Here is a 144,179-nt window from a genome sequence, read left to right as displayed (position 1 = left end):
CAACTTCAAATTACACTTATGAAAAGACATGGCTTATCAGTGGTATCCTGACTCAGAGTAAAGGCGCCCTACAGTCTAGTGTGCAGTGATTTTACATATTTATAGATTTACAGAGCAGAGTATAAGAATGAACTATGATCACGCTGACAATTCCCATCCTGCATAGGGCACCTCCTGCTTCCAGAATGAGTAATCACATCAGGTCTAGAATGAATGTGAAGGTACCTATATGGTAATCAAGACTTACCTTAGGTAAGTATTAATCAAATAGTATTAAGCACTTCTTCGAGAGTTGCTCCAAGCAGTTAGAATACTCTTAAGCCTCTCCTCCCTTGACCAAAAACAGAGATTTCCCTTCCCTTTCTTTCCCATGTTTTAAATCAGTACTAATAAAAGAAATTTAGCAAACATAGGTAAACAGAAATAACATTCAGTAGTCTATCTTGTACATGATTCGCAATCCATTAAACAAGTCAGTGACTAACATCACTTTAGTAAACGTTATAAAGACAAATTAGAAATAATTTCCTAGCTCTTTAAATTTTCTGCTAAAGCAAAAAGTTAACAATAAGCTATTTTGACTAAAAGTATAAAGCATTGCAATTTTTCCTTGCATGTATACATTTCTACTTATATTGTAGAGTCAATAGCTGTCTTTGAAATCTGTACAATACTTCACTTCTTCAAATCATTCCTTTTTCAATTCAGGTTTTGTTTTGTCAAAGCGGCAACAATATTTCAAGGGCACAATTAATATTTTGACTGATGTTTCAAATAAATAACTTGTCAGTTGCCAATTGAGTTAGTTTAGAATGTATGGTTAGTGCAAATATAGCATGTTGCAAAAATAATATGTATTTTTCCATGTGCTCTAGAGACTGTCATATGCAAGTGACATATATAATGTAGCATATATAGAGCAGATAGCTTATGGATTCAGGTTGTTAAAGTAAATTATGCTTATTAATCAGGTAGTTTCATAATTTGGGGACATTTCAGTTGAGTTTCCAGGAATGTATAGTCCAATGTGAGTAATTGAGTCCACTTTTCCTCATAAACATATGTCACAATTCATTAAACTAAACAGAGTCTAACATCTGTCTAATAATCATTATAAAGACAAATAAATGTAATTTTCTAGCTCTTCAAACTTTCTGATATCGCAAAATGTTGACAGTAAGCTATTTTAACTGGAAGACTAAAACATTTCAATACTTCCTTGTGAATATATATTTTTACTTTTACTGTAGTGTCAAGAACTGTATTTGAAATCTATGCATTACTTCACTTCTTTCAAGTCATTCATTTTACAGTTCAGACTATATTTTGTCAAAATGTCAATAGCATTTCAAGGGTACATTTAATATTTAAACTGATATTTTAAATGAATAGCTATCAGTTACCAAGTGAGTTTGTATAGAGTGTGAGGTAAATGCAAAGATAACATCTTGCAAAAAGTAATGTGTATCTTTTCATGTGCTCTAGAGACTGACAATTTCAAGTAACATATAAAATGCAACCTTTACAGTGCAGACAGCTTGTGAAATCAGCATGTTAAAGTGAGTAATACTTTTTAATCAAGCAGCTATATTTCAGTGCACATGTAGTTTGGGAACATTTCAGTTGTGTTTCCAGGAATATGTAATCCTGTGAGGATAAATCATAAAATATTTACAAATAATCCTATTATGTATTTATTTTACCTTGTTTAGGTTGTTTTTCATTTTAGTAACTGAACAACATTACTTTTTCTTATTATTTGTTATCTGTGAGGCTAAATGCACTTTGCAGGTTCACAGTGTCCTTAGAAACTGCAGCAGTTGTTTACTGTTGCTATGGCAATGCAAATAGAATGTGAAGAAAGCTTCACTTCTCTTAACCAACAGTACATTTTCCCTCCTTTTTTATGTATTTAATACTAAAAAGAAATAATTCAAAGGACATATGTACATGAATGGAACATTTTAGAGTTAATCACGAACATGTCCCCAATCCCAATAAGCATAGCAGTGACTATCAATAATCTAATAAATATTGTAATAACAATTAAGTTCACTATTCCAATTAGTCTACCATAAAACTAGATTATTTAGACTATTATTTATCTATGTATAGATAGTGAATTATTAAATATATACAGACTATATTAGTATAGTAAATAGGAGAGAATTTAGAAAGGGAGACAAGATGCAGTTAAAATAAATAATGAGAAAAGAGAGAAGAGAGAAAGAAAAGAGAAAATTAAGAGAAAATACACACATACTATGTATGTTGATTTACAGTATAAATATTTTATGTGCTATATAACCCTCCTTCTGTGAAAGAAAAGTACCCTGTTTTACATACCTGAGGTAATGTGAAAACTCTCACGTGTCACCTATTTTCAAAAATATAGATAAAGATTCCAGTAGTTAGTTACCTTTGTTTTAAAATTCCAAGCAGTAAAATTGGTCCTTTAAAGTAATGCTAAAACAATTCATATCATAGTAGATGCTTTGAGAGATTTTTCTGTAACAGTATCAGTCTTTTGCTTCTTCTTGTTGACATCTGTCCAGACATTTGTTTCTTTTGTTCTCTTGAGAGAAGGTGACATCCAATCCATATATTCTGGTAAAGTAATCACATTATTAGTTTTAATAAATGAAGAGGCTTCCTCTAAGTCAATAAAAGTCCTCATCTCATTGGCATATTCTTATCTTAGCTGGATATGCAAGTTGTACCTTGATGTTATTTTGTTTCAGAAACTTTATCACTGGCCACACTTTTTTTCCTTTGTTCCATTATTCTAGATGAATAGTCGTTATCAAATCTTATCAGGCTCTGTTTATATTTTAGAGGTGCCTTCCTCCAAGCAGATCTTAAAATAAGTTCCTTGTCCAAGTATGAAAGAAATTTGATAATTATTGACCTAGAAGGAGAGTTTGAGTTAGTGGCAGGTTTCCCAAGAGCTCTGTGTGCTCTTTCAATGCCAAAGGAAAGTCCTTCTTTTAAATTTAAAAAGTCAAGGATCCAACTTGATAAAAAGGCAATACTATCCTCACCTTCTGTGTTTTCAGGTAATCCGAAAATCCTGATGTTATTTCTCCTTTCCCTATTTTCCAAGTCATCTACTTTATTAACCAACCAAGTGTTTTATTTAAGAAGCAGTTCTTTCTGCGTTTCTTCTTCCTTAAGTCTGCTTTCTAAGTCATTTAGAGAAACTTCTATTTCTGTTATCCTTGTCTAGTGTTGTAGCATTTCCTTGAGGGTGTCAGCCTGTTTTTGACTGCTTGTTTTAAGATTTTTCAGGTTCTCTTTAAAATCATCCATCTTCAAAGACAACTCCTGCAGGGTAGATGCCATCTGTTGTAGTTCCTTTTTTAAGGCAGCATCCTTGTGGGAATTCTTTGAGTTGCTCATTTTAACAAGTGAATATATCTCCAAGCATTTTGACAGGAAATTATTTGTAAAACTTCACCAAAGTTTCTAATTATGTAAATTAGTCCTTTATCTATAAGATTTTATACTTTGAAGACAAAAAATAATATTTTTCCTGTCTTATTTAACTAGTTATATGCAGCTCTAAAATACTGCTGCTTTCAGTTAGCCATTCAAGCTCTGCCCCTACACTGCATTCTGATTCCAACAAGCAATATTCTATGGAAGGAATACCAATATTGGGTTGTAACCCCTGTGGGCACTGCACAGTTTGCAAATACGTTATGAAAATTAAAAAGTTTCATCTGCAAATGCATCTAATGTATTTGATATTTGATGCTTGAATATTTGTACTTCTGAATGGGTTATCTGGTTGAGTACAGTTGTTCTGCTCTTTATGTAGGCAAACCTCTAGACAATTTAAGGTACACATTTTGAGCATTTAAGCAATATCAGGAAGAATAGGATATCTAATGCTTTGTATTTACATACTTTGCAGCATTTTACAGTATCTTTTCGATTTACTATTATTTACTTTGCTATAGATCGTATCTGCCTTAAAGGACTTAACAAGTTTGGTTGGTATGATTTTATTGAATAAAAAAGAGTGTACTTGAATTATTAGGCTGGGGGCATTGTTCCTTCCCAGTTTAAATTATGCATTTTGATTGGGTTTGTTTGAGGGAAAGGAGGGTTTTTCTTACACATTTTTGTATATGTATATATTACTTATTTACTTTATGGTTCTTTTTTCTGTGATATTATCACTAAAGAAAGCTTATGCTGAAAAAAGTTTGCCTTTTTGCGGAGATTTTCTGATGTATTTGATTATACATTAAATACCTTAAATATAGTCACTGAGTGGAGTGCTGGCCTTTTTTTATGCATTAACAACTAGTAGGTGTGCCAGATGTGTGAGTCATGGTAACTGCCAGGGCTGTCAGCACACATGTAGAAGATGATTCCCTTGGCATTTCACATGTCTTGACAATTGACAGAGTGGTAGCCCCTTCTGTTTATGTAGAGCCTATCCTGTTCACTTGTGGTGCCTTAATTTCTATATGTGTGCAATCTATGGCAGCCAGTAATTCAGAATAGTGTGCAACATGATAGAACCCCTGCATATGTCTGGCCCTCTCCTCAGAACTACAGGGAAAATATATGTGGTCACTGGCATGTTGGAACATAGCATTCAGGAATTGTTGGAGGATCCTGGATGCTGATGCCTGTGATAGCCCCAGCATATTCCCTGTTTGTCTCTGAAAGCTACCTGTAGTTAGGATTCCAAGTGCTACACGTACCTTTGGCTCCACTGGGTTAGGTTCCCCTCTGTTGGCTCTGGCTGTGAGCTGAGGATGGCAGAGCTCGCAGAGTTCCTATTTTGTGTCCCTATCCACTCTGTACTGCTCTACAATTTCCATGCCATATAGGCTATGAAAATTTAAATGGGGCCTGAAAACTCTTCTTCTTCTCAGCTTAAGTCTATTGGCAGCAGCAGCAGCATTGGCTTCAGCCTGTAGCACATACAAATGAATTAAAGCAGTAGCAGCCCCTAACATTCTGTCCATGTAGACTCCTTTCCATGACTTTATTTCAAAAGTTTTGGAATTCACAGGAAAACCAGCACAGAGTTTACACAGTTGCTTCATAGCTTTTTGAATAGCTCCACCATTTTGGATTGGTTGATAAGCATGTAATCCAGATGCTTATGTTGTAAATAACAAGCCACAGTGTTTACCTTGTTTGCACAGGGGTGCGTGCCTCTACAGTGCACTTACTGAGTCCAAAACCCATTGCTTCCGTGTAGGGTTTATTGAATTCCCCCAAGTGTTTTTTTTCTAATTTCATTATATACTGTCTTATTTCTTTGCTTTACTCTTTTTTACTGTCAAAAATACTCCATCAGCCAGTTTAGTTTTCATAATGTGCTCTTATTCTCTTATGATCCCATAAAATATTATGGTATTAAATAGTATGTTCCCTTTTCATCTCATCTATTTAATCAATCTTTCCAGTCAATAATTTGCTTCCTTTCCCTTTTTTTAATTACTTTGTCATCTCCTGTTCTAGCCCATACCACTCTATGATCTGAAAACTCAGCTATTCCTACAATACCTGTTATTTCTCATCTTTAGAATTCACCAGAGAATGTATTTTGGTTCTGAGTCCCCCTTTTGTACATCCAGTGTCTATTTTTATCTATTTTCAGTCCTCCTTGTCTTATAACTTCTCTTATTATTTTAAAATATTGCATTGTTTTCCCCATCCTTTCTTAAATTACTGTTAAACTCTCCCACCATAATAACTGACATAATTAATAGGGCACAGTTTTTAAGTTCTGCAAGCATCTTTAACCTCTCAGTCATATTGGTATCTGTACAAACTACACTTACCCTTACACATCTTTCCCTTTTCCTTATATCACATACCACTAGTCTTCAGGTACTACTATCATCACATCCAGTATATTCATCCATTCACTTTTTTAAAAAGTCCTATTCCTGAACACATATCTTTTTAAAATCTTTTTACCCAATATTGTATCAGTTTTTTCTTAATTCACACATCTTGTATCTAAAACATTTTTATGACTTCCTTTCATGCACATCTAGTGTCACTCATAACTCCCACCCCTCTGTCAAAACATTTCTTTCATTATACATTTTTTTTTGTCTCATGCACCCTGTTGCAAATAGAAAAATGCCTTTAACTCAAGTTTCTCTGTGTCAGATGTTCTGAACTGCACATTTATTTTCTTCCTTAAATGTAGTCTAAAGTTCTGAAAAATTTACTCATTCCTTTGTGCAAATGAACTCTTTTTCTCTGTTCCATTCATAAATGTTTCAAGTCAAGATGGATGGCTTAGAAGACAGACTTAAGAAAATGGTGAAGTCCTTATTAGGAAAAGTAATTAATGCAGATGCCAAGAACTGGGGTCACGTTACTATACTCGTTATCTGTGATAAGAAAGGTGCCACAAGATTTGGACAGGTTTACCTTATTTGAACTCTTGTATGGCAGGTATCCCTGACACTTCCTTGATATTGCTAAAGAGATTTGGAAAGAAGAAAATATACCATTTAAGAGTGTTATACAGCATTATATTACTTACTGGAGAGACTAAATCTATTCATGTCCATAATAAATAATCAGTTACCTGTGGTGATTGAAAGAGAAATCAGAAATCTATAAATCGCAGTACTAAAGCTGCAGAGTAACCCACAGATTGAGCCTACAAGTTATCAGTAATGAAAAAATCACACATTATACTGTGAATATAAATATGACTGTGTCATCTGGCTGTTGTTATCTGTAGCAGTTAGTTTATATCAGAGTATCTTGCTGGCTGCTTAATGGTATAATAGGAAGCTGCCTGTAAATGAAAGTAGAGATACACACTTTTGGTCTGTGTGTTACATATTCTGAAACATTATTCTTGTTATATGCAGCAAACAGACTCTTGTCATAGAACAATCATGATTATATTTGTCCTCTGTATTCAGGGCCTATGTGGTAACTTATTTATTTATATACTTGAGGTTTTGTACTTTGTACTTTGTTTTATGATCACTTGGGTGTCTGTGGGTGCTATTTGCCCTTTTGTATTATGGCTTTCTCTGTTGTTTTTGTTCAATTACATCTCAGTTTGTGGTAGTGTGGATGTTTCAGTCTTTCATACTACTGGCTGGCTTTTTTATTTTCTTGTTACAGATAACTTATAGACTTTCTCATTTGATTATTTCATGGCTTTGGTTTGGCTAGTTATGGATCACTGACTTCTACTCTGACCACCAGATAGGTATCCTAAATAAGTGCACACAGAAAACCCAAGAAAGGCATCAGAGAATCTACAATAAGAACACTCAGCTTAAAAGAGTTTAACCTAGGCAGTCAGGTGTTAGCCATCTCCAAAGTTAACAGCATTTTCATTAAGTGGGAAAGGCCCTTTGAGATGACTAAGAAGCTAAATGCTTATAAAGATAGACCACCAGAAAAAAGACAGAGAAAATCTATCATAGTATTGTACTAAACTCATAAAGAGATGTAGAAAGTTCTGTGGTTAACTTGCAGGCAGTAAATACTTGACAATCTCTACCTGAAATACAGTTACAGGAATCTTTGTCAAAACCACAGAAGCAGGAAATAAAAGAATGTGTATTAAGGAATTAACAAAAAATATATAGTAGAATCTAAGTCAGAGGCAACACCTGAAATTAAAGTTAGACTGAAACCTTACAGCTTATCCAAGTCACAGAACCTTAAAAGAAGTTCAAATGATGCTCCAAATAGGAGTAATAGAAGAATTACAGAGTGAATTGAGCTCCCAGTTGTACTAGTTCATAAGCCTGATGGACTTATCTGATCTTGTAACAACTTTAGCAAACAGAATAACATGTTAATGTTTAATAGCTATCCTCTGCCCAGCAGTGGTGAGCTGATAGAGAACTTTGGAAAAGCAAGATGCTTAACAACATTACATTTAATGACAGGGCACTGGCTGATACTGCTTTCCCCTCCGCTAAAAAAAACAACTGGTTCTGTAACTCTTAAATGTGTATTTCATTACACAGTGCCAACAAGGAACTGCAATTACTTTTCAGAAACTAAAAAATAAAGTATTAATGCCCCAGTCATGATATATTATCACATTCCTAGATGACATTATCATCTACTGAGAGGACTGGGAGTCTCCCTTATCAAAATGTAAACTACATTAGACTCTCTTTCTGATCTCTGAAACAGTAAGATGGAAACAGCGGAAGCCAAATATCTTATAGGAACAGGGGTGGTGAAATCTCAGCTAGAACTACAGGCAGTAAAAACTGGTCTATACTTTTCGTTAAAAGAGAAGTCAAGGCTTTCCTTGTATTAGCTGGATATTACTGAAAATATGTACTCAATTTTGAACTATTACCTGCCTTTGATGAATCTCACAAAAGGAAAATCTCCTATCAAGGTGCAATGTTCATTTGAGGAAGATAAACCATTTAAGGAGCTGAGAAGAATATTATGTGAAACATTTTTAGTAACTCCTGATTTTATTAGGAAATTCTGTTCATTAGTGTCTTACTTGTTAGGTAGTGACTTCAACCTGGTGACTGAAAATGTTTGCTACAATGGCTGGGTAAGCAACATGCTGGCAATAGAACATGATGCAGCTGCTGTGCTTGCAGTACACAGTTGCTCACAGATGTGGACTGGTAGTAGGAAGTCTAGTCCTTGCACCCCATTAGTATAAGTTCAAAACTGGTGATTTTGTGCTGGAGTGTGACTGCAACCTCCTGTGTATGTGTGTTTTGTGTGGATAAAAGGTGGATTGTTTCTTTAAATGTGTCTAGTTGTGTTACATTCTCATGAAAATTAACCAGGCAGCTATTGTATTAAGTAGCATAATGACTGCCAATCATGTCTGTATAAAAGGATGTAGTATGGAAAGCCAAAAAACAGGGAGCTCATTCCTCAAGTTAAAGGCTCATCATAGAGTAGTGCAGGAGTCAGCCCAAGGTTTCATGGTTCCTAAGGCTAGATGACCCATCCAGACCAATAGTGGCTGCACCCTGAGCCAAGTTTAGGCATTTATTTTGTTTGTGGAGCTAGAAGGAATGCTTGGCAAGGCATGTGGCTGTGACACTGAATTTGCAGCCTATTGTTGGAAACATTATGTGGGAATAAGCCTATAAGGTGAAGCTACCTGTGAGGACTGTAAGTCTCATTTCTAAGTTACTGTAAATAATGAAAATAGTTTGTTAACTGAAAAAAGCCAAATGGACTGCATTTTAGATTGTTTCTTCAAACAAATCTGTGTACTTTATATATACTTCTTTAAAGAAATAATATAATTGGCTTTATGCAATTTTGTGGAGTTGCTGTTTGATAAACCATGGCTTAATGAAATCTGTTTGCTCAACTTTTGAACCAACAAAACTAGGGAATGAAATTTAACATGGATTCTGCATAGTGACAAGAACACCACTCCACCATTCCCAGATGTTTGCTGGATCAGGAGTTGATCAGCTTGTTTTGTTGAGCCACAGGTTCACTGAGTAGTTACTCAATGAAGGAAGTTTATGCAGAGCAGGATCATAGTCAAACGGGGCCTTAGACAGGGTAATGAACCAGAAGCCATTCCAGTGTCACATTACTTGGCTGCATTTCCCAAATGACCATAGACATTGTTCAAACTCGTCAGTGCGCATACCATTTCTTCTTTACTTTTCCAATGATTACAAAGATTTGGATTTAATTAAAAACTTTTATTTCAAATTTGATAACACAAACAATAACATACATTTGTTAAACAAAATAATCTCACATTGAAAACTAGCTTAGCACGAGGATCAGTAAACTTTTTTTCCCCTTGAAACTCACATTCATTGAAAATGCATTGAAAGTCACATTCATTGAAAATGCATCTGGCCAGTGGCAAATTAAGTGTATCCTTTTCAAACCATTGCACCCTGCACCCAGTTTTATGACCATGCATAAATATATATGTCCTTTTATTCACTTTCCTGATTGTTTTAAATTATATTGCCTGTTTAATACAGAAACATTTATTGGATATGTAGTTTATAGGTTCATAGGTGGGTACTAGGCTATCTGCCCGAAGGCATTTATAAGCCTAGCCAGAATGTGTTGGCTTACGCTGTCCCCTTAGATTAATTCCCTGTGCCTCTGTCCAGCAGAGCCACTGAAGTGATCCCTGAGGTAAACTTTCTGTTTCCCATCCACTCGTCAAGGTTTCTTTTGAAGTGTGTTAGCGAGGAGCTCTGCCTAATGTAGATTGGGATCTTGTTCCAAAGCATGGGAAGTCTCTGGGACAGGAATCTATCCCTCCAGGACATCCAATTTATTGCTGTGGTAAGGTTTAGATCCCTAGAGCATGTGGCTCGAGGGGATAAGGTTTTCTTTAGGTGGAGCATGTCCATCAATTCTGGGGTGGACATGGCCTTGCATGTCAGGCTAAGATCACCTCTGAGTAGGCGGTATGCAACCAAGTACAACTGGAGTTTCTTCAGTCGAGCTGTATAGGGCATCTGTTTGAGGCCATTGATCCTCTTAGTGAGGTACTTCTGTGGTCTTTCCAGCTGTTGCAGATGTCTTGTAAGGTACATCCCAAATGGGGCATTGTACTCTAAGATGGGTCTGATGAGTGATGAGTAGAGGGGCACAATGACCTCTTTTGATCTGGATGCAAACCCTTTTGTGATTAGGTGGGCCATGTAGAAGGATTTTCTAACCACTTTGGCAATGTGATTATCAAAGGTGAGATTACTATATACTTGGGTCCCCAGATCCCTTATTACGTCTTCCATATTTAGGGGACTGCAACCTATGTGGTAGTTTGTGGGTACTTTGTTTTTTCCCAAGGGGATGACTATGCACTTTTTGGCATTTAGCTTGAGGCCATGATTTTGACACCAGGTATCCGTCTCAGTGAGACCCTTTTGAGGATGTCTATGTCAGCCGGAGAGTCAATTATAGCCCCTAGTTTACAGTCGTCTGCAAACTTGGTCAGCCATAAATATGAAAAATATGTTTAAATATGTAGCTTTGAATATTTTTTCCAGTAAGAAGTGAAACAACATTTATGAGCCAGTAATGACAAAAACACCCTTTTAACACAACCATAAAAGGAATATCAAGCTGCTACAATTATAATCTACCAATATCTATTCTCAACTAATATGGCTACTTTAAAGACTTTCTACACATCACGTCTCATTGTAAAAAAATGGCCACAGTATAGTATTCAAATTTGCTTTACTCAAATGCAAATTAGTCTTGCAAAGATAGACAAATTACTTTTTAACTTTAACAGCTCAGCAGAATCAGCTATTTTTATCCACAGACATCCCCAAACCCAGAAATTATAGGTACAATGTCTGTATCAAAACATTAATAGCAATAATGATGAACAAAGTCACATAATTCAAATTTGAACCACACAAATACGGAGTAGCTAAAGAATTCCTATTTAATTCACACACACACACACACACACACACACACACACACACACACACACACACACACACACACAAACAAACATATCCAATATTCTTGCAAAGCCAGATTAAAGATGGTGTAAAAATGACCAGATGACAGCATAAGTGCTTTAATTGACAGACAGCTCTACCAACTCCCACCAACAGTTACACTCATTTTGTTGACTGTGTAGACTCCTCATTGCTATGAAGAAATTAATTCATGTAACTTAATGGTAGCTTAAGATGCACTACGTGAAACTCTATAAAGATCACTAGCATCATACCATAATACCCAGCCACGAATAACACAATTTAAATCAAAAAAGTATTTATGAGAGCAGAGGAAATATTAACCACCTATGTTAAGTTAATATGCACAAGCTCTGTGGAAGTAAGAGATACCTGAATAATTCCAACTTCAAGAGAACTATTATTAATGCATGGATTACTGCTAGCAAACAACTTTGTATTTCAGTGCTTCATCCACAAATGTAGAGCCTTCTGCCCTTTATAGGTTCATAGGTTCATAGGTTGGTACTAGGCTATCGGCCCTAAGGCCATGCAAGCCTAGCCATAACAATTCCCTGGAAATTTCTTCCTACAATATTTATTTCTCTGGGCCCCTGTCTAGCAGGGCGACTGACATGATCCCCGGGATGAATTTCCAATCTCCCATCCAATCATCAAGGTTCCTTTTGAAGATGGCCAATGAGGCGCTCTGCTTGACATGTATGGGCAGTTTATTCCAGAGTATGGGGAGTCTCTGGGTCAGGAACCTATCCCTCCAGCATGTTTTGTTCATTGTGATGATAAGGTTTAGATCCCTGGAGTGTGTGGCTCTGAGGGATTGGGATTTCTTTAAGTGGAGCATGTCCAACAGCTCAGGGTTTGACATGGCCTTGCATGTTAAGCAGAGATCGCCTCTGAGTAGACGATATGCCACAGAATATAGCTGGAGTTTTTTTAGACGGTCAGCATATGGCATCTGCTTTAGGCCTGTGATTCTTTTAATGAGGTATTTCTGTGGCCTTCCCAGCTGTTGCAGATGTCTTGTGAGGTACATACCAAATGGGGCATTATACTCTATAATGGGTCTAATGAGGGATGAGTACAGTGGGACAATGACCTCTTTTTTTCTTGATGAAAAGCCCTTAGTGATGAGGTGTGCCACATAGAAGGATTTCCTGACTGTTGTGGCGATGTGGTGAGACCACTGTCCACTTGTGTCCCTAAGTCTCTCATCACACTTTCGATGTTTAGTGTCCTGCCACCTATGTGGTAGTTCATGGGTACATGTTTTTTTCCAAAGGGGATAACTATACATTTCTTGGGATTAAGCTTGAGCCCATGGCTCTGGCACCAGGCATCTGTTTCTGTAAGGCCCTTTTGTAGAATATCCACAACATTTGGCGATTCAATAATGGCTCCCAGTTTGCAGTCATCTGCAAACTTTGCTAGCCAGAGTCCCTTAGTGTTGGCCTGTACTTCAGAGAAGTAGATGCCAAATAGGAGTGGTCCCAGAACTGAACCCTGAGGTACTGTCACTTACCTGGAGCTGGATTTGGAGTAGGCTACTTTTACAGTCTGGGTTATGTCAGTAAGCCAGTTGGCAACCCATCGAGTGACGTAGGGATTTATGCCCAGCTTAGTAAGTTTATCTATGATTCCAGAGTGGGGATGGTGTCGAAGGCCTTGGTGAGGTCCAGATAGGCTGTGTGGACTGCCTTACCCTTGTCCACAGCTCTGGAGACCGATTCGAAGAAGTCAATCAGATTCAGGAGACAAGATTGGCCCTTCACAAACCCAAACTGGGTGGGGTCCAGTGTTTGAAGGTTGCCAATGTCTTTGTTTATAAGTTCCATGATAATGCGTTCCATGCCCTTGCAGATCAGGCTTGTCAGACTGATGGGACAGTAGTTCCCGGGATCCAAGGCGGATCCTCCCTTGTGGAGCGGGATAACTGTAGCTATGCGCCACTCAGTGGGCATGAAGCCTGAGGTGAGGCTATGATTAAACATGACACTTAGGTGGGGTGCCAGTTCATTTTGTAGTTCATGTAGTACACAGCCTGGGTTGTCATCTGGTCCCATGGATGCTGTATTCTTAGCTTTGGAGAGTGCTGTTTCTACCTGTGTGGCTGTGATTATCTGAATTTGGCAATCTTTTGGTATTGAGATGGGCCCTTTAGGGGGTGAGGGGGGGTGAAGTTGGCACTAAATCGATCTGCCAGGATATTGACAATATCCTTGGGGTCAGTATATTTAATGCCATTCTGTTGTAGCTCAGAGCAGATCTGAGCATTGCCATTTAGATTCTTGACATAACTATAGAATGCCTTGTGGTTGTCTTTGGAATATTTGGCAATTTTATTTTCGTAACTAGCTTTTGAGGATTTTATGAGGGATCTCAGCTTCATACTGAGGCTGGTGAGGGAGTTTTTTGCATCCTGGGATTTTCCTCTTTTCTGCAACAGTTTCTTCCTTCTGTTGTATAGTTTGTTTATAGCAGGGGACCACCAGATTGGCTTCCTTTTTTTAGAGAAGAGCATCTTGGTTCTATTTGGGATGGCACGATTCATGCACGAGTGGATATGCTCATACACTGCCTTAGTGTAGGATTCTGCAGTCGAACTTCCAGATCCCATCTGCGTAGGTGTTGTGAATTTTGTCACTTCTGACTTCAGTAGCATGAAGTTGGCTTTGGAGAAGTTTTTTAAGGAGGTTTCCTTACTGGGGGGGTGGGGGTGGGATGTGGATGTCAAGGGTGATTTGCTTATGGTCAGATCTGACCTATGAGGGGGTGACCACTGGTGTGGAGCATCTATCTCCCATGTTGGTAATGACCAGGTCTAGGATATTGGAGCCCCTGGAGGGACAATGGATTAGTTGATCCAGGGCATTGGAATTTATGAATTCCAAGAACCGTTGGGAAAAGGAGTTGGTACCCGAGTAGTTTTCCCAAGCAGTTGAAATCACCCAGTATTAGGGTATTTGGTTGTATCTTAATATTTTCCAGTATGTTTAAGAAGGTGTAGTGAGAATCTTGGGGTATGGTGGGGGATCTGTAGCAAGCTACAATTTGGATTGCAGTCTTACCTAGTGTTAGTTGCACCTGGAGAATTTCAGATGCATTGTGATGGGCAACTAGCCTGGAGGTGTGAATACCCTTGGTGAATATATGGACACTCCTCCACCTTTAGTGTTTCGGTCTTGGTTTTGTGGCCGAAAAGTGTGGTAAGAATTGTAGCCTGGTATTGCACGGGTGCTCTCTGGAGCCTTGAACCAGGTCTCAGTCACTGCACAGATGTTCTCCATTTTTAGGAGTGCCTCGAGAGAGTGCATTTTGAGGTTTAGACTTCTAGCATTGAGTAGCATTACCTTCAGATTTTGTATGCTTGTATCTGTTACGGTGGTGGTTTTATCCTTTGAACCTTGCCTAAAAAAGGCACTATAGGGGTGGCAAGAGCTTTAGCCGGTAACCTGAATCCCAGGGGTGACAGGTGCAGACCATCTCTGGCAAAGCATTGTGGTTTGTCGATCATGTCTTCCCAGGCAGACAAATACTGGATCCCCTTTGAATGACACCAGAAGCTTAGCCAATTGTTGACTATAGAGTCACCTATGACTAAAGTGTTGGGTACATTGTCTTGCCTTAGTTGCTGTTGTTGGGTGGCACACTGGTGTTATGAGCTATGTGTCACTTTGGTTGTGACTGGTGTTTGCTTGCGTTTCGGCTTCGGAGGTCCTTGTTGCTTGGGCAGGTTAATGTTAAGGGCCTCCGCATATGTGGGTTTAGTGTTGCTATGTGTGGGTGTTGATGGTGTGGGTTTTGAAGGGCTATGAGTTGCTAGAGGTGTAATGCAGGTGTTAGCCTTCTCCTCTTGACTGTCTAGCACAATTTTGACCGGAGAATAGATTGCCTATTTTGCTTTAAAAATGGTGTGCTGTTGATATTGCAATAACATTTCCTGAAATAGACCAATTATATTTTATAAAATGGCTAGCAAACAATAGCAACAGGTTCATAGTTAATAGGCAAGCATTCCCAATTGCTCCAAAGCACTGTCTGGTTAAGTGACTTGCTCAATGTCACACAGTAGGTAAATGAAAGTGGAATAATTTAAACCCTGCACCCTTACCATAGGAAGCAGCTCATTAACAAGTCTGAGCTTTAACCCTCTGTGCTAACTGCCAGAGCAACAGTTTTTAACTTCATGCAGAAATCCTTTACAGTCCAGTCTTGTACAGAATACTGTATCAAAGTAATATACAACAATAATCTCAAACAACGAAAAAACCCACAAGAAGAGCAGCGTTCCAAAAAATAATATAAAAACAAAAAAAAAAAAAAAAAGATAAGGTGAAAAAAAAGAAAAAAATGAGTTCAGTAAAGTACAGTACTCCACACACTCGACCATAAAGTAAGAGATATACCAGCTTAATATAACAGAACGTTTTTAATCAGTGGCGCTTTTCACCCAATTTCACCCAGACTGTACTAAAGAAAGAGCAAGCAAGCAGCCTATATATCCAGGGTTAATTAACCATTAAATTATTAAAATGTTAAAATTGAATAATGAAAATAAAAAATAAAACAATAATCACATCACACACAATACACATCACAGTACAAATACAAATAGAACAAAATATCATAATATAATAATAAATATATTTAAAATATATCTAAAAATATAAAAAAAACTAATTTAAAAATATATAAATTTACTATCTACAATGTGTTACAGTTAAGTGTACATTATAAGTTAGAAACTGCTAAAACACTAAGATATAATACAAATACATTACACAACACATCACATTTTCATTCAACAAATGTTACTGTATAAACAATATACAAAACATGACTTCCTAAAAGTCCTAACATCCTGTAGCTAAAATTATAATAATTAACTATAGTAAAACTAAAAGTATGTGATGGACCTCTGGCCTTACAATGTCTGGATAAGTTGTCTGTTGGTTTTGCTAACGAAAAATGTGCAGGAACCACATATAATGGAACAGTGTTGAATGCATGTCTCAACCATTCTTGTAATAATATTTAGGTCCCACCAACCTACTGATGGATTCATCTACAATGCTTTTCTATTATAGCTTTTATATCAAATATAGATGCATGCTACTCCTGTGAAGGAGGGTGTTCCTATAACATTCTTTCCTGTGTACAGATGTATTCACTAGACCATTAGGTAACTTCATAACATTGACATCCAAGTATGAAATATAATCTCTAGAGTAGCAAACGGTAATTTCAAATAGTCAGTAAGTCCATTTATCTGTTTACCTTCCCAAATCAGGAAAAGGTCATCAACGAAAACGCTTATAAAAACAGCATACTGTTTAAATAATTCTAATGGGAACAATCTATCTTCCTCCCATCTTGGGATCACTGTAAATAAACTCTTAACATCAAGTGTCACCATAAAATATTCTTTCTCACTTCCTAATCTAGAGAGAAACTCATATAGATCTAACAAGAAATGTTTGCTGTCTCTCAATATATATAGAGTTGTCCATACTCAATAACAAATTCATACTACTCACATAATCATGTGTGTTCATTATTACAATAGTGTTATAATAATACTACTATCAGTCCTTAATTCATTCAAAGCAGCAGTTAGATTCTTTCTCCTGTTATATTTCTTACTCTCATGCTTAGTAGAATAATAAGTATATAAGTCACTTTCAATCAACCGAGAAAATGTTTCCAAAACTGGATTCAACTGGGGTATATATGTACTGACTTGTCTAAACGTGTCTGTAGCCCTATCATTGTCACTGGATCCAAATTCCAGTTTCAACTGTACATTTCTGATAAACATCTTAGTATCAACTATGCTATTAGTAAGTTCACTACCCCTACTGGGTATGAAGGAAAGGCCTCTGTTGAGGACCTGTTCCTCATAGGCCGTCAATTCTCTGTCTGATAAATTATTTCTTCAGTGTGGGTCCTGTTTGTTCTGTGCCTATTATTTTCCTTTTTGCCTCCCCTGCTCATGGGGGACTGTATAGGAAAGGGACCTCCTGTCTAGGTGCTAAGGGTAGCATTTCTCTTTTTAACTGATGAGTCATTATTTATAGTATTAAAAGAATTAACTAAACCTTTAACATTACTTGAACTATTATTCCCTGCAGATCCTGTTTTCCTATTAGTCTGAATGACCGTAGGATAAAGATTAGTACTATTGTTACATTCAATTTGATTTACATCTAGGATCACATTATCAGTATTAGGTACATCATTAATCATAACATCCTTATCAGGCAGTACATCAATATTATTGAAAACTCCAGTCATGTTACCAGTCACTGTTGTCTCATGTCTCACTGGCTCCCTCTGCCCTTTAGTATGGCTGCTAGTAGCAGCATGGGTAGTCACTGTCCTGGGCCAAGTGAAGACATGACCATGTTTAAAATCGATAATGTCTCTCTCAATCTTAGTCTTTTTTTGGTTCAAAAGTCTTCTTTCATACAGCAACACATTGTCCATAAGTCTCTCCAAACCTAATGTTTTCTTAGCAGTCTTATATTTCACACCAATGTCATTATACTTCTCAGTCACTCTAGTCCTAAGTAATTCCTCCTCCGGACCATGATATTCTATCAATAACTTCATCTACTATAGTTAATTATTATAATTTTAGCTACAGGATGTTAGGACTTTTTAGGAAGTCATGTTTTATATATTGTTTATACACATGACAATGGATTAATGGTTTTATACATGTAACATTTTTAGAAGTTTGTTGAATGTGAATGTAATGTATTGTAGCTATGTTTTAGCACCATCTAGTGACTTATGCAGTAATCACAAGCTAACACATTGCTTAGATAGGAAATGTATATTTGTTTAGACTAGGTTTTTAAATATGTTTTTAGATATATTTTAAATATGTTTATACATACATAATGATATTACCTATTGGATGTATTTTATTTATGTACTGTACATCAGATGTTTATATTGTGTGATGTCAATTCTATTTTTATTTTTATTACGTTCAATTAACATTTTAATTGGTTAATTAACCCTGGATATATAGGACTGTGCTATTTGCTTGCTCTTTGTACAGTCTGATGAAGTGCTTAGTGGATTACTGAACTTCTACTTTCATTTTCAAGCCACAGCGTTCCTTATCTGATTTTGGTAATATACAACAATGATTATATATTGGATGCTGAAGATCAGAAGCTTTCAATCATTATTCCAAATAATGTTGACAATATGACCTGATAAATGTCAACCCCCTTTGCAGTTGTTGAAGGCTATAAAGAAGGCATTGCAAAAACATATTACTTAAATGCAATATGTTTAGAATACTAAAATGCTACATATTTAGACTATATTACATAGTTCAGGCCTATGAATGACTTAATTCTTAAGTGCAGTGAATAAAGCAAAACAATTACAAAAAATGATGCAGCAGCTTTTGTTCAACAACCCATAAGTCATATAAATAATAGGAATATTACTGCATATAGCATACTGTTTTTTAGGGGGAGGGTTTACATGCTTGAATGAAACCTATATCTTATTTTTGACATCCCTATGTCTTCTCTGTCATCAATAATACCTGTCAGCTCTGACAGCACTTAGTACAGGTTTGACCTGCCTAAATGGCTAATAATGCTGTATTTTTGCAGCACACATTTCTAGAGTCAACAGAGTTGTATCATGGATAAATGGGTTCTTATGCAGGGTAATGAATCAAGCACCTGCCAGCTGTACCAAGATGTCATTACTTGGCTGTCTCCCCCCAAATACCACAAACACTGTTCAAACCTGACAGTGTATATATCACTTTCTTCTGTACTTTTACAATTATCACAGAGATCTGTATTTCATTTAAAACTTTTATTTCAGATTTTACAGAAAAAAAACACTGGCAGCCATTTATTAAACAATACAAAATACTCTCACACTGAAAACAGATGTAGCATGAGAAACCCAAAACTTCTCTTCACTTGAAACTTATATGAAACTGGATTTGGAAACCCATTAAACTGCAATATGTGCTGGGATTCATACTCAAATAGCATATAGTGAAGTACTAATTAGCATCTATGTAAAGGATATAGGAATTCAAAAGACAAATGTATAGCACATTTGTTAACAGCCTGAGACAGCCTAATGGAGAAAAATAAAATTAATGGTGGTTTGGAAGTTGGGTGGAGGCTCAATGCTCTTGCCTACTTCAACCAAGGTACAGATTTTGAATATGTGTGACTCTGAGCAGTTGCTTAGCAAGACAGCGCTCTTTAAGTGGAGCAATACACACACACACACACACACACACACACACGCACACACACGCACACACACACACACACACACACACACACACACACACACACACACACACACACACACACACACACACACACATCATTCCTGTAAGGTTCAGATTACCATTGCTGCACAGCACAAGAAATTCTCTCAGTCTATTATAAATCTATCTACTCATATCATCATGTTCTCTGTTCAACTTTTCATTCCTCCTAATGTTGCAAATAAATCGTAACCCAAACTCCTGCTTGCTATTCATTGCAAACACCTGTTTGAAGAGTTAAATCATGTGGAAAAACTTTTATTTATTATGTGTGTGCCAGCTCCAGTCTCATCAACTCAAACATTTCCTAATTAAAGAGGCTGGATCTGTTGCATGTAGATGCCAAGCCAGAAATCATCTCTTTTTGGATGCTGAACTGAAAAATGGGCAGTATTTTTTTTTTTTTTGGTTGTAGGAAAACTTTTTTTTTTTTAAATTAATGTATGGCCTGGCCCATCGCCCCTAGGCGGGGCAGCTGCCTAGGGCACCTTGTGCTAGATTAGGCCTTGAGTTCAGAACAACTACTCACATACACACACACGCGCGCGCACACACACACACACACACACACACACACACACACACACACACACACACACACACACACACACACACACACACACACACACACACACACAGACACACACACACACACACAGATACATTGATAGACAGATAGATAGGTAGATAGATAGATAGATAGATAGATAGATAGATAGATAGATAGATAGATAGATAGATAGATAGACATTTATCTGTAAAAAGGGATTTAATGGGCTACAGAATATGTTTTCTAGACTTTTACAGATACAGTAGTCAAACTTTAAATTACTTTCAACCAGTGTATTTAGAAGTTTAATGATAGGTACAATTTTTATGATTTGACCTTATATATTTAATCATGATTCATGTTTTTTGCAAAGATTTATGATGCTGCATTTACAGCATCAGGTTTATATTTTTGTAGACCACTTTAGAGAACTCAGCAATCTTTATTAGAATAATTATGCTATCCATTTTGCCATCATCAGAGTATTGGTTATCAACAGACTTTTTTGGCACTTATGTATCTTATACATTCATTGGTTCATAAGTACATACTAGGCTATTAATCTCTGATGATCTTAGGAAGCCTAGCCTTACATCCCATATGCTAGTGAATGAATAACCTAGAGGCAGGCAGAGCAAATCTGTTTTAGGATATTTACTGGTTGTGCCAATCCATGAGGGCTGTGGGTAGCAAATCAGAAGTGAATTGAATAGAGTAGGAGAATTTCTTTGCTTTATGTGATATGAAAGACAGTTCCTTAGAAGAGGTATTCCCTGTTATACATACCTATCCCTCCAACATGTTCATTTATGTTGCAAAAGAGACTGAGACTAGACATGCCCTTTAAAATTGGATACTTTCCTGGCTTTAATAGATATAATGATCAAAATTCAAATTGCTCTCAAATATTCAGCAATCTTTATTAAAATAATTATGTCACCCATTTTTCTATCATCAGTGTATTTGGTAATCAACAGCTTTTTTAACAATTTGATATATGACAAAATATTTAAAAAGAAGTAATCCTGCACATAACCCTTTAAGATATCACTGTTAACTTTGTTGAGCTTAACAGGAACCCCCCCTCATTTTAACTTGTTGTGTCCCTCTACTTAACTAATGCTCAGATTGCTGATTATTTCATTACATTAGCCTTGACATTCAGTACTATTAATCTGATAATTATTCCCCTTTGTAGGACAGTGTTGAATGCCACAGTAAGGTCAGGATATGCAGTGTGCTCTGTCATTTCTTCATTATGTGTTACTGTTATCTCTTCAAAGAATGTTGCAATATTCAGAAGGAAATATCTCTCCTTAGCAATACCATACTCATTCATATATAACAGAAGTAGGACCCTTATACCATTATGACTCTTTCCATGGCTTTACATTGAAAACTGGTCAAGCCGATGGCTCCAAAACTGGATGGGTGGTATATGCCCCCCCTTGTGAAATGCTAGCATTACATCATGTCATCATAGACATTATAAATAAGCACTGCTTGCTGTTTGATACACTTAATCACCAGCAACAACTGATTTCAGGCAGACCGGTGAGGATTCACTGGTCATTTCTCAGATAACATGTCCTGTCCTTAGCACTGTCCACAATTGTACTTACATGCAGTAAGATAATACATTTTATAGTTTGCATGATTGCACTTTCAAAATTCTGCAGTGCACTTACAATTGATGTACTGACTTCCATTTACACTGCTTTATTGACGTAAGTGATCTATGATGTTACACAGTTTAAGTCCAGCATTTGTTCTTTTACAGTGTGCACATTTAAATTTTCACATTCCAGTACTGTGCTTATTATAGCATCCATTCTAGTAATTTCAGAGTTATGAATCCAAAAAATTCCAAAACAGATGTATAATACTACTGATAAAAACAAAAATGCTAGGGATAATACATGCCACAAGACACTTTATTACTGTTTAAAAATGGTCAACATTTACATCAGTAAAACAATATGTTTCTCTAGACAATGCTTGTCTAATCAATATAAACTGAAAAAGTACATACCGCAATTAAAGAGGATTAAATGTATCACTAAGCAAAGTCCTGTTTCTGATGCATCTAGTAATTGAAATAAGCTGGATTGAAAGCTAAAATTCAATAAGACTGAAAGACTCAGATCTTCTCACAAGTGAAAATTTTGCAAGAAAATGAAATAATATATAAAGGAATGATGTTTCTGTGTCATTAATTATAAATAAACACTACATAAATAGTTATTCCCTATTATATATAAATACATAAATAGTTATTCCCTATTATAGAACAGTATTGAATGCTTTAGCAAGGTTAAAATAAGCGGTATGTGCTGTCATTTGTTCACATCATCAAGTAACAAAATGTCCTGCCTCAAATTACTGATTAATAGAAAACTATGTAACTTTTATTTCTATGAAATGCATAGAAAATGAATACTATTGGAAACTGACTTGTATATCATCTAGTTTCTTTACGGCTCCAGATGTGGGATAGATAACTGAATATATATTCCTATATAACTCTTTTTGGTTGTTGTACAAACAGTACAATGGCCATTTAGTAACAAAATATATTATTTTATGTGTTATGGTGAGTACCTTGTATGACAGTTTGTAGATAAAAAATCCAAAAAGGAGACTTTGGAAATATTCAGGGAAGAACAGAATGGGAAAATCTTGCAGGTGTGTATATTAGTAGAGAGGGGGGTTCACAGGTGGTATAGGAGGTTTTGTACCTCAGCGAAGAGTGACTCATATTCTGCCATAACATTTGGTGTTATCTCACATGCAGAATTTGATAAAAATGCTTGTTGCTTATATGATAAGGAATCAACAGTATGCTGCCATGCATGAAATAGCTAGTATTTCTGTATGGCATGATAGGATCATACGTTTATCCCTCGGTAGATCACATAACTTATTCATCATCCTAGAACTGGTTATAAAACAGCACCACAAAAAGGTCTATATCTTAATTAATAATTATTACCATAGCTGTTATGTTATGTTATGCTAGGTTTACTATGTAATATTAAAATGTCTATTTAAAAATTCTACTTAATGAATTCATATTTGTTAGGTAAACTGGGATACATAAGTGTGTTTATGTGTTTATTGCCAGATTCAGATTATGAGAAGAACTGTTCGAAAGATTGTTTGGAATTATATGAGGAGCTAAGTTAAATTTGATTAAAAAGGGGTTTATATTTTGCTAAAAAACATGATAGATGGCTACAATTAATGAATCCTACAGTGCAGCCGGCAATTGGCATGTTCATGTATTTATTGGCTATTGGAAAATATTGCAAAGATAAATAAAATGTAGTAGGAAAATGATGTGGGAAAATATGAAGACTTCTGGATGGGTGTAAGTCCAGAAAGAGACATAAGAAGTATGAAAGTGGAGATATTATAGAATATGCCCATGAAAAATTGAAAAGTTGGGGGACTGTGATATATCAAATACATAAGAAGAAAAAAAGGTGTGGTATGAAGAAGCTATGAGAATATATTACTATTCTAAGCACTGCAAACATAACAGTGAAAGGATTAGAAAGGCAATAATGTATATATATATATATATATATATATATATATATATATATATATATATATAAATATATATATATATATATATATATATATATATATGTATGAGGCTATACTATTATTTTAAACATTGGGAATATAACAGGGGAAGGATTAGAAAAACAATAATATATAATATATTGTTATGCTGTGTCAGTGGCACAAAGTAGTACATTAAGCTTTGGTATGGAAGGTTGTTGGTTGAATTCACTCACCAGGAAGATACAGTGTAGCATAAGGGAAGGCTGCACTCCTGAGTGTGGAGTCATTTGGATGAGATGTTAAACTGAGGCTTCATCTGTCTGAGTTGGTGAAACCTCAGGTGGATGTAAAAAAATCGGGTCTATGTTATAATATTGACATCTGAAAATGTTGAATCCCACTTGTTCGACATGAAAATGTCAAACTCCAAGGTTCCCAAATGGCCAAATCACCAATTTCTTTCCAACGGAAAGAAATTGTTTGGATGTTCTGTTATACCTGTCCTTTCCCTGACTATAGTGTGGTCTTGGAGTTAGAATATTTAGTTAGGGGAGGTGTGGGGGGCAGAGCCACCCATGTTGGGGGGGTGTGGGGGGGTGAAGTCCCCCACTTAAGTTTGTTTTTGTGTGGTGTTGGTATTTGGACAACTGATTTCTTTCTGTTGGAAAGAAATCAGTGATTTGGCCATTCAGGAACTTTGGAGTTTGACATTTTTGTGTCGAACAAGTGGAATTCGACATTTTCAGATGTCGATATTATAATATAGACCCAAATAAATCACATAGAATCTATCAAAAAGAGTAGGGGAGGTTTCCCAATACCCTGGCCAAATTCCCCCTAGTAGGATAAATATGACCTTGGGTCTTCCTTGAAAACAGGTTAATATCCTAGTGGGACTAACCCAGTCAGCAAAGAATAACAAATAATACAAAAATATAAGGCAGTATAGGAAAGTAAGAGAAACAGAGATTTCTTACAGAGACTTATTTTACAGAAATTGCCCAGAAAAGGGCAGATGAAATGCAACCATTTGAGTGAAAGATTATATATTATGTAATGTCGAAGAATCAATAGAGCATGCTTTGTCTAAATGTGAAAATGTTATGAAAGTACGGGAACAGTTTAAAAGTGAGTTTAACTATGAATGCTTCTAGAACTTAAATATAGAGAAGATTAGATAAGAAAAGCTTAATGAATAAATGAAAGAACAACAAGATAAAATGCATACAATTTTGTAATTGACATTTTATTTTATGGAGCAGTTATGGAGCAGATGTGAAAAACCATTGTATAATAAAATGTGTGACAGTGATGACTGGTTATGGAAAAAATGCGGGTGGAGGTATAGAAAGTTGCAATGTTAAAATGGTGACTTGAAAAGAATGTGTTTATGTAAAACTGTGTGTGAAAAATATAAATATGTGAGTATATAGTTACTGAAAGTTGTAAATAAATGAAGTCACTATTCTGTTCAGTAACTGCATTGAGATATTTTACCACCACCTGAGTAACCACTAACTCCTATAGATGGGGCCTCAGTTTAACATCTCACCCAAAGGATGGTACACCCTGGAGTGTATCACCCTCTGTTACTTACTACAGTTTCAGTAATATAAAATTACTCCAATTACTTGGGATGGGAATAGAACCCACAGCTGATGGGTCTTTCAGCACCAAGGCTAAGCATGCTACCTGTTTATCATTTGTCTCTGGCCAATAAAAGTCTTGCCTTAATTTTGTTGATTGCCAGGTATCCTCCAGAAATGTGACTATGGGCCAGCTTCATTATCACTGCCCTATGAGGTTTTGATACAAACAATGGATGTAGAATTTCCTCCCCATCTTCACTCACTCTATACAAGGGGTTATCATTTGTTTCAAAGCAGTAAAAAGTAGTAGAAACATTTTCCCCATAATCTTTGTTATACTGCCACTTGCTTTACTCAATTTATTGTGTCCCCACTTTGCATTCTTAAAGTGTAAGTAACTTACCTCTATGTCTGCTAATTCGGAATGCTTTAATATTAGATTTTGTTGAGGTCGAAAGTATACCTTCCTTTCCCAAAACATCGGCATTACAGCTTCTTGTATGCCTTCTAAAAAGGTAATTCTGTATAGCTTTAACTTTTCCACCATCTGAACAAGCCTTTTGAGTTCCCCTTTTCATTGTCTGTCTGTTCCTTTTGGATGAAAATGGGTTTAGAACTCTGATTTTGTTTATGTCTCTGACTTTTAGTACTTCCTACCATATCTTTATTTTTAAGAAATTTTCCATGCCTAATGGACAGTTTTGTCCATTCAGGCTATTATCCTGAAAATAGTAGTGGTCTAAGTGTCAATACTCAGTGTAAAAGTTGTTCTGTATGTAAATGTAGGATTTTTTCTATGAGGAATTTTATTAATGGTCATGTTTTTAAGTCACATCTGTTACAAAATTGCTGCATTTGAGCTGTTGTTGATGAATTATGCAGTTCTTGAAACCTGTACAATATTGGCAGACAACTAGAAAAATGAAGTGGGGATACTACAGGTTGTTTCTGTAGCAGTACATTTTAAAGCTGTTTATGAAAGTGACCCAGACAGTTTAAATTTTTTTTTTGCAATGCATTCTTGTTTTAAATTTGATTTATACTTGAATCTTACAGAAATACTATCGAAGACAGAGGTTTGGTATGTTTTTTTTTCTTTTAACAAATTGCATCTGGATGGAATCAATATTGACCTAGACATGAAATGCTTGTAGTTATTAATTTATCTAACATCTTATTAGTTTTTGTTTGCAATTGCTTTTTTGTCTCTCATTTGTTCTTTTATAAGTGTTTAATTATTTAATGTGACTTATTTGCATCCTTTGTTATAAAATAAAGCTATGGTTGAAGACATAGTATGTTTTTAATTATGACTTAATAAAAATGTGTTTTTATTTATTCCATGTTACTAGAGTTCAAACTGTTTTAGAATTAGACTTTATTGGTAGCATCATGTTGGGTGAGTTTTCTGTATAAAAAAAAAACACTTCAATTGCTGAAGGCATTTCTCAGTAGAGACTCGATCATCAAGTAGACTAGTAAAGTAGTACCAGAAGTGATCATATAATCTGAGTGAAATAAATGAAATAGATGTCCCTGCAGCTGGTTAACTACTAAAACTGACTAGATAAACAATTGGTGTGGTATTTACTTAGCCACTGAAGGTCTTACCAAAAGGCAACTCAGGCAGGTAGGTCTACAGAAGCTGACCACTGTGGGACATTCATGCAGCCACTGTGGTAATAAGTTATGCAGATGTGGGACTTGATAAGCAAAGGAACAAAAGTCATGTGACTGTAACTGCATTTGTGAAATCACTAGCAGTCCTTGATTGATTGAACACAGCAACTGTGGCAGGCAATATGGTACAGCCAGCTCCTCGATGTACCTCTTAGCTAAGGAAATAACTGCAAACAATGTTGTAATAAGTTTAACAGTTTCAGTCATTTAAGATGGTGTTGTTACTGTATATAAACCTTTAACATATAGCCGGCCCTAGGCATAGGCCAACTAGGCAGCCACCTAGGGTGCTGCTTTAGTAGGGGCACTTTTCCAGTATTTATTTGGTGTAGGTAGACCAGGATGAGGGCACTGGGTGGTGTGGTGCCCTTTTGCCTAGGGCACCAGTTGATCTAAGGCTGCTCCTGCTTTAACATAGGACAAAAGCAATAGTATTGACCCATATTCTTGATTAAGCAATCTAAAAAGATTACTCCAAATGATGTCAGATGGTTTGAAACCACACACTAGATAGTAACAATCATAGTGAAGATATCTTTACCAAAGAACAACATATGAATGATGCAAGTCTGAATTTTCCATTAAGTAAATTACTGATTTATGATGTGGAATGACACTGGGGTACAGAACAAGAAAAACTGTCTAGAATGCTTAGTTAGTAAATGAATGTCCACGCTGATTTATTTTAATTTGAATAATTCTTTTATATTGCCAGTCAATGGCAGTGATGTTACAAGGCAAACCACTTGCATTTACAAAATGCCAGGGAAGATAAGCACAAACATAAAAAAAAATCCTTTAAAATTTTATGGGACATTTGTGTTGGTACACACAGACTATAACTGTTACAGAGTATATTTAAGAAATAATTACACAGGACACTACTGAGACTACAAATGATGATATTAAGACTGCAAAGTATGACTTAAATGTGAAATATAAGCAAAACAAGGCCATTTACTTAGCAGATTACCTAATGCAATTATGTCTAACTGGTAAGAAATAAGAGTTGCTTGGAGTGGGAACAGTAGTAAACAAGGCAAAATTCCACAGCTGACCATGACAATTATTTACAATTAGTTTATGGGATAATTGAAATGGGGGGGGGGTGGCATAATGGTTAATTTGTTTACCTCATAAGCACAAGATACAAGGTCTGATTTTTATCTTAGGATTGGGATATTTGACTAGGGTTAAATGGCCCTCAGCTGCAGATCATGTAGAACTAAACTATGCCATCATTGGGATGTACATGTAAAACAATTAAAAAGACCCTAAAGGCTCCTTACTAAACATTTCACGTCTAATATCCCTGAGCTATCAATAGAGGCTGGAAGCTCTGTCCATTTTTTCAATGTCTTACAGACTTTTCAGGTGGATATTTCTGTCTCACTTAATCATGCCATTAGAGACCCAGTTGTTCTGGATTTCCTGTAACTCTGCAAGTCCAATGGCTCCACCAGTACTAGAATTAGGTACCTAGATTTTCACTATGAGAGAAATAAAATATGGTGGATGGACAAGTTTATAACCCAATGCCTCCCAAACCTCTGGAATAATCCTTCCCTGCATGTTATGCACTGTGACTCACTATCTCCCTTTAAACATAGCCTAGATGATGGGATGGCTATTAGGTTCATAGGTTCATAGGTTCGTACTAGGCTATCTGCCCTAGGGCATTTATAAGCCTAGCCAGAGTGTATGTGGCTTACACCACCCCTTAGGATGAGAATACTACACCCTTTTAGGGTTTAGTTTACTATGCCTCTGTCTAGTAGTGACACAGAGATGACCTCCGGGGTAAACCTATGATCTCCCATCCACTCGTCGAGATTTCTCTTGAATAGAGTCAGTGAGGGGCTCTGCCTAACATGGACTGGGATTCTGTTCCAGAGTGTAGGGAGCCTCTGGGTTATGAATCTGTCCCTCCAGCACGTTCTATTTATTTCTGTGTTGAGGTTTAAGTCACTTGTTCTTGTGGCTCTGATGGATTTGGATTTTCTGAGGTGGAGCATGTCCATTAATTCAGGATTGGACATGGCCTTGTACGTCAGGCACAGATCACCTCTGAGTAGGCGGTATGCGACTGAATAGAGCTGGAGTTTTTTCAGTCGGGCAGCATATGACATATGTTTAAGACCCTTTATCCTCTTGGTGAGGAACTTTTGGGGTTTTTCCAACTGCTGCAGGTGTCGGGTGAGATACATCCCAAATGGGGCATTGTACTCAATCATTGGCCTGATAAGAGAAGAGTACAGGAGCACAATGACCTCTCTTGATCTAGATGTGAAACCCTTCATGATAAGGTGGGCAATATAGAAGGTCTTCCTAACCACTTTGGCAATGTGAGTGTCAAATGAGAGGTTACTGTCAACCTGGGTCCCTAGGTCCCTGATTACCTCTTCCGTACTTAATGGATTACAGCCTATGTGGTAATTTGTCGGTACCTTGTTTTTCCCAAAGGGTATGACTATACATTTTTTTGGCATTCAGCTTAAGGCCATGGCTCTGGCACCAATTATCCATTTCTATGAGGCCTCTCTGAAGGATGTTTGTGTCCGCTGGAGTATCAATTATGGCGCCCAGTTTGCAGTCATCTGCGAACTTTGTCAGCCACAATCCTCCTATGTTTGCTTGTACCTCGGAAAAATAAATGCCGAACAAGAGGGGTCCCAGGACTGAGCCCTGTGGGACACCGCTTGTGACTGGCTTAGAGTCTGACATAGCTCCAGCAACTCTGACCCTGTGGGTTCTGTCCTTGAGCCAGTTTGCAACCCATCTTGTGACATATGGGTTTACATTTAAGCTGGTGAGTTTGTCTATGATGCCCGAGTGGGGTATTGTGTCAAAGGCTTTTGCAAGGTCAAGGTAGGCTGTGTGAACTGCCTTACCCTCATCAATGGCCTTAGTGACTGTTTCAAAAAGTCGACCAAGTTCAAAAGGCAGGATCTGCCCTTGACAAAGCCAAATTGGGTAAGATCCAATGTCTGTAGGTCCCCAATGTCTTTGTTTATGAGTTCCATAATGATCCTCTCCATAGTTTTGCAGACCAGGCTCGTCAAGCTTATGGGGCGGTAATTTCCAGGGTCCGTAGAAGCACCGCCTTTGTGAAGTGGGACCACTGTTGCCGTACGCCACTCTTTGGGTACATATCCTGTAGTAAGGCTAAGATTAAACAGCAGCCTTATGTGTGGGTTTAGTTCCTCTTGGAGTTCATGTAGCACACAGCCCGGGACACCATCCGGTCCCATTGATGCTGTGTTTTTAGCTTTAGATAGGGCGGCTCTCACCTGGGCATCTGAGATGTTAGGGAGGCTACACTCTGCTGGGATAGTTATTTCTCCTTTTGTGGGGGGGAGGAGAAATTTGCACTGAACCTGTCTGCCAGAATGTTGGCAATGTCAGTGGGTTCAGTGTATTTTGTGTCATTTTGGACTAACTCTGAGCATATCTGGGTTTCTAACATAGCTAAAGAAGGCCTTGTGATTGTCTTTTGTGTCTTTTGCGATTTTTCTCTCAAAGTTGGCCTTGGATGATTTTATGAGTGATCGTAGTTTTTTGCTAGTACTGATCAGAGATGCCTTCCCTTTTAGGGATTTTGCTCTGTCATGTAGTAGCTTCCTCCTCCTGTTGTAAAGTTTGTTTATGGCTGGGTTCCACCAGACCGGGCGCCTGCCTTTGGGGGAATGGGTCTTGGTTTTATTTGGGATTGCATGATCCATGCATTCTTGAAGGTGCCCATAGAAGGCATTTGCAAAGGATTCAGCAGTGTGGGTTGTGGTTTCCACTGGCCCAGGGGCCTTGAAAGATACCACTTCAGTCTTAAGAAGTGTGAAGTTTGCTTTTGAGAAGTTCTTCACTGTGGTCTTTTGTGCAGGGGGTGGGGGCGGGATGTGGATTTCCAGTGAGATTAATTTATGGTCTGATCTCACCAAAGAGGGATGTACTTCCGGTGTGGAGCATTTTGTCCCCATGTTTGTGATGATCAGGTCTAGTATATTGTCTCCTCTTGTGGGAATGGTGACTAGTTGTTCCATTGCATTTGAGTTTATGAATTCTAGGAACCTTTGGGCTAGGGTGTTGGGGCTTGAGTAATGTTCCCAGTCTATGTTTGGGTAGTTGAAGTCTCCCAAAATGATGGTATTTGGAGAGACATTCATACTCTCCAGTGTCTTCAGGAAGGCTGTGTGGGGTTCCTGAGTTTGAGAGGGTGGTCTGTAGCATGCTACAAACTGTAAGGCAGTTTTGCCTATGGTTAGTTGCACCTGGATAGTCTCCGATGCTTCATGCATTGCCACTAACCTGGAGGTGTGGGTATCTTTGATGAAAATGGATACTCCCCCTCCTTTTGTGGTTCGGTAAAAGTTTTGGGGCCGGAAAGCATGATATGAGGTAAAACCTGATAGTGCTGGGGTGCTCTCAGGAGCCTTGAACCAGGTTTCAGTCACTGCACAGACATCGATGTTCTCCATACTGAGGAGGGCTTCGAGAGCGTGCATCTTGAGGTTTAGACTTCTGGCATTGAGCAGCATTACCCTTAGTTTTTTTCCACTTGTGTTTTCTAGGGAGGTAGGTTTGTCATTTGAGCCTTGCCTAAAAAAGGCACTATGGGGTGGCAAGAGCCTTGGCCAATATCCGGAAGCCCAGGGGTGACAGGTGCAAGCCATCCCTTGTGAAGCAGCGTGGCTTGTCAAGCATGTCATCCCAAGCAGACAGACACTGGATCCCCTTAGAATGACACCAGTAATTAAGCCAATTGTTAAAACTGATCATTTTGTCTTTGTATTGTGGCATCATTCTTGGTGAGGGTAAGATGCTGCTCAGGGTCAGGGTCATACCGGCCTGGGCTACATAATCAGAGAGCTCCTCTATGTCTCTTTTCATGTAGTCCAGGGAGGTACATCTCAGGTCGTTCACACCGGCATGTACAATGACTGAGTCATATTTGTACTTGCTGTGGAGTGACCTGAGTGCTTGTGTTATGTGGCAGATTCTAGCTCCCGACAGGCAGCTTACTGTGACCCTCTCCTTATTCAGTCTGGTGAGCGGGACGTCAGTGTGCCTGACTATGGAGTCACCTATTACAAGTGTGTCTGGCATGTTGTTTGGCCTTAAGGGCTGTGACTGTTTAGCACACTGACTTTGTGAACTATGTGTTGCATGTGCAATGTCTTGAGGTGGTGGTTGCTTGGGTGTCTGCTTTGGAGGCCTCTGTTGTTTTGGTAGATTTTTAATCAGAGCCTCCGAGTATGTTTTTCTGTGTTTATGTGTTTGGTTTGAAGTTGTGATAGTTCTATGTGAGACTGGGTTTGTGGTGTGCATGGTTACCTTCTCCTCCTGACTGGTCTTGCCAGTACTGAATTGAGAGAGCTCAGCCTCCAGTTTGGCTATATAGTTGCATCTCTCGCATATATTTGTATTTGTTGGGAGGAGGAGAGGGTTGTCTGTGTACATGAGACAATTGTAACATTGCCTCAAGATTCCTAGATTCACCAGCTGAACAGGAGAGGACGCCAGCAACTGATCCTTCGACATGCTAGAAAAAGTGAAAAAGATTGCTCTGTAACTGAGTCAGAAAGGACCTATAGGGAAATGGGTACTCAACAGAATTTAGGTGAATGAAGTACTTTCGTTTGTTTAAGAGTGCTTTACCTGTATACAAAATGCTTTAGGAGCAAGTGCTGAGCTTTTCAGATAGAGTATAGGCTGTTTAGATTGCAAGTAGAACAGTTCTAAGGGAAAAATTGAAGAGCAGACTTGGCGGAGCCAAAAAAAGTTTAACCTTGTTTAACCAAGTTTAACCTTGTTTAACCGGCGCTGCGCTATGCGCACGACCACGCAAAGCCGTGCAAATGCGGATTTTAAGCAGTGAACTACAAAAGAGCTAGGAATGGTCCCAAACAACCAATTACTAACAGCTTCTTGTGCTGAGGTCACTTCCCCCAAGGACAGGTAGGCTGCTCAAGGCTCCCCACTCCCACTGGTGAGCAAAGAAACTTCCTTCTATCCAAGTAAGGTAATGGACAACACAGGAACTACACCACGGCCCAGAATACAGCAATGCCTGTATACTGGTCTAAACTAGTCGAGAAAGGCGGGAAAACAAGGATTAATTTTTGTTTTTTTGTTTTTTTTTGCAGAAATACACAGAAAATGCAGAGACAGTGATAAATTAGTTACACATGCTAGAACACTTTAGTGGGCAGCCTCCACAGTTCAATTAAACAAACAAACAAGCAAACCTTCGACTAAATTTGACTAAATGTAACTTTAAGTGCAGATTTTAAAATAAATGCAGTAATCAGTAAAAAAACAGTTCAGGCTAGTTCAAAGTAAGCAGCAGAAGCTATTTTCAGTGAAAAAAAAGCAAAGATACTTAAATCCAGAAGGTAGTCGCTTTTTCGAGTTCCTTGCTGCTAGGACCACTCTGTAAACCCACGTGGAGCTTGTCTGAGCAGTATAGCCAGAAAAATATGCCCAGAGGCGGATTTTAAGCAGTGAACTACAAAAGAGCTAGGAATGGTCCCAAACAACCAATTACTAACAGCTTCTTGTGCTGAGGTCACTTCCCCCAAGAACAGGTAGGCTGCTCAAGGCTCCCCACTCCCACTGGTGAGCAAAGAAACTTCCTTCTATCCAAGTAAGGTAATGGACAACACAGGAACTACACCACAGCCCAGAATACAGCAATGCCTGTATACTGGTCTAAACTAGTCGAGAAAGGCAGGAAAACAAGGATTATTTTTTTGTTTTTTTTTGCAGAAATACACAGAAAATGCAGAGACAGTGACAAATTAGTTACACAGGCTAGCACACTTTAGTGGGCAGCCTCCACAGTTCAATTAAACAAACAAACAAGCAAACTTTCAACTAAATTCGACTAAATGTAACTTTAAGTGCAGATTTTAAAATAAATGCAGTAATCAGTAAAAAAAACAGTTCAGGCTAGTTCAAAGTAAGCAGCAGAAGCTATTTTCAGCGAAAAAAAAAGCAAAGATACTTAAATCCAGAAGGTAGTCGCTTTTTCGAGTTCCTTGCTGCTAGGACCACTCTGTAAACCCACGTGGAGCTTGTCTGAGCAAATTACTCAGGGATTGATTGGTATGACCCTACTGCAGAAAGGATGTGTGGCCTGAGGGAGGGTACTGGCAAAGAGGGAATGGTCATAAGAATCGGTGGCCCTGGAATATCTACATATCTATGAGTCTATGAGCAAAGAGAAGTTGTGTACTCAGAGTGACCTCAAACTGAGCATGAGATGTAATAAAAAAGGTTGTCCAATGCTTTACAGTAAAGAAAAAAAACAATTCTCTACTTTGCATTTCAAGATGGAATAGGTTAAATACAAGGTCTGATGCTTAAAACAGGTAAAGTAATAATGCCTACTCAGCTAAGAAATGCAAAAACAGATCATATGATGTATATTTAGTAATGGTGAGGTATAAAGAAAGAACATGTGATGTGTAAAACTGGTCAGGTATATTATTGTATGTGGAAGATGTCACAAACTATTTGTGTGGAGTGTATATGACAATGATTCAAGAGAAGTGGAAATTTCTAGTACAATACTGGGGAGGCAACACAGTACAGTTGGAACAAATGTGTTTCATTTCAGAGACTGTGTGTATGCATTATGTGTCAACTCTAAGTTTCCACAGGGCATGAAGCTCAATAACACAGTTATTGATGTTATTATCCTACTTTTTTAAGACATAAAATACATGATGTGGTTGTGTGAGATAATGCAAGTATGGAAGTCAAAAGATTTTAACAGCAATGGGGTTTTCACATGTGATGTCTAATTTGAACTATCAGCAGTGCAATGATCAACTCAAGAGTACAGTCAAAGTATGAGAAACCTTATGAAGGAAGCTCAGAATGCCATCAATGGCTGTTATAAAAATGTGCATTTAGCCTTGTTGAATATAAAAGTACCCCCAGTGAGGTTTTGTCATTCACGCAGCAATGAATGGGTCATAGACTAAAGAGTAAGCAGTCAATCTCATCTATCTTAGTTCAGTCTGAAAGTATCATTGTAATGTGAGACTAAGAGCAAACCACTCTAGACAAAAGTTGTATTGTGATAAGAGATTAAGTTGCCTACCATCTTTGAAAGTTTTCTTCACATATTTTTTATTGATTTTTATAAATACAAGTATAACAAAAATTATTAATGCAAAATAAACATAATTATATACAGTATCCATAACATATATGCTTTTGTTAATATATTCACATTTTATATAACAGTTTTTTAAGTTTTAACTAAGCCAGTTATTTATTTGTCACTCTTGAGGTTCTTGAGGTTATAGTTAACAATTCTCTATTATATACAATTTTGGTCAATGAGATAAATTCCACAAATGATAGAATTTTTTTACTTTTCCAATTTGAGGTAATGATTTTTCTTGCTATTGCAAGGAGGGACCAGAAAAGGTGCGCTTGTGTTCCTGGAATATACGCTGGTATCGGTACATTAAATAATGACAATGAGTCAGTCACTTCACATTTATCTGAACACAGTGCTTTTATAAAAGATTTAAATTCCAACAAGAATGGAATTACAGTTTTACACTCTACAAACATATGTGCCCAATCTGCACATACTGTTTCTTCACATTTCCAAAATTCATATATTTCATTTCCCAATATCAATGTTATTTTATGAGGAGTAAAAAAGTATCTATGAATGAACTTCCATCTGTAGATTTTCCAAAAGGGAGATGCTGTAGTGTTACTAACTGACTTAAGTATTAATGTTTTCTCATTTTCTGAAAATCTGAATTTATTAACCTTTTCTGTGTAATACCATAGGGATTCATTTAGGATTTGTAATTCAGCTTGTAGTGTCCTGTATACTCTTGACAATGAAAACCCATCATTATTACATAAGGTGTTAATTTCGCAGAAAAGAGATAACATTTTAGGTCTAGGTGTGGATTTCACTATTTAACATACTTGGAATTCATTTACTATATACTCTCTAAATATGTGTATGTTTAGACAATTGTTTTGGTTTATGTTATATCTAGCTATAAGGGAAGTGGCCTCATATATATATATATATATATATATGGTTCCCATTCAGAAGCCTGAAACATCATAAGCCTGAAAATCAAAATCCTGAAACCAAAAGCCTGAAAATTCAGAATCCTGAAAACTCAAAATCCTGAAAGCCCAAAATCCTGAAAGCCCAAAATCCTGAAACTCAAAATCCTGAAAACACAAATAATGCTAATATGTCACTATAAAGACACTAATATCTACCAACTGACCCTGACCCTAACCCTAACCCTAAGGTCCGTCACTATCGCACACTCACCTGACCCGCGCCCTAACCCTAACTCACTTAAACCACCCCTAACCCCAATATTTGTCACTATTGCATACATGCCTAACCTGCGCCCTAACCCTAACTCACTTAAACCGCCCTAACCCTAAAATAAAACCAACCGCACACTTACCTGACCCCAACGCATGACCTAACACCACAGGGCTAACAATAGCAAAGCCACAATGACATCAGTATGTCTATTTTGTGTTTTCAGGATTTTGAGTTTCAGGATTTTGGTCTTTCAGGATTTTGGGCTTTCAGGATTTTGAGTTTTCAGGATTCTGAATTTTCAGGCTTTTGGTTTCAGGATTTTGATTTTCAGGCTTATGATGTTTCAGGCTTCTGAATGGGAACCATATATATATATATATATATATATATATATATATATATATATATATATATATATATATATAATTGGTATCAAGGAATTGATGCCAAAATACTAACCGATTTTCTTTCATTTCTTTTATTTTTTTCATGTTAAAAAGAGTCCAAACATTTGTTTGTAAATGCTATAGGAAACATTAAAAATATAAAGTTTCTCATCTTATAATCTTTGTTCAGTACTTGTTTAAAATTATTTGCTGTGTAGTTAACAAAGGGAGAGAAATTTTCTTTTTTATTTGTATTATAACAGAAGATTTTTATGACTAGATAATTTTTTTCTGCTTCTCTAAATATGTCATTGTTTATTGTTTCCCCACTATTAGATACTAAAATCGTTGTATGTAAGTTTTTCCAGTTAGATGTATACTTATGATTTAGCGATTGACTTATGTTATTGAGGATGGTTAATTCTGCATATAGTTCTAAGTGTGGAAAAACTATTCCACCCTCTTCCCAACTTCTGTAATGCTATGTGTTACTAATTCTTGGCTTTTGTGGAAACCATAGAAATTTAACTAATAAGGAGTTGAGTTGCTTCATTAATTTTTTGGAAGGAGATGTTGTTATAGTTTGAAAAAGGTACAGGATTTTAGGTAATATAATCATTTTAACTAAGGCTAACCTTTCTTCCATGGTAAAGAACATTTTATTCCATTTGTTTAGGTGTTCCTTGACAGTATTTATTAGAGTGGTATAGTTTATTTGTATAATATCCTTCCAATTTGATTTTATATATACCCCTAAATACTTAAACATAGTATTCACCCAATTAAAGTTTTCATATTTTTCCAGGATGGAGTTTACTTTTTTGTTCAGCAAAATAGTTTCAGTTTTGTTATGATTAAAATTTTAGCCTAAAACCTTTTCAAAATTATGCAATGATTTTATAATGTGTTCTGCTGAAGAATCTATATTTCCAATTGTTAGCAAGATATCATCAGTAAAAAGCTGTATTTTGGAATCATAGATTGGTTTAATTGAAAAGCTACTTATATTAGTTCTTATATAATTAGCTAATGGTTCCACTGATAGGGCAAGTAGTAAAGGTGAAAATGGACAGGCTTGCTTGGTGCCTTTTTGTATTTTACGTGGTCCTGATTAAAAAGATCCAGTTTTGATATATGATATGGAAGTAGTATATAATTTATTTAACAGCTTTATAAAATCAGGAGAAAAATTATACATTTCTAATACTTTAAATAAATACAACCAATTTATAGAATCAAAAGCTTTATCTAGATCTAAGCTGATAATTGAGAATTCCTTTTTTCTTATTTGCATAATCTATTAAGGTTAGAAGTCTAATGACATTATCTTAGACTTTTATGTGTAAAATAATCCCTGTTTGATCATCTGCTATTAATTTTGGCATGAAGTGGTTTAATCTGTTTGTTAAAATTGATGTGAATATTTTATAGTCCACATTCAGAAGAGAGATGGAGTGGAAAGAAGTCACTAGTTTAAGATCTTTGTCATGCTTTAGGATAGGTGATATAATGGCATATTTCCATGAAGGAAAAAAATTGTCATTCTTTCTGAATTCTTCAAAAGCTTCAATTAAAATTATTAGAGTTTCATCTGGAAATATCTTGTATACTTTGCTTATTAATCCATCAAGACCTGGAGCCTTCTTGTTTTTAATGTTTTGTATTCTTTCCTCAAGTTCTTTTAGTGATATTGATTTAAATAATCTAGTATTTTTTCCTTTGTTATTTTTTTATTTATGTTGTCTTTCAAGAACTTGTGCCTCAGGGTATTATCAATATTATTTAGATTGGTGTTATTCACTGTTTCATGGTATGTTCTAAAAGCCTGTAATATTTCTTTTAAATCAGTTATATGTTTAGGTTTATTTTTGGAATTATCTATAATTTCTTTAATATGATTAGTGTTTGTTAAGCTTTTGGATTTAACTGCTGATCTGTGCATGTTTTTAGGGTTAGCTGAATAAGTTTGTAACTTTATTCTCTCTAGATTTATTGCTACTTTGTGATTCAACATTTCTGTGCATGTTAGATTTATTTGTTTTTGTCCTGAAATTTTAGTTATGTCTTTAGTGGCTAAGTTATTTTTCAGAATATCAATTTCTGATTGTATTTTTATTAACTCCTTGCCCCAGTCCTTCATTTTGTTTAAATACCAACTTTTAATTTTACCATATAAACATGATTTTAATGTATTCACAAAGAATAATTCTAGAAGTCTCATTATTATCTTTAACATCAAAAAATTATTTTGTTTTAACAGCCATTCTCTAAAATCCTTTAGTTTAGTACTATATGCAGATAGTCTCAGCCAGAAAATCAGGTCTGTTGGTGTTTGCTCACTTTAAAGAAAATAGTGTTGTGGTCAGATAGTGGACATGAGCTAATTAAAACTTCTTGTATTTAGGATATTAAATTATTGGTAACAAATATATTATCAATAGTTGTTTGTGTACCAAACCTATAAGAATAATGCATGTATCTGAGGGATTCTGACTCTCTTCTATCATAAATGTCTCTCATATTTGAAATGCTAATAAAATTCTTTAGCTTTTTGGCTGGGGCAGATATTCTAAAATTACCATTTTTATTAGTGTCATTCTTAGAAAGGATGCAAAGTCTCCTCCACATATGATATCTCCTTTATCTTTAATTGAGATTAATTCTAAGTATTTATTTGCTGTTTCTGCTCCAATACCAGGTATCCAATATATGTTAATTAAAGTGATATACTTTCTATTTATCTTTAATGTTACCATACTCAGCATACCATTCTGGTCCAAATATGAATCAATAATTTTTGGTAAAGGCAAAGATTTTTTCCACAAGATCATAGTGCCACTTCTCTTGGTCTGGTAATGAGATTCAACAAATATTGAGTTAAGTTAAATATTAAGTATCCATTAAAATATATTATATTCATTTTTTTATTATATGAGTTTTATAAAGCCAATGTCCACTTTGTTTGCTTTTAAATACTTACTTAAACTTCTCCTCTTTATATTATTATTAAGGCCATTAACATTAAGTGAAACACATTTATATGAAGAATATTTATAGATACAATTTTGTGTTATGAATTCTGTCATGGACAAAAATTTTACTTTAAACATAACTAATATGTATTCGAAACTATATACAGCTCCAAACATGGAATATAATATTCCTGGTTTGATGAACAAGTCATCAAAACCTCCTTCTTCCATCTTACAATCGTTAACCTATATCAGTCCAATGCTTCTGCCTTGGTTTAACCAATAATACAATATACAACAAAAGATAATATCTCTCCTAAGATGTATAAAACAACTAGTCTATCTTTTATAATATCATTAAATTAAATATTGATTATCTCAGATAGACAACTATGAATAGAAAATGTAGTAGTTAATAACAATATCACAAGCCACTCTATTTCAAATGGTAAAGGCTTTAGGTCTTTGGGTAATAGAACATTTGTTACTTATTATTGCTAATGGAATAAACAAAACTTTGTACTTATTTTATATTAGATATTATAGCTGACTAAATAGCACAGTTATATCAGACCATCTATATTTGTTATTGCAGCTGATAAAATGTTCTTACAATAGAGTGTAGTAAACATAATGACCTCCTAGTTTTAACTAAGCTACCATTTAACACACATTCCAAGTGAATACTGTGAGGGTTATATGTTTGCCAAAACTTTTCATAGCAACTTTGTTAAGCATATTATGGCAGATGACAGTAATTATGAGGTTAGAAAAAACACCTCTAATAACTCTGAACCTTTTCATATCATACCATTCATTTGTATAAGGCTTATTCTAAATTTCCCCGTCATATCTCATTACTTTATGTGTACCACGTATAGATCAAAAATGTTGCTTAGTTAGCTTTACATATTATTTATATGAGTTGAGCTATTGAATGACTCCTGCTCCTTTCCATTCTTCCCCTCCCTCAAGGGAGAAAAATATATATATATATACACTTTAGTCTGTCTATATTAGTGCATATAACTTCAAGAAATTGTATATGTGTAACTTCTATGATCTGAATTTGAAAATTATCACATATCCATTGAGTTAGTATATAGCTGAGTACATTACATACATACATTTCTAAACATATATGTGCCGTTTTATACTTTTTACAAATCATAGCATAAGCCTATAAACCATGTATACAGCAATATTTCTTTTGGCTGCTATTAGTTTAATTTCAGTTTGCCATGACAGTTTAATAATCATTTTAAGCTCATATGCAGCTATATACATCTATCTGATTATCTGATCATGTAATTTTCGTATTCAGGATGACATTTTAGATATTACTAGTTAAACTTGTAGTAAAAATCATTTTCAGTACCTTTTTCTGCTTATTTTCATACGGTTTGCATTCCTGAAGTCTAAATAGACTTGTATAGTCTATTATGAGGCACAGCTACAGGATTCCGACATCTTTTCCATCACATAGCGTCACTGAGTGATGATGAAAGTTCAAAGGTCACACTGTCCATTCCTTCATGCTGTAGATTAAAAGGAAAGCTGCTGTGTACAAAAAAAAACAGCTGTACTGCACTCGAGACTCTGAGAAATTGAAGCTTTTGAACATTCTGGCGGTAAGAAATGTCTCGAGGGCAGTGTTAGCAAAATTCTTACATATAGAGAAAAAAATGACTGAACATATGCAACCATCATGATGATGGCAAAAAGGAAACTGCTATGTTAATGGCACCAGCCATAGCCATGCCAACAGCACCAAATGCATTTATAGAGGCACTATGAAGACACTATGCTCTTTAAACATAGCAAATCAGTTATAAACATAAAACATCAATGTTTCTACATTTCTACTCTCAATTTCAGTACAATATAATAAAAACAAGTCTGTCTACTTGTTGACAACTGCATTTTGCAATCCCCCCCTTTTTTAACCTGCGGTACACAAAACTATTGGTTAGGGAATATAAAGTATTGCTTTCACTTCTCAATAGTAATTCTATTATGAGGGGGTTATTCTTCCAGAATATTATATACCTTATTTCTTCATAAGTTTTTAATCTAGTTAAAGACATAATGAATATATATAAAAAGCTTTCAGCATTACTTCAGTGTAGCGTAGTGTAGTGTAACGTAGTGTAGTGTAACTATATATGCTTATAACCAAGTGATGGGAAGATAGATGCAGTTTAAGTCAACTTGTTCATATAAATTTCTAATGTATAATTACCAGTGAGAGAGGAAAAAAAACATATATATAATAAGAAGACTTTTACATTTACCTTAAGGTTTGTTTGCTTGTTTTTTAACACTTACATAGATTTTGTCTGCCATATAATATTACAGATGAAAACCATTAGATTTATTTCCTTTTTAGTTTTTTATTAGTTTTGTCATTTGTGGATAATTTGCCATTAATAGCTTGTCTTTTCAGACTTGGTAATGAGATATCCATGTCTCCTGTTTTATCCAACAGTTTGTTTTTCTTCACAAAGTCTGCTGCTTCTTCAAGGTTGTTAAATATTTTTTGACCATCCCAGAGGGTAAAGTTTTGCTGGGAATAAGATCTCAGCTTTTATAGCAGCTTTTTTCAAGTTTTTGATAAAAGGAACACATTATTTTCTTCTTGTTATTGTAATGGAAGTGTAGTCATTATCAGATCTTATATTTTTCCATTGACTTGTATTGGATTTTCCGACTAAGCTGTTCTCAGTACTACTTGATGAGTCGATGGGAAATAGGAAATACACCCCGGGGATAACTTATGTGGCTCTGCTTGACAGGGGCACAGGAAAATAACTTTCTTGGGTGGCGTAAGCCAGGGAACCTTGTTGGCTAGGCTTACTTAGACCCTTGGGCCTATAGCCTAGTACCTACTTATGAACCTAAGTCTTTGTCCTGTGTTGATATAAACTTTTCTATAATAGATTTCACTGTAGCTGGATTCTTGGAGAGAGATGAATTGGAAAGAGAGCTATGAGCCCTCTCAATCCCAAATGAAAAGGATTCAGGAAGATTCAATATTTTAGACAGCCATTTATTTAAGAACAGGATCATGTTACTTCCTTACATCTTTTCTGGAACTCCATATATTCTGATATTGTTCTTCCTTGATCTGGACTCCAGGTATTCTACTTTCTCTAATAGTTGTTTTTTTTTTGTTTTAGAAGGAATTCTGAGTGTCATTTTCCATCTGTCTCCCATCAATTTAATTTATAGAGTCTTCTATGGCTGCTAGTTGATCAGAGTGCTTAGCGATCATTTCTTTTGGGTCTTGTTGATCAGAGTATTTAGCAATCATTTCTTTTAGGTCTTAGGTATTTGTTGCTTACTTTCCTTTTTCGTGTTCTCCATAATTTTTTTTAGGACATCCATTTTCACAGAGAGGTCATGTATACTGGAAATTATTGTGTGAAGTTCTTTTTTCATGGAACTGTCCTGAGGAGAGGCTCTTGTGTGGCTCATGGCTATATCCAGTTATACTAAGCTGTAGAACTTCTGACAGGAAATTTCTTGATAAAAGTCTCTGAAAACTTGAGCTTCTTCTTAGTAGATAACCCACAATATCAAGAAATATAAGTTGTGAGAAAAATCTTCGCAGTTTTTTAAGTTAAAATACAAAAATCCTGTCAGAAACAATCTTTATAGGCAGAGCATCAACAATGCTGCTATCACCTTGGCATCTCGGCCACACCCCTTTGAAAGAGATTGATAGAATAAATGTACAGCAAAGTTTCAAAGAAAAACAAAGAGAATGAGTAGCTGTTAGCAGGTGTGACCAACCAAGATCTGTCATTGTTTGTACTAAAGATAGAAAGTTGCTGAGAAGACACTGGAGATACTTTTACAAAATAAATGCATCCAAAAGAGATTATGATGAATACAAGAATTGTGCTTAAGAAATATCCATCCTACGGATGTTGACAAGGATCTAAAGATGTAGCTGAGAAGGTCTACAGAAACAGCAGTGGATGACTAATGAGTGTCTGAATCATGTTACTGATTCTAGTATGTTAACATTAGAAGTACAGACCATGCTCTTTCCCAAATAGAAACACAGTACATAGATTAAGATCTCATCAGAGTAGCTTCTTATAGGTATCCCATGCAGTACCCATTGTGTTATCTTTTGAAATATTTCAGGTACTAAACTTATGAATATATTAACCTTTCCTAATGATTAAGCTCTACAGATGTGCAGAATGTTATAGCGTTTCTGTTCATGAGATGCAATTCAATCTGATGGTACCCTAACTTCAGTTATAGTTTTGCAAACATTGCTGCTATATTCTCTTCTGCTGCGATGTCAAAAATTCTTGGTGTTGTATATTTTGTTAGCTTGTCTCACATTTATCCATATTCTGACCTAGTTTCCTCATTTTAGTTTGGGGGACATTATGACTAGGAATACCCATGGAGTTAGTCTTGTGACTTTTTCTATTCTATCTATTGCTCTAGTTCTTTAAAATTATTTTGCATCCTTTAATCTCAAATAAAACATGATTCCCGCATGAATACAAGCTTCTGGAGTGCTGACTCATTCATACATGGCTTCCCCTGGGAGTCCTTTCTACTGTCTATTCATTTAAAAGCTTCTGTATTCTGCAAAATAGTTGTTTGTCCTGTTCATAGGTTAGTACTAAGCTAACTGCCCTTGCGAGTCATTTTAAGCCTAGTCAATTATCCCTTGTGAGACTCAAACCTCACACCTTGTGTTTGTAAGGCAAACACCTTAACCATTAGGCCACCCTCCCAGAAATTTACTTTTAGCAGATGAACTCTGAATTGTGTTTAAGGTATGAATATAAAATCGTGCATTTGTAATCAGGTAGATCAGTAGACAAGAAGATTTGCCTAGGAGTGCATGGAATTTTGTCCAGGCTGTAGGTTTTATTTGTACATCTGTATCAGAGAATAATTGTAATATTACTACAGATTTGCATAATATACTTATGTTGTTACAGGTGTTAATCTGGACATTGGCATTAAACATTTATAGACTCTTCATCTAGCATACTAACACACCCAAATCTATTAGCATGTTTAGCTTTATAATTCTGAAGCAGACTTTTATTTTGGCTTGATATATCCTTCTCAACCTTTTAGTGCAAGAAATCTGGACAAAGACAAAAATAATGGGGGACAAAGGACCAAAATCAGGGACATATTTTAATTAATATTCATATAAATTTAGAAAGTTGCTAGAATAAAAGGTTTCGTATTAGCATGCATTTTCTGAAGAATATAAAGTCTGAAACTCAAATATCTGCTATTATTTAATATTCAGTCATCAAAGATTTGTCAGACAACCATAAATTTTATGTGGAACAGACTGAAAATATGAGGCAAAAATCTGGATATTCTCCGAAAATCTGGACAATCGAGAGGTATGGTTTGATACTGCTGTGATTCATAAAAAGTGCATTGCCTGTTTTTCATTTGCATTACCTTACTTTGTCCCTTATGTCACACTTGTTGCTATTTTTATTCTTAAATTGTCTCTTTTTAACTTTGCTGTAAGTGTTGATCTGCATGGTCTTGAAAAAGGATACGGGATTTAACAACTCATGAATATTCAACATTTGTAGGACAAACATCGGAATATATACATGTCCCACAGCAGTTTCTACACAGACATTGTGTTTTACAGTCTTTGACATTTTCTGCTTTTGTTCATAGGTTCATAAGTTCATAGGTTCATAGGTTGGTACTAGGCTATCAGCCCTAGGGCCTATACAAGCCTAGCCATAACAATTCCCTAGATATTTCTTCCCACAATATTTACTTCCCTGGACCCCTGTCTAGCAGGGTGACTGACATGATCCCCGGGGTGAATTTCCTATCTCCCATCCAACCGTCAAGGTTCCTTTTGAAGAGGGACAAGGAGGCACTCTGCTTGACATGTATGAGCAGTCTATTCCAGAGTATGGGGAGTCACTGAGTCAGGAAGCTATCCCTCCAGCATGTTTTGTTCATTGTGATGACAAGGTTTAGATTCCTGGAGTGTGTGGCTCTGAGGAATTGGGATTTCTTTAAGTGGAGCATGTCCAACAGCTTAGGGTTTGACATGGCCTTGTACATTAAGTAGAGATTGCCTCTGAGTAGACGATATGCCACAGAGTATAGTTGGAGATTTTTTAGACGGTCAGCATAGGGCATCTGCGTTAGGCCTGTGATTCTTTTAGTGAGGTATTTCAGCGGCCTTTCCAGCTGTTGCAGATGTCTTGTGAGGTACATACCAAACAGGGAATTTTACTCTATAATGGGTATAATGAGGGATGAGTACAGTGGGACAATGACCTCTTTTTTTCTGGATGAAAACCCCTTAGTGATGAGGTGTGCCACATAAAAGGATTTCCTGACTGTTGTGGCAATGTGGTTATCGAAGGTGAAACCACTGTCCACCTGTGTCCCTAAGTCTCTTATCAAACTTTCGGTGTTTAGTGTACTGCCACCTATGTGGTAATTCATGGGTACATGTTTTTTCCCGAAGTGGATAGCTATACATTTCTTGGCATTAAGCTTGAGCCCATGGCTCTGGCACCAAGCATCTGTTTCTGTAAGGCCCTTTTGTAGAATATCCACATCATTTGGGGATTCAGTAATGGCTCCCAGTTTGCAGTCATCTGCGAACTTTGTTAACCAGAGTCCCTTAGTGTTGGTCTGTACTTCAGAAAAATAGATGCCAAACAAGAGCAGTCCCAGGACTGAACCCTGAGGTACTCCACTTGTCACTTGCCTGAAGCTGGATTTAGAGTTGGCTACTTTTACAGTCAGGGTTCTGTCAGTAAGCCAGTTGGCAACCCATCGAATGATGTATGGATTTATGCCCAGCTTAGTAAGTTTATCTATGATTCCAGAGTGGGGGATGGTGTCGAAGGCCTTGGTGAGGTACAGATAGGCTGTGTGGACTGCCTTACCCTCATCCACAACTCTGGAGACTGATTCAAAGAAGTCAATCAGGTTCAGGAGACAAGAATGGCCATCACAAACCCAAACTGGGTGGGGTCCAGTGTTTGAAGGTTGCCAGTGTCTTTGTTTATAAGTTCCATGATAATGCATTCCATGCCCTTTCAGATCAGGCTCGTCAGACTGATGGGATGGCAGTTCCCGGGATCCAAGGTGGATCCCCCCTTGTGGAGTGGGATAACTGTAGCTGTGCACCACTCAGTGGTCATGAAGCCTGAGGTGAGGCTATGATTAAACATGACACTTAGGTGAGGTGCCAGTTCATTTTGTAGTTCATGTAGTACACAGCCTGGGATGTCATCTGGTCCCATGGATGCTGTATTCTTGGCTTTGGAGAGTGTGGTTTCTACCTGTGTGGCCATTATTACCGGAATTTGGCAATCTTTTGGTATTGAGATGGGCCCTATAGGGGGTGGTGGGGTGAAGTTGGCACTAAATCGATCTGCCAGGATATTGGCACTATCATTGTGCTATCTTTCTTTTCTTTGTTTACTGTTCTGTGCACTCTTGACTTTATTTTTTATTTAGTACAACAAAAAACTCAGTAACCTCAAGACAACATAAAAGAAATTGAAATATCATTGCTTAGTTAACTGTGTGGATAAGTGGAAGCTTAGATTAAATGAACACTATAAGAACTGTTATGGTGAGATCTTACAACTGCTAACAGACTCTACAAGTTAGGCCCATCAAAAGTGGAGGTATTTCAGTCTGTTTTGTGGTGTGGACAGAGTTTTCCATTACATTTTTTTGCAGTGTTGATAATATGTCCCCATTGCAGTAGGAAATCTTGAAAGGGCTCATGATTTGAACATGAGGAACTCACTGAATGGTCAACCAGAGTGGCATTTCATCTTCTTATTTTTGAAGTTCCTGCTCTAGCATGAAGTCATGAAAAACAGCCAAAATTTGAAATTATACTGCTCTACTTTCCTACTGATATTTGATCACCTAACCCTTACAGAATGCAAGGAGATTTACATATGGTTGTAAAAAGGGACTGTTGCCTTCCAATATGTGGTTTAACAAGATATAGATTATTCTTCTCTTTTGATAGAGTTACAAGACAAACTAGAGCTGCCTATATTTGATTTTTTTTATTTTGTATTTATTATATTTTTAATCCTTTTTTTTTTAGCATTTGATTACCTTCTTAAGAGAATGAATCAGTGGGAACGTCCCTTTATGTTCACCTTCATTTTTGTCAATGCTAAATATTATGGATATAAAAGTAGAATAGACTGTCAAGAGCTGATTTGTTTATATTTTACAGGATTCACAGTATTATTCTAAAATACTACCTACTCAGTTTTCAAAACTTTGCCACATGGGGCACTGTAGCGCAGCACCAAACCTGCTCACAATGTACATGTACCCTGGAGACGTACTGTATTTGTGGATTAGACTGCATCATCGATGCTATGTTGACTGCAGTTGCCACTACTTCTACATAAATCATCAATGATAAGCAACTACCACATCAGTAATGTGTCTCTCTGAAGTCTAGAAATGGATTTTGACAATATGTCTACAGATGGCTCAAAATAAGACCAGAGTATTGACATCACAGGTTGCACCCTAGATCTTTAAATTCCTTTTACTTTGCCACTTAATTATGGATGTTAATTCCATTTATAGTATGCATGATACCAGAGTGCTACTCGAAGAAGCACCATCATACAGGAACCAGGTGACAGCAACATTCTTTACCAGATTAGGAACAGGATCGAACAATTTATTTTAGTTTTAAACCCACTGACAGTAATACATTCACTGCTATCTTCCAGATTAGATATCTGTAGTGCACTTCACCTACGGCATCCTTGCATGGATTTATTTTGACTGCAGCTAGTATGGAATAACAAGGTCGGGATACTAACAAGAACTCACATTTTTTCTTTTTATAAAATCTGCATTAGTTACTTTTGAATGTAAAGAATCATGCAGAAATCAATAATATAAATGCATTTAGAACTACATGACCTGGTCTTAATTATTTTAAAGCTCTGCTTTAGATACACCAACAATATAGGCATCCACATTGCACCTACAATGTGCATCCCCAAGCTGTGGTTAAATTACCTTCACTTCACAGCATTCACACTCACCTTAGCAGCTGAGGAACTGCTTTGTTGTATAGACCTTCAAGTCAGATCTAAATATGCATTTCTTTTAGTAATCTTTTACTTTAAGTTAATTTGGAAAATTATCGCAAGCACCACTATCATCCACTCAGAATCGGTCTTCAATAAAAAGTAATTTATAGCTGCTGAAACATATTAGGACTGGAGCCCACACCATGGTTAGAATTCTAACAGTGCTATTGCTCACACAACCAGCTGCCTTCACCTCCATCTCTCTGTCTGCCTGCTCTCTCTGTTTCTATCTCTCGCCTCTCTCTCTTCCTCCTTTTTACCTCAGCATATTTGCAGATCCTTTTTCATAGTCTGTATAACTAACAGCTCATTCTTTCTGTGTACTTTGCACTGACTGCTGCCAGTCCCATTTTTTATACCTACCTCTCTTATGCATTTCACGCCAATCACATTGCAGCATTATAGCTCTTTCTGTGCATCCTGTATGCTGATGTCATCAGATTTAACAGCGGGCATTGGTCATTATCAAGTTGCATATTATTGCTACATTCCTATGGCATTTCCTTTTCCTCCCATTACTCTCAGTTCCTATTTACCATTCTTGTGGCATTTCCTGTTGCTCCTTCACTCTCAGTTCTTATGTGCAATTCTTTGTCATTTCCTGTTGCTCCCATCATCCTCAGTTCCTAGCTATAATTCTTTGTCATTTCCTGTCCTTCTCTTCACCTCCAGTTTGCATCTACAATTCTTTATCTGTAATGTGTTACCTGTCATACAACAACCCTGCATGCCATGCATATCATGAATTACTTCTCTGGGATTAATGTTTAGTCAAATACCACTTGAAGAAACATAATATGTTGAATCTTAAGCTAATGGCAACATTATTAAAACACATTTACTCCTACCTCACTATCACATCTTCCAATCTATTAAAATAGAAGTTTTAGATACCACATTCTTTCTAAGAAACCTGTATTTTACTACTAAAGTCAGTAGATGTTTCTGTAGTAATAATTACAGCTTATTTATCTGATTGTACATATTATGAGAACACATTTCACCATTTTTATGCTGTAAGTTTATCTGTTTAATTACACAGAGTCCATAATATACTTGCATTGCGTGCATGTATTATACATATAATACTTAAACCTATTATGAAATATATACTTGCTTTACAAAGCACAAAAATGTTAGAAACATTTTCCTCTAAATTGAGACCATTTAGTTATAATTCTAAAGTGCCACAACTATGAATTAAAGTTCCAAGTTCAACACATTGCCAGGAACTGTTTGAATATTCTGAGATTATATGATTAATTAAATGCAGAGCAAGACAGACCGAACATATGATTTAAGTTGAATAAACTATATGTGTGACTTGACTAGACAATGAACATTTAAGCATAACTATGTGACCTGATGGATTTGTCATTCAACCTGCATGCTATGAACATTTCAATTACACTGTACTACTTCCTCATAGTTAGCTGTATTCTAGACTGAGTTTTTATTATAATCAGTTGTACTTTGACTGGTTCTTCAATAATTTGCTTCTGTTCATTGGTGAAATGTATTATTATATAGCTGTGAAAATATAGCTCATAATACAATCCTAGTTATTTTTCTGTTTTAATTATTTTTTACAAAAGTATGTTCTGTATTGAATTGTTTATGCCTCTTATTCCATAAACCATTCTATTTAATTTTTTTTAATTTCAAGTAATCTTAAAGTCTGACCATATCCAGTAAACTCATGAAAACAATTACAGAAAAGGACTTGAATTGAATTATTTTAAGTCTGTATAAGAAAACAATACCTTTCTTGCAAATTAATTTAACTTTAAATGAATTACATTTTAAATATTTGATTATATGATGGCTTATTTTATAATATATAGTAATATTTTACAAACCATCCCAATGAAAAAGATTCATGGTTGTATCATCTATAGCAGGCATATATAGCGTCTTTTGAAACAGAAGTATTTGAAAAAGAGAAATATGAACAGAGTGTTTCAGAAATTCTGCTTTTTTATTATGAAGTCACAGAAGAAATGAGAAAGTGAAAAACTGTTTTTTAAAAAAAAAAATGTTTGCCTTTTTCCCTAATAATGGAAAACTCAAAATTAATTACAATAAATAGCATGTGGAAGGGACCTATAAAGCACCTATAAAGCACTGATTTTGGACAAATGCCTGTTCATAGTCTTCTGATTGCAAAATTGTGCTTTCACAAATAAACCATTATTTTTTTAGAAAAGCTACTTTTACACGTATGGCTTGGTCCACTACTTAAAAATTCAATTACATTTTTGTTTTTATGTCTTTATTCAATACCCTTTTTTCTAAGATAGTTTTCCACCTTTATTAAATATATTTAACCCTGGAGTAATACAATTCAGATGTTTCAAAGGAAGTACTAGCTTTCACTCAAGATAACTGCAAAATATGGCATTTTGGCATGACTAAGTTATAAAGACTAACATTTTAGTTGACATCATTTAAGCAAACACTATTTTTTTTTCACATTTCAATTATAATTTGCATATCCTTCATGCCACCTTGAAAATGGGGGGTGGGGGGCAGGCAGCAATAGTAGATATTTCTTTTACACATTTTGCTTGGATATTATTTTTTTGGATTTTCTACGCACCTGCTGTGAAATTTTGCCTTCTTATTTTCATCTTAATTTGGTATCCACATCCTCAAATGTATTGAAAAAAATCTGCTTTTATAACCCAAATATTTCAAAACAAAGTTAAGACTCAATTTAAGATATACAGATTAAGCCTGGCTCTATGGCTCAGAGTGATGGAGACTTGACAGCAAACTAGATGACAGGAGTTTGATTAACAGACTTGGTACTGGGAGAACTAAGCAGGGAGGGGGAGGCACTAAGGCACATGGGGCTCTCACGTCTGCAGGATGGAGAAGGGAGATACACTCACTGGAGGGCACACCGGGTGGTGTGATTTCCCTGGTGGTGACTGGGAAAACTATCATTCACACCATGTGGGGAAGGTATGGGCTGCTTGGATGGAATGACTTTTGTAGATGTGAGCGGATATTCTTTGCATACAGTCCATTACATGTCTCTGCCCAAATGTCTTGCCAGGTACATGTAGTTAGGACCAGGTGAAAAGCAAGAAAATCTTTGAACCACCCCAATGGCTGTCTGAATGATGGCCCTCCTTGACTTTCAGTCCAGTGATAGGGGATGAATCAGCGGATTGATGATTGACTGGCAGCAGGGGCAAAAAAAATCACAAAAATATATATAGTAGTCATGGGGTAGCAATGGCCCCAGTTATACAAATCTGTTTATGGCCACATTAGAATGTAATTTTGCTTTTTAATCAGCCTTTATGTAATACATTATTGACTGCTAGTGATTTATTGATGATTTATGTCTTTTGTGTTCAAAGACTTTAAAGAAATTGAGTGAATTCTAACCCATATTATTAAAGGGTGAATTTGAAAGGAAACTAAACAGTGAATGTGTAGTTAATGATGAACACAAGAACAAGACAGATATCTGCGGATGAGGATAGAATTTAGTCTTGGCAATTTTGCTATTAAGAGTTTGTTTGTGTTTGTGTCTTTCGGCTTTTCCCGGTTAGGGGTCGCCACAGCGGAACTCCGGTCCGCTAATGATTGGTAGTGGATTTTTATGTACCGGGTTACCAGTCCTGATGCACAACCTTCAATGAAGGCACGCCCCATTCACCTATGCCTCCACACAGAAGATGCTCTAGCTGAGAATTGAACGGGACAACGTCTTGTTATGAGGCGACAACGCTAAGAGTATTATAAAAAAAAAAACAGTTGGAAGATTTTGAAAAATAATGCAGTCATCCATGGGGTTGTGGGTGAAAACACTTAGTTTTATAATATCAGGGGTGACAACTTAAGAAGTTTGTTAGAAAGAAGTGAACATATAGAGAAACCAAGGGTTTTATAACAAAAAGGGAGGGAACACACGAGTGGTTTTTATGGCATTTGTAGGCATCATTGTGATGAGAAAACAGGAAAAAATATGGGGATAAAAAACATTTTGTGGCAGTAAGAATGCTGTTTTGTAGCTACGCATAACTCCTGTAATGTTTTTTATGTTGTTATATAGGTAGGAAAATTCATCAAAGAGTTCAAGACCATTTATATGCTATAAGAAGAAAGGAGAGACACAATGCTTTGCACAAGCATTCCAAAGTATGTACACATTTTCACAAATTTGCATTTTGTGTTATGGATAGTATACCTCCTTTTGAAAGAAGAGGCTATGCTGAGTTATTGATTGACAAGAGACAACTTTTTGGCAGCTTGGGGTGGCAGCTAATACCACCTACCAGCTTTACTAGATTTATTTGCATAAAGCCAGAATTGAAGAAAAGCCTAATGAAAGAATAATATTTTCACCCAGTGTTGTGAATGTTCCCTGGTGTAGTTATCATATCTTGTAAACAAAACAGCTTATGTTCAAATCCTCATATTTAATTGAAAATTACAAATGTTTTATTTTATGTGAATTTTTATATGCATTTGTAATGCATTAAATTATAGGAAGCATATAAGTTATCCATTGGAATGAGTGGTGTTCAGTCTGAAGTGAACATGTGAGCTGCAACAACCTTTAAACTTGACTGTATTTTAAAAATGTGTTTTAGTCTAATGAAGCTCATTGGGAGTGAAAGGAGAAACATGCTTACTAATAAACTGACTTTTTTTAGAGTAGCTTCCTTGAGTTGGCTATTTTGTTATTATAGAGTAAAGGATTTACACTCAATGGGACATCTTGAAAACTGTGATTTTGGTTTTATGTGCATATACATGAGTGCTTTTGTGCATTGCCTGATGTAACTATATTTGCATTTGATACTCAAAGGTATTAAGCATAAATTTATTATGATTCCAGCAGGTACTTCCAAGAGATTTATTTTATTCAATTTCTCTGGTTGTGTTTCATAAATGACATTAGACAGGCTTGTAACCTGGGTGCCTTACAATATCTGAAACAAAATAAATGTATTATTCTTGATATTAATATGTTCTCACCCTGTTCATAGGTAAGACAGAATCCAGGGCTATTTGTGTTTGAAGGGCTACCTTGTTTTCCATGTCAAAATGAATAGTAGGTCAACCAATAGATTAAGGCATAATCATTTTTAATCTGTCTCAATTAAGTCATGCAACATTTTAGTGTAAGACTGTCAATTGTCTCCTTAACTACACAAAAAAAAACAGATTTTGTTTCATAAATAGCATTAGGTAATTCATTAACAGCTTTAATTGCAGATGTGACTCAGGGCAGGTAACATTTTTCAAACCATTTTCTTGGAGCTATTTATAGGCTCTGTTTCCATAAACAAAAAATATATTTGTAGTTTTGTGGGTTAACACAGTGTAACTCAATTTAAAAAGAAATAGAGCAGATATTTAAAAAAAAATGACCCAATTGCAGTAGACAGCTCAGTTTCATATTTTCTTTACTAACAGAAGCTAGATAATAATAAGTATGTTGAATTTAATGGTGTTTTTTATAAACAACTATAAGGTACAGCTATGGGGACAGCATTTGCCCCCATGTATGTGAACTTGTTCATGGGTTTTTTGAACAATTTTATGTGTATAAGAATGAATTTTTAGACAATATATGATTAAATATTTTAGATTTACAGATGATTTCGTTTTTATCTGTAAAGGAGTCCGAAATTTTGTAGACCATTTTATAGAAGCTTTAAATAATAACAGTATGTTTGATGGTTTACAAATAGGTATCAAAGTTTTATTTTATTTATTTATTGTACTTTTTTTACCAGGAAAGTCCACTGGGCCTAAATGAGCCCATTTTCAGTGGAGGCCCAGGGAAAAAAGCTCTGACAAGAACATAAATACTGAAATAATTAAACATTAATTAATACAGAAGTAGAAACAGTGTTACACATAATGATAACAGTAATATATAAAGCAAATATACATAAAAGCAGGAATTTAGTTGGCTTGATTACAATAATATATACAGAATATATGCGTAAAAGCAGGAATTTAGTTGGGTGCCAGATGAATTCGATCAAAGAGATATAAACAGAGATATATTAATCAGCATTATTGTACAGTATAAACAGAAATATATTAATCAGTAGTATTGTACCAGTATCAACAAAAATAATAAATATGGAGAAAGTATCATCAGTCAACAGTAGCAAAAAGTATAGGAATTTAGTTATCATATAAGGAGAAGGAGGAGGTTAGGTTATAGAGCAGGTACATAGCCAGGAAGAGGTGAGATGATTTTTCAGTATTTGTTTGAAGGTGGTGGTGCTGCCTGTGTTATTATAGAAGGTGGAAGTGAGTCCCATAGTTTGGCGATGATGAAGGAGTAGAGGAGTTGATCAGCAGGTAAGGTGGACTTTTCTACTTTTAGAAGTAGATGATTTGCAGATCTTAGTTGCCTGCTGGGTTGGTATTTGGCAAGTAGAGTTGTGAGAGCAGGACAGTCTGTGGGTCTGTAAATTATTTTGTGTGCTGTAGTCAGTTGGGTAAATGAGAGATGGTGGGGGACTTCCAGCCAGCCTAATTGTTTCAGTGAGTTACAGTGGTGGGACAAGACTTTGGCCTTGGTGGCAAATTTGGCTATTCTGTTGTAACACATATCAAGTTTGGATTTTGTAGAATTTTGGATATTAGTGAGGTGAGGGGCAACATAAAAGAGAGGGTAATAAAAACATAGTTGCAAGGGTTTGTCTAGTAGAGAGGCTAAGAATATGTTGGCGCCTGTAGAGCATGCCGAGCATTTGGCGTGTTTTTTTGATGTTATTGTTTATGTGTAGGTCAAAGTTAAGGTTTTCATCTATAATAACACCTAGTAATTTAGTGTGTGTGGGACAATTTCTATCATGGTATTGTATTGGGCTTGTATAGTGAACAGTTTTTTTTATCTAGGGGAGTGGTTTTCTTAGGAGTAAAAATGACTAGTTTAGTTTGTTTTTGGATTTAGGACAAGATGATTGTTAAGCATCCAGGATTCAGTAGAGGTGAGGGCATTTTAGTTAATTTGCTGGAGTTCAGCACTGGAATTTGCAGTGCATATTATTGTACAGTGATCAGCATACTGGATTACTGAGGATTATGGGAGAGTGGAGTGAAAGTTGTTAATAAAGATGCTAAATAAGATAGGACCAAGAATGTACCCTTGGGGTATCCCTGTGGAAGTACTGAGGAAGGGAAAGTAAGATTGTTGCAATTTGGTGGATTGCTGCTTATTGGAGAGATAGCTATTGAACCATTGTAGGGTAGGTAGGGAAATATGGAGGGTGGATAGTTTAGAGAGAAGGATAGTGTGGAAAATGTTATCAAAAGCTTTGGAGAGGTCAAGGAAAAGAGAAGCGATAATTTTACCAGAATCCTGTGCCCAGTTAAGTGCATCAAGGAAGGAGAAGAGGGCAGTAGAGGTGCTGTGTCCTGGTCTTAAATCATGCTGAGTGGGTAATAGAATTTGGTTTTCAAGCAGATGGTTGAGGACTTGAACATGGATGCATTTTTCCAGTATTTTAGAGAGGGGGTGAGAAAATTGCTATGGGTCAAAAGTTTGTGGTGTCTGTGTTGGTGCCGCCTTTCTGTAAGGGGAGAATGAATGTTTTTTTCTAGATGTCTGGGACAAGGGATTTTTTAATCAATCTGTTAATGAGTATGCTGATGGGATACACTATAGAGTTTGCAGCTAGCTGCAGGAAGTGTGGAGGTAGATTGTCAGGTGCTAGAGTACAGGGTTTTAGCTTAAGTAAAAGTTTTTTTATTGTGGTGGTGGGTATGGGGGAGAATTTTAGGTTGGAGTTGAGGGTAGGATTGTTTTCTGGGATGATTTGGTCATCAGCTGTCTTTGTGGTGGTGGTGTTAACTGTAGGAAAGGTGGCGGTTAGGTTAGCTATGGTATCAGTGAAGTAGGAATTGAAGAGGGTAGCAAGTTCAGTGGGAGTTTTTTGTGGGTCAGGGAATGGATTGCTTTGAGAGTCTGAGTGTAATAGTTGGCTGATGGATGACCAGAATTTTTGGGGATTATTTTTATGTTGGCTTTGTAGGTGAAGGTAGTGGGCTTTTCTATAACTGGTTATTAGACATTTTGCCTGGTTATGGAGTTGCTTGTATTGTAGTAGAGTTGAGGGTCTTTGTTTTTCTGCCATGATTTCCAGATTTTATCCCTTGTGGACATGACTTCTTTGGTGGATTTTGAGAGCCAGCTTGCATGGTTATGTTTTATTCATTTTTGCCGGGTGAGTGCTTGCCTATTTAGGATGTGTAGGAATGTTGAGTTAAAGAATCCAACAGCATAATTAAGCGGTGGGGATTTGAGGGGTTCCCAATTTACTTTAGCTAAGGTTTCATTAAATATGGATGGTTGGAACTTAGTCAAATTTCTGGTTGATTTGTATTGGTGTTGTCCTGGGGTTGGGATAGTTTTGCGTAGGATATATGCTGAGTGGTGGTCGCTAATGGTATTAGGTAGTATACCTGTAGTGATGATATTGTTATGGTGGGACACTAATATCCAATCTACTATGGAGCCCCAATTGTTATTTTTGTGGGGTCTGGTAATGTCTTCAATTAGCTGGGTGAAGTTGTAAAGGTTTATGTTTTTTGAGGGGATGTTGTAGGCAATGTCTAGCCAATCAATGTTTATATCACCTGAGATGATGGTTTCAGTATCTATGTTTTGGAAAGTCTAGGCAAGTATATTTTCTAATACTGGTATGTTGTTTTCCTGAGGAATATACAGAGCAATTACACAAATGTTTTTATGGTTGTTAAGTTTAAATACAGAGATTAGTACTTCATCTGGGGAGAAGTTGAGTGTTGGTTTTGTGTAGGGAATTAATGTATATTTGCTAGGGAAGAGAAATGCTGCTCCTCTTCCTCTCTTGTGGGGGCCAGTTGGCTCTCAGGCATGAGTAGCTTGGTGGGAGAATCTTGGTGTCTTTTACATATGATTTCAACCAGGTTTCGGTAGCTGCTATAATATCAGGGTTATTTTGTGAAATCCATGCTTGGATTTCAGGTATCTTGTTTCTAAGGCTTTGGAGATTTAGGGTTAATAGCATGAGAGATTTGCTAGGTTTGCTGGGGTTGGGGGGGTTGGGCCTGGGTTGGGTTGTACATCACCGCACTGGGATGTAATGCGTTGGCAAATTATGTGGATTATACTTATCATTTTTTTCTTAAAAATGGTATAGTTGTAGCTAGTGGTGTGATAATGGGGGTGTCCTTGTAGAGGTAGAATTTTTACTTTGGATAGTACAGAGGTATTAGCTGTGAATAAACTAGAGTGGATGTCTGAGTAACTTAACAAATGCTGGTTATGTGTGGTGGTTGTACAGGTGGGTGTATGAGGTATGTTGGGTATCTGGAAAGTTGTGATTATTGTTAGGAGAGAAGTAAGATCATAGTAAAAGTAATGATGGACATGATAGTGGTTGAATGCAGTGTGATACAATGAATATGAGCAGGATAGTGATAGTTTAAGGGATGGGGTACTATATGGCCCTATTTAGAATGGGTGGGGATGTAGAGTAGTTAGGAAGTATGGTATGACTGTGGGAATAATTAGGGAGGTTATGGGATAGGTGGAAGAGAGGTGTGGGAGGAGTCAGGTTAGGTAAAAGGTCTATGATGTGGGGGTAGGGCGGGGATCGGGGCAGGGTGGGGAGTGGAGTGAGCATAGCGAACGGAGCAGGCCCTGGCCCCACAGGTAGAAGAGATGAAAAACTATCAGTTTAAGGTGAGTAATAATATTCCTACTGTGTTTATATGAAATTCTTGGTTGATTTTCAAATATAAAATTTAAATCTTTATGCTGCATTAAAATACCCCAAAATATTTAACTAAACTAATTAATTATTCTGAAAATAATGTAAACCTCGTAACATTTTAGATATTATTTTGGAGGGAATTTTAAATATAAGGATTTAAACAAGGATTCATAGAAAATTTGAAAATGGGTACGATTTTTTATATGGGCATAGCTGTCACCGTCCCCACACTTTAAGGGCCTTACCGTATGCTGAATTTATAAGATTAAAAAGGTTATGTAATGATGAAAGAGAATTTAAACAAGATAGCTACACACATCTTCCATAAAAGAGGATATGGGAGGGATTTGCTATGGGAAAGTCAACAGAAAGTGTGTGAAAGCCCCAATTAGAAGCATGTTTATTATAAGTGTGGAGAGGTCCAGGTAAAAAATGAAATTAATAATGAAAGGATGAAGTAACCTATATATTTTGTTATTAGATTTACATTATTTTCAGAAAAAAATAATTAGTTTAGTTAAATATATTTTAGGTATTTTAATGCAGCATAGAGATTTGAATTTTTTATTAGAAAATCAGCCAAGAATTACATATAAATGTGGTAGGAATATTTGTGACTTTTTAGTCTGTGGTAAATTTCATATGCCAAACATGAACCGAAGTCAGAAAATAATATATAAAGGTATAATTGCCTGTGGAAAGTGTTTATGTTGTCCTTATATACTTAACAGCTTCCCAGTAATCCATGGCATACAAAGCAATGTCAAACCCTGCCTAATGGGACTACTGCATATCTGCAAGTCAAGCTCTACTCAGGTAACCCACATTCGTGTCCTCAACCTGGTCTGTGACATCAATAGGACTTGTTGGTGGGACAGATTTGTGTCCTAGAGACTCCTCCATATGTGGAATAGACTCCCTCTCCATGTCAAACAGAATACTTCATTGTCCCTGCTCAAGCGCAATCTGGATAATTGGATGGGAAACAGAAAATACACCCCTGTGATTCCACCAGTGTCCCTGCTGGACAGGGGCTTTGGGTGCTGACTTGTCTAAACTTGGGCTAAACTCTTGGCTAGGCTTGTAAGGGCCTCAGGGACAAAAGCCTACTAACTTCCTATGATGCTATGGTAACAGATTTGAAGTTCAGGGCAGTTATAGTTGTGATAGTTGGGGGGGGGTGATTTACACTTTAAGATGCCCATGTAGTAAATTTTATATAGAGGAAAGCAAAAGATCGATTGCTACTTGGCTGAAGGAACATGTTAGAGATATCAGAAAAGGTAAAATAGAAAGTCTCATAGCTAAACATTTTAGAGACTATCATAATGGGGAGGTACCGGCTTTATAGGCTACAATATTAGAATGACTTCATTATGAATTTTCTGATGTTTTTGATATTACAAGCAAACTCCTTAAGAAGGAGTCAGTGTTTATTTTAAAATTTGATACTTTGCCCCCTAAAGGTTTGAATAATGAATGTAACTTGAGATGTTTGATTTAATTATTTAGTTGTTTTATTGTTTTAATTGTTTAATGTCTTGATTGAATGGTTTTACATTTTTAATCGAGTGTCTTGGAACAAAGTATTATACTCAGTAAAGGCAACTGAGCCAAGGCGCTAGAGAAGTGACACATTTTCCTTTTTTTGTTTTAATAAAGTGTGTTTGTTATACCAGGCTGTCCATCTGGTTTGTGGTTAAATATAATCAGAACTTTTATTGTAGTTGCAGCTATTATTCTGATGAAGCCCATTGGGAGTGAAAGGACAAACACGTTTACTAACAAAGTGATGTTTTTTGGAATATCCTCCTTGAGTTGGCTATTTTGTTATAATAAAGGATTTACACTTGATGGGACATCTTGAAAACTGTGATTTTGGTTTTGTGTGCATATACACAAGTACTTTTGTGCATTGCCTGCTGTAACTATATTTGCATTTGATACTCACGTATTAAGCATAAATTTATTATGATTCCAGCAGGATCTTCCATGTGATTTTGTTTATTCTACTTCTCTGATTGTGTTTCATAAATGACATTAGACAGGCTTGTATCATGGGTGCCTTACAGTGTCTGAGACAAAATAAGTGCATAACTTATGATATTAATATGTTTTCACCCCTTCATAGTTAAGACAGAATCCAGGGCTATTTGTGTTTGAAAGGCTACCTTGTTTTCCATGTCAAAATTAATAGTAGGTCAACCAATAGATTAAGACACAATATTTTTTTATCTGCCTCAAGTAAGTCATGCAGCATTGTGTGTAACACTGTCAGTTGTCTCCTTAAAGACAAAAAAAAAACAGATTGTTTCATAAATAGCATTAGGTAATTCATAAACAGTTTTAATTGCAGATGAGACTCAGGGCAGGTAACATTGCTCAAACCATTTTCTTGGAGCTATTTATAGGCTTTTTTCCATAAACAAAAAACATACTTCTAGTTTTGGGGCTTAGCACAGTGCAACTCAATTTAAGAAATAAATATAGCAGATATTTCTTTACTAACAGAAGCTTTCCTCTGCAACAAACCCTAACTTATGTTTTAATCCTAGAATGTGTATATCTGTTGCAGTGTCATTTGTGCAAGTAGCTGCCAGAATTAATTATGTTGGACTGCTTCTGTTATATTGAGTCACTTTTGAACTGTACCAGCTAGATTCTATCCATGCTGGTAGTTTATGTCACATCAAAATAGAGGAAATAGTCCTTCTATGAGAATTACAGCATAAACATAGCAATTACTTTGAGAAAAGTCTTCAGCAAAATGTTCTCATAAAGCAAAAAAAAAAACTTGACTATATGCTTCCTCTGATGAAGATGAGGGTTGAATAGAAGAGGATCATTATGCATTTTAATGCAATCTGCAGTAAATATCAATATGGATAAATCTGAAAAACATAGATTCCATTGCTTGAAGGGTTAATACCTGTGCTTATTTACTCCATTTACTTTGATTTTTGGTTCTATATCTGGTAATGTAGCTGAAGTTTTCTGAAAATGATCAGTTTTAACACCATTTGTTATACTATAATGATATCTGCAGCCTGATTCCCAGTGCGTTATAAAATACATTTTATAAATGTAAACATTATGAAAATAATATATATAGTAACTATTGTGTAAGGAATATCATGCATTAATTTATCTGGCCAGTCTACAAAAGTGTCTTAATCCATTTAAGTCATGAATTATCAAAAAACAAAGTATAGCTTTTGCCTGCCACTTGATTTATAATCTGTATGTGGCTCCTGATATCTTCTTCATTGTCAGGAATAAAAGTAGACTATTTTCTATTAATTGATACACAAGTACCTCCTTTACAGGCCAAGAGATAGACAAGAATCATTTGTTTTTATATCATAATCTCCCCCATTGCAGAGATTTTAATAGTCATCTTACTAAGAAACTCTACTAGTGTAGATTATTTGTGGATTTCACAGATCATTTTATACCCCATAAAATGGAAACAACAATGCTACAACAATAATACTACCATTAGTTTTTTATGTTATTTATATGAACATTAATGTTTAACCTCACATCTCCACCTCTTGTATTTGTAATTTTGCCATTTGCAATGAGTTATTGTCTAATTTCTAGAATAACAAACCTTGCATGACAGCTGCTTGACCAGAGTTTAGGCAGTTATTGGTAGGCTTTAATTCTATAATACATAACAATAGTCTCTATATCTGGGCATGTCTTTCTCGTTATGAGGTTCATGTTATGCATTTGTGTAGTTTTTACTTATTTGTTCATCATCTGAGTCTGGATTGTACCAACTGAAATTAGTGCGCTTGTGCCTTTAGTATAGTCCAGATACTGTAGCCCAGGAAAATCTGTATCATCACTAGAAATAACATTTTCCTGAATGAACTAATGAGACATATATAGTTTCTGAAAAGCTTACATTGTTCTCTCTGGGGCTAGTCATCTCGTTAAAGACTTCTGTATTGTCTTTCCAGTAATAAGGGGCTTCAAGCAGTGCTATATGTTTGTGTGAAGTTAGAATGTTGACAAACACCCAACAGTTATTGGTACTGATAAAAAATTCCAATGATGGTGTTGAACTATAGAGGTGAATGTGGGGCCTTGATGTGGTTTGACAGGACTGTTAGTAAGAGTAGTACAATCAGCTCCTGTGTTGTGTGGCTCTTGTACCTACAATTAAAAATGATTTTCTATCAGTTGGCAGTCTAATAATAAGTTTCCATTATTTTATTTTACCTTTGCATTTGATGTGTACTTTTATACCTTTTACAGGATGCAGCAGAATTTGGGTTCCTTACATTGGAGTCTGAGTTTGATTTCCATATGAGCTTTTTGACAAGGTACATGTGGGGCCACTTAAATTGTTGTGATGTATTTTTATAGGCTGTAATTTCACAGCTATCAACCCCACGTTTGTAACTAAATAGGGTATGGCCGTTTAGGATCCCATTTACTATTGCCAGCAAATTGATGAGACATGACTAAGGCCTCCTGCTCTTGTCATATTTCTCCTAGCTTCTAGCTCTCATTTTATTTAGCCAATTCATGACTGAGCTTACCTAGTTTCCATTATACTTACCTTTTCCGAAATGAGTTGGTCTTGAAGCTGTTCTTGGGCAGATTAAGATATGCCATATGTACTACTTAATCACTATCCACTGCTTTTGTGACTTTTTGAAAAAAAAATCCATGACATTAAAGAGTCAGGACCTTCTTATTTCAAAGCTGAATAGGTGCTAGTCCAAGGTTGACAGATTTTCAATTTCCTGATTAATGAGGTCTGATAGAATATGTAATATAGCTTTACATATGAGACTAGTGAGATTAGTGGATCTATAATTACCAGGGTCTATGGTTGAGCCAGTCTTGCTTAATGGTATCACAATGGCTGTTTTCCGGACTTCAAGAATGTAAACAGTGGAAATGTTAGATTAAATAATTTAAGTAGGGGTTCAGACAAGCAATGTTTGGTACTGATAATCAGGTAACCCATATCCTATCCAGGCCCATAGATGAGGTATATATAGCTTTTGAAAGGGCTGACTGGACCAGTTCTGCAGTAATTAAAAGAATGGCTAGGGTGGTAGAATTTGTAGAATATCTATGAATTTGGAAGGAGTAGAATTTGCACTAAATATGTCAGCTGTGTTGTTAGTTATTTCCTATGAGTCAAACTAGCCAGTGTTATTGTGGAGTACTCTGACATTGGCGGTTATTAGCTGTTAACTTCCTAACATAATTCAATAAAGCTTTATAGTTATTTTTGGATTTAGTGGCTATAGTAAGTTCATTTTCATCTTTGGGCTTCCTAATGGTTCCCTTAAGAGCCTTACTAGTTTGTTTAATCGTGGTCTCAATGTAAGTAGAATAAGACTTCTTATAAGCATTTTTTATGTGGATATCCTACCATGCAGATTTCTTTTTGAAATGTCTCATATTTGGTGCAGATATGAACTACCTTATCAATACAAATATTTAAATGGGGGGAGAAATCAGAGATATAGGCAGCAGCTTTAGCAGTGAGATCCACTGGAAGAATTAATGATTAAAGTTTCTTAGTCCTTGTGCTGGGAGGCTTAGACAGTGTCCAGTGTTCTCTGAGCAACCTCAGCATAAGTTGATATGTGTGTGTGTGTGTGTGTGTGTGTGTGTGTGTGTGTGTGTGTGTGTGTGTGTGTGTGTGTGTGTGTGTGAGTGTGTGTGTGTGTGTGTGTGTGTGTGTCACACTGAACTAATCGGAGGAAGTCGGAGGAAGGGCTCTGAGCTATTGAATCTGAGATATATAACATCAAGTATCCTGTTTTTTGCTTATTTCTGAGTTATTTATAGCACTTTTATTTTACTCACTGTGTGTGAGGTATTAAGCAGAATTTTCTACAATTGTTAAGCATCTGGTTGGGTTTGTTTGTTCTGATTTCCTGCTAGGAGTGCATCATATAACTTGTTTGCATTTAAAAGCATTCTCTAGAGTCTCCTTGATCCTTTATCTGTTTAAACATTTCTGCAGTTTTTTCTACCTAAGTAGTGTTGGTAGTGTAACATTGTCCATACTCAGGCTTGTACTTTGGGCCTAGTTGTTTGTTAGTAGAGGCTGTGTTTCTGAGCACATGTCCCAGGTCATCATAGCTTAGCCATGGCCAGTATAGCATTTCAGTGAGAGTGAATTGTTTGTGGTCATTGGCTGACTGGGGTTGCCTGGACTATGCCTTGGAATAAGCACCTCATTGGTTCTTTCAAGCTTTTTTTATTTTAAAGTTGTTTCAGGTTTCAACTTTGTTACTTGTGACTGTTTCTGCCATTTCACACTATGCTAATCGGAGGAAGTCGGAGAAATGGCTCTGAGCTAACGAATCTGAGATATATAACATTAAGTATCCTGTTTTTTGCTTATTTCTGAGTTATTTATAGCACTTTTATTTTACTCGCTGTGTGTGAGGTATTAAGCAGAATTTTCTACAATTGTTCAGCATCTGATTGGGTTTGTTTGTTCTGATTTTTGTTTTCCACCCTCCCTCCCTCTTGGTATCTTGTTTTTATACTTGGTGGCTTTGCAGTTGCCCATCCCTACTGTAAATTTGATCTGGGACACTTCTCCCAGTCTAGTGTCATTACCTCATTCTACCTATTCCAGGGAGAACATTTGAGAAGGCCAACCCAGTTAGCTCCTGCTCCTCCTTTCCCCTTTCGACTTTACAAAAAAAAAAAAAAAACATTTTTCTAAACTTGTTTCCTGCCTTTCCTATAAGTTGTCTAGTCCAGATACAGATTTGCTGCATCCAGGACTGTTTGTGAGCTTCTGAGCCCCCAAGCCGTTCTGTGTTGGAGGGAAGCCTTCTAGCTTAATTTTGTTACTTAGAACATGCCAGTTTTCTAGTTTCAGCACTCAATCTGTTTCTTTGAGCTCAGCACCTGCTCAGAAGTCATTGTAAGCACTAAATAAGCTACAAATTACTGCAGCACTCAACTTTCCTCACTTGTCTAGAGAAAAACAGATTTTAGTACTTAATAAATAAGCACCTATCCAGGCATGTCTAAGGGTCAGCTCCCGGTGTTTTCTCCTGTCTACCTGATGAATCTGAGCATCTTGGGGCAATGCAGCAATTGCCTTATGTACACAGACAACCCTCTCCTCCTACCACCCAACACTACAACCTGTGAGAGATGCACTTATATAACCAAATTGGAAGCAAAGCTCTCTTCACCCAAGACTGGACTAGACAGTCAAGAGGAGAAGGTAAACACTTGCACCACACCACACTCATCATATAGACCCTCAAAACCTACACCATGAAAACACACACATAGAAACCCAAAACACACACCTACATTTGTGGAGGCTCTCAAAAAAAAAATCTACCCAAGCAACAGGGACCTCCAAAGCAGAAACACAAGCAACCTCCACCCCCCAACACAACCCAAATGACACATAGCCCACAAACTCAGTGTGCCACTCAACCACAGCCCATAAGGCATAACAACGTACCTAACACTCTAGTCATAGGTGACTCTATAGTCAGGCACACTGATGTTCCACTCACCAGGCTAAACAAGGAGAAAGTCACTGTCAGCTGCCTGTCAGGTGCCAGGATCCGCCACATAATGCATGCACTCAGGTCACTCCACAGCAAGTACAGATATGACTCTGTCATTGTCCATGTTGGTGTGAATGACCTGAGACGTACCTCCCTGGACTACATGAAAAGAGACATGGAGGAGCTTTCTGATCTTGTAGTCCAGGCAGGTATGACCCTAGCCCTGAGTAGCATCCTGCCATCACCCAGAATTATACCACAGTACAAGGACAAAATGACTGACTTCAACAATTGTCTAAGCTTCTGGTGTCATTCTAAGGAGATCCAGTATCTGTCTGCCTGGGATGACATGATTGACAAACCACAATGCTTTGCCAGAGATGGCCTGCACCTGTCGCCCTTGGGATTCTGGATACAGGCTAAGGCTCTTGCCACCCCTATAGTGCCTTTTTTACGCAAGATTCAAATGACAAATTCACCACCGTAACAGGTACAAGCAAGCAAAATCTGAGGGTAATGCTACTCAATGCTACAAGTCTAAACCTCAAAATGCACTCACTCGAGACGCTCTTTAAAATGGAGAACATCGACATCTGTGCAGTGACCGAGACCGAGTTCAAGGCTCCAGAGAGCACCCCTGCATTACCAGGCTATAATTCATACCACACCTTTTGGCCACCTAACTTGGACTGAAGCACTAAAGGCGGAGGTGTGTCCATATTCATTAAGGATATCCACACCTCCAGGCTAGTTGCTCAGCATAATGCATCTGAGATTATCCAAGTGCAACTAACTCTGGGTAAGACCGCAATGCAAATTGTAGCTTGCTACCGATCCCCCACCATGCCCCAGGATTCCCACACCTCATTTCTTGATACACTGGAAAATATTAGGGTAGAACCTAACACCCTAATAATGGGCAATTTCAACTACCCCACCATTAACTGGGAAAACTACTCATGTACCAACTCTTGTGCTCAACGTTTTCTGGAATTCATAAATTCCAATGCCTTGGATCAACTTATCCACACCCCCACCAGGGGCAGCAATATCCTAGACCTGGTCATTACCAACATGGGCAACTGGTCTTCCACACCAGAGGTCAATTCCTCGTTGGTCAGATCCGACCACATGCAAATCACCCTAGACATCCACATCCCAGCCCCACCCCCCATTAGGGAAACCACCGTAAAAATTTCTCCAAAGCCAGCTTCACGCTTCTTAAGACAGAAGTGGCAAACTTCACGACACCCATGCTGATGGACAATAGAGATATGACTGCTGAATCTTATACAATTGCACTTTATAAGCACTTACACGAGTGCATGGATCCTACAATCCCTAACAGAACCAAGATGCTATCATCCAAAAAAAGGAATCCAATCTGGTGGTCCTCTGCTATAAACAAACTCTACAACAGAAGAAAGAAACTGTTGCAAAAAAGAGTAAAATTCCATGATTGGAGGAACTCCATGGTCAGCCTCAGTAAGAAGCTGAGATCCCTCATAAAATCCTCCAAAGCTAGTTATGAAAACAAAATCGTCACTGATTCTAAAAACAACCACAAAGCATTCTATAGCTGTCAAGACTCTCAATGGCAACATTCAGATCTGCTCTGAATTACAGCACAATGGCACTAAATACACAGAACCAACTGATATTGCCAACATCCTGGCAGACAGGTTCAGTGCTAACTTTACCCCTCTCTCATCCCCTAAAGGACCCATCTCTATACCGAAAGAATGCAAAGTACCTGTAATCACTGCTGCACAGGTAAAAAACACACTCTCCAAAGCCAAGAACACAGCATCTATGGGACCTGACAACATCCCAGGCTGTGTTCTACATGAACTACAAAATGAACTGGCATCCCACCTAAGTACCTTGTTCAGTCATAGCCTCACCTCAGGCTTTGTGTCAACTGAATGGCGCACAGCAACAGTTATCCCACTCCACAAAGGAGGAGCCACCACGGACCCCGGGAACTACCGCCCCATTAGCCTGATGAGCCTGGTCTGCAAAGCTATGGAACGTATCATCATGGAACTTATAAATAAAGACATTGGTAATCTCCAAACTCTGGACCCTACCCAGTTCGGGTTTGTAAAAGGCAGATCATGTCTCCTAAACCTGATAGACTTCTTTGAAGCGGTCACCAAAGCTGTAGATGAGGGTAAGGTGGTAACCACAGCCTATCTAGATCTCACCAAAGCTTTCAACACCATCCCCCACTCTGGAATTATAGACAAACTCACTAAACTAGATATAAATCCCTATGTCACAAGATGGGTTGCCAACTGGCTCACTGACTGAAACCACACTGTGAAAGTAGCAGACTCTAAATCCAACTTCAGACCAGTGACAAGTGGAGTACCACAGGGTTCAGTCCTAGGTCCTTTCCTGTTTGGTATCTACTTCTCTGAAGTACAGGCTAACACAGAAGGTCTTTGGCTAACAAAGTTTGCAGATGACTGCAGACTAGGAGCCATAATCAAATATCCTAATGATGTGGACATCCTACAAATGGCCTCACCAAGACAGATGCCTGGTGTCAAAGCCATGGCCTCAAGCTCAATGCCAAAAAAGTGCTTTGTCATCCCTTTTGGTAAAAACTCAGTACCCATGAACTACCACATAGGTGGTAGTCTACTTAACACCAAAAGTGTGATAAGAAACCTTGGGACACAGGTGGACAGGAGTCTCTCCTTTGATAATCACATGGCCACAGTAGTCAGGAAATCCTCCTACGTGGCACACCTCATCACAAAAGGTTTCTCATCCAGGAAAAAAGAGGTCATTGTTCCCCTCTACTCATCACTCATTAGACCCATTATAGAGTACAACACCACTTTTGGTATGTACCCCACAAGACATCTACAACAACTGGAAAGGCCACAGAAATACCTCACAAAGAGGATTACCAGCCTCAAACACATGCCTTATGCAGACCGTCTCAAAAAACTCCAGCTTTACTCTGTCTCATATCGCCTACTCACAGGCAATCTCTGCTTAACATACAAAGCTATGTCAAACCCAGAGCTGTTGGACATGCTCCACATAAAGAAATCCCAATCCCTCCGAGCTACATGCTCTAGGGACCTAAACCTTGTCACCACAATAAACAGAACATGCTGGAGGGATAAATTCCTATCTCAGAAACTTCCCATACTCTGGAACAAACTACCTATCTATATCAAACAAAGCTCCTCATTAGCACTCTTCAAGAAAAATCTTGATGATTGAATGGGAGATAGGAAATTCACCTCAGGGATCACTTCTGTGGCTCTGCTTGACAGGGGTACAGGAAAATTATTTTCTTGGGTGGCAAAAGCCAGGGTACCATTTGGCTAGGCTTATATAGGCCCTAGGGCCAATAGCCTATTACCTACCTATGAACTTGTGTGTGTGTGTGTGTGTGTGTGTGTGTGTGTGTGTGTGTGTGTGTGTGTGTGTGTGTGTGTGAGAGAGTGTGCGTGTGTGTGTGCGTGTGTGTGTATGTGTGTGTGTGTGTGTGTGTGTGTGTGTGTGTGTGTGTGTGTGTGTGCACGCGCGAGTGTGCGAATGTGCGTATGTGTGTGCGTGTGTGTGTATGTGTGTGTGTATGTGTGTGTGTGTGTGTGTGTGTGTGTGTGTGTGTGTGTGTGTGTGTGTGTGTGTGTGTGTGTGTGTGTTGTACTTACTGAATGAGAAGATGACCCACCCCCAAGTTCAACAGATACTTACACCTGTTCACATACTGAATTGTGAGGTAGCAATAAAGATTTTTCATTAAATGTGAATTAGTTGATGCACTACCTCAAAATACATAGTGCTAGCAGGATGGCTACAGAAGAGGTCAAAAGCTGATTGCGATTATGTAATGACTAATAGAGTTGAAGGATTATGAGAAAACATGATAGCCTAATTATGTAGTTGTGGTATAGGACAGAGGGATATAACAAATTGGACTTAAAAAGGTAATAATATGGGTAATGGCTAAAGGTTACAAGAATATGACATGTGACCGATGTATTATTCACAAGTTCAAAACAAGATGCAAAAATTTCAGAAATATGTAGAAGCAAAACATAATCAGTAACAAGTGCCACATTTTAATTAGATAACTTTACCCAGGAAGGCTAAGTTGGCCTCTACCTAAATAGCAGTAGTAATGGATCTGGGTGCAATAATTGTAGATTAATAGCTACAGCTAGTCTAAATGAATAAAAGTAAAGTGTTTGTAAAGCAAATAGTTTTCAATGCAGTATGAGTAGAACTGTCAGACAATAATAAATGTATATTAGATAGTTAATCCAGTATGGCTTTGTACAGTAAATGTCAAGCAGTTTTAAATGCTGTCACAATACAGTAATCAGTAACAAGAAGAAACACAACACTATTGATCAAAAGCTGCCATCAGTAACTGAGATACTATGTCGATTTGTTTTCTCTCGACCCAGTATCAGCAACTGAAAACCCTGCAGTACTGTGTTAGGTATTGCTACTAGTAAGCAGCAATACAAGAACAACAAGGTGCACCACTGCAATACTATTTAAACTTAATTTTAAAGTCAGCAGGGAGGTAACTTCAGCAGTGTACCCAGAAGAAATGCAGTTAGTAAGTTATAAGTTATAAAAGAGACAGTGATTTAATGATATGTAATAATGCAGCAGTAAAATCAGTCGTGGTACTGCCAGTAGCATAAGGTAGAGAAGACAATAAAATAGAGAAGGCAATAAAATTTATACCATTTGCAAACAAGGAAGTAAAACTTGGCTTACCTGTTGTAAAATAGATTCATGTTTGCAACTTAATAGGAGTAAAACTGGTATGCAGTGCTGTGCTTGTGTAGCAGTATTACAAACGGAGCAAACCTCCTAGTATTTAAAGTTTGTAAGACTCTGTCACCACAGAAACGGACCAATTAAAATGCAGCAAATGCTTCTGCAGAAGATGGCCAGTAAAAAAACAGTCATTCACAAATCTTTCACTGGAACCCAGACTCAGGTAGCTCTGTCATACCTCTCCGCCTCTTACTGCAAGAAATCTGGACAAAGCCTGACAAAATGGAGGGGGGGGCAAAGGTCCAAAATAGGGACATATTTTAAATATTGCTCTTATTAACTTAGAAAGGTGCTAGAATAACAGGAATTGTGTTGCCATACATTTTCTGAAGGATATGAAGTCCAAAACTCAAACCACATTTTTTATGAGGAATGGACCACAAATATAAGGTGACAATCTGGACATTCTGTGAAAATATGTACAGTTTAGAGGTATGTAGCTCTCATATGAAACCCTCTGCTTTCACCAAAGTCTGGAAAACTGCAGACCCAGTCCTAAGAAGCTGTTGAAGTCATTCTAGTGCTTTTGACTTAGTAGGAGCCCAAATGGAAAATCACTCTGTAGCCTTCTACTCCTTCTCTGTAGCCTTCTTGTCTTTAAAACATTCCATCATTGAACTGAGCAAACCTCCTGGTATTTAAATTATGTAAGTCTCCATCACCACACAATCTGGCCAATCAAAATGCAGCCAACACTCCTGAAGAAGCTGTCCAAGCAAAAACAAGTGCTTCTAATCCTTTATAGGAACCTATGCTCAGATAGCTGTCATGTGGAAGCTTTTGCAGTCACCAAGGTTAAAACACTGCAGCCCAGGTCTAAGGCAATAAAGTCAGTATACTGCATCAATTCAATAGGAACTTAAATGGAAAAAGACTTTGTAGTTTTTTTTTTTTGTTTTTTCTAAAATCTTCTTGTCTTTGGAATGGACCAGCACTAAGGAGCCTTTTTAATAAATACATTTTAAACAAATGTCCATTTTTCTTATTACTTTGTCTCCCTTTTTCTCATCAGTTTGTTTCCACTGTGAAAATCTATTGATTCAATTTATAAGTCTACTGGTTTTGCTTCAGAACATTCTTGGGGACTTTCCTCAAAGGTCTTTGTGCTTGATGTCTTATAATAACGTGTCTTCATTCTGAAAATGTGTTAATTTGTGGTCAGCAGGGCATTCAGATGTGATACTGATAGTGTGAGCTACTTCTAATTCATGTAAATTAACAAATAAACAATTATCCAGAGAATATACTCCTTGATTTATCTGTGAAATTGTAAGAAGTGAACATAATGGTAGGACTGAACTTTTGAAAAGGTGGCAAATTGTGGGTCCTCTTCTTTCTTGGGGTGTTGAATTTTTCTGGAAATCTTATAGTACGTTCTGTTTTTAATTTATATCTAATTCTTGATTCTGTACATATCATTCTATCAAAAAAATTCATATCTTCTTTTGAGATTTGTACTCAAGGATTCTTATCAGATCCCAATAGATTTATAATTTTAACTTTCTTAAAAGTCAGCGTTTTAGTCTCTTGAGTAGTTTTATTATATTTCTGTTTTTATATGAACTCAATAATTCAGACCTTTTAGCAGTTTTAAGTTTATTTATAGTCCTACATTCTTTCAAATTTAATTCTTTAGATATTTTGTCTGATTTTAATAAAGTAGAAACAATAGTTAGCAGTTCTTTTCTGGCAATCATGATATCTCAGTCATAGGTACAATAAAACTCAATGCACCCTTCAAATATTAACACTGATATCAATGTTTTCTGTAAACTGAAGACAAAAATCTGTACTTTAAGATGTAGAAATCATAAGCATATTATTATAAAACAAAGGCAATTTTATGTTTTATTCTGAATTTTATCAGAATTGTATAACACATTTTTAACATTGAAAAATGAGAATTACTATCCTGTAAACCCTATAAATAAAAATACACATCTACAATCTATATCATTAAAGTGTTGCAACAGAAAAAATGCATTTGCTTTTATCTTATTCTAATCTCTATAGCATTATAGGCTTTGTTATTCTAGATTCTTCTAGACTCTGTAAAACGAAGTAGCATTCAAGTCAGAAGTAGTATACAAAAGGTAAATCTCACCCTAAAAGTGGGAGATCCTAGTCTCTGATTGTGATGCCCGTGCCCTGGCCCAGCAATCAAGGAGCATCAATGCTCACCACTAACACCAGAGAGGGCATCTCATATGATTGGAAAGGGTAACAAATACACACAGTAAAGTGCAATTTCCCTTAAGTGCACACAGAGATGACAGTCAGTCTGGGGCTGGTTGCTCCCCTGTTCTCCAGGTCCCCAATAAGACTCCCCACTGGCACAGCTATAGGGTCCAGATCTCAGCCTAGCTGGCAATCTAACCTCTAGTACCCTCTCTGTCCAACCAGTGCTTTGTGTCCCTGCCCAAGTAGCTGACACACACACACTTTGAGATAAGTATTTATGCAACTTCACAGACACTCCTGGGATAGGCTGACACAGATTCTCCAACTGTGCCTCTATACCCAGACTATATGGTAGTAATTACTGCTACCCTCAGCTAATAATTATCAGCTACCCAAAAGCCCTTAAAAGGGTGTCCAATTATTAATGTGCAATATTATTATCCAATTGGTAAGTGTAACTAAGCAATCAATGCTTATTGGAAGGGCTTATTACAGGATCACTTAAAAACATGCAACGCACTCTAGACCTTAATTTCTCTCTACATAAACCAGCCACAGTTGAAAAGGGTTTAAAAATATTTAATAATAAATACTAAAAAAGACAATACTACTACACCACAGTGCTATTCAAGAATTCAGAGATCACACAGAAACTTAAAATAACTCAGTAGTACACTTCTGACATAACAGAAAAACACTTAGTCTAATATTTTCTAATTCCTAGCTATTGCTACAAGAAAACATACTTCTAAAGTAACTTACTTACATAGAGCATAAGGCAGTGCTGAGTTGAATAGTCAGACAAAAATGCTTACAGTCTCTCTCTAAGCAATAGTTTTTAAAATCACTAACAAACATTTCTGCTGGGCCCTCCCAGATTACATCACATTTCACACTTGGGTCTCCCAGTATGCACATTACATCATTTTGACACTTACCCTGATGTTCCCAGGCCAACAGGCTACATTATTTAGCAAGCTAACACCTGCTCAGGAAGCTACAACAATAAAAGACATTTCACATGTACACGCTAGTAATTACTCCTTAAGTTAAAACAATAGAAAGAATGTGCTAGCTCAGACAGAATGACTCCGAGCTCTGGAGAACAAAAGAACATACAAGACATAATTTTAATTTCAAAGAACAGATGCAAAATGCTTGACTTAGTTTTCTTTACAGCAGATGGCAATGTTGCTACAATCTTGAAGTTCAGCCTTTTCCAGTATTTTCTTTCATTTAAGAAACAAGCCTGTATTTTACATTCATATATACAATTGACAGAATTATGTATCAAATTCTATTTGACTAGGCTGGCAGCTTTCACCCATCTCTACCAGTCTTCACGCTGATTTCAATTGTTTATCTATGCTGTCCATGCTGCCTCATCTCTTGATTGATTTTGTTAGTGTTAGAGTCTTAGTCCAACAGCTGAAATCCACTTTCCAGATTCCTCTCTGTCCCCTGTTTCACTGGTGGCTAGTCAAGCATTCCCTCCTATGAATCAAATATATTGTTATGTATTTCCATGTATACGCCAATTGTATATACATCATAACAAGTGTATATAACAATTGTATATTCCAGTTGTTTCTATTGTATTGTTGCTGTAAATGTCATTCAAAAGTTATTACATCTGTGAATTATGTACATGAATGTAATGTCTTATTGCACTTGTAAATTGTTTTCTTTATTGCTGTTGATGCAAAGTCATGGCTGAAAATAGTCAATAGATCAACCCACATAACTGGTGAACAAATAATAAATAAACAAATAACTAAACAAACAAATAAATAAATAAAGGAATATTCGATCTTCCTTGAATTTTTTTTACCTCCTGTCCTGCCATTCTGCTATAGAAAACATAAAACTGACTAAACTAAATCCAGTAATTACAAGCAACTAACAACACACTCTTATTTTAACAAATAAAAGAAAAGATGTAAAGATAGGATCTATTAAAAGAAAATGTGGTAATTGAAATAAATCAGATGTTATACCAATAAACCACTAATTGTTTACCAATGATGGTTTGCAGTATTCACATATATAAACTGTGGTAAGAGTGGTTTACTCCCACTTAATTAAGGGTCAAATGGCAATTTAACAAATAAATCTAAATTTTGTTAGATCATGTCATATATGTGCTTTCCTATGTTCATCAAAGTATAAGTTTCATTAGCATTTGTAGACAAAACAGTTATGGAATTCCTCTGGTTGATAATTTTGCTGACTAGAAAGTTTTTGGATTCTGGTTAGTCTGAGATAACCACTTTAATTTAGTTGTATTTTCCAGTGATGATAAACTGGTTGCTAATTAATCAGTTATTTGGAATCCGTGTTCCTTCTTGGGAAAGATGATGTGTGTCTTGTACTTTTATGGTTTTTACCTAAACTTGACATGAAGTGCTCTGAAAAGTCTGTTTTTCTGACCATTTTATGGCATTTTCAGATCGGATGCTCTGTGTTTCAATGTTGGAACAATGTTGCACATCTGACAGATTACATGCACTTTTATCTGACATTTTATGGTTTTCAGAGTCAGTGAAGAATAACATTTATTACAATTATCTAAATACATCAGAGTTTGGTTTCAAAACAACTTTCATTTATGTATAATTCCCCCTGCCTTGGACTACATTAAGAGAGTTGTGCTGGAAGGGATATGTAATATTTTTTAGTGGCGACAGTACCACATTTTTGCAAATATATCTTTATAAGGGAAGTTGAGGAAAGAAGGAAGAAGAGCAAAATGTGTATCAGGCAGGGTTAGGGAAAAGATAAGGATTTTTTTAAACAATTATGTAAAAAAAAACAAAGGAGACAGAAAGGAAAAAATATGTTATAACATAAAAAACAGACAAGATAGGAATAGTATGTTATGACTTAAAAACAGACAAGATACAAAGGAATAGTATGTTATGAAATAAAAAACAGACAAGATAGAAAGGAATAGTGTGTTATGAAATAAACAAACAAGACAGAAAGAAATAGTATGTTATGACTTAAAAAACAGACAAGATAGAAAGGAATAGTATGTTATGAAATAAAAAAGACAAGATAGAAAGGAATAGTGTGTTATGACTTAAAAAAACAGACAAGATAGAAAGGAATAGCATGTTATGAAATAAAAAACAGACAAGATAGAAAGGAATAGTGTGTTATGACTTAAAAAACAGACAAGATACAAAGGAATAGTGTGTTATGAAATAAACAAACAAGACAGAAAGGAATAGTATGCTAAAACAAACAAGTCAGAAAGGAATAGTATGCTATGACTTAAAAAATAGACAAGATAGAAAGGAATAGCATGCTATGACTTAAGCAGACAAGATACAAAGGAATAATGTGTTATGACTTAAAAAAACAGACAAGATAGAAAGGAACTGTGTGTTATGAAATAAAAAAACAAACAAGATAGAAAGGAATAGTATGCTATGACTTAAGAAGCAGACAAGATACAAAGGAATAGTCTGTTATGACTTAAAAAAACAGACAAGATAGAATGGAATAGTATGTTGGGTTGACAAGTGGATTTGGAATGAGACCTAGAGATGGTGAATAGAAATAATGGAAATGGGGAAGTGGGTCACATGAATTAGTATCATTCTGGACTGCAGAGATTCATATATTCTCCCGCTGTGATGGTCTGTGTGGGATGACTTTGATAGTGGGATGGTTTGATAATTCGGGTCTATATTATGACATCAAATGGGCTGTTAACCGAACGCCATTTTATCGACAATATTAAGTGAAATACAAAAACCCTGAATGGGCACAAAAGTGAATTTTTTCCCAGGGGAAAAAATCCCTTGGCCGTCATTGGAGATTTGCCCTTTCCTCCACTGTAGTGCGATCTTGGAGTTGGTATATTTAGTTGGGGGTGTGTGGGGTGCACAACCTCCCACATGGGGGGGGGGTGGAGCAAAGCCCTACACTTCATATGGTCTAAATTTTTTTTTTTGTTGGCCAAGCATTTTTTTCCCCTGGGAAAAAAAATTGCTTGTGTGGCCATTCAGGGTTTTTGTATTTCACTTAATATGTATTCATAAAAGGGTGTTCTGTTAACAGCCCATTCAATGTAGTAATATAGATGTGGTAATTCATGTGGATCAGTGGTCATTGCCAACTGGGACAGTAAGTCTTGACCCACTTGAAGTGAGTTTGGCATGGGCTCCACAGCTTCCTGTACTCCATAACTTGTATATTACCAAATGAAACATGTAACTCTGTAAATGTATGTGATGTTACAAAGCATGAGCAAAATGGAAATAATTATGTTTAAATTCTTCCTATAAAGTAGGTAAGGTATCCTATCCTGCAAAAAAATATCATGTATGTCTATGGGAAAATGATGGAATGCTTTGCAACTGAAAATAAAAAAATTGTAACAGGCAGTGCAGAGCTCCTGTAGCTGATACATTCATAGGCACCAAATACCTTTTCTGAGGGAGGGCGACTGAGCTATTTATCTAACTATTTGTAAAAGTATGTCATCCTTGGCACATAGTAAATTTCAGAAAAGCCACAGTCTTGCAGGTGTTGCTGTGCCTGTAAACAACTTTCAAGTATACAAGTATGAGCAGAAATGAATTAGTGTCATTAATGTTTACTCTTTAATATATATATTTGCATTGTTTTTAATAATATGATATTGCAATCATGTTTTCATTAGCCAGACCTGAAAGAATATATCATCGATCAGTGCCTTTAGCAATGCAGTTTACATTAAAGCAAAATTAATGTCCAATATCTTGGTCGATGACTTACTGAACCTCCCTCCTCTTGTTTTAAAGTTTACAGTGCCTCTGAATGTAATATTTGTAGAAGATGAGAAAAGTTCTGGAAATCCCCAGTACAGTATCAATGCAATGTTTCATGACTTGCAGATAGGTGCTGCAATAGCCCTTGATAGTTCAACATATAGGTAATATATTTATGAAACAGGTCTAACTAGAAATGTCATCAAACTGAGTTATGACCATGGTAATGCAGCTGAAGAAATTGTATCAACAGAAAGAAACAATAACATTAAATGTCTGTTACTGAAGAGTAATTAATATCAAAGTACAAACTTGTTTATTTTACATTAAAAATGAAATGTAAGTTAGTAAGAGCTTCAGTGTGCATATTGGTGTCTGGAATGGGGGATACCTATCAGTGAAGACAGATGATTTCCCCAACTCCATCCATATATCAGTTTTCGAGCCCATGGCAACAGAAGCACTGTCCAAGAAGCACTGTCCAGCTTTTCCTGGTACAATGTCTGCATTAGATGAAGGAAGGTTTTAGTCTCCTTATCTGAGAAGCTTGGGGCATGACCTTGAATCTTAACAAAGTCGATGTTAATTCTGCCACGTTCAAATAAGAATGAAGAAGTAAGTATGAAATTGAGACTAGTACGGTGTGAACCACAATCTCTAGTGTGTGACATTCCACTGTCTTGGCCCTTACCCTGTACTGGCTCATGATGGGCACATAAAAGCAGGTACATTCTCAGACTATTTCCACATGCACCCACATTGCCCACATTGTTCCATTAGGATGAGGCTTGCATGGTGCATATGTACATGCATGAAAACTAGGAACTCAGCTTCACCAATGAAAGCACTTACACATATGCAGCTTGATGCAGTTCATAAGGACTAACTGTGCCAATGCATGCTTTACATAATAATTTCTTAAACTGGGCCAAACAATTTGGCCAGACTCTCGCCAGTCATTTTAGAGTTCGCAGTTTTGACAGCCACTAGGCTCCACATTGATGTGAAGGTTCAAAAAATGTGTGAATTAAATAAAATGATTTAAAACAGGTACAGTTAGGTTAAAATTATTGGAAATAGACAGTTATTCAGACATTTCAGCATGACTTTCCAGAATTAGCCTCTGAATTACTGTGAAAGAAGGAAATCTTGCTTGGAATGGTACTGTACTTCAATGCACAATTAGTTATGATGTGTAAAGTATATATTCAGTGCTGTGTTAACTTCTCAAAGTCTATGAAGTTGGTTGCTGTAGACAGTGATCTCTGACAATAGAAATGCTCAGGACCAAAGTACAGGTTACTGCATTGCAACTGAATGATAAAATAACTGATGAATTACATCTCATTCAGTTCTTCCACATCCTTCCTTACAGCAAAACTTACTAGGCCTACTATACATTGTCTTACACATGACACAGGTGACAAATGTATAGCACAGACAACAGCAGAAAGGGAAAGAAAAAAATCATTATAACAGTGAGAATAAGTAAAACTTTACCAGGCACAATCTGTGCATTTAGGTGAAGGAAAGTTTTGGTCTCCTTATCTGACAAGCTTGGGGCCAGTGTTGAAAGTGGACAAGGGAATGTTTGCATGCATGGTAGACAAGCAGGCAGGGCACCATGTCAGAGTATAGATGAGTAATGCTTCTCTTTGTTTTGCTATTCTGAAATTCCTCAAGGAAATGTGTGCCACAGAATTGACTATACTCAGTTATGGTAGTAATGTTCAATTATTTCCAAATATGCAAAAATGTGGTAGCAACAGGAAGCAAGGCAAGGAAAAGCAGCTTCACCAGTGAAGAAAACCACATCCTCATGGATCCACATAAGACATATGAAAATATCGGCTATAGAAGAAGAACTGCACTTTGACACAGTGTAGGAACAGAGCTAATGACATGATGGGACGTGCAAGAATAAGGCTTGGCTTAATACAATTGCACATAGCAGCACTAGTAGTGGGCTTTCCAATGTCAGGCCTTTAACAGCTGATGGAGTACCTACTCTCTAAAACAGGGAATGACTTTGATGCAGAAGAGGATAGTGCAGGAATCATTTGAGGCAACACTGATACCATTTTATTTTACATTTGTTTACTGGGAGTGCCCAACTGAGCCAAAAGAAAAGGCCCATTTTCAGCAGAGACCCGGGAAGAAAAGCTCCAAGTTACACATTAAACAGTGATTATCCTAGAGAAAAACATACAACAATTAATGTAGTACATGGTGATACAATTGAGTTGAAATGAAAGACACCGATAAAAACATCATCAGTAATACAACTAATTCAGTACTGATAGTTGACCACACAAATTACATATAATAATGGTTGGTCCTTAAATGCAAGACATGATAATAAAACAATAAAGTATTTCTGCTCAGAAATGTGGGGTGGTAGCCTCACCAAGTTAAACAATTAGAATAAACATATACAGTAATAAGCTATAAATATATTCCAAGGGAAAAGAGACAAGGAAATAAGCATTAGAGAGGAACTAATGTAGGATGAACAGTGATAGAAAAAAAGCTTGTGGGGTTAGCCTGGTATTGAGCAGGAGCATAGCCAGTTTTTATTCAAATGGGACCTGAGAAGAGTTTTGAATTTGGAGGGGTTGGCTGTGCAAAGAATGGGCTGGGAAATTGAGTTCCAAATTTTGGAGATGTGTTTTGAGAATAAGGCATCACCATAGCTATTATTGGCTTATGAGACTTCTAGGAGAAGTTTATCAGATGAATGGAGGGTTCTACAGCTAGTGTAGGGTTTTACTAGATTCATAAGGGCTGGACATTTATGTGGTAGGTAGATGATGGAGTGGCAAATTGTGAGTTGTTTAAGGTATATTAGGTTTGGGAGTTCGAACCAGTCTAGTTTGTGAAGAGCCGAACAATGATGTATTCTTTATGGGAGGTTGGTGGCAAACCTGAGTATTTTAAATAAAAAACTAAAATTAGTCACTCAAAAAACATATCCCAGCTGCTCAGGTCAATAAAGGCAGTCCACAAATATAATACCAGCAATAGTTCTAAGCCCAACTCAGGAAATAACTCCAAGCGAAATGAAATGAATAAATTTATTCCAAACTTCGAACAGGGCACAATAAACAAGATTGAGCGCTTTCGTCTCCACACCGGAAACCTCCTCAGAATCAACATTAAAAATTTTTCCAGCGCTTTTTATACCACTACCAGCACACTAATTAACATCAATAAAACAATTAAACAATTAAACAAATGTTTGATCACTAAAATTCCAAACCTTAAATGTATATACAAATTTGTGCCATATTAAAACATATACTCCACTTACTAGATACCTCACAGTAAATAACTATCTATTACTATTTAGCAATGTCAAATAATATCTATATGTAAATAAATAAATATAACAACCCTATAAATATTGATATATATACAAAAATAGTAAATGTTTAAAATATTTAAAACTGATGTATAAATATATAATTATATAAATATATAAATATATTCAATATATAAATATATTCAATATATTATAAAATCTATGAAGAATCTATAAAAAAATCTATAAGGTTTATAAGTCTTATTATAAAAATGTATATATAAACATGTATAAACAAACCTGGCTATTTTGTTGTAGCAGGTTTCCAGCTTATTTAGATTTGTTTTCTTTAAATTTGTGAAAATCGGGGAGGCATATAACAGAGTTGATGGCTTTGGGCAATGGATGTTTTGGTGGTTTGGGTGAGGAATAGTTTGGCTCTATAGAGTGCCCTGAGTTTTGTGTGGTCCTTTTTGCTTGTTTGGGATATGTGCAGGTCATAACTGAGGGATTTGTCAATGGTGACACCTAGTAGTTTGTGTGGTTTACTGGCGCTCTGTTTTGGTATTGTTAGCTGAGTAGATGGCATATGGGATGGGGGGGGGGGTTGAAATTTTTTTTTTTGGTAAATACTAGAAGTTTGGTTTTACTGGGGCTGAGTATTGGTTGGAAGAAAGATAGCTTTCTATACCTGTAAATGTTTTTTGTGTTTTTGCAGGAGTGCCGAGATTGACTTGGCTCAGCAGATGAGTGTAGAATAATTGCGTATTGTATAATGTTAGCTGATATGATGGCAGAGGTAAGGTCATTTGTAAAAACTGTAAAGAGAAGTGGGCCAAGAATGGAACCTTGGGGTACACCCCATGAGACTGATAAAAGTGAGGATATGTTGTCTTGCCATTTAACGGCTTGGTGTCTATCTGATAAATAGCTATGGAATCAGGGTGGCTCATGAGATGTTTAATGTGGGTAGTTGGTACAGGAGTTTTTGGTGAGAGACAGTGTCAAATACTTTTGACATGTCAAGGAAGACTGATGAGGCATAAAGGCCATTATTTCTACAGTAGTTGACTATGTTTGTGAAGCTAATTAGGGTGGATGTGGTGCTATGATTGGCTCTGAAGTCATGCTGAGTATCTGAGAGGAGGTTATTTTTCAGGAGTTAGAGAAGGATTTGTGAGTGTATGCATTTTGCTAGGATTTTGGCAAGGGAAGAGAGCATTGCAATCGGTCTGTAGATTGAAAAAATTGCAGAGGTGCCTCCTTTGTGTAGGGGGGATGATATGGGATATCTTCTATTGTTTGGGGATGTATTGCTCAGAGATGGACCAATTTATAAGTAGAAAGACTGGGGAAGTAATGGCGTCAGCTGCCTGCTTCAGGAATTCATTGGAAAGGAGATTGGCTGCTAAAGTTGATGGTTTAAGTTGATGGAGAAGTTTGTTAATGTAGCTTGTGGGTATTGGCTTAAGGCTAAATGCTGCAGGATAGATGGCAGAGGTGGTGGGTACAATCAATGGGCTGGAGATATTGTGATTTAGTAGGGACACTATGGAATTAGTAAAGTGAGAGTTGAATTGAGTGGCTATACTTTCGGTGGTATTTCGGTAGGAGGGGTTAGGGGTTAAGGTATGTTTGAGATTGAGAAGTTGCTTTATAGAGGCCCAAAATTTTTTTTTGTTGGGGGGGGGGGGGTATTTTGATGTCTCTGTTGGACTATTGAACAGTATTTTTTTTTTGTCTAATTCTTAATTGTCTATAGTTTTGGAGGGTTGTTTGGTTACTGATGGCCAGATAACGGGACCATGCACTGTCTCTTTGTTTCATGAGGAGTTTAGTGTGTTTTGTTAGCCATGGGGTTGGTTTCTTTTTTACAAGGATTTTTCTGATGGGGACAACTTTATCTAGGATCTCCAAGAATGTGTTGTTAAAGTATTGAATTGCATTACTTTCAGATCCCTTCAATATCAATATACAAGCAATGCCGAAGGTTTGGGTATAGCTGGCATTGCTAATTTCAGGTAAGGTGCACTTGACATGGTAAATGTGTACGCATAACTGTTAAATGTTTCTTCATCAGATACTCCATCAACATTGGCTATAGCACCTCTACAGACAGTGCATGGTAATAGCTTTAATACAAAGTCATATACCTGTCATGGGTCTTATTAACAACATCATTACACATTTCTTAACAGGATCAACAGCAGAAACAATCTCCTACTCTGTTGCAGCTCAGCAGACTGATGTTGACAGCAGAATGCCTGTTGACAATGATGTCATGACTCTAATAGTCATGACAATGATGCCATGGCTCTCATAGTCATAACACAGACTCAGGACAGTGTCACATAGTTACACAGTGTGTTGGCATGACCTTTTGCCCCACAGCAGGTGCTGAGCAATGTCAAAGTCTCACATACTCAGCATAACGAGGAAATGACATTATAACAAGGGGGGAAATGCCACCTAACACAACAGCTGTTTCTTGTGCACAGCCTGAAACCCTTGATGAAAAGACAACCCTTTCTAAGGTAGCAGTACCCACTGTTACACCTGTACAGAGTGGTGCAAGATGAAGATACTTTTCATAACTAGCACCGAAGACATATAAGTAAGGCCCTGCCTGCTCAGCAGTAGATGAGCCATGACAGTTCACACTCAGGCTACTGCCAATGACAGTCAGGGAGAGATGTTTAGTGTATTACAGAGTATAGGCGAGGGAATACACCAGCACATGGCAATGTTGGATGCCAGGGGGAATAACATGATAATGCTCATGAAAACTATAGATGCATATGCATCATCTGTGTTAGGCTCCAGCCACTTACTATTAAGGACTTACAAGATACACACAAGGGACAGTTCTGAATGTGGACAAGGGAATGTTTGCATGCATGGTGGACAAGTAGGCAAGACACCACATGTGTCCCAAGAAACTACTGCAGGCATTCATGTGGATTCCCTCAAGGAAAAGTCAGGTCTTGTCAGACTTCCACAGCACATGCTAGAGCATCTCAATCAATGTCTAGGTCACACAGCACTGTTATCTGAATATGAAGAACTTCCCCTGCATCCAGTAGATTCCATCATCTGAACAACTGTGCCTCATGTTCACTTACTAGCAGCTGGTCATGATCTCTGTAACCATCAAAAACACTATGTTTGGGGGACATTGTGCACAGTGCTATCCAAATGTAAGCACAAATTTTAACATCCGTAACTGCAGTGAATTACTCAGAGTATACTCCTAAACTCTTTTTTTTCATTACACATGCTCCTTTACAGTTCATGGAAAGTCTACCAGTATGACTAGTACTGGTGCCACTGACCACTATACAAAGGACAAATGATAATAGCTAACACCATATGATAACGTATTTTTGTTTATGGCATGTGGAAAAATGCCTAATGTATAGTTCAAATTGACCATGTGCTACTCAGTAAAATCCACAAGATACACTGCATGTATAAAGTATTATTTTTGTAATTTTACACTGTCATGCTTCATAGTTATGGATTAGATTCCATCTCATTGTCTTTGCAGCTGTATACCTCTCAACTGTCCAGATTTTCACAAAATATGCAGATTTTTGCCCCATAATTTGGTCTAATAATTATAAAATGTGTAGTTTTCAGGCAAATCATCAAGGACTGAAGCCACTAAATAATGACAGACATTTGAGCTTCAGACTTCAGAAAACACATGCTAATGCAAAACCTGTGATTCTAGCAACATACTAAGTTTATAAGGGCAAATATGCAAACTCTGTCCTTATTTTGTGGGCTTTTGCCCCCTACTATTATTTTTGGCTTTCTCCAGATTTTCTGTGCTAAGAGTCTAAGAGGTCCATGTACCATGCTTGAGCCTGCCTGAGGAGCTGCAATGCTGCTGTCATTGACTAGACACCATCACTATTAGCATTTGTGGGAGAAACAACAGAGGGAGCTACACTGCCACTGTTGGCAACTGGTTGTGGCAGTTGGGCACCAAACTGATGCATGATCATGTTATGCAAAATGCAGCAAGCAGTTAGAATACTGCATGCAGTCACAGGCTCATACTGAAGGGCTCCCTAACTCATCCAGGTAATGACAATGGGCTTTGAGCAGGCTAAGCACTCAATCCTTAACTATCCATGTCTCAGACAGGGTGGTGTTAAAGAGCTCCTCGGCTGCACCTGCGGGTTATGGACTGGTATTATCATTATTATCCAAGGTTCAAGTGGGAAGCCTGCATCACTGGGAAAGGAAAACAGAAAGGGGACACATAAAAAAATAATAAATAGTACCCATATGACCATATAGGTAAAGAAATAGTTATAGTTAATAGCTGACAACAACAGAATACTTTGGTTCATAGGTTCATAGGTTCATAGGTTCATACTAGGCTATCTGCCCGAGGGCATTTATAAGCCTAGCCCATAGTTTTGTGGCTTACACCACCCCTTTAGTTTGGAGAAACTATGCCCATTATTTTGCTGTGCCTCTGTCAAGCAGTGACACTGAGGTAACCCCTGGGGTGTATCTGTGATCTCCCATCCATTGGTCAAGATTCCTCTTGAACAAAGCCAGTGAGGTGCTCTGCCTCACATAAACCGGGATTTTGTTCCACAGCATAGGGAGTCTTTGGGTGATGAATCTATCCCTCCAGCACGTCCTATTAATAACCGTGTTGAGGTTTCAGTCTCCCGCCCTTGTGGCTCTGAGGGATCTTGATTTTTTGAGATGAAGCATGTTCATCAAATCTGGGTTTGACATGGCCTTGTATGTCAGGCATAGGTCACCTCTGAGCAAGTGGTAAGCAACTGAATATAACTGGAGTTCTTTCAGTCGGGCAGCATAAGACAGATTTTTGAGACCCTTTATCCTTTTGGTGAGGAACTTTTGTGGCCTCTCCAGCTGCTGCAAGTGTCGGGTCAGATACATTCCGAATGGGGCATTGTACTCGATCATTGGTCTGATGAGTGATGAGTATAGGGAGACTATGACTTCCCTTGATCTAGATGTGAATCCCTTCATGATAAGGTGGGCAATATAGAAGGTCTTCCTAACTACTTTAGCAATATGAGTGTCGAATGAAAGGCTACTGTCAACCTGGGTTCCCAGGTCCCTAATAACTTCTTCTGTGTTCAGGCGATTGCCACCTATATGGTAGCTAGGGGTAACCTTATTTTTCCTGAAGGGTATGACTATGCATTTCTTGGCATTTAACTTTAGGCCATGGCTCTGGCACCAGTTATCCATTTCTGTGAGACCCTTCTGAAGGATATCTGTGTCGGATGTGTTTTCAACTACGGCACCCAGTTTGCAGTCATCTGCAAACTTTGTCAGCCATAACCCTCCTGTGTTTGCTTGTACTTCAGAAAAGTAGATGCCAAACAAGAGTGGGCCCAGGACTGAGCCCTGTGGGACACCACTTGTGACAGGCTTTGAGTCTGACATGGCGCCAGCAACTCTGACCCTGTGGGTTCTGTCACTCAGCCAGTTTGCAACCCATCTTGTAATGTATGGGTTTACATTTAAGTTGATGAGTTTTTCAATGATACCCGATTGAGGTATTGTATCAAAAGCCTTCGCCAGGTCTAGGTAGGCTGTATGGACTGCCTTTCCCTCGTCAATGGCCTTGGTGACTGTTTCGAAAAAGTCAACCAAGTTTAGAAGGCATGATCTGCCTTTGACAAAGCCAAACTGGGTTGGATCCAAAGTCTGCAAGTTCCCTATGTCTTTATTTATGAGATCCATTATGATCCTCTCCATGGCTTTGCAGATAAGGCTTGTCAAGCTAATGGGACGGTAACCTCCAGGGTCGGTGGAGGCACCGCCTTTGTGGAGTGGGACCACAGTCGCTGTGCGCCACTCCCTGGGTATGTATCCGGAGGTGAGACTAAGATTAAACAGCTGTCCTAACTGTGGGTTTAATTCCTCGTTGAGTTCATGGAGCACACAGCCGGGGACACCATCAGGTCCCATGGATGCTGTGTTCTTTGCCTTGGAGAGAGCAGTTCTCACCTGGGCGTTAGAGATGTTTGGGGGGCTACAATCATTTGGTATAGATATCTCTCTTAGGGGGGGAGGGGGGGAGAAGTTTGCACTGAACCTGTCAGCCAGTATGTTGGCAATGTCTGTAGGATCAGTAATCTTCACATCATTTTGAACTAATTCTGAGCATATCTGGGAGTTTCCTCCTAGGTTTCTGACATAGCTAAAGAATGCCTTATGGTTGTCTTTAGAGTCCTTAGCTATTTTTTTCTCAAAATTAGCTTTGGATGATTTTATGAGAGCTCTTAGCTTTTTACTTATAGTGATCAGCGGTGTCTTACCTTTTAAGGATTTTGCTCTATCTTGTAGTAGCTTTCTCCTTTTGTTGTAGAGTTTGTTTATGGCTGGGGTCCACCAGACTGGACGCTTGCCTTTGGTACAAAGAGTCTTTGTTTTGCTTGGGATTGCCTGATCCATGCAGCCCTGCAGGTGCTGGTAGAAGGCATTTGTAAGTGATTCAGCGGTTTGAGTAATGTTAACCACCGGCTCAGGGGCCTTAAAGGAGACCACACTAGTCTTTAGAAGTGTGAAGTCGGCTTTCGAGAAGTTCTTTACTGTGGTCTTTTTCATTTCGGGTGGGGGCGGGATGAGGACCTCCAGCGAGATTAGTTTGTGATCAGATCTCACCAGTGAGGGGTATACTTCTGGCGTTGAACATTGCGCTCCCATGTTCATGATGATGAGATCAAGTATGTTTTCTCCTCTTGTGGGGATGGTGACTAGTTGTTCCATGGCATTTGAGTTTATGAATTCCAGGAACTTTTGGGCTAGAGTGTTTGGGCTTGAGTAGTGTTCCCAGTCTATATTAGGGTAGTTGAAGTCACCTAGTATGATGGTGTTCGAGATACATTTATCCCCTCCAGTGTTTTCAGGAAGGCCATATGAGGTTCCTGAGTTTGCGAGGGTGGCCTGTAACATGCTACAAATTGCAGAGCAGTCTTGCCTATGGTTAATTGCACCTGGATGGTTTCCGATGCATCGTGCAATGCCACCAATCTTGAGGTGTGGGTGTCCTTGATGAATATGGATACCCCTCCTCCTTTCTTGGTATTGTCCGGGTTTTGGGGCCGGAACGCATGATATGAGGTAAAACCTGATAGTGCTGGGGTGCTCTCAGGAGCCTTGAACCAGGTTTCTGTCACAGCACAGACATCGATGTTCTCCATACTGAGAAGGGCCTCGAGTGCGTGCATCTTGAGGTTGAGACTTCTGGCATTGAGCAGCATTACCCTTAGTTTTTTTTCTTTGTTTTGTTCTAGGGTGGTAGGTTTAGAATTTGAGCCTTGCCTAAAAAAGGCACTATGGGGGTGGCAAGAGCCTTTGCCAAAATCCGGAATCCCAGGGGTGACAAGTGCAAGCCATCCCTTGCAAAGCAGCGTGGCTTGTCCAGCATGTCATCCCAGGCAGACAGACATTGGATCCCCTTTGAATGACACCAGAGTTTAAGCCAATTGTTAAAGCTGATCATCTTATCTCTGTATTGTGGCATCATTCTTGGTGAAGGTAGGATACTGCTCAAGGTCAGGGTCATACCTGCTTGGGCTAAATAATCAGAGAGCTCCTCTATGTCTCTTTTCATGTAGTCCAAGGAGGTATGTCTCAGGTCGTTAACACCAGCGTGGACAATGATTGAGCCGTACTTGTACCTGCTGTTGAGAGACCTGAGTGCATGCATTATGTGGCGGATTCTAGCACCCGACAGGCAGCTTACTGTGACCTCCTCCTTACTCAGTCTGGTGAGCGGGACGTCAGTGTGTCTGACTATGGAGTCACCAATGACTAGTGTGTCTGGCATTGTGTTTGGCCTTAAGGGCTGTGACTGCTTGACACTCTGACTGTGTGGACTATGTGTTGCAGGTGTTGTGTTCTGAGGTGGTAGTTATTTGGGTGTCTGCTTTGGTGGCCTCTGCTGTTTTGGTAGATTTTTGATCAGAGCCTCCGAGTATGTCTTTGTGTGTTTATGTGTATGATTTGAGGTTGTGATGGTATTATGTGAGACTGGGTCTATAGTGTGTGTGGTTACCTTCTCCTCCTGTCTGGTCATGCCAGTCCTATGTTGAGAGAGCTCAGCCTCCAGTTTGGCCGTATAGTTGCATCTCTCGCATGTATTTGTGTTTTGTGGGAGGAGGAGAGGGTTGTCTGTGTACATGAGGCAATTGTAACATTGCCTCAATATTCCCAGGTTCACCAGCTGAGCAGGAGAGGACATTAGCAACTGATCCCTCGACATGCTAGAAGGAGTAGACAGAAAAACTTAAGAAAAGGTTCTGGGAGATGTGGGTGACCGAGAAATGGGGTTTGCTTTTTTGGGGTACTATCTAAAACAAGAGTGCTGTATCGAGGTGATAAGTACTGTAGGAGCAAGTGCTTCGCTATACAGATAGAGAATAGTCTACTTGGGAGTCAAGTAGAGATAATTTATAGTTGTAGGATACACTAAATAGAACAGTAGTATACTTTGAGGAAGGTAGTTTTAAGGGAAAATTTGAAGAGTGGACTTTAGGTAGCCCTAATAGTTTAAATCTGATTAACCGGCGCTGCCCTAGTGTGCAACGGTAGCAGCTCCACTAAATTATGCTTAACGCGTGCTTTATAGCAGGGGGCTGGAAAAAACAGGAAATGACCCAAAATGGCCGACGAATTACTAGTTGCTGCTTCTAACCACTCCTCTGAGGACAAACAAGCAGCTCAGTACTCCCCACTCCCACTGGTGAGTAAAGAAACTACCTCTGGCCACACAAGAAAATGGAGGAACACAGAAACCAAATACAAAGCCCAGGGATCAGCAAAATCTGATCACTGGAACAACTAGCTAGGAAAGTTTAGGAAAGGAGAAATATTTTTTGTTTTTTTTTGTTTTTTTTGCACTTACCAGCTAGGTGATCATGAGGAATCCTGCCATATTCACTCTAAACCTATCCAGTAACTTCTGTTCAGCAAAGTTCAGGTGAGAAGAGAAGCTTATTTACACAAGGAAGTCACAGATTTTTTACACATTCCTCATTTGTACTTATGACTTCCTGAATCATCTTCTAACTGTTCTAAGTTTGTGCAGCTTTTGTCTCTAAATCATGCACACTCACGCACGCACACACACACACACACACACACACACACACACACACACACACACACACACACTCACATCACACACACACACACACACACATATATATATATATATATATATATATATATATATATATATATATGTATATATGTATACGTATATAGGCGCGTGTGCCAGTAATTTGGCTGACTGTTTTTTCAGTCAAATTTCAGTGTGGTTGAATGGTTTGAAAGTTGTACAGAGAGATCATATATCACTAGACTGTAGGTTATTCTTACTTTTCCCAGTGTTGTGTAGTCTAGCAGTTGGGTATTTTTAACAAGCATGTGATGGGATGTAGCTCACATATTTGTGGATTGTATATACTTTCCCCACTCTTGTACAATCTCAAAGTTAGCATTTTTGCAATGTTTTCCCTTACCCCATACATACATGTATGGGTGTGTGTGTGTGTGTGTGTGTGTGTGTGTGTGTGTGTGTGTGTGTGTGTGTGTGTGTATATACATATATATATATATATATATATATATATATATATATATATATATATATGTATATATTCACATGTGGGGCACTTGCAGTTAGTTGAATGATTATTTTGTCAAAAGTGTGGTGTGCGTGCTTAATTAATCGAATATGCATTTTGGCAAATGCATTTTGGAGGTGTGTGCATGTGTGTGTGTGTGTGTGTGTGTGTGTGTGTGTGTGTGTGTGTGTGTGTGTGTCTGAGTGTGTGTGTGTGTGTGTGTGTGTGTGTGTGTGTGTGTGTGTGTGTGTGTGTGTGTGAGTGTGTGCGTGTCTGAGATGTCTCAAGTAGTGGTAGTGGTATGGGAAGGATTTTTCTAAGGTAAGATGTAGAGTTGGAGTGAAAGGTAGGACCAGGGTTAGGGTTAGAGTGAGGGTTACCACATCCAAGCCTATACCTTACATAAAAAAACCCTTCCTGTAACACTCTCAGTATTCCCCTTTTGGAATCAGTTACATTTTGATACTTAGGTGTTCCAGATACATACATAGATGCATATAGATAAATGCACAGATTGATGGATAGATAGACCGAAAAATGAACTTTTGTAAAAAGACTAAACCAAGTGTTTGTCTGTTTTTTCTTAACAGTAACAAGAGTACTAATAAAATCAGAGTTATAGCAGAAATGTTTGTAAGTGTACTTTGCTGATATGATTACAGGCTGAGAGGGTATGGTTTTAATTTCATAAACTATGTATTTCAATTTTTGCAAAACCATCTTAAAATATAATTTAGAATATAATTTGATGTGAACCTAACCTATTAGTAATGTTCCAGCAAGGGTATACAGTTTTACATAATTTTTTTTCAACTACTTTTCCTAATAAAAAAAAGCATTTATATATAGGTGTATACTTAGGCTCATAGATGTATACTAGGGTAATGACCACTGGGGTCTAAATAAGCCTAGTCTTGCATTCCAAATGTATCCCTGAAGTTTATGTGCTGGCTTTTGTATGTTTAGCCAGGCTTCCCAAATGTATCCTGCAAGTTTATGTGCCTTAAAGGTTATTTTAGGGGGTAAATGTAAGCTAGTTTAAGATTTTCAGTTGGCCTCAGTACATTAGAGACATAGGGGCTAGACCCAGGTATATTTTGACATTTCCCATGCACTGGTCCAGGTTGCTCTTGAATAGGGTTAGGAAAGAGCTCTGCTTCACATGGATGAAAGCCTGGTCCAGAGAAGGGGAATTCTCTGAGTCACATACCTTTCCCTCCAACATGTCTTATTTATGTCACAAGCAAAGTTACATCTCTAGATCGAATAATTCTGATGCTACTTGTCTTGCAGATATGCAAAAGTTCTGTAAGAGTGGGATCCAAAGACTTCCTGTAAGCCAGGCATAGACTGCCTCTCAACATTCTGTAGGAAACATAGTATAGCACTTGGGCTTTGAGGTGATCTGCATATTACCTTCTGTATATGCCCTGTATTCTTTTTGTGAGGAACCTTTGTGGACATTCAGCTTGTTCCATGTGCCTGGTTAGGTACATACCGAAGGGGGCATTGTGCTCAATGATGGCCCTGATGAGGGAGAAATACAGTGGAATAATGACTTCTTTGGACCTGAATGTCATGCCTTTGCTTATAATTTGAGCAGCATAGAATGATTTCCTTACTTCTTTAGAAATATGTTGGTCAAAACCCAGGTCACTATCTACATATGCACCCAAATCCCTGACTACTGATTCTACTCTTAGGGTGCATTCTTGATTTGGTAATTTTCTAGGATGGCTGACCTCCCAAAGGATGCTGTTACACATTTCTTGGCATTGAGATTTATGCTGTGGCTTTGGCACCAGTTAATTGTCTATGTTAGTCCTTTCTGTAGGATGTTAGTGTGTTGAGACAATTTATGACTTCTCTTAGTTTGTAATCATCTACAGACTTGGTCAGTCAGAGGTCCTTGATGTTGGCCTTGATTTCCAAGAAGCAGATAACAAAAAGGAATGGGCCCAGCACAGAACCGTGAGGGACTCAGCTAGTGACCAACTTCTTTGTGAAGGTGCTTTCCCCTATTCTAATTTCCTGTGCCCTGTCAGAGAGCCTTCCAGCTATCCAGTGTGTAACATCAGGGTTTATGCCTCTATCAATGAGTTTGTTTACAATGCCTGAGTAGGGTTGCATCAAATGCCTTAACTAGGTCAAGGTAGGCAGTATGCATAATTTTTGCTCATATCCATTGCCTTGGTTGACCTTCTCAAAGAAGTCCACCAGGTTGAATAGACATGATCTGCCCTTGATGAAACCAAAATGGGTTGGATCCAGAGTTTGAAGGTATTATATGTCCTTATTAATCATTTCTATGATAGTTCTTTCTATGGCCTTGCATATGAGACTAGTCAGACTTATGGTTCTATAGTTCCCATGGTCCACTGATGGCATATCCTTGTATAAGAGAGATGACCATTGCAGTTCTCCATTTGTATAAAACCTGGTAGAGGCAAAGATTAAACAGTGGTCCCAATAGGTTATGTTTCAGGATATTTAGGAGGTATCCTGGGATATTATTATGTCTCACTGATGGAGTGTTTTTGCCATTAGACATAGCCACTAGTACCTGCTCCCTAGTGGTAATTGGGGAGGATATGTTTTATGGCATTTCCTGCAGGGTGACTGGGAAAGGGGGGGGTTACAATGGAGCTGAATTTGTTGGCCAGCAGATTTGCTATTTCTTCCAGCTTTGTGTAGGTGGTTCCATTTATAATCAGTTTTGCACATGGCTGTTTAGCTTTTGGACATAATTAAAGAAAGCCTTGTTATTGTCCTTTGTTTGTGAGACTACCTTTACCTCAAATTTGGCTTTAGTAGACTTAATTTGACCTCTTAGTTAATTGTTTAGATTAATGAGATTGCTTTAATCATGCTGGGTGTAGCATTTCCTAATCTTGGCTATGAATTTTTTCTTTTCTTGTACAACCTATTTATGTTTGAATTCTAACTTGGTGGTTTTTGATTTAGTTCTGGCTTATTTCTGGTGATCTGTCTCTATGCATTTATTGTTGTGATTGTACATGGTTTCTGAGAACAATTCCTCATAGACAGATGTATTTTCAGGGTTTGTGTGACTTGAAATTTTGACAAGGTTATCACTTAGTAAAGAAAATTTGCCTTAGAATAGTTCCTAAAGTTATGGATTTAGTCAGAGTCATAGAATTAATTTTTCTTATGAAGGAGACAGCTTTGTGGTCTCATCTTCCAGAGAAGATACTACACAAGGTGTGGGGTGTACAATGTTCTTTCATGTTTGTGAATAACAGGCTGAGTATGTTTTCACCCCAGTGGGCATATGGACTATCTTGTCCAAGATATTTGTGTTTACAAAGTCATGAAATCTTTGGGCTTATAAGTCTTGGTTGTGTAACTATTCCAGTTTATGGTGAGAGCCTCCAGTAAGTTCAAATATGAGCTATGGGTTTTTTTGGTCATAGATGGTGACCTATATCTTTCAAGGATATGACGTGGGACTTTACCTATAGAAATCTAGACATGGAGAAACTCATGTGTATCATTTTGTTTTACTAGTCTTGAGGTGAATTTGTTGTTAACATAGATTAAGACACCTCCACCATTGGTCCTTGCCTGTGCAGCAGCTGGACTGAATGTATGGAAGACATTGTAGTGATATACTATGGGGTGCTCTCTGCAGCTTTAAACTATGTTTCAAAACTGATGTCATAGTGAAATGGTAATTAGTTAGCATCTCTAGGCTGAACACCTTGGATGATATGTTTCAGAGAGAAATCAGTTTTCAACTATCCTGTTTGTCCATAGGAATTACAATATGGAAGTTATTAATAATGATGCCAGTGAAATTTCTATATATCAATATGACAAGTATAGCCCTCTTCTTTTTTTCTAGTCAAATGATAAAAGTTAGAAATTATGCAAGACTCAGTTTTTTAGAAGCACATATTTTTTTACACTTTATGTTCTAGTGTTACTAAAAAAGTTTTGGATCCTAACTGGAAGATTTCAAGGGGGGTATGCTGGTTTTCAGAACCACTGGGTCGACTTCTAATTTTGTTTATAAAATTTTTATAGTTACAAAAATTTGGAAAAAGAAGCATATTATTAGTGGAAATTGTTAAAATACCACAAAACCAGCTGACAATTTCCCCACAGCTTTTGTAAGAAGCAGAGGTTTATTTACTGTAGTTAAAGCAGAAGTTTAACTGAAGATTATCAGGGTTGATAGGAGGTGCACTTATACCCCAAATGGTATAGTTTATCTTCTGTCCAGTTAAGCCTGTAAAGCCTTTTCTATAGTAAAGACAGCAAGATGAATATTGTATTGATCTTAAAAACAAAGAAATAAGTGCCACAGTGGTGCAGCAGTTAGCATTGTTGCCTCACAGCAAGAGGTTCTCTGGATTTTCTGCTGAATAGTTGCATACTGGAGCTGTTTGGTTAGCTTTTGCATACCCTACATCAACTTTATTACAAGCTGAGATAAGTACAAAGTTGCAGTGTTATAAGATAGTACTTAATTTTATTTTTTCTGTTTATTGTTTCATTGAATATTGTGTTAAAATAGCACTGCATTTATCTGCTTATTTATTTGTTTACTGAAAATTCTGAGCTCTCTCTCTCTCTGTCTCTACCTGTCTGCAGTTTATTCTTCTCACTTCATTGTTATTCGATGTAGAAGTCTTAGCCTAGAGGGATTCTCTGTGCCTTAAAGTCTTAGTCCCTTCTCTCTGAAATTATTTCTGCTGAATAATTGCATACTGGAGCTGTTTGGTTAGCTTTTGCATACCCTACATCAACTTTATTACAAGCTGAGATAAGTAGAAATGTGCAGTGTTATAATATAGTACTGAATTTTATTTTTTCTGTTTATTGTTTCATTGAATATTGTGTTAAAAATAGTACTGCATTTATCTGCTTATTTATTTGCTTACTGAAAATTCTGAGCTCTCTCTCTGTTCTCTCCCTGTCTGCAGTTAGTTTTCTCCACCCACCCTCCCTGTTCTTGTTGTGGTATTAATCTTGCTGGCTTTGGAATTGACCGCCCCTCCTGTAAATTTGTGTTTGAACACTCCTCTTGGGCCCATCTCATTTGCTCACTCAACCGAGTGCAGTGAGATCATATTTTGATTTCAGACACTCCTACCATTCCCATCTGTTCAGCCCTATCCCAGCTCTATCCTAGTCTAGTCTCATTAGCTCATCCTGCCTAATACAGAGAGAACATTTGAGTAGGCATACCCACTTAGGCCCTGAGCTTGTCTGATTGAGGACTGCTGGAACAGGGCTCAGTTCTAAGGTTTTTTACCAGTTAATTGGGTAATTTGTTCAAATCAGTTTGCTTGTTTTCTATTGTTATATAAAAAAATTGCACCTTATCTGCTTTTACTGTATGTGTGTTTCTTCCTACTTTATTACCTTATTTTGCTTTTGTCTCTCCTTAAAAATACTTAATTGTGTTTGTTCTGCTGCACTTATTATTGCTTGGTAGTAGCCTGATTAAATTGTAACTGTTATTGTAAGTCTTTTGGTTATTGCACTTGGGCTTCAGACCAGTTGTTTTACATTAAGAAGGTTTATGTTCTGCACTCTTGTGGGAGGAGAGGCTAGATTCTACCCTTCTGAGCTGGGAATTTCTGGTTAAAGGCTTAATGTGCCTGCTCATTTGAACTGTTTTTCTGATATTGGTGTGCCTTGCTGCTAAAGCATAGACTAGATTCAGGACTGCTGAATCTAACTTTGTTTGTATAACTTGAACACTAATCCAGGCCATCTTTTGTGGAGAAGATTCCCCTGCACCCTAGTGGCAGGAGTGTGCGGTTAGAACTTGTCAGATTGAAGACTGCTGGAACAGAGCTCAGTTTTGAGTTTTTTTACTGGTTAATTGGGTAATTTGTTTAAATCAGTTTGCTCATTTTCTATTGTTTTATATATATATATATATATATATATATATATATATATATATATAAAAGAAATTGCACTTTATTCATCTGCTTTTACTGTAATTGTGTTAATTCGCACTTTAGTGCCTTATTTTGCTTGTGCTTCTTCTTAAATTGTATTATTCTGCTGCAGTTATTACTGTTTGGTAGTAGCCTGATTAAACTGTAACTGTTATTCTAAGCTTTTTGGTTTAAGCACTTAGGCTTCAAACCAGTTGCTTTACATTAAGAAGTTTTGTGGACTGCATTGTTCTGGCAGGACAGGTAGCTTACATCCTCCTAAGTTGGGAATTGCTGATTGATGGCTCAGTGTCTGTTATTCTAAAAGCACATTAGTTCTGGTTTAAGCACTTGGGCTTCAGGCCAGTTATTTTACATTAAGAAGGTTTGTAGGCTGCACTCTTGTGGGAGGAGAGGTTAGATTCTACCCTTCTGAGCTGGGAATTTCTGGTTAAAGGCTTATTGTGCCTGCTTATTTGATCTGTTTCTTTCTGAAATTTGTGCGCCTTGTTTGCTGTAGGCCATTTTGGGCTAATTTCTCTCTCTTTCATTTCACTGCTATAAAAACCGCATTTGCGCAGTTTTGCGCACTGGGCAGTGCCGGTTAGCTAGGGTTAAACTATTCCCAGCTCCATGAAGTCTGCTCTTCAATTTTTCCCTTGGAACTAGACAAACGTTCAGCTTAAGCACTCAAACCATTAATTTTACAGCCCAACACTTGCTCAAAACTCATAGCAAGCACTAATTAACCCTAGCACTAGACCCCCTATACTGTCTAGAAAGACAAGACTTTCTATTCGTCCCTACCAGCTAATCAGTAAAACAGCTCACTTTACCTATTCAGGCATGTCCAACGGGCAGTTTCAGGTGTACTCTCCAGTCCAACTGGTGAATCCGGTCATTTTGAGGCAATGTTACAACTGTCTCATGTACACAGACAACCCTCTCCTCCTACCACCAAACACTAATATATGTGAGAGATGCAATTATACAACCAAACTGTAGGCAAAGCTCTCTCAACCCAAGACTGGAACTGACAATCAAGAGGAGAAGGAAAATACTTGCAACACACCACCAGTCTCACATAGACCTACTAAATCAACACCGGCAAATAACACACATAAATACAAAAAAACATACTTGGAGGCTCTAAATAAAACTCTGCAAAAGCAACAGAGGCCTCCAAAGCAGACACCCAAGCAACCTCCACACCCCATCACAAACCATGAAACACATACTTCACATAATCAGTGAGCCACACAATCACAGCTCTTAAGGCAAAATAACATACCCAACACATTAGTAATAGGTGACTCTATAGTCAGGCACACTGATGTCCCACTAACTAGGCTGAACAAGGAGAAGGTTACAGTTAGCTGCCTGTCGGGCACCAGGATCCACCACATAACACAAGCACTCCAGAACAAGTACAAATACTACTCTGTCATTGTCCATGTTGGTGTGAATGACCTGAGATGTACCTCCCTGGACTACATGAAAAGAGACATGGAAGAGCTCTCTGATCACGTAGCCCAAGCCAGTATGACCCTGACCCTGAGTAGCATCCTGCTCTCACCAAGAATGATGCCACAGTATAAAGAAAAAAATGATCAATTTCAACAATTGGCTAAGTTTCTGGTGTCATTCAAAGGGGATCCAGTATCTGTCCACCTGGGATGACATGCTCGATAAGCCACGTTGCTTCGCAAGAGATGACTTGCACCTTGTCACCCTCAGGTTTTCGAATACTGGCCAAGGCTTTTAACTCCCCCATAGTGCCTTTTTTAGGCAAGGCTCAAAAGACAAACCTACCACTGTAAATAGCACAAGTAACCAAAAACTTAGGGTAATGCTACTTAACGCCAGAAGTCTAAACCTCAAAATGCATGCACTCGAGGCACTCCTCAGTATGGAGAACATCGATATCTGTGCAGTAACAGAAACCTGGTTTAAGGCTCCAGAGAGCACCACAGCACTACCAGGCTATAACTCATACCATACTTTTTGGCCAGAGAACCCAGACCGAAGCACAAAAGGTGGGGGTGTATCCATATTCATCAAGGATAACCACACCTCTAGGTTAGTGGCACAGCACAATGCCTCAGAGATAATCCATGTGCAACTTACAATGGGCAAAACTGCAATTCAAATTGTAGCCTGCTACATATCACCCACCATGACCCAGGACCCCCATTCCGCATTTCTGGAGAAACTGGAAAATATGAAGTTCCTACCAAATGCCCTAATATTGGGTGATTTCAATTACCCAAACATTAACTGGGAGAACTACTCAAGTACTAGCTCCCTTGCCCAATGCTTCCTAGAATTTATAAACTCGAATGCTCTGGATCAATTGGTCAACACCCCCACCAGAGGTGACAACATATTGGACTTGGTCATCACCAACATGAGCGACCGGTGTTCTACACCAGAGGTCAAACCCTTGCTGGTTAGATCAGACCATAGACTAATCACTGTGGATATCCACATTCCGCCCCCTCCCCCAATCAGGGAAACCACCATGAAAAACTTTTCAAAAGCAAACTTCACATTACTTAAGACCGAGGTGGAAAGGTTCACAGCCCCCATGCTAAAGGACAATGCTGTCCAAGCTGCTGAATCTCTTACCAAGGCACTCTATGAGCACCTGCAAGAATGCATGGATTGTGCTATCCCAAGCAAAACCAAGACTCACTCCTCCAAGAAAAGGAAGTCAGTCAGGTGGACCCCTGCCATAAACAAGCTATACAATAGAAGGAGGAAACTAGTACAGAAAAGAGTAAAATCCCAAGAAAGAAAGACATCCCTGATCAGTATCAGCAAAAAACTATGATCCCTTATAAAATCATCCAAGGCTAGCTTCAAAAGAAAAATTGCCAATGACTCCAATGATAACCACAAAGCGTTCTTTAGCTATGTCAAGAACCTAAGTGGAAACTCTCAGATCTGCTCTGAGTTGGTGCAGAATGGCACAAAATACACTGAACTGACTGATATTGCCAACATACTGGCAGACAGGTTTAGTGCAAATTTCACCCCCTCTTACCCCTTATAGGGCCCATAACCATACCAGAAGAATGTAGTGCCCCAGCAATCACTGACACACAGGTTAAAACAGCCCTATGCAAAGCCAAAAATACAGCTTCAATGGGAGCAGACAGTGTTCCAGGCTGTGTCTTACACGAGCTCCAAAATGAACTAACCCCTCACCTAAACACACTATTTAAACTCAGCCGCTCTACAGGCTACGTACCCATAGAGTGGTGCACAGCAGCAGTTATACCGCTCCACAAAGGTGGAGCCACAATGGACCCCGGGAACTATCGCCCTATAAGCCTGACTAGCCTGGTCTGCAAGGCTATGGAGCGTATCATCATGGAATCCATTAACAGAGACATTGGGAACCTTCAAACATTGGACCCTACCCAGTTTGGCTTTGTTAAGGGCAGATCATGCCTCCTAAACCTGGTGGACTTCTTTGAGACAGTTATCAAGGCTTTAGATGAGGGAAAGGAGGTCCACACAGCCTACCTAGACCTCCCAAAGGCTTTCAACACCATTCCCCATTCTGGTATTATAGACAAGCTCACCAGTCTGAACATAAACCCCCTACGTCATGAGATGGGTTGCCAGTTGGCTCACGGATAGAACCCACATGGTGAGAGTTGAAGGCTCTAGGTCCGACTCTAAACCAGTTACAAGTGGCGTCCCCCAGGGCTCAGTGCTGGGACCTCTCCTGTTCGGTATATACTTCTCAGAGGTACAGGCAAGCACAGGAGGACTATGGCTGACCAAGTTCGCAGATGACTGCAAACTGGGGGCCATAATTGACTCTCCAGCTGATACAGACATCCTCCAGAAGGGTCTCACTGAGACAGATACCTGGTGTAAAAATCATGGCCTCAAGCTAAATGCCAAAAAGTGCATAGTCATCTCCTTTGGAAAAAACAAAGTACCCATGAACTACCACATACGTGGTAGTCCCCTAAATACAGAAAATGTAATAAGGGATCTGGGGACCCAAGTAGATAGTAATCTCTCCTTTGATAATCATATTGCCAAGGTGGTTAGAAAAATCCTTCTATGTGGCCCACCTAATCACAAAATGGTTCACATCTAGAACAAAAGAGGTTATTGTGCCCCTCTACTCATCACTCATCAGACCCATCATAGAGTACAATACCCCATTTGGGATGTACCTTACAAGACACCTACAACAGCTGGAAAGACCACAGAAGTACCTCAACAAGAGGATTACTGGCCTCAAACATATGCCCTATGCAGCCCGACTGAAGAAACTCCAGCTGTACTCGGTTGCATACCGCTTACTCAGAGGTGATCTCTGCCTGAAATACAAGGCCATGTCCAACCCAGAATTTATGGACATGCTCCACTTAAAAAAAACAAATCCCCAAGAGCCACACGCTCTAGGGATCTAAACCTCACCACAACAATAAATAGGACATGCTGGAGGGATAGATTCCTGTCCCAGAGACTCCCCATGCTTTGGAACAGGATTCCAGTCTACATTAGGCAGAGCCCCTCAGTAACACTCTTCAAGAGAAACCTTGATGAGTGGATGGGAAACAGAAAATTTACCCTGGGGATCACTGCAGTGGCTCTGCTGGACAGAGGCACAGGGAACTAATGGCTCTGCTGGACCGAGGCACAGAGAACTAATCTAAGGGGGTGGCAAAAGCCAACACATTCTGGCTAGGCTTATAGATGCCCTCGGGCAGATAGCCTAGTACTTACCTATGCACCTATAATCTTTACAATGGTAGAGTTTATTTCATGAAAGTATTAAAGCAAACAGAGCACCACAAGGTCTTCATTTTCACATACTGATAAATTAAATAGAAAATAATTCAGATATGCCACTATTTTAACATCATTTTTGATTATATCAGTTGTGAATATATTGAAATATTGATGAAACACAGCTCTAGACCTCTGGACAGATTAAAAATAATTTCATGACTTCCTGCCTTTTATTTAGTCACTATGCGACTATATACATAATAATATCTTTGTTAAATGAAGGAAACATCATGCTATTTTGACTCAGTGCAAACATAAGAAATTCATTCTGAAGAAACATTACTAATAAAAAGGAAATATTTGTAGCAGTTGCCAAAAGACTGTGACCTTTCATTCAAATATTGTTGATTAAAAACCCTAGCATATGTTGAATTAGCAACAATTCTTGTGAATTCATATAGTGTTTTGTTAATGAAATCCACACACCAAAGAAAAAATAAACAATAGAAAATGAACACAAAAGGATTGGGAAAATATATGCAGATGAGGAAGGAGGCAATGAATGATGAAAAGGTATTTCAACAACAACAGGAATGCACACCAAGGCTGAGTAATGACACTGTCTTTTGTGCTTATCATTTGAGTTCATTCCAAATTTCTTAGTCATATTACAAAGTTTTTTTTAAAGGGGCTCACTTTTATTCCCTCAAAGAGAACTGAATTGTTCAAACCAATAACTGAACTCAAATTAAGGATTCATAAATTGAACCTTAATTGGCTGCAAGATCAACAGAACAAGGGTCACGTTTATTAATAGCAGATGAGTAGCACTTTTAAACTGCCATTGCACCTTATCATTTCCTCTTTTAAGAATTTTTAGTGAAATGTACTTGAGACAAGTTTTAAAAAAGAACCTGATAGGTCTTTTTAGTTTATTAAAAGAGGAATATGCAACAAGGTTTGAACTTCCTAACAATGCAAATTTAACAGTGATGAAATCTGAGAAAGGTGACAATACAGTGTTCATAGGTATCTCAGTTTACAAACATGGGATTCACAAATTATTATCTAACACTTCATTTTATAGAGTTAACAGATATGACAAGTTGTTCAGTGCTTATTTAATAACCAATGTTATGGGATTTATATGAAGAAATATCTTTTTTGAAAGTGGATAATCCAATAATTCCATCATTTTTGGCATCACCAAGATGTATTATGATATAGAAAAAACATTTTAGGCAATTATATTGACCCTTCTTCTTCTTCTTTTGGCTGCTCCCATTAGGGGTCACCACAGTGGATCATCTGTTCCCATTCCTTCCTGTCCTCTGCATCTTGCTCTGCCACACCAACCACCTGCATGTCCTCTCTCACCACATCCATAAACCTTATCTTAGGCCTTCCTCTTTTCCTGTTACCTGGCAGCTTCATCCTTAGCATCTTTTTCCCAATATACTCTGCATCCCACCTCAGCACATGTCAAAACCAATGTAATCTTGCCTCTCTGGCCTTGTCTCCAAACATTCCAACCTGGGCTGACCCTCTAATATACTTATTCCTAATCCTGTTCACACCCATCACACCTAGTGCAAATCTTAACATCTTTAACTCTGCCACGTCCAGCTCTGACACCTGCCTTTTTGTCAGTGCCACTGTCTCCAACCCATATAAAATAGCTGGTCTCACTGCCCTCTTGTAGAAGTTCCCTTTCACTCTTATGGGTACTCGTCTGTCACAAATTACTGACACTCTTCTCCACTCACTCCATCCTGCCTGTACTCTCTTCTTCACCTCTCTTCCACACTCACCATTACTCTGCACTGTTGATCCCAAGTATTTAAACTCATCCACCTTCACCACCTCTACTCCCTGCATCCTCACCATTCCTCTATCCTCACTCTCATTCACACACATATATTCTTAGTCCTGCTGCCCTTCATTCCTCTTCTCTCTAGAGCATATCTCCACCTCTCCAGGGTCTCTCCACCTGTTCCCTACTCTCACTACAGATCACAATGTCATCTGCAAACATCATAGTCCACAGGGACTCCTGTCTGATCTCGTCTGTCAACCTGTCCATCATCATTGCAAATAAGAAAGGGCTCAGAGCTGATCCTTGATGTAATCCCACCTCCATCTTAAAAGCATCCATCACTCCCACCGCAGATCTCACCACTATCACACTACCCTCGTACATATCCTGTACCACTCTTACATACTTCTCTGACACTCCCGACTTCCTCATACAATACCACAACTCCTCTCTAAGCACCCTGTCATATGCTTTCTCTAAGTCCACAAAGACACAATGCATCTCCTTCTGACCTTCTCTGTACTTCTCCATCAACACTTTCAGAGCAAACATCACATCTGTAGTGCTCTTTCCTGGCATGAAACCATACTGCTGATCACTAATCATCACCTCCCTTCTTAACCTAGCTTCCACTACTCTTTCCCATAACTTCATGCTGTGACTGATCAATTTAATCCCTCTGTAGTTACTACAGCTCTGCACATCACCCTTATTCTTAAAAATTGGTACCAAAACACCTTTTCTCCATTCCTCAGGCATCCTCTCACTTTCCAAGACTTCATTAAACAATCTAACTAAAAGCTTCACTGCCATTTCAGCTAAACACCTCCATGCTTCCACAGGTATGTCATCTGGACCAACAGCCTATCTCTTCTTCATCCTATTCATAGCTATCCTTACTTCCTCCTTGCTAATCCACTGCACTTCATGATTCACTATCCGCACATCATCCAACCTTCTCTCCCTCTCATTCTCTTCATTCATCAGCCCTACAAAGTACTCTTTCCATCTGCTCAACACACTCTCTTCACTTGTGAGTATGTTTCACTCATTATCCTTTATCACCCTTACCTGCTACACATCTTTACTAGCTAGGTCCCTCTGTCTAGCCAATCGGTACAGGTCCTTTTCTCCCTCCTTAGTGTCCAACCTTTCATACAACTCCTCATACGCCTTATCCTTAGCCTTTGCCACCTCTCTCTTTGCCATGCACCTCATCTCCTTATACTTCTGTCTACTTTCTTCATCTCTCTGACAATCCCACTTCTTCTTCTTTGCCAACCTCTTTCTCTGTATACTCTCCTGTACTTCCTCATTCTACCAAGGTTCAAAAACAGAACCACTTGTAGATTTCATTGATAGTAATGTTAAAAATGTTATATGCCATTTAGAATCTTATTTGAAAAATGCATGACATTTTAAAGTAAAATGCAGGATGTTCGTTAAAAAAAAGTTTTGTTGACAGTGACAGCAGGTGAAGGCGATTTGTATATGACACTTCTGCAAAAAAGGGGTGGTTTGTAAATTTTTGATACAAATTAAAAAGGTAGATTCTAGTACTTTAGAACTTTTGTTTCTATTGATGGAAATTTTACTTCTAAACAAGTATTATGTATTTGACAACAAATATTATCAACAAATCAAAGGTGTCATATTTGTGTTTTGGCAGCCCTTGATTATGTGAGTTCTGAGATGAATGAATGGGAGAGGAATTATAACAGATGAGAAAGCATTCATAAAGATAGCACATTATAAGTGGAATGTTATGCAACCATGGAATTAATATGTATATATGCAAATTCTGCACAAGAACAAAAGAAATGTTCTTCATATTGATCATTGTTGCAGTGGACTAAGCTATATGGATTATATCCTGTGAAGGATATAACAGCCGATCAGCTTCCAAAGCTTCAGGGCAATTTCCACATGTCCAGACTATTAGTCAGCACGAGTTGAGCTGATTAACATTCAGGTTTGGGTGCCAAGCCCTTCCAAAATTTCTGGCCACCAAAGGGAACACCCCTCTGTGTGTTTTCGAGGACTGATGGTCAACTAACACTGTTCCATTGTTGAGCAGGCATGTTCCCTTCACGGAAAGAATCCAGTTTATATTTTGCAACAGAAAACTTGTTTCTGCTATAAACTATTTATATTTTGCCTAGGAAATGCATTTTTATGGACTGCTATTTCACTTTTATTCACTTTTAACTCATTACAGCTGAGTGACACCTCCAGGTGATCCTGCAGTCACATCCTACTGATACCGTTAGCCTTCAAAATATTGCTTGTTCATATTTGCTTGATAACTCCAGTGGCTCCACTTGACAGAGACACTGGGAGCTAAGGTTGGGTGGCACGATGCCAGGGTAATCCTATGGCTAGGCTTGTAAAGGCCCCAAAGCCATTAGCCTAGTACACACCTATGAACCTATGATTCCAAAACCATGCTACATTTATTTATTTATTTACTTAGTTGATATTTGTTGACCAGGATAGTCCGACTGAGCTAGTCCCCTTTTTCAGCCAAGGCCCAGGGAGATACATACAAAGTATTAAAAGATCTCACCTTAAAACTTATACAATGGCAAACACAACTCTCTTGATATTTGGCCTCTGTCTAGTGCTGATCAAGATAAATGAATCATTGTTCGTATAATATTTATTTATTTATTTATATTGTTATACATTGCATATTTTTCTAAATATTTTTGCAACCAAGTAGCACAGACAGAACCTTTTAAGAGAATGAACCTCATATGAAAGTTCCCAGCTGGATGAACAAAATGTTGCTGACAGTATGTGCGTAACTTGAGTGGTTGCTGAAATTTTATGTTAGCAACATATTACAAACTTAATAATTACTGTGTTTATTGTGACTTATAAAATCCAGTTTAGGACCTAGAACCTAAAGAATACCACCACTATAAAATAGTTTGTAATTAAGAGTTTCTCATTTACACTTCTTCAGTAACTTCTATGGTTCCAGGGTTACAAACATTTGTTTGAAATGTAAGGACATAATTTGATTCTATCAAAAAGCTAAGGCTCTACCCATTACAATGCAAACTTCCAGAGCTCCATTGAAGGGAATGAATTAAATGGGTGCATTACTTTTTTGCATCTGTGGTAAAGCATTGTTAAAATGTATTTTAAACTTCTTTTTTCCTGGGAGAAACTGATGGTATATTACTTTTCTGGGGTAAGTGTTTAACTTGATTTTACTGTGTTTTTTCAGGGAAAAAGTTACTTTTTTACAATTTACCTGTTTTACTGACTATTGCTGCTAAGTTTCCCTGGGAATCAGGCACCTTTTACAACTTAACCATGGAACAACTTACTGGTTACTCAGTTCTACCTTTTCTCAGCCACAAAAGGAAAAAGATTTTTAAGCAGCCATTGCCACAACAGTAGGATGATAATATGCTTCAGCATCTGGTGAGTAACTCTGCTGTGGCCAAAGCTAGTTCATTGGACCACTCATCTTTTCACCTTGAATCCCTCTGAAGTAGTCTCTGGAGTCACTATTAACTAGGGATTATAGACATTCTCTGTAGCTGCTGGTGTGCCCTCAGTGGGCAGGGGAAACTCACACTTTTTGGCCCTGAGAGAAGGGGCAGGGAATGCCTCTCTACTTAGCTAGAAATCTGTGCCTTTCCTTAAGGAGGTTATTACTGGCAGTTCTGGGTCTGTTTCTTCAGGAATTCCCACGAAAAAGAAACAGAAATCTTAACATATGTCTTTTCCTGTCTCTTTGACACTGAACAGGAATAATTTATTTGGCTTAGCTCTGGGGTTAGTGTAAGCTCTTGACTCTTCCTGTATGGCTGTTTCTGGTAAAAGATCAAGGGATTCTTCATTTTCAGAAGAGATACAAGAGACTGAACCTAAAAATAAATGTGAAGGGACAGATTATGTTTCATCTCCACATATTTCTGCTCAGATTCTGAGGAGAGTATGGCTTTGTCCAGTCCCTTTGAATAAATATCTTTCCCTGAGACTATTTCCAGAACTGATCAGTTGTTTCAGTGGGAAAATGGTGATATTTCTTGTTCCATCAGAAAATATCATGATCTGGTACAAATGGAATTTCCAGAACCTACTCCTATTTAGTTAATATTAACACACCTCCTTCTGAGAAGAATGGGAAGGCTTGTGATAAGTTGTAAGAAAAAAAGTGTATTCTTCCGCAACAGTTATTTTTAGAATTCATAACTGTCAAGCTCATATGTCAAATCTTAGGCTTGCCACTTGAGAGAATATGAAGGATATTTTGGTATCTGTTGCTTCTTCCGATGTGAAATATGATTTATGTAATTTAGTCTGTTCTGTTTGTCAGGTCACTATTTATTATTTAAAATGTGCTTATGGCTCTACTGTTGCCACTTGCAGGACTGCTGCCACTGGAATTATTATGAGAAGGTTTGCCCAGCTGCAATCTCTAAACCTCACGGAGGATGTCAAAAATGAAAGCAGAGAATTTAGGGCCTTTGGCTTCAAAAGTCATTAAAAAGTTTGATGAGAGAGGGAAGCTGATTCAAGGAATTGCTCAGATTTTTCATTCCTCCTTCTGTAAGTTTGCCAGGTGATTCTACACTCCTTCTACTTTCAATAAAAAAAGGCACACTAAACAGTCCCAGCAATCAAATGGCAAGCAAATGTCTAAAAAGAAATGGCAGGTAGGTTCCAAAAGAAAGCAGGAACCCCTCAGAACAAAGGACAGGCTAATAAGTCTGAATGGCTATAAGAGGGCCTACCCTCTCCCTCCCGTCTTGGGAGTCCCATAATGTTTCCAGAATGTCTGCACCTCCATTTCTCTCTTTGGCAACAGATTGTTTTAGACAGCTGAGTTTTGAGAGTAATCCATCTAGGCTACAGATTGTAATGAGCAGTTGTCCCTCCGTGTCAGGAGATTCCTCCTCCTCATCCACCAGATAAAACTATTTTATTCCCTCCTGTCATCCTGCATAAGTTAGCTCAGGGGCTGATAGAAGCTGCTCATCTTCATCTAGGAAAAGAATTTTATTTAAGGACGTCTGTGGGCCAAAGAAATGAGATTCGTGAAGACCAGTTCAGGACCATTCCTTTTGAACAAGTTTGTAATAATGCATGCATTCAAAATGTAATATGTTCACACCTAGTTACCCCTTTTTTCCCTTTTGAGTTTTCTAGTGACCTTATTCTAAAAGATGCATATCATCACATTCATATAGACCCAGATTTCAAACATTTCTTAAGGTTTTCTGTGTCTTGATCACACTATCAGTTCTCTGCCTTACCCTTTGGGCTATCTACTGCTCCACAGGTGCTCACAGAATGCCCTGTGACAGCCTGCTGCAGACTACAAGGTATTCACATTTTTCCTTATTTAGATGACTTGCTTATATATGCAGAGTTTTTTTTTAAGTATCAGAAATCTCTTATTTGAATAAAGGATCTCCTACATAGACTGGAATTTCAAGAGAAAATTCAGAATACTTTTCTGATTCCTTCCAGAAGGATTGTTTCCCTGGAGTGTCTGTTCAGTTCAAAGAGCTCAGTTGTGAGGTACACTGATGTCCCACTCACTAGGCTGAGCAAGGAGAAGGTGACAGTCAGTTGTCTATCAGGTGCTATGATCTGCCACATAACAAATGCACTCAGGTCACTCTACAACAAGTACAAATATGACTCAGTCATTGTCCATGTGGGTGTGAATGACCTGAGATGTACCTCCCTGGACTACATGAAAAGAGATGTAAGGGAACTCACGAATTATGTAGCCCAGGCAGGTATGACCCTAGCCCTGACCAGTATTCTACCGTTACCCAGAATGATACCACAGTACAAGCAGAAAATGATTGACTTCAACAACTGGCTAAGTTTCTGGTGTCATTCTAATGGGATCCAGTATCTGTCAGCCTGAGATGACAAGATCGACAGTCCTCATTGCTTTGCCAGAGACAGCCTGCATCTGTCACCCCTGGGATTCCGGCTACTGGCTAAAGCTCTTGCCACCCCTATAGTGCCTTTTTTAGGCAGTGTTCCAAAGACCAAATTTCTACTGTAATAGCTACAAACAAATGCAGTCTTAGGGTAATACTGCTCACTGCTAGAAGTCTAAATCTCAAGATCCACTCTCTTGAAGCTCTCCTCAAAATGGAGAATGTCAACATTTGTGCTGTAATGGAAACCTAGTTTAAAGAGGCAGGAAGCACCCCTGTGCTCACAGGCTACAACTCATTGCATACCTTTCGGCCCCAGAATATGGCTCCAAAGGCACTGGTGTTTCCAAATTCATAAAGGATATGCACACCTCTAGTCTAGTAGCCCAGCATAATGCATCTGAGATACTACAGGTTCAACTAACACTGGGTAAGATGGTGATACAAGTCATAGCCTGCTACAGGACCCCAACCATGTCCCTAGATTCTCACTCCACATTCCTAAGCACCCTAGAATCTATCAAGGTCCAACTCAATACTTTCATACTGGGTGACTTCAACTACCCTTCCATCAACTGTGAAAGCTATTGAAGTATCAATGTACAGGCCCAACACTTCCTGGAATTCATCAATTCCAGTGCCATGGACCAGCTCATGCTGACCTCCACTAGAGGAAGCAACATCCTTGACCTGATTATCACCAACATGGGAGACTGTTGCTTAACACATATAGTCAATTCCTCCCTGGTTAAATCTGACCACAAACTGATCACCATGGAAATCTTCATCTCACCTCCACCTCCCGCTAAAGTGACTACCCTGAAGAACTTCTCCAAAGCTGACTTTGGGCTTCTAAAAACAGATGTGGCTAACTTCTTGGCACCCATGCCAATGGGAAATAGCTGCATGACTGCCGAGTCATATACCAATACATTGTACAAGCACGTACACAAATGCATGGAACTTGCCATACCAAATAGAACCAAGATGCTCTCCTCCATAAAAAGGAGGCCAATCTGGTGGTCTGCAGCCATCAATAAACTCTACAACAGAAGGAAGAAACTATTGCAGAAAAAAATGAAGTCACAAAACTGGAAAAACTCCCTTATCAGCCTCAACAAAAATTTGAGATCCCTTATCAAATCCTCTAAAGCCAGCTATGAAGGCAGAATTGTGGCTGACACCAAAATCAACCACAAAGCCTTCTATAGCTATATCAAGAACCTCCAAGGCAATACTCAGATTTGCTCTGAGTTATTGCACAATGGTACCTCCTATACTGAGCCAACAGATATAGTCAACATACTGGCCAACAGATTCAGTGCCAACTTTACCCCCCCCCCCCAAGGTCTTATCACAATACCAGAAGAAAGTCTGGTACCCAGCATTTCTGAGGCACAGGTAAAAGCTGCATTGTCCAAAGCCAAAAATACAGCATCTATGGGACCTGATAATATCCCTGGCTGCATTCTACATGAGCTACAAAATGAATTGGCACCACACCTGTGTGCCCTGTTCAATCACAGCCTTACCTCAGGCTTTGTCCCTAATGAATGGCGCACTACTACCGGCATCCCTCTTCATAAAGGGGGAATGACTACAGGCCCTGAGAACTATCTCCCCATTAGCCTGATGAGTCTGGTATGCAACACTATGGAGTGCATCATCATGGACCTGCTTAACAAAGATATAGGCAATCTCAAAACTCTTGACCCCACACACTTTGGCTTTGTCAAGTGGAGATCCTGCTTGCTGAACCTGGCTGACTTCTTCAAGGCAGTCACCAAGGCTGTGGATGAGGGTAAGGCAGCACATACAGCCTACCTCGACCTGGCCAAGGCCTTTGATACCATTCCCCACTCGGGTATCATTGATAAACTCACCAAACAAGGCATCAACCCCTATATCACTAGCTGGGTTGCAAATTGGCTCAGAGACAGGACCCACAGAGTGAAAGTTGTGGATTCCAAGTCAGAGTGTCAACCAGTCATGAGTGGGGTCCCACAGGATCGATCCTGGGTCCTCTCCTGTTCGGCATCTACTTCTCAGAAGTCCAGGCCAAAAAAGAGGGACTCTGGCTGACCAGGTTCACTGAAGACTGCAAGCTAGGAGTCATTATCAACTACCCAAGTGATGCAAACATCCTACAAAAGAGCCTCACTGATACCAATGACTGGTGTCGGAACCATGGCCTCAAGCTTAACGCCCAAAAATGTATCATTATTCTCTTTGGAAAAAACTCAGTTCCCACAAATTACCACATCGATGTGAGCCCACTGAACACTGAAGGGGCTATAAGAGATCTGGGCACCGAGGTCAACAGCAACCACACCTTCGACCACCACATTGCCACTGTGGTCAGAAAGTCCTTCTACATGGCATATTTTATAACCAAAGGTTTTGTATCCAGGAAGAAAGAGGTCATCATCCTTCTCTACTCATGCCTCATTAGACCAATCATCGAATATAATGCCCCATTTGGCATGTACCTGACCAGACACCTAGAACAGCTGCATAAGCTGCAAAAGTACTTCACAAAAAGGATCCTAGGCCTTAAACACATGTTCTACATGGATAGACTCAAGAAACTTCAGCTGTTCTCAGTCTCTTATTGACTACTTAGAGGTGATCTCTTTTTGACTTGCAAAGCCATGTCCAACCCAACCTCATTACCACAATCAACAGAACATACTGGAGGGACAGGTTCATCTCCCAAAGACTGCCCATACTTTGGAATAAGCTTCCCATTCATGTCAAGCAGAGCACCTCGCTGGCCTTCTTCAAGGGAAATATCGATGAGTGGATGGGCAACAGAAAGTTCACCCCAGGGATCACTCAAGTTGCCCTACTGGATAGAGGCACTGTGAACTAACATCGGGTGTCACAGTGCCAGGGAATTTTTTTTTTTTGGGGCTAGGCTTGTAAAGACTCCAGGGCCATTAGCTTAGTACACACATATGATCCTATAAACCTATGGACATCTGTTCCTCAGATTTTCCATTCAGATTTTAGTCTCAGCAAGGGAATTCCTCAGAATTCTAGGTCTGATTGTATCTGTGATACTCATGATATCTCTTGTAAGACTCTACATGAGAAAGATATAATGGTACCTGAAAGCGCCATGGTCCCAGCATCAGCATGCTTTAATTTTTCAGATTCCAGTTTTGGGGTTTATGAAAATTGAGATTAAACTGTACAAGCACAATATTACTCATAATCAAGGTTTCCCATTCTCCCCCCACCCTCTGCCCCAGCACAGTCACTACACAATCCTCAGACTTTCCTTAGGAGGCAGTGTCAATGGGAATAAAAGTACAGGGTCCTTGGTACAGAAAAGGCAACTAAAACACATAAACATAAAAGAGATTGCGAACACTCTCTTAAACATCTGTGGACCCCAGGACAAGTGTTTATATATGACACCACATTGATGTGGTACATAAGAAAGTGGAGACCAGATCTTACCTGCAGACTAGTCATGGTAGCCTCAGATACAGCTTTTCAGCACAGTCTCACGCTACAGACATCTTGCATTCATTGTCAGATCAAACCTGTGTCTCAGACAACCTGAGCAGGAGCAGGACAGACCCTCACAAATTGAAAATAAATCAAAGGGTCTTCCAAGATTTGATTCATTTGTGGAGAACACCTCAAATAGACTTTTTTGCCTCTGATCTAAACAGTCAGTTGACAGAATTCTGCTCCAAAACTCTATGTAAGAAGACCTGGAAGACAAATTTATTTTCTTTTCCATGGACAGGAATGTTCCTGTATGCATTTCCAGCCTTTTCACTTATATTCAGGGTACTTCTGATGATACAGAACCCACCCCCAAGATCATTGAGTGGCTCACTTCTGGCCCAGGCAACAGTGGTGCTTTCTTCTTCTGGAATTGATCAGGGGCAATTGCCACAGGCTTCCTCAGAGACTAGATTTACTCACACAAGACCAGGGATATTTGATACAACTCAACCCCAACAACTGCAATTGACTGCCTGGATGGAGCTTTAATATCTTTTAGGCACAGTTTTTCTGAAGGCATGCAGCAGATATTAATGGAAGTAAGAAAACCTACTAATAGAGAATCATATATTAGCAAATGAAAAAGGTTTTCAAGTTGGTGCCAATGAATGTGTTTTTCTGGTTCTATATTTTCTGTATGAGTTAAAATCCTATGGCCTCTCCTACTCCATTACCATGGTCAATTTCTCAGCCATTTCAACATGTCTTTCTGTGGATCTCCCTCTTTCAATGCAGCTTCATATGAAAATGTCTTTGAAATGGTGCTGCATATGAACCCTCCAAGAAAGCAGGTGGCCCCTTCTTGAGATCTTAATTTTGTGTTAGGAAAACAAACTCTTGCTCTATTTGAATTAGTTCATCAGGCTGACTTGAGGTTCTTGATATGGCCTCAGCAGGAAGATTAACTGAGTTGAATGCTCTTACCTTGGGTCAACCATTTCTCATTTTCCACATATAGGGTATCTTTGAAAACTAATCTTTCTTTTATGCTTAAAGTGGCATTTGAGTTTGCCTTAAGCCAAGCTATCCTTATCCCTGTATTCTTTCCAAAACCTTGAAACTAAAAATGAGAGAGAAAGGATATTTCACACCTTGGATGTCCACAGACAACTCCAGATTCTTTCTTTACAGAAGAAAATCTTTCAGAACTTCTAATCTGCTTTTATTTATTGTGAAGGTAAGAACAAAGGGCAACCAGTGTCAAAACAGACTGTTTCCAAATTATTTTCTCATGCTATTGCTTTTGTTACTCCCACCAGAACAAAACAATTCCAACAGGGTCAAGGCTCATTGTATCAGGGCCTTGATTTTGTCTGTGGATTTTTGGGAACGATTGGATTCTAGAGTTATTCTAGAAGAAGCAATTTGGTTCTCTGTGCATACTTTTACAAAGGGCTATAAACGAAATTCCTTCTCCAGGTCTAGGCCAGGCTTTGCTAATGCCATTCTCCAGGTGCTCCTGGGCCACCATCCTCCTTCCTCCCAGTCAGTGTAATCTATGGTAATCTACTATATAGCTTAGGCTACTGCAGCAGTGATCAATATGAAGAACATAGTACATAATACATTTTTGTCTGCATACTTATCATAACAGTAGATATTCAAATGATCACTATTGCAGTAGCTGTTCCCTCATCCCCCTTTTTTTTATATGTTTTTATGCCAGGGTCATCATCATCAGCAGCAGCACCCCCCCCCCTTTTCCCATGTAGTCTACATGGGGTCAGGGTATTGTGTTAACTGTCGCCAACTCTCTCGATTCAGTGCCACATTCCTGCCTTCTTCAACACTCGTGCCTGACTGTCGCAGATCTTTCACACAATCCATCCACCTCTTTGTTGGATGTCCTCATTTCCTCTTACCTTCTTCCTGTCTGTCCCAAATCTTCATCACCAGATTGTCTTTTGCTTTTCTGCAAATGTGCCCAAACCACTGTAATCTATTCTCGTTTACGTTTTCTGCAATTGGAGCTACCTTGGCTTCTGCTCTTATGTCCTCATTTCTTCATCTGTCCCACAGTGTGCATCCTAAACCCTTCTCAGGCACTTAATTTCCATCACCTCCAGCTTCTTCAACTGTTCTACCTTTATTGCACAGGTTTCTGCACCATAAAGTAGTACTGATCAGACCACTGTCTTGTGCACCTTACTTTTCAGCTTCTTTGGCATTCTTCTGTCAGTGACTACACCTGACACTCTATGCCAGTTGGTTGCAGCCCTTCTGATTGTAGCTTTGACCTCTTCATTCAGACTTCCCTTCTCCTCAACCACGCCTTCCAGATACTTGAAGCTGTTTACATGTTCCACTATCTTCCCTTCTATCTCTGTTCTCAGCTTCTTCTGATTTTCACAATTTTCTGCCATTACTACTCTTATATGTGCTTAGTTTCATCCCATGTGCCTTTAGTTTTGCATTCCATTCTCCTATCCTTTGCTAAGGTTTTAGCTCAGTCTGCCTGTAATCCCACATTGTCTGCATACAGCAACGTTGATCTGTCCCCTCCAACCTGTTTGCTAAAGTAGTCCATCATCAATATGAACAGCAGTGGGCTCAGAGCTGAACCCTGGTGTACACCCACACCCACTGGGAACCCCTCTGTGAGGCCGAACACTGTTTGTACTTAAGTCATTGGGTCCTTGTACATAGCCTGCACTAATTCTACCAATGTTCCAGGGACTTCAAACCACCACAGTACTGCCCAGATCAGCTTTCTTGGGACCTTGTCATATGCTTTCTACAAGTCTAAGAATGCCCAGTTGGACTCTCTCCTCACTCATCTCTCACTTCTTCTCAAGTATCTGTCTCACTACAAACATCAGGTCAATTGGGCCAAATCCTGATCTGAATCCAAATTGCTCATCTCCCATCTTACATTCTACTACTCTGCACATCTGTTTATCAATTACCCTCTCCAGAGCATTCATGCAATGTGATAGGAGTTTGATGCCTCTGTACTGCCCACAGGTGTGGATGTCCCTTTGTTCTTGTACACTGGCATGAGTATGCTTATTCTCCAGTCATCTGGGATACGCCTTTTTCTCTACACTGCTATGAGTACCCTTAGGAGCCATTTCTCCCGTCTCACCCAGAATCTTTATCATATCTGCAGTTACCTCATCTGAGCCTGCTGCTTTCTCTGACTTAATTTCCTTACTGCTGTTCTTACTTCTTCAAGGATGGGCTCTTCTTCTCTCATCAAAGGCTGTTTCTGGGGCAGTACAGCCTCTGTGGGGTTTTCTTCATCCAGAAGCTGCTGGAAATATTCCTTCCATCTGCCTTTGATGTCCTGTGGACTAGTGAGCAGGTTGTTGCTGGCATTCCTTATGAAGGGTGTCTGACTATTTTCTTTATCTTTCTGTCTTTGCCATGCAACCTGATACAGTTTCTTTGTACTCCTTACTGAGTCACTTTCCAGAAGTTAGTAGAGTGCCTCCGATGCCCTATTCTTTGCTATTGCAACTTGTTTCTTAGCTTCTTTGTTAGCCAACCAGTAGTCCTTCCTAGCCTGGTCAGTTTTTTCTATCTCCCACTTTTTTCCTGCACTCCTTCTTTCTTTTGATGACTTTCTGGTCTTCTGCATTGCACCACCACCTTTCCTTATGTGCCTTATTTCCATACCTGTCTCAGCCATATATCTTTTCTGTAGTCCTAACACATGCTGTTTTTAGGTGCTGCCACTCTTCTTCAACTCCACCTATTTTCTCCTCTTCTTGGGGTGCTAGAGCCCTGAGTAATTCCTTGAACTGTTGTATTTTCTCTCCAGTCAACTTCCAGGTCTTCAGCCTGATTTCTGTTGATCTTAGAGCCTTCTCTGACCACTGCTTGCAGCTGATTGTGGCAACTAGTGGTTTATGCTGTGAGCCAACTGTTTCACTGGGGATGCCTTTGCAATCATGGATTCTACCCCAGTGCCTTTTCCTTACTAGGAGGAAGACTACCTGAGTTGCATGTTGGCTACTCTTGTATGTGATCTTGTGACTGTCTCTCTTTCTGAATCATGTGTTGGCTACTATCAAGCCATTTGCCAGACAGAAGTCTAGAATGGATCCTCCTTCTTTATTCCTGTTGCCCCACCCATGTGGATCCAGGCAGTCCTCATAACCTGTTCTGTGTGTCCTGATATGTGCATTTAAGTCATGCATTATCAACACCAATTCATGCTGGCCTGCTTTAGCTACTAGGTCCTGTAACTGCTGTTTGAATGCACTATTTTCCTCACTTTCACAATCCTGCTGTGGGGCATAGGCTGATATTATGAATACTGCCCGATCATTTTACAATGGAGTCTGATTGCCATGAGTCTGTCATTAATTCTGATGATATCCCTCACTGTCTTCTGAAGCCTCTCTCTCACCGCAGTTCCTACACCATTTCTAGCCTGTCCCCCTCCCCTCAGTAGAATCTGGATCCCAAGCCAAGTGGCTTTGTTGCATTGCCCTTCCATCTCATCTCTGGGATACATAGGATGTCCAGCCTCCTCTGTATCATCATGGCATCCACTTCCAAGCTGCGTCCTGTCAATGAACCTACATTAAGTGTAGCAATTTTCAGTTCATGTTTGGCAGGTTGGTTGGTTTTCCATCCAGCTTTCACTCAACAGAGCTATCCCAGGTAACCCAGGCTGGGCAACTAGACACTGGCCAGCCAGTGGCTTACTGACCCAGGGCTGATGGGCTTTATGGCAGGCACACACTGGCCAATAGGGGCACATATACCCCTCCCACCATTAGCAAGAGTTCCTGGCATAGGTTAGAGTAGGCCAGGTCCTCAACCCACTTATCACTGGTAACTACCCATGCCCATTTTGGCACCATTAGTCAACATGACTGAATCACCTAGAGACATATTTTACACCATCAAGTGGCTAGCCCTGCCACTGTGAACAGTCCGTGATCTGTGTTCTCCTATCTTGAGGATACTGAGCGCCATAATAGATGCCCATAGCAGTTGGTCTGTACAATCTTTCCCCTATAGCTCACCATGTAGAGAATGTGCTGCTGCCCACAGCTCCATTCATTGATGAATTTGAGATGGAAACACTCAGCATGTTTTTCAGACATGGGAGAAACCCCATGGAGACACAGGGAGAACGTGTAAACTCCAAACAGGCATTGGTCAGAGGTCAAGATCAAACCTTGTGCATGGGAGGTGAAGACCTTAACCATTATGCCAACTGATTTTCATGCCAGGGTGTGGAAATTATTTTTTTTTTCTTTTCCTAGTGTTGTCCTTCTTGAGGCTTTAGCCTCCATCTCTCTGTTGACATGAATACTCCAAAGGGCCTATCACTCAAACCTCACTTTTAGTCACCTCAGCTCAAGCTGTCTAAAGTTTTGGGTGTGTGGAGTGTGCATTAAATCTTTGGAAGCTATAAAGCTATTACATCTTTTGCAGGCTTTAACCTATTTAGCTTTACAGCTGGAGAAGTGATTATTCAAACATCTACTGTAACGGTAAGTTTACTTACACAACCATACTTTCCCCAAGGGTAATTACTGTCTACTGACAGCTGATGGAATCTAAACAGTGCAAACACCATATATTGCCCACCTTCATATTAAAAATGGGTCTATATTAGCAGCACAAAAGTGTTTTTGAGTGAACATGTAAAGACAACACATATTCATTGAACCGCATTTAAGCAATTCAATGAATATGTCACAGGGCAAGGAGGTAGTTGGCCAGCTACATGGAGTTGCCCTTTCATTCGCTATAGTGGGGTCTAGGAGTTGGTATATTTAGTTAGGGGGGTGTGGGGGTCACAGTCCCCCACATTGGGTGGTGTGGGAGGGCAAAGCCCCCCACCTGATTATGGTTTTTAATTTTTATTTTTCACGTATTATGTGTCGACTTTTATGTAGTCGCACATATGTGCTTTCGTTATTATGATATAGACCCAAAAAAACACTACTGGTCAGAAAATACTTAAGATTGCTGATACACTCCCAATTATTTTTAGAAAGGTAACTGCAAGTTGAGTTCCTTCCTTTTGATATGACAGAATTGGCCAAAATAATTTTTTCCTGGATAAGGAGACTTTATTTCTGATCCATCCTGAAGTCATGTTAAACTGTTAAATTATATCTAATGAATAGAGAGACATCATAGTTTGCTGAGTTTTAATTAAGAAATATTCCATTTATGGAATGTTATTTGTATTGGTACTACTTGTGACATAGATGTGAGGTAGATGACTTTAGTTCACTTAAACACAGACCTATATTACAATAAAGAGCCATGGAAACATTTATTAAACATCTTGTGGGATGTGATATTCTTAAATATAGTAGGAAAGTTTTTACAAACCAGGTTGCATATGTCATAAAAAGGAGAAAAGTTCAGAGGTGGACATATGTCGAAATGTAGACTATACAGTGTCTGTCTTCTGCATTTCTTACCAAATTAATGTTATAAAATGCAATGCCTGAAGATCGGTACCATTGCATTTAATATAACTGTATGGAAGGAAAGTGATAAACATTAAATAAGAATAGTTCTGGTCTGGAATAAAATGAAAACTGTAGTTGTATATTTTTCTATTAGAACACCTTAATGAAGCCCTAATAAAAAAAAAAAACAGAAGACCTTAAGCCTGCAATATATTTTGAAACAGCATAGACAGGTAGCATATAAAAACTATTATACAACTCCCACCCCCATTAATATCAGCGTGCACGTTGTAAATCAGAGTTATAGTAATGGAAAAAGGTCTGGTCGCCCGGATTTTTTCCATTACTATAACTCTTTTTTTCTCACTGTTTCGCTATGTTAAATGAGTTTAATATAGTGAGACAGCTTTAAAAAAAGCAACAGAGATTCCCCGTTGCTTTTTCTAAAGCTGTCGCGCTATGTTAAACCCATTTAACATAGCGAAACAGTTTGTAAAAAGCAACGGAGATCTTGCTTTCTCCATTGCTTTTGCTCACAGTTCTGATGTACTGCGTAGGCATACGCATGTGCCGCAGTACATCAGAACTGCCGCATAATACCAGACAGCTGGGGAAGGGCAGCAAGGAGGCATTATACAATGCCATTATTTAAGAAAAGTAATTGGGCGGGATTCACAAAGGCTTGCACGGAGTCTAAGAGTAGTGTAAGACTCCATGCAGCCTTCGCGATCCAGGAACAGCCCTAAATTCCGTGTAAGAGACCAGCTAAAACGTCTCTTACACGGAGTGGGCGTGGATATGCTAATCACCTCACTTGCAGCCCAAAGGCATGCAAATGAGGTAGATTAGCGATCCAGGAAGCCCAAAGCAGCCTGTGTAAGAGTCGTTTTAGCTGCAGAAATGTACTTAGTTGACAACTGAGTATGTTTCTGCAAAAACCACAATGGAGCCATGTCAGCTCCAAATAAAGGGTGCATATGTGTCAGGCAGCATGCCAATGGCCAAATATGTGGCCATTGGCAAGGTACCCCGATGCAAATATGAAAAATAAATATAAATCGACGATATTTAAACACAGCGCAGCCTCGCGCAAATGGGCTGCGCTGTATAAAACATAAAAATGAAGGTTTTATGCAATACATGGATTTACAATGCAGGGATCAGCAGACCAAAAACAACATGGCCACCATTTAGTGGTTGCTAAGGGGGCAAGCTGAGTCTAAGACATGTAACTAAGCATTAGTAGGCAATCTGATGTAAATGAGTGTTAGGATACTGAATTCCACTGTCATATAGCAAATGAGCACATTCTGAGTAGTGTAAGAGATACATAAGGGGGAGGAATAGAGTAGGAGATAGGTGACATCACAGGGGGGAATGGTAGAAAGAAATGCAGTTCATTGGAGGTCAGTGTTACATGACAGATGTCAGACACATATCATGGAAAGAGGAATGCCACAACATAAGCATGGGAAAGTCAAGAAATGGAAGGTGTACACTGTTGCTTACACCAAAGTTTCTTGCTGGGCATGCATGCGCACGTGTGCGCGCCATGAAGCGCGGGTAGGGCAGTGTGCACGCGTGTAAGGCAGACTGAGCATGTGGGAGCCTGTTGGCAGACTTGTAAGACTGTTTGCGTTGGTGTGCACGCGTTTTAACCTGAATAAGCAGATTCTGAACCGTGTAAGCATGTGTGCGGGCGTGTAAGCCACTGTGAGCGTATTTCTGCTGGTATGCACGTTGCTCCCCCCTGAGGAAACAGAAAGGAAAAAGGAAGCAACAGAATTAGTAGGAAGCTAGCAGGGAATACTGCTGGAGCTAGCAGGTGAAAACAATTAGAAGCAGCAATTACACAGACAGAATAGTAGCTCAGCCAAGCACTTAAAACTCTGCAAACAGCAGTGCAGGATGTTTCTCTCAAGAGATACTGCAAGACAGGAGTAAGCTATTAGAAGTGAAAACTGATAAAGCTGAACTCAGAGCAGAAATGCTAGGGGCTGCCATAGCTGTCATAAGGAGACATAGGCTACTTGCTGAGGGTAGTGACAATGCAGATTGTGCCAGACAACCCACAGTGAGGAGACGGAGAAAAGTGTACAGGCCCAGGGTCACCTATCATGGGTTACATGAGCTGGAGATAGTAGAGCGCTATAGAGTGGACAGAGACCTCCTGCAGCAAATTGTCAAGCTGTGCAGGCCACGCCTCACACACAGAACCAACAGAGGGGAACCCATCCCAGTGGAAACCAAGGTATGTGTTGGCATAAGAATACTAGCAACAGGTACCTTCCAGAGAACAACTGGTGATATGATGGGGATATCACAGGCATCAGCCTTCAGGGTACTGCACCAGTTCCTGGATGCCATGTCAGCACATGTCGGTGATCATGTATATTTCCTCAATGCCCATGAGGTATTGGCCAGCAATATGCATCTCTTCCAGCAAATAGCGGAATACCCTGAGGGATTGGGTGCAATAGACTGCACGCACTTACGCATCAATGCACCAGCTGGTGAGTGGGGTAGGGCCTACATTAACCGCAAGGGCTTCCCCTCCATCAACTGCCAGGTCGTGTGTGATGCCCAGGGCATAATAATGAATGTGTGTGCTGTCTGCCCTGGGAGCTACCATGATTCCCATATCTAGCATTTGACGCAGCTGTACCAGACATTTGCCAATGGGGACATCCCACATGGACACCTAGTGGGGGATGCAGGTTATGCACTGGAGCCGTGGCTGATGACACCCATCAGAAACGCACACACACCTGAACAGGAATGCCATAATGAGGCACATGCACAAACACGTAATGTAATAGAGCGTGTGTTTGGGCTGCTCAAGTCACGGTTCCGGTGTCTGGACACATCTGGTGGAGCCTTGCAGTACTCACCAACTACATGTACCCAAATTGTCATGGTATGTGCTATGCTACATAATATGATCTTGTGAAAACGGCTGCAGCAGGACCAGCATAGGGCCATGCCAAACAGCCCCCCACCATTGCCAAGGCCATCACAGGCAGAGCGTGACTCGGATGAGGAACAACCTGAGCCTGCCCCAGTAGTCAGAAGGAGACGTGGCCAGTATGCCCTGGCCTTGGCAAAGAGGCAACGCATAGCACATACACTGGCTCAGTAGGAACCCTGGGAATGATACCCCTCTCTGACTCACTCATATAATAACAGGGATGCCTAAAATGACATACCCTGCTCTCAAACATGTACAGGGAGTGTAGTATGTGCATCCGACAGAGGCAGCCCTGCAGCACCACCTGAGGCATGAATGCCATGTGTTAAGCAATGTAACACCATGTAGTGTATATGCACACTTGATAACCCTGACTAACATCCTACCCTCACCAAGCATGATGCCACAATATGATGATGAGATGATCAAGTGCAATAATTGGCTGAGGTATTGCAGTTAGTCAAAGGGGATCCAATGTGTGCCAGCCTGGGCTGACATGCTGAGCATGACATGATGCTCCACCTGCTAGGGGTGGCGTGCACCTATCAGTCTAGGCCTTATGGATACTGGCAAAGGCTGCTGTTATGCACAGTGTGCCCTGAATAGGTAAGGCTCAAAACACAAACCCACCTCCATAGGTATCACAAGGGATAAGAACCTAGATGTAATGCTACCCAATGCCAGAAGTCTCAACAGCAAGATTCATGCAGTCTAAACTCCCCCATATGGAGAATGTTGATATCTGTCCTGTAATAGAAAACTGGGTCAAGGCTCACAACAGCACCGTAACACTTCCAGGTTACACCTCATACTGTGCTGTACAGCCTCAAAACATGGCACAAGCTACAAAAGGAGGGTGACTAAGCAATAATTGTCAAGGATAACCACACCCCCATGTTGGTACCACAACAAGAAGCAGCATGGACTAGCCATGGTCAAGTAACAGTGGCTAAAACTGCCTCCCAGTTTATAGCCTGCTACAGACTACTGTCCTAACACCAGGAACTGCACCTGGCATATGTTGGAATACATGAATATATCAAGCCCTCCAAACCACATTAAATTGTGTGACTGAAAATACCCAGACATAGACTGGGAGAATTATACTAGCTCCAACACTGTAGGACAAAAGTTCCTAGAATCCATAAACCAAAATGCCCAGGAACAACGTACCACTCCCACAAGAGGGGTAAGCATATTGGATGTGATAATCAGCAACATGGGTACTGGATGGCAAGATGAGAAGTGTATCCCTCATTGGTAAGACCAGACCATAGAGTAATCACACTGGTTATACACATCCTGACCACAGTCCCTGGCCAGAAAACCACAGTGAAAAACATGTGTAAAGCAAAAGTTGCACTCCTCCAAACTGATGTGGAATCCATTAAAGGCTCTGTGCAAAATATGGGCCACACCTAAGAACCTGTTATACAGGCATTCCATGAACACTGCCAGGAATGCTTGGATTATGCAATCCCAAATAAAACCAAGACACAATGCCATACATGCAGGCATCTGGCATGGTGGACTCCAGCCATTACCAAACCATGCAAGAGAATGAGGAAGCTACTACATGATACAGCAAACATAAAAAGGGAAGTAATCACTGATCAGTAGTATGGCAATAAAATATGTCCACACATACAATTCACTAAGGCCAGCTACAACAAGTTGAATCTGTGAATCCTGAGGCAATGTTACACCTGCCCCAAGTACACAGACAACCCTGAACTCCCCCCAAGAAATACAAATATATATGAGAGATGCAACCATGTATCCAAACCGGAGGCTGAGTTCCCTCAACTCAGTACTGTCAAAACCAGTCAGGGTGAGAAGGTAACCACACACACCACAAACCCAGTCCCACATAGACCTATCACAACTGCAAACCAAAGACAAACACAGGAAAACATTCCCAGAGGCCCTAATTACAAACACACCACACCAACAGAGGCCTCCAAAGCAGACACCCAAGCAACCACAACCTCCAAACATAGCACACGCAACACATAGTACACAAAGCTGGTGTGCCAAACAGTCACAGGCCAGAAGGAGAAACAACATGCCTGATACAGTTGTAATAGGTGACTCCATAGACAGACACACTGCTGTCCCACTCACCAGACTGAACAAGGGAAAGGGTACAGTAAGCTGCCTGTAGGCTGCTACAATATGCCACATAATACAAGTACGCAGGTCACCCCAAAGCAAGTAGAAATATGATGCAGTCATTGTCCATGCTGGTGTGAATGACCTGAGATGTACCTCCCTGGACTACATGAAAGAAGACATAGATGAGCTCTCCGATTATGTAGTCCAGGCCGGTATGACACTGACCATTTGCAGCATCCTACCCTCTCCAAGAATGATGCCACAGTACAAACACAGAATGATCAGCTTTAACAAGTAGCACAAGTGCTGGTGTCATTCCAAGGGGATCCAATGTCTGTCTGCTTGGGATGCCATGCTTCACAAGCCATGCTGCTGTTTCAGGGATGGCTTGCACCTGTTACCCCTGGGCGTCTGGATATTGGATAAGGCTTTTGCCACCTCCATAGAGCCTTTCATAGGCAAAGCTGAAAAGACTAACCCACCACCCTAGAAAACAGAAGTGGAAAGAAACAGAAGGGTAATGCTGACCAATGCCAGACGTGTAAACCTCAATATGCATGCTCCCGAGGCCCTCCCCAGTATGGAGAACATTGATGTCCGTGCAGTGACAGAAACCTGCAGCAAGCCTCCTGACAGCACACCAGCACTACCAGGTTATACCTCATATCATGCGTTATGGCCCCAAAACCTGGACCAAAACATGAAAGGAGGGGGAGTATCCATATTCAGCACAGACACCCATACATCCAGGTAACTGACAATGCACGAAGCATCGGAGACCACCCATGTGCAACTAACCATAGGCAAAACTGCTGTACAGTCTGTAGCATGCTACAGACCACACTCTCACACACAGGAACACCACCAAGCCGTCCTGAAGACACTGGACAGTATGAATGTCCCACCAAATACCAAACAAGGTACTCACAAATTACCACATAGGTTGTAAACCATTATGTATGGAAGGAGTAATCAGGGACCTAGGGACACATGTGGACAGTAACCTGTTATGTGACACTCACATTGCCAATGTGGCTAGGAAGACTGTCTATATTGGACACCATATCATGAAAGGATTCACATCTACGTCAACAGAGGTCATTGTGCCCCTATACTGTTCTCTTATCAGACCCATAATCTAGTACAATGCCTCATTTGGGATGTACCTTACCTGACACCTGCAGCAGTTAGAAAGACCTCAAAGGTACCTCACCAAGAGGATAAAGGGTCTCAAATATATGTCATATGCTGCCCGGCTGTAGACACCCCAGCTGAATGCAGTCACATACTGCCTACACAGAGGTGTTGTATGCCTGTTGTACAAGGCCACGTCCAACACAGGAGTAATGGACATGCTCCACCCCAGAAAACCCAAAGTCATTGGAGCTGTGAGAGTGAGAGATGTCAACCTCAACACATAATGAAATAGGATGTGCTGGAGGGACAGATACATAACCCTGAGGCTCCCTACACCCTGGAACAGAATCCCACTCCATGTTAGGCAGAGCCCCTCACTGACACTCTTCAACAGGAATCTTGCCAAGTGGATGGATGATCATAGATGTACACTGGGGTCTTCACTGTGTCACGTCCAGACAGAGGCACAGTAAAGTAAATCATAAATGGCCATATTATTCACATAGCAAGGCGTGGCGAAAGCCACGCACACTCTGGCTAGGCTTAGAAATGCCCTAGAGTGGATAGCCTAGTATGAACCTATGAACCTATGAAGATACAAATTGTACAGGACACTAAGGATAATCACAAGGCTTTCTTAACTGATGGTAGGAACCTTGATGGGAATTCACAGATATGCTCTGAATCACTCAAATATTACAAACAACATACCAAACACACACACATATTGCCAACATGCAACCTGACAGGTGCAGTGCAAACCCCCCCCCCCCCGAATGCAAAATATCTATCCCAGGAGAGTGCCGGCCCCCTGACATTGCAGGTGCTGAGGTAACAGCCAGCATCGACAAAGCAAAACACACAGCAGCAATGGTATGAGATGGTGTTCTGGGCTGAGTCCAACATGGACTCCAAGAAGAATGGAATGGCAAATCACACTATTGCTCAATGTCAGCCTTACCACAGGATATGTACCCAAAGAGCAGTGTACAACAACAGTGGTCCTTCTCAACAAAGGTGTTGCCTGAATGGATACTGCAAACTACCACCCCAGAATAATAACAGTGAACACTCCAAAATAGCAGCACCAAAATCACTTTTGGTGATTTTGGTGCTGCTATTTTGGAGTGTTCACTGTTTTTATGCGTTTGGAATAAACCTGCTTTTAACATCTTGGGCAGTTTGGATATCGTTCATTCAGATTATCATTGAAGTTAGTACTATCCAGTACAATTCTTACCACCCCAGAATCCTGACAAGCTTGGTCTGCACAACTATGGAAAGGATCAGCATGTACCACAGACATAAAGATATTGGGAACCTACTGACACCGGACCCTACCCAGTGTGGCTTTCTTAAGTGCAGATCCTGCCCCTTAAACATGTTTGACTCATTTGAAACAGTCATTAAGGTAATTGATGAGGGCAATGTGGTCCACACAGCGTAGCTGGATCTTGCAAAGGCTTCGATACAATACCCCACATGTTCATTATAGATAAGCTCACCAGCTTAAATATAAACCCCTATGTCAGTAGAGGGGTTGCAAACCAGACCAAAGACAGAACTGACATGGTCAGACATGCTGCAGCCATCAAAAGGAACACATAGAAACAGACAACTGGTGCCATAGTCATGTTAGCAAGCTAATTGCAGAAAAGTGTATAGTCAACCCCTCTGGATACACAGTAAGTGCCCACCAATTACAGCATAGATGTTAACCCATTAAGTACTTAACATGTAATGAGAGACCTGGGGACACAAGTTGATAGATATCCTGCATTGGACAAGCATGTGGCTGTAGTGGTTACAGAAACATACCATATACCCACCTAATCATGAAGGTTGTCAGATCTAGATAAGGGGAGGTCATTGTGGCTCTGCAGACATCCTTCATCAGTGTTACAATTGATTACAATAGCCCCTGTGGGATGTACCTCAGCAGACACCTCCATCAACTGTAAAGTCCCCAAAAGTACCTCACCAGGAGTATCAAAGAGCTTGAACAGATGCCATGTGTTGCCTGATTAAACAAACTGCAGCTCCACACACTGCCATACTGCCCACCCACAGGCAAGCTGTGCCTGCTGTATAAAGCCATGTCCAAGCTGGAATCAATGAACATGCTGCACCTTGTACAATCTGAATGGCAGTGAGCCATGCACATGAGAGACCTGAACTCCAGCACTGACATACATAGGACAAGCTGTACTGAATGATCCATAACACAGAAGCCACCCCCACTCTTGAGTAAACTCCCAGTACAGGTTAGCCAGAGAGTCACTCATCAACTCTCCTCAAGAGGATTCTTGATGACTGGATGGGAGATGGTAGGTTTACCCTGGGTATCACTGTTATGTCATGGGTAGACGGAGGCACAGTATACTAACCATGACATATGTCATGGAAAACTCCACTTACAATGTGTGTCAAAGGACAAACACACTCTCTGACTAGCATTAGAAATGGCATAGGGCACATCGCTAGTATTTGCCAATGTACACCTATGTTGTGGAATACACTACCAATATTGGACAAGCCTGGTTTAAGTAGTTCATATCTGAATATAATGCAACATGGTCAGATGTGCACAACTGGCCCCTAACCAGGCTGTTGTGCTCACTATGAAAATGTAAAGCAGTGATAGGACTAAAGCCCAGGATACTGTCCACCACAGTGAAAGTACTGAACCAGTACACTATACAGTACTACAGTGTTAGGTCAGTATGAAAGGATGTTGACAACTGTATGCAAAGTATCCCATGCAAACCCTGCAGGCACAGTATAATCCCTGTTGTGTTCAGACACAAAGCAGTTGGACAGTAACTACACAACATGACACACAACACACAACCATAAACGTGAGATATTGTTGAAGTTCACACTCATCCACAAATGTGGTGGCCTGCAGAGTTCAACATATGGAAAGCTCACACTGGGCATGCTCGCACACTTTGATAAATGAGACATATGTCAGACAACATGCCATGGAAAGCCTGAACTGGGAATGCTCACACACTTAGGCCAAATCTCAGTTTAGCAGTTGGCCACACATATCTGGTATTTGTACGTGTTATTCCAGGAACCAACCACATTACAGCAATCTGCCCAGTGCACACAGTTAAATGACTACAGAGACATACGTGATATAGTGGATCCCTCTCATATTCAAACATCTTCCACAGATACACAAGTTGTTCATAGAAACAGGGAATGCTATGGCAATAAAGACCTGCAAACAGTCTATCAGCAACAAATATTGTGCATCTGACAATTAAACATATGGGTGTAGAGGTCAACACTAGGCTGTTTGCCCTAGGAAATGACAGCTTAGCCAGAGTGTGCTTGGCATCTGCCTCCCCAGTACAGTAGGCTACTGTGCCACTGTAAAGTAGGTCACATAAGGCACTGTGTGAGGCTAGTGTGCTGTGCCTCTGTCAAACAGGGACACAGTGGAGATCCCAGGGGTTGAATTTGCTAAGCCACATCCATGTTGTTGATGTGTGCTGGAAGAGGGTTGGTGAGGACCTCTAACAGTAAGTGGGCATCAATAACAGACTGAGGGGAGCCTTATCTGCATTGTCTGGACAATTTCACTGTCAACACTTTGTCGTGATGATTATGAGGGATTGAAGTGTCGTGCCAGTACTGTTCAGAGATGTCCTCCCTCTGTGGGCAACTACTCTGCAATGTATTAGCTCACTCTGTCTGTTGGACAGCCCATATATGGCTGGTGTACAATTGACAGGTGTCCTGTTGTGGAGCAGTCATGGCTATATTTGGGATAGCATGATCAATGCACACCTTCCACATGCTCATAGAATGCAATTGTCAAGGAATATGCAGAGTGGCCTGTATACTCCCCCAGCATGGGTTCTTTGAAGTCTTCCACCCTAGTCTTCACAAGTGTAAAGTCTGCTTTTGATAAATACACTTTGTTTGCAGTGACAACCTTGCCTGGGGGTGGGGATGGTATATGGATGTCCAGGGAAAGGTGGGTATGGTCAAATATCAAAAATGGTGGTCTACCTCGGGTGTGGAACAGTGAGTACCCATGTTGCAGATGGTCAGGTGCAATATGTATTCCCCCTTGTGGCTGTGGTGAGTGGTTCTGCCATAGCACATGGACTCACAAATGGTAATGGCTGTAGGGTAATGTTGTAGAGGCCTGAGTAGTTCCCACACACAATATACCTGTACCTGACATTAACAACTGGAATGGTGTATGTGAACACCTGCATACCTTGGCACTGTTCCCAGAGAAGCAAAGTGTGTGTCCTGGATGTGGGAGGGGTGGTACGAACTGGTTGTGTTGTGTGTTACAGGTCCTGTGGTCATGAAGCATGGTATAGAACATAACCTTCCAGTGCGATGTGCATATCTGACCCTGAAGTAGGTGGCTGCAAATGCATATATATGCTATCCCCCACCTGACAGGTAGTACTAGATGTACATGCCTCTGTAGAAATAATGATGTCAGCACCCTATAAATACTACAGGTGCAAAACAGATGCCCAGTAATTTGGATAGTGCGCTCTGCTAATGCGTCTCCCTCAAGTATCATAATATAGTTAGGTAGGGGTTTGAATCCTGCAAAAGTTCAGTGTGGATGAGTGGAGTTGTTGTGTGTGCAAGTCTGTGTGAAGAAATGCCCCTTTTGGCAACTGGGAAAGCACTACAGGATGCACATTCCCCTTTCTAAACACTGATGATGTCAACACCCTATAAGTAAAGCAGGAGAAGAAAAATCTCCTAGTAATGCGAATAGCGTGCCCTGCTAATGCGTCCGTCTCAAGTGTCATAACGTAGTTAAATAGGGGTTTGAATCCTGCAAATGCTCAGTGTGTGTGGAGGGGGGTTAGTGTTTGTGCAAATCTGTAAGAAAGAAATGTCCCTTTTGGCAACTAGGAGAACACACTACAGGATGCACATTCCCCTTTCTAAACACTGATGATGTTAGCACCCTATAAGTACAGCAGGAGAAGGAAAACCTCCCAGTAATGCGAATAGCATGCTCTGCTAATGTGTCCATCTTGAATGTCATAACATAGTTAGGTAGGTGTTTGAATCCTGCAAATAGCAAGTGTTTGGGTGGGGGAGATTAGTGTGTGTGCAATTCTGTGTGAGGGAAATATCCCTTTTGGCAACTAGGAGAACACACTACAGGATGCACATTCCCCTTTCGAAACACTGATGATGTCAGCACCCTATAAGTATAACAGGAGAAGGAAAACCTCCCAGTGATGTGAATAGCGCGCTCCGCTAATGCATCCATCTTGAGTGTCATAACATAGTTAGGTAGGGGTTTGAATCCTACAAATGACAAGTTTGGGTGAGGGGGGCTTAGTGTGTGTGTATTTCTGTGTGAGAGAAATGTCCCTTTTGGCAACTAGGAGAACACACTACAGGATGCACATTCCCCTTTCTAAACACTGATGATGTCAGCACCCTATAAGTAAAGCAAGAGAAGGGAAACCTCCCAGTAATGCGAATAGCACACTCTGCTAATGTGCCCGTCTTGAGTGGCATAACATAGTTAGGCAGGAGTTTAAATCCTACAAATAGCAAGTGTGTGTGGGGGGTGGTGGAAGTAGGGTGTGTGCAATTACATGAGTGAGAGAACTGACCCTTTTTCCAACCAGTACAACACACCAGCTGCTGCATATTCCAATCTCTACACAGAGATGATGTCAGCACCCTAGAAGTACAGCAGAAGAGGGCAAATCCCCCAGTAATGCAAGTAGCACGCCCTGCTACTGCGTCTCTCACTACTGTCATAGCACAGTTAGTTATGGCTTTGAATTCCACACATGCCACGTGTGTTTTTGTCACACAGAATGCTCATGTGTGTGGGTTGTTGTTCACAATAATGCATGACTGAGTCATATGTGTCCATGCCTCTGACTGACCTGTATGCTTGTGTTATGTGGTGGACCATAGTGCCCCACGGGCATATCACTGTGACCTTCACCTTGCCCAGCCTGGTGAGCGGGACCTCACTGTACCGGACAATAAAGGTACCTAACACAACTGTAGCAGGTGTGTTGTCTAGCCATACAGTCTGTGACTGTTTGGCACACAGGATTTGTGTGCTATGTGTTGCACATGTTGTGTTCCGGTTTAATGTATGCCTGTGTGCCAGCTGCAGAGATATCTGCTGCTCAGGCAGGATGCTATTCTGAGGCTCCATGAATGGCCCAGTGTGTTCACGTGTTTTATTGCTGTCAGTGTAGGTCTACATCAGACTGGTATTGTAGTCACTGTAGTATGTCATGCCACCTGACAAGTTATGCCAGTACTGGGTTCAGAGTGCTTAGTCCCTAGTTTGGCTATGTGGTTGCATCTCATACATGTGTTGTACGTCCATGTGTAGGGGAGAGGGTTGACTGTGTACATGTAGCAGCTGTGACATTGCCACATGACCCACATATTACACAACTGTACCATAGAGGTGACTGACAAGTGACCTTTGCACATGCTACCATAGTATTGTGATTGCCATGGTGATTAACAGCACATAGGGCCAATGGGGAACAAGGTACATAGGTTCATACTAGGCTATCTGCCCTAGGGCATTTATAAGCCTAGCCAGAATGTGTTTGGCTTTCGCCACCCATTTTAAATTTATTTTGCTATGCCCTTTTTCGAGCTTAGTATACTGTGCCTCTGTCTAACAGTGACACAGAAGTGATACCTGGGGTAAACCTACGATCTCCCATCCACTCATCAAGATTCCTCCTGAAGAGAGTCAATGAGGGACTCTGCCTAACCTGGACTGGGATTGTATTCCAGAGTGAAGGGAGCCTCTGGGTTATGAATCTGTCCCTCCAGCATGTCCTATTTATTTCAGTGCTGAGGTTGAAGTCTCCCGAGTGCGTAGCTCGATGGGATTTGGATTTCCTGAGGTGCAGCATGTCCATTAATTCTGAGTTGGACATGGCTTTATATGTCAGGCACAGATCGCCTCTGAACAGGCGGCATGCCACTGAGCAGAGCTGCTGGAGTGTCTTTAACTGGGTAGCATATGGCATCTGTTTGAGCCCTTTGATCCTCTTGGTGAGGTACTTTTGGGGTCTTTCCAGTTGCTGCAGGTGTCTGGTAAGGTACATCCCAAAAGGGGAATTGTACTCAATTATGGGCCTGATGAGGGATGAGTAAAGAGGCATAATGACCTCCCCTGATCTAGATGTGAATCCCTTCATGATTAGGTGTGCTATATAAAATGTTTTTCTAACCACTTTGGCCACGTGGTTGTCAAATGAGAGATTGCTATCAACTTGGGTCCCCAGGTCCCTAACTACTTCTTCTGTACTTAATGGATTACCACCTATGTGGTAATTTGTGGGCACTTTGTTTTGCCAAGGGGATGACTATACACTTTTTGGCATTTAGCTTGAGGCCATGGCTCTGGCACCAGTTGTCTGTTTCTATGAGGCCCTTTTGGATGATGCTTGTGTCAGCTGGAGAGTCGATTATGGCGCCCAGTTTGCAGTCATCTGTGAACTTGGTCAGCCACAGTCCTTCCGTGTTGGCCTGTACCTCCGAGAAATATATATCAAACAAGAGAGGTCCCAGGACTGAGCCCTGTGGGACACCACGTGTAACTGGTTTGGAGTCTGACATGGCTCCAGCAATTTTAACCATGTGGGTTCTGTCCTTGAGCCAGTTTGCAATCCATCTAGTGACATAGGGGTTTATATTTAAGCTGGTAAGCTTATCTATAATGCCCGAGTGGAGTATTGTATCGAAGGCTTTTGCAAGGTCCAGGTAGGCTGTGTGGACCACCTTCCCCTCGTCAATGACCTTGGTGACTGTTTCAAAGAAATCAACCAGGTTTAAGAGGCAGGATCTGCCCTTAACAAAGCCGAACTGGGAAGGATCCAGTGTCTGTAGGTCCCCAATATCTTTATTTATGAGGTCCATGATGATCCTTTCCATAGCTTTGCAGACCAAGCTAGTCAGGCTTATGGGGCGATAGTTTCCAGGATTCGTTGAGGCACCACCTTTATGGAGAGAGGCCACTGTTGCTGTACGCCACTCTTTGGGCACATATCCTGTAGTAAGGCTGAGATTGAACAGTAGTGTTATGTTTGTGTTTAGCTCTTCTTGGAGTCCATGTAGGACACAGCCCGGGACACCATCTGGTCCCATTGATGCTGTGTCTTCTGCTTTGGAGAGGGCGGCTCTTACCTGAGCATCTGGGATGTCAGGGGGGGGGCAGCACTCTGCTGGGATAGATATTTGCCCTTTTGGTGTGGAGGGGGGGGAGAAGTTTGCACTGAACCTGTCAGCTAGGTTGTTGGCAATGTCTGTGGGTTCGGTGTATATTTTGTCATTTTGGACTAATTCTGAGCATATCTGGGAATTTCCACCCAGGTTCCTAACATAACTAAAGAAAGCATTGTGGTTATCCTTAGTGTCCTGTGCAATGTTTCTCTTGAAGCTGGCCTTAGACAATTTTATGAGTGCCCGTAGTTTTTTGCTAATACTGATCAGTGATGCCTTCCCTTTTTGGGATTTTGCTCAATCATTTAGTACCTTCCTCCTTCTATTGTATAGTTTGTTTATGGCTGGGGTCCACCAGACAGGACATCTGCCTTTGGAGGATTGGGTCCTGGTTTTATTTGGGATAGCATGATCCATGCATTCCTGAAGGTGTTCATAGAATGCATTTATAAAGGATTTTGCGGTCTGGGCCGTATTTTCCACAGGCCCGGGGGCTTTGAAGGATTCCACCTCAGTTTTGAGGAGTGTGAAATTTGCTTTAGAGAAGTTTTTCACTGTGGTTTTCTGTGCAGGGGGTGGGGTCGGGATGTGAATATCCAGTGAGATTAGTTTATGGTCTGATCTTAACAGTGAGGGATACACTTCTGGTCTGGAGCATAGAGTCCCCATGTTGGTGATGATCAGGTCCAGTATGTATTCCCCTCTTGTGGGAGTGGTAACAAGTTGTTCCATAACATTTGAGTTTCTAAATTCTAGGAACCTTTGGGCTAGGGTGTTGGAGCTAGAGTAATGCTCCCAGTCTATGTTTGTGTAGTTGAAGTCTCCCAATATAATGGTGTTTGGAGAGACCTTCATATTTTCCAGTGTTCTCAGGAAGGCCGTGTGGGGTTCCTGGGTTTGAGAGGGTGGTCTGTAGCAGGCTATAAACTGGAAGGCAGTTTTAACCACTGTTAGTTGCACATGGATAGTCTCTGATGCTTCGTGCTTTGCCACCAACCTGGAGGTGTGGGTATCTTTGATGAATATCGATACTCACCCTCCTTTTGTGGTTCGGTCCACGTTTTGGGGCCGAAAAGCATGGTATGAGGTGTAACCTGGTAGTGCTGGTGTGCTCTCAGGAGCCCTGAACAAGGTCTCTGTTACTGCACAGATATCGATGTTCTCCATGCTAAGGAGAGTTTCGAGTGTGTGCATCTTGAGGTTTAGACTTCTGGCATTGAGTAGCATTACTCTTAGTTTCTTATCCCTTGTGATACCTATGGAGGTGGGTTTGTCTTTTAAGCCTTGCCTAAAAAAGGCACTATGGGGGTAGCAAGAGCCTTTGCCAATATTCGAAAGCCCAGGGGTGACAGGTGCAAGCCATCCCTAGCGAAGCAGGTGGTTCAACAGAAGGTGAGTATGTGAGGGTGTAGTGCCTGTGATTAGTTAGCACTGGCATATATGACTACTCACATGGACAAATGCCAGGTAAGTCATATGCAATGTGTCACAGGCAACGTACATGTGAACAGGACAAACAGTGACGTTCTGTCAAGTGAGACATGGACATACATATAGTAAGCTATGCAGATGTCACTAGGAGTCAACAGAAGCTCTGTAACTCTGCATTGCAGGTGGGATCAGTATTCCAGGGTAACTGCAAGCACACATGCATGCAAACAAAGCTACAGTAAGCAGGGCTGCATGTAGTCCATTGTACAACAAACAAGCTGTACCACTTCCAGTAGGTAACAGTGCAAATATGCAGGCACTATAGACATGTACATGGAAATATACAGGTCAGATGGCTAGGGTCCAGTCTCAGCGCACACAAGTGTACAGACCATGTACCGTCAGGATGTACAATAACTGGATGGAAACCCAGGTGCTCATACCTGCAGTAATACACATGTCAAATAACAGACACTGAGCCTTCACTCAGTGGTTCCATACTTAGTAGGATGTATGCTACCTGGCCTGCCACCACAGTATCCCTGACATGTATGGGGACTCTCCCTCCTGTGACAGTTAGTTTTGTGTGTTGGGGCTGTCTAGCATTGTATGAGATGTGAGCTTGCAGTGCTAGGGTGCTCCTGTGTGTCCTGTACCAGTCGTGTAGTACTGCACACATATCAACATCCTCAAACATCCGCATTGCAGAGTCCAGTGTGGGCAACATGCCGCTTGCAGTTTACATGTCCATCATTGCGTATCAATACTTTCATTACCTTATCCCCTGTGCTACCTATGTATGTAGCCTTCTGTTGACATCCTTACCACCAGTATGCCAGCATGTGCAGATGATACACTATGGTACTTACCATGGGTGTAGACAACAGTACAAGACAATCATACCCTTACTGCATCAGGCATGCTGGGATATACCCACAATTATATCAGCACACAGTACTGTTAACAACATGATACTATTACTACACATTTATGTAGTCACCCTGTGCATCAGCAACATGTTAACCTGTACCTGCACTGATGTTACAGATTGCAGGAGGTAGCACAGTTTCATCATATGCACAGGGTGTGAACTTGGTATGCCTGAGTCAGCCACCGATGCCACCAATTGACATGTATGTGTATGTGTGTTGGTGAGGGACAGCAGTACAAGGTGGGGCAATGTTGATGCAGTGTGTGCGTGTATGCAGTAGCCCCAGGTGTTGTCAATTCGCATGTGTGTATGGATGCACACAGTTCCACCTCATGGCTGCCATATACTGGTGTTTGTGGACAGCCACAGACTGTACCTGCCAGGTCATACAGATCAGTGTCTGTGGCCACGGACACGGTACCTGTGCCTTGCAGGGGTGCTACGGACCATATCCAGTACCAATCCAGACTGGGTACTGTCATCAGAAGCAGTTGTTCATTGACTGGACACAGATCCCTGTTGGGCCTGTCCAGAGCCACGTGCACGTGGTCTCCTGGGGCGGTCTGATGACAGCACAGACCCAGCATTGCTGGGGCTGCTGCTGGCACTATGGGGGCAGCCATGGCCCTGTTGTCATCTGCAACAACTGCCAGCTGCTGCTGTTGCTGGCATACGCCCACGTCGATGCCTCAACCATCCTCCATCACCCTGGCTCATGGACATGTAGTTGTGGAACCAGTCTAATATGTCCCTACAACGTCTGTCTATGACATCAGTGAAATTACGGATGGCAGCCACAATGTCATGCATACTGTCAGTCATGGCTGTGTGACATGCTGTCAGCTCCCTCAGACCCTGTCTGGTGTACTGTTCCATATGTGACTGTGCCTGTATGACAGCCTGAAACATAGCTGAGGTTGTATGACCTCTTTGGGCACGTCTGACAGGGGCAGTGCGCCCATGGATGCTCCCACGAGAACCCCTGGACATCTGTTTGTGTGGTACTAACTCAGGGCCATGCCCATGACTGCTGTGTGGGGAAGCATGTGCCACAGATACCATATTACCCTGGTCAATGCCCACTGTATCCTGTCCATCACCTAGGGACATTGGTGACAAAGGGTGTATTGGCAGGATAACTGTGCGCATTGATGGGGTTGACAGCTGTGTACTGTCAATTGGCTGACCAATGACGGACCCTGGCATACCTTCCTGTGCCATTACACAGATGTCATCATTATCAGTACCCATGGCACCTGATTCAGGTTCCCTGCTGCATGACACCAGAGCAGCACCAGAACCTGTGGGAGGGAAACAGGAAACACAATTTACAATGTCTACACAATATTACCAGTGATGCACACATGCACAGGTGCACAAATGCACACATGCACAGGTGCACACATGCACACATGCAGACATGCACACATGCACAGGTGCACACATGCACACATGCACACATGCACACATGCACACTACTCAGTATGCAAGATATCAACACACAGACACAGACACACCTGCATGCATACACAGAGCACTACTCAGTGAGCCTAATATTAGTATTACTATCAAGACTATTAAAGGTATTGTTAATACACACTCACCAGCATGGATAGGCTGCATTGCTGTTACACCAGAGGGACCTGCAGAAGTGAGGAAATTAATGTCAGTGGGCACAACTGTGCCATTGTTACTGAGTATGATATAGGTCAGTAGTACAACAGTCACCTTTCACAGGTCAGCTGCTGATATTGAGAATATCACACTTGCACATTAAATACTATGATGACAGCTACAAACCAAGGACACACCTCACACATGCATTAACTTCCAGTGTACACAACAGTCAACTATACATATGGCATATTACCTGCACGCTCGTAGTCTTGCTGCTGCGTGGCTCCAGCCTCCATCATAATGCATGTCTGCTGCTGTTGTTGTTGTTGGTGGGCTGGAGCCACAATACTTATGAGTAGTCCCTCCAGTCTGGTGAGTGGGGGATGTGTAGCCACCCCACCACCTTTGGCAACCTGTTGCCTGTGGATATCCGACGCACGCTGACTGACATTTCTGATTAAATCACTGCAGTGATGCCGTACCTGCTCATATGTCCTATTATGCGTGCCTATGTCATTTACCCGACGGACCAGGTCTTGCCACAGTGCAGCCCTCTCCTGCTGATTCTGGCTGGTGCGGGAAAAGAGTATTGCATAATCCCGCACCAGGCTCTGGTGTATCTCCTCATCCTCAGCTGCAGAGTAAGCTGGATTGCGCTGGTGAGCCATGGTCCTGAAAAAGGAAATAACATGATATCAGCAAAATATGTCAGCAGAATTTGGCACACATACTACACATGCTACTCGACTGTTGTGATACAACATATCTCACATATATAGCATCTGTCTGTCTATTGGTGGATACACATGTAAATGGCCAGGTATCAGTGCTCAGCCAACAACTGTGCAACAGTACCTGGCACACTCCATACGACATACTACCAAACCCCAGCAGTCAGAACACTGATTCAGGTCCAAAGCACCTACTCACTCTGGGGGTTTGTATCGAGGTACTGTATGGGGTACATCATCAACTACTGTGAGCTGACCACAAACTAATTGCCCTGGATATACATATCCCACCTCCACCACCAGCACAAACGACTACAGTGAATAACATTTCAAATGCAAACTTTACACTTTGTAACAGTGACATGGTATCCTTTCAGCCCACTGGGCCAGTGGAAGACACAACCCACAATGCTGACCCCTTCACAAATTATTTCTACGGACATCTCCGAGAATGCATGGATCATGCAATCCCATATAAGACCAAGACACTCTCCACAAAGGGACAGCATCCTGTCTGGTGGACCCCAGCCATAGACAGATTGTATAACAAAAGATGGAAGCTACAGCAAGACAGAGCATAATTCCATAAAGGGAAGGCATGTCTGATCAGCATTAGTAAGGAGCTATTTTCTCTCATACAAACATCCATGGGCAACTTTGAGAGGGAAATCAACAGGAACACTACAGATAACCACAAGGCCTTCTTCAGTTATGTTAGCAACCTGGTCAGAACCCCTCCAATATGCTCATAGTTAGTACACAGCAACAAATAATTCACTGAACCCACAGATATTGGCAACATTGTGGCAGACAGGTTCAGTGCAGGTTTCCCCCCTCCCTCTCCCCCAAAATAAGACATACATATCCCAGCTGACTGTAACCTCCCTGTCATCACAGATGTCCATGTGAGAGCCGCCCTTAGAAAAGCAGAATACACAACATGAATGGGACCTGATGGTATCCCCGGTTGCATGCTACATGAACTCCAAGAGGAGCTAAACACACATATAGAAGTGCTATGTAACACCAGCCTGACTACAAGATATGTACCTGTACACTGGCGCACAGCAGCAGTGGTTCCACTCCACGAAGGAGGCACCTTTACATACCAATACAATACAACACAATACAATACATTACAATACAATATGCTATTGCCCCTGGGACTACAGCAGCATACTGTTCTGCTACCCTGACCATTGTGACACATGTGATGTGATGGTACTTGCTGCTGTCAAACAGTTACACAGGGTGACTCATATGGCATATTACCTATCTGACTAACATTCAGCAGGGGTATGTGTGACATGTACTCATGGGGATTCTTGCTTCTTAATGCTCTGTGGTTTATTGCAGGGTATGTCTTATCTGTGGGTAGGAACCTGTACCTCCACCATGTGCTCTCTATTGCAGTGTCACGGACGACCCACAGCAGTCATTTAGGTTGTGGATGGTGTGAGGTGTTACTATGGTTGTTGGACATCTGTCATGGGTGTGACTTAAGTATGTAAATCCAGGAGTGGTAACCTCTATGTGGGTAGTATGTGTGTACTCTGTGGTGTTGTCAGTCACTGTGCATTGGTAATGTGTTTGAGTGCATTGTCATAGTGTTGTACATGTCACTGTGTCCTTCTCCATATCTGTAGCTGTCATGTGAGGTACATACCATGGCAGCCATTGTGTGGTGTGGAGGGGTACCCTGACCTATATGTCCATAGCTGACATACCATGTCTGCTGACACATACCATGTGCAGGTATTCCAGGAATAGTGTGCCACTGTGAATATCATTGGGGGGACTATTGTACACATTTATGACCCTGTTCACCCCTGACACATGCAGTGGTGGGCAGCCAGTCACATATCTGGTGGTTACTGGTGTAGGTGATTTGAAATGGGGTATGGTACTCCAGTTTTGACACTGATGTTCACTCAATGCCTTTGTCACCAGGCACCTGTTACAATACATCTGTACACATGTGCCTCACTCAGAATATATATACATCTCTCTCTCTCTCTCTCTATATATATATATATATATATATATATATATATATATATATATATATATATATATATATATATGTCTGTATACATATACACATATATATATTGATGTACATATATTGCTATAGATATGGAGAGGGGGTGTGTGTGACTGAGAGGGGGTGAGAGTGACAGAGGGGGTGGGACAGGGGGAGTGTGAGATCGTCATATACAGTCATACCTGTAGACAGTCAGATCTGTCTGTCTATGTATATGTATCTACATATATCTATATCTGTATGTGTGTATTACATATATATGTTTGTACATATTCTATCTATCTACATCTGTCTATGTATTCCTTCATCCCTCTCTATGTATGTATACATATATGCATAATATATATATATATATATATATATATATATATATATATATATTTATATATATATACATACATACATACATTGACATACATACGTATCCATATGATAGATAGGTATATCAACATGTCTGTTTACAAAACTGTATACACACACTAACATACTGCTAAACATACATAACTGTGGAACCTACTTTGTACATTGCACTACAACCTACATTGATATGTGCACATAGATGCTCTCACACACATATGTATGTACAGCCTTCACTGATAGTTGCTGTATGTCCCCTGCCCTTTGCACATCTTCATATACGTATGGATACAGACCAATGACACATATGGAGGGTTCACAGTATGTAGACTTTTATAGTATTACTTTACATTACCTGTGTTTGTCACAGCTGCTTGTGTTGCCATCTGGTTTCATGTCCTGCTGCTCCACTTGCCAGTTGTCAGCTTTCAAGTGGTTGTTGCTGACCGGTTTTGTTTGTGTATGTTTATTTATTTATTTATTTTTTCTCTGTGTCTCTCTCTCTCCGTCTCTCCCTACCTCCACAGGGAAAATGAAAGTATTGCATGTGTGGACTGGGAGTCCAGCATGCTTTTGTAGGTATCTGCATATGTCCATGTGATGGCCTCTGCACCAATTGTTAGCCAGCATTTGCTAATTGCATGCAACCAGTTGTGTACTGATTGCAGTTCTCACTGTGATTTCAGGACAGTGCTATAAAAAGGTATGTGAGACAGGCATAGCCCTTTCAGATTTTAAGGGCAGGGACCATGCTGGTATGCTGTGGACACTGTTCTGTGAGTGTAAAGGTTAGTATCTCTCTCATATTTCCGGCTGTGTTGTAGATTAACATTTCTCCATTCATTTCTCCAGTTTCCTGTACTAAGTGTGTATGTACACTGACACCTAAGACTACTACTACTGTTAATGTGGGTGTGTGTGCTTTCCTGTGGGACATGTGGTGTAACTGGTGTATAGCAGTGGCTCTTGCACTTTGTTGCTATGGCTTCAATATTTGCCCTTTACATTCACTACGTGTATGCCTGCTAGGTGTCTTGACTGTAGTGTGTTGCTGTGGCTTTCCTATTTTCTATGTACATTCACACCTTGGAATGCTTGCTATATCTGCTAGGGTGTTACTGCATGCAGTGTTGTCTGGCCATGGTGTGGGCCTTGACATCTATTATGGTATTTGAGTATGCTGCTGAGTAGGCCCCAGAGACTCTCAGGTGCATCTTTTATCTGCCTCGTGGAATGGTACATATCAGTGGGGTACACCCATTAAATTGTCTGGTATTCTGCAGTTGTGACTGTGGGATAGCATGAGCATATGTATTACTACACTATTTCTGCCGTGCAAGTGGTGCATACTTTCAGTACTTCATAGTTACCATTGCATGTGTTGTAACACCTTTCTGCCTACTGTTTGTACATTTCACAGGGAGTCTGTGGGGCATCCCTGTAACTCAGTCACTGTTGCTATGTCTAGGCTCTTAACTATTCAAATATGGCAATGTCAGACCTTTCAAGTGTACAGATATTTGCAGGTTGTCCACATTTTTGCCTCATATTTTGATCAATATCTCATGAACAGCTCTTTCTGGCAAATCACTCTGAGCTCAAGTCAGACTATAGTGACAAACGTTTAAGTTTCAGACTTCATACCCTTCCAAACATCCAACAAAATGCAGAACCTGGTACTCTCTGAACTAAGTTTGTTGTAGCATTATTTGGAATGTGTCCCTGTTTTTGGCCCTTTGCTCCACATTTTTTATTACTTGGTCCAGATGTGTTCCTGTAAGAGGTTGTGGGGTATGGGCAGTGATTATCCTGCTGTGAGTATGTGTGTGGCTTGCAAGGTGCTACAGTGACATTATTACCTACTAGCTACCAACTAGCATGGCTGTTTCTGTTCACACACTACTATTATAGAAATCCACTAGATTTGACAGTAAATATACATGACATGCTTTGTGTACTACACATCCTATATTCCCTTTACATTCATTCCTACCATTATATGATATATTTATTGTAGCACAATGCTCTTATATAACAGTCATGGCTTAGTGGTAAGTCATGCAGACTACTGTGTCCAAGGTCCTGGGTTTGGGACTGCCAGTGGGATTTTATTTTGCTTTTGAGCAGACTACAGGACTTGTCATTCAGAATGACTAAGGCACTTTTAAGCAGTTGTAACCGGGTTAGCGCTGGTTTGCGCTGAGCTCCCGCATGTGCACTGGTGTTCAGCTCTGCGCACACCTGCTTACAACTGCTTAAAAGTGCTTACTCTTGCGCACACCCGCGCTATTTTCTTTGAAAGAAATGAAAATGGGGAGACAGGAAAGTGGTGAAAAAGGGGTCACAAAGAGGGTAAGACAGTAGGGGAAACAAGCTCGAGTTTTGCAGGAGGGGTGTAGGTAAGGCCCATAGCTGCCCACTTCTTCATCAGCAACAGCTGTGCATATGTTTGTAATTTGGTGTGACATTTGAAACCTTCCACCCCTGAGAGAGGTGTGAGGACAACAATAATACTTGTTGTACAGCCAATTGTAATTGACAGTTTCCATGTCCAGCAGACATGTGTGTGAAATGGGCAGCTATGTATGGGGCATTTTTTGTGGGTACAGAGTGCCCTTTTTTTTTTTTCAGGTGAGAGTGGTATGTCAGGTAAAGGAAGTCAGTATAGCTGGGGAGGTAGGTTGGGTAGGTCAACAGACAAGACAAACAAGATGCATACAGGGGCGGTGTATGACACATGTGGGGGGGGTTACACAATTGATGGGGATGGATGTTTGGATATCTAGAGCCCATGAGCCCACAGATGACAACAATGGAACTGATATCCCCACCCATGGGCAGTTCCCACTGTACCTTCACTGCCCAGGACGGGGCTGTGCTGGGGGCTGTGTAGGCCAGGCAGCAGGCACACCCATTAGTTGTGCCACCTGTGCCTCAAGCTGGCGTAGGGGCCCAAGAACAGCTTCCTGGATCTCCCTACGCACCACAGTCCGGACGCTACGGAGGGTGAGTGGTTGTTCTCCTCTGGCCACACTTGCAGAGTGGGGACGAGCCCCATCCCCTGCAGCACTTCCACCTGCAGGTGGCACAGGGCCACTGGAGGAGGGTCCGGACTGGGCACTACTGCCAGGTGCACTCACCAGCTGAGGTGGGAGAGGTGGGTCCACTGGAACCCGCCTTCCCTGTCGTCCTATGTTTTGCATTATATCATGACAGTTTGGGTTAGTAACATACAATACCATTCGCAATTAGTTGTAACAGCATGCATTAGTATTCCCATTAACCAAACACCCAGATATTCAAACCACTGAACAGCAAGCATAACACATGCATAATTTAAACAACAATA

Source organism: Protopterus annectens, chromosome 6.part0 (genome assembly GCF_019279795.1).
Source record: "Protopterus annectens isolate FY-2018-M chromosome 6.part0, PAN1.0, whole genome shotgun sequence".
Taxonomy (NCBI): Eukaryota; Metazoa; Chordata; order Ceratodontiformes; family Protopteridae; genus Protopterus; species Protopterus annectens.
Note: the sequence above shows the minus strand (reverse complement) of the source record.